Genomic DNA, 143,742 nt, shown 5'->3' with positions numbered 1-143,742 from the left:
ACCATATATTTAACAGGGGGAAATGAATTACTGAAATATCAGAGGTACTTAATACTGTGGAGCAGATAATTGTACTGAACCAAGAGTCTTGGGATCTGACCGAATGCTACAGACTGATGAATTCTGCACCAGAAAACTGAAATCCCTGACATAGGAATAATGGCTGGGCTTAGATAGCTTTGATTAGGAACCCCAATTTAGCTCAAATTTCTTGTATTCTGGGACCACCAAAGGCAATCAATTGAAGCATCGTTGAGGGGGGCACAGGAGTAGAGAGGTAGTGATAACCCAAGGACACAGGCGATTGAGGTGTTCTGTAGAGACTCCACTGAAATGAATGGAAGCTACATACTTTTCTGGTTTTTGGCTGGGAATGGTGCCCCATGTTCATGGTTTTCAGGGTTGTATTAACTTGATCCCTGCAGCTATTTTATGGAGCAGCAGTGGCGTAGGAGGTTAAGAGCTCGTGTATCTAAACTGGAGGAACCGGGTTTGATTCCCAGCTCTGCCGCCTGAGCTGTGGAGGCTTATCTGGGGAATTCAGATTAGCCTGTACACTCCCACACACGCCAGCTGGGTGACCTTGGGCTAGTCACAGCTTCTCAGAGCTCTCTCAGCCCCACCCACCTCACAGGGTGTTTGTTGTGAGGGGGGAAGGGCAGGGAGATTGTAAGCCCCTTTGAGTCTCCTACAGGAGAGAAAGGGGGGATATAAATCCAAACTCTTCCTCTTCTTCTTCATCATCATCAGTAATGGCAAGGCGCCTTGCATACACCCATGGGGGGGGGGGGGGCATTTGTACCTGAAAAGGTGCATGAGGTGTGGGGAGAGCTCCCGAGGCTGCCCTGCCATGTGTCAAATCTGGATTGGAGCCTCATGTCAATTTTGAAAGAACAACAAAATGGCATCAGTGGAGATGGGATGGATCCATGTCCAAAAACAAAATGAGGGGAGTACAGTGTACCAGAAACAAGACTGATCACCATACTCCTGACTGCTGAAGCGTTCAAATCATGCATTAAAGTGTTGATATTGCAATTTAATAAATAATTATAAAGTGCAAAAATTGTGCAAAAGAGCAATGGTGATATATGTAAATACAAAATTCCTTTATCATAATAATAATGGCAGCACAAATAAATTAATCTACTATAAATATATTTATATATATATTAGTCCTCATATATAAATTAGTCCACTATAAACAGAATATGTTTCAATTAGTGGCTAAGTCCTCTCCACTGTATCCATTGCTACTGTCCCTTAATTCAACTGGTAGAGTTTCCTAAAGCACAATCCTGGTGCCCTGTGTTCTCCTCAATGAAGATTCTTGCAGTGACTCTCTGGTTGAGAACAGATTATTTGGAAACAAAGAATTTTAGGCCTTAGGCTTCAGTTGAAAATGCCGGCTTGTTTTGGATTTTGGATTGTTTGTGGATGTGAATTTGTCTCCATAACACCTGTTCTGCAAGTTCTTAGAACATGACACTGCAGTCCTGGGTAGAGTCAGGCTTAAAAGTCATTCTCCAAATGACTTGTCAAGTTTTATTTTAATGTATATTTCAAATGTTTCAACCAGTATTTTAGAAGGTTCTGGAGAGGCAGCATATAGATGCAATCAGTCAATTTGTAGTTGCTCTCCCCCTACCGCATAAGGGACGGAGGTGGCGCAGAAGTGTGATCCATAAAATGGCTGCAGGGATCAAGTTAATACAACCCTGAAAACCATTCTACTTGCGCCTTTTTGGCATGCTTACTTTTAAGCATGCCATCTTAGCAATGTTTTTGTCCCTCTCTAAAATGCTTAAATGCTTAAAATGCTCTCTTAATGCTTAAAATGCTTAGAAATTTAGCAAAATGTCAGGGAAAATTCTGAATTTGGGAATTACACACGTTTTCAAATGCTAAGTTTGAAATTCAGCTTGAGGAACTAAGAAAAAAATACTTTACTGTCTTGGTTTAAAAGCAATAATGTTGTGTGTCAACTTGCCATATTCAGTACACTATTTGTATACTTTTCTTTTTTTTAAGCCCTGAGCACAACAGACTCCATAGCTGAGTATGTTAAACAAAATATAGAAGAATATAAAATACCATTCTTGAAATACTACTCTTATAAGCAGGTGCTCAATTGGTCTGCAAATAAGAAACTGAAGATATTTCACACCTGTGCAGGGACTGAACTTGACTACTGAATCATTGTGATTTATTACTTCTCTTTCTGTATTCTTCTCATCCCACACACACACTTCAGACCCTTTACAGTCGGTGTCACCTGTAGGTTTCTTCCTTTCTGCATGAGTGTTTGCGGAGCCTCCATAATGTAATGGTTAAGAGCGGTGGACTCTGATCTGGAGAACTGAGTTTGATTCCCAACTCCCCCACCTGAAGCCTTGGTGACCTTGGGCTTGTTATAGTTCTCTCTGAACATCAGAATGCCTTGAAAACCCGACGGGGTCGCCAGAAAGTCAGCCTCAACCTGAGGGCACTTCACACTGTCCACATCCATTTGATTACATGTGTGAAATAGAGGCCAAATGCCCTTTTTTCAGATTGGGTTTTTTAGCCTCTTTTCACTAACTCGAGTTTTGTGTTCAACTGTAGTGCAGCATGGCACATTCTGGCTTTGTGCTTTTGCCAGTTACAGTCAAAGCCAGGCTCCATAGACCTTCAATAGCTGCAGAAGAGAGAGAAGGTGGCAAGTGCCGCTTCTCCCATCAAAAGCTCTGTGACAGGATTTGTCAAGATTGCCCATCCTGCGGAGTGACAGGGAGCAAAGGGGGGTAAACCTGAGCTATCCAGTCTCCCCACAAAAGCAGCAGGGAGGGTAGCCAGAGCGAGGGAGATACGTGGCATGAGCCACCTGATAAGGAACAGAGGCTTGACAGTTTGCCCCATTCCTCTATATCTCCTTCTGGCGTTCTCTTGTCATTCACATCAGGCACCAGACCTGCAAGAATGCTGGTCCCTGAACTCTCTGCTTTTGTCTTGCAGTCCAGATGTCCATTTGCTGACGGTGCCACCAGCCACATGCCACAGAGACTGCAGTGCTGCTCTCCGTGTATTTGACGAGCTGAGTTCGACACTCAGTGTGGCAGTGTCAGTTTGTCAAATATACAAAGTGCGGCATTTGCCCTGCAACGCCAAGCAGCTGCTGAGAAATTGTCCATAAAAACAGGGAGCCACCTCAAGTTTCACTCCAGCTGGGGGCAACAGAAGAAGGCTGAATCCAATACGGCGGGTTCATCTTTGACCATGTGGTGAGCAGCATCCCACACACACACTTCAGACCCTTTACAGTTGGTGTCACCTGTAGGTTTCTTCCTTGCAGAGCTACTCCGGTTTGGGTCATCCACTGCTGCTCAGGAAATTACGGGAGGTTTTGCGGTGGAGCCTGAGGAAGGAGGGGTGTGGGGAAGGGCCTCAGCAGGGTATCAGGCCATGAAGTGCACCCTCCAAGCAGCCATCTTCTCCAGGGAACTGATCTCTGTTGGTTGTGATGCCAGGAGATTTCCAGCCACCCCCTGGAGGTTGGAAATCTAACTCCAGTAAAGACCAGGGCATTTGACACAGCTCTTATTTATTTTAACATCATGGAGTCCTGGGGGGGGGGGGTGATGGGCTAGAGCCCTCTTCATAAATAGTCTGTGGAGTAGAGAGAGCAAATTGTTGCAGAGATTGATCACCTTGGCTGTTGATGGAAGGTGTACAATATAGGGGTTTTCCACACAGGAACAGGTATTGTTAGATTGTCATATTCATATAACAATGTTGAGTTACTACCTAAACAGAAGCAAAAGCTCCTTTTGTTTACGAGCAAATCAAAGCTCTCTGCTCACAGAAATTACTAGGGTTGGAGATTCGAACAGTCTGAATCCGAGTTTGGACCAAATCTGCACTGATTCAGAGGGATTCGGACAAGTTGGGTCCGAATCCGAGCTGTCCAAATCACATCTGATCCGAATCCATGGGATTCAGATCAGCAGACAAATCACGTTTTTATTTTTTGTGTTTTTTCACGTTTTGGCCTGCAGGGGGCGCATTTTTAGACATATCGGCACCAGAATTTCAGGGTATCATCAGGAGACTGTTTGGTGCAGTTTAGTTCAGGGGGGGCAAAGTTATGGACCCCCAAAAGGGGTGCCCCTATTCCCCATTCTTCCCAACGGGAGATAATAGAAGATATGGGCTACCCCTCTGGGAGTCCATAATGTCCCCCCCCCCCGAACCAAACTGCACCAAACTTGAATGGTGTCATCAGGACAGTATCCTGATGGTACCCTGAAATTTCAGTGCCGATACATCTAAAAATGCACCCCTGCAGGCACCCCCAGAAATTTGCCCAAGATTCTTTGTTCTGTAGTGACTTAGCTGCATTGCTGTCAATGGGGAATTTCTGGTGGAAGGCTGTGGGGGGCACATTTCTGAAGGTACAGTCACAAAACTTTCTGGGTATCTTCAGGAGAGTCTCTGGATGACACCATCCAGGTTTGGGGGACTTTGCTTCAGGGGGTTCAATTCTATGGGACCCAAAAAGGGTAGGGTCCATCTCCCTGCCCCCTGAAGCAAAGTTCCCCAAACCTGGATGGGGTGCATTTTTAGATGTATCGGCACCAAAATTTCAGGGTATCATCAGGAGACTGTCCTGATGACACCACCCAACTTTGGTGCAGTTTGGTTCAGTGGGGCCAAAGTTATGGACTCTCAAAGGGGGGCCCCTATCCCGCATTGTTCCCAATGGGAGCTAAGGAGATGGTGGCTACACTTTTGAGAGTCCATAACTTTGTCCCCCTGAACCAAACTGCACCAAACCTGGGGGGTGTCGTCAGAACAGTATCCTGATGATACCCTGATATTTTGGTGCTGATATGTCTAAAAATGTGCCCCCTGCAGGCACCCCCAGAAATTTGCCCAAGATTCTTTTTTCTGCAGTGACTTCTGCATTTCTGTCAATGGGGAATTTCTGGTGGAAGGCTGTGTGGTGCACATTTCTCAAGGTACAGTCACAAAACTTTCAAGGTATCTTAAGGAGAGTCTCTGGATGACACAATCCACGTTTGGGGAACTTTGCTTATGGGGGCAGTGGGAGATGGACCCTACTGTTCTGGGGGCCCATAACATTGAACCCCTTGAAGCAACAATCACCAAACCTGGATGGTGTCATGAAGAGACTCCCCTGAAGACACCCTGAACATTTTGTGGGTTTACCATGAAAAATGTGCACTCCACAGCCCTCCCACAGAAATTTCCCATTGGCTGCAATGGAGCCAACCAGCCACTGCAGAGCACAGAATCTGGGGAAATTTCTTTGGGTGACTGTGAGAAGCTCAGTTTTAGAGCTACTGTCACCAAATATTTAGGGTATCATACAAGGACTGTCCTTATGATACTCCCCAAGTTTGGTGAAGTTTGGTTCATGGGATCCAACGTTATGAACCCTCAAAAGCTAACCCCCATATCCTGTTAGCTCCCATTGGAAACAATGGGGGTGGGGGCACCCCTTTTCATGGTCAATAACTTTGCCCCCCCAAACCAAACTTCATCAAACTTGGTGAGAATCATCAGGACAGTCTCTGGATGATATCCTGAAAGTTTGGTGCCTCTAGCTTTAAAATTGTCCCTGAAGGCCAAAATTTGGCCCCTGAAGGCCAAAATATGTGAAAACACCAAAAAAAAAATAAAAAAATAAAACGGACCCGAATTTTTCAGATTTACCCGAGTTTTCAGGCATGTCCAAATCGGCTATGATTCGGATTCGGGCGTACAAATCATTTTATTCCCCAAAACATCCGATTCCAAATTTTACTAAATTTTTTTAGTATCGACCAACCCTAGAAATTACTGTTGTCCCTGAATGTCAAGTTTTGTGTTTGCCTCTCTGGCAGAGCTCATGGCTATCCAAAGACTCCAGGCTGCCCAATCCTCTTTTCGAACCTGAACCTGAAAACCTCACACTGCACCTGAAAAACATCACACAGTGTCTGCCAGGAGTTGGGCCTATAAGGGAGCCCAGCTCCCAGGGGTTTGCCTTCTGACCACGCATTTCTCTTACCTTGTCCAAGTTGGGGCTATGCTTGAACATTTTTGCATCATGAGAAGAGTTTAGGCAGGAACAGAAATGTTGCTTCAGGTCAAGGAGTTCCTACTGCCTCTGGACTGCTGTTCAACTCCAGAGAGTCCTTAATAGGACAGCACATCACAATTAGTTAATCCCTAACTGTGGACCTAAATGAGGTACATTCAGCTCAGGGACAGGAAAGGATTGCCCAAATCCTGAAGAAACCTTGGTCCTACTATCCAGTAGGGTTGTAGGAGGAGGTGGTGGTGGTTTGGATTTATATCCCCCCTTTCTCTCCTGTAGGAGACTCAAAGGGGCTTACAATCTCCTTGCCCTTCCCCCCTCACAACAAACACCCTGTGGGGTGGGTGGGGCTGAGAGAGCTCTGAGAAGCTGTGACTAGCCCAAGGTCACCCAGCTGGCATGTGTGGGAGTGCCCAGGCTAATCTGAATCCCCCAGATAAGCCTCCACAGCTCAAGCAGCAGAGTGGGGAAGCAAACCTGGCTCCTCCAGATTAGAGTACACCTACTCTTAACCACTACACCATTGATGCTCTTACAGCCATCGCCTGGGTAGTTTTCAGAGCAGTGAGGAGGGGAGAGGGTCAGGAACCAAACTGAGCTTGCCTGGTCCAAAATGCCTATGCTTTTGGAAGGAAGGGGAATCTTGCTCTACAGTTTGGGGGAAACTTTTTCTTTCCAAAGGTGTGACCTTGTGGAATTAAAGCCAAGGCATTGGGAACTTCCACTACCTTGCAACTAAAAAGGGCAGCTTGCAGCATTAAAGGGATCCCTACTCTATCAAAGCACTTTTCTACTGCACCAAAGAACCACCTGGGATAAATCCAAGAGGGAGAAGCATCCCTTTTTCAGGAGCTACTATGCCTCGCAGCCATTTTCATAGACTTGTGGACTAGTAGAGGTGGCTGAACCACATGATCTTAGGAGGTGAAAAGAGGGGAAAGTTTCCCAACCCTGCAGGTGCACAGAAAATCATGTACACTCACACAAACCTAAGGAGTTTTCCATCAGGATGTCTCCCTACATCTGCACTTTGAAAATACATGTGTCAATTCACAGTATTCAAACATGTAGAGTTATGCTGCATATTCCACTATTAATGTGTTGCCCTAAGTCAACAGTCTCTTGTTTAGTTGGGGGGTATTGGCAGGAGACGGAGAGGGGGGTAACTGGGATGAATAGCCTATTCATACCAGGATAGTCCTCCTGGGTGAAAACTTTCAAAAGAACAGGCAGTTGTATAATTAAAATATGGTTTCATTAAAGAATAAAACTAGGAAAATAAATATATTTTAAGCAATGAACATATGGTTCTGGTGGGTTTTCTGGGCTGTGTGGCCGCGGTCTGGTGGATTTTACCCGCAATACAATGCACTCAACCACACCTTTTGCATAGCAAGTCCCACCCAAACAGTTAATGATTGGTTCCCCATCCTGGGACATGGACAATCTACCACACTAAACTTTCCCTTCTCACTTAGACACAGTGTGAAACAGACTTTTCTCTGTGATACACCTCTGAAGATGCCAGCCACAGATGCAGGCAAAACGTTAAAGGAACAAAATCCACCAGACCACGAACACACAGCCCGGAAAACCCACCAGAACCAGTTGAATCCAGCCGTGAAAGCCTTCGACAATACAATGAACATATGCACAAAAAGCACACAAGAAATGACTCATGTCAAAGGAAGGAAGTGGATAGAATTTCAGAAAATTTGGTTCTGCTCTATCCTGCTCTTCCTCCCAGGAGTTTTGGGTGGTCCTACTGTCAGGGTCTGTTACTCCAATCAACAACAAGGAAGATTTCAGGAGCTTTATTGGAACTGTGTCATCCCAGGCTCAGGTAGCCAAAACTGCGGGGCTTGGCTCCCTGACCCCTGGTATATACCTTACAGTTTAGTTCAATCCCTGGCATTCCCCCACCCTCGCATTCCCATAATATCAGCATGTGAAAGGACAGTGAGAATAACTGCCTTGTTTGGACAGTCAACTCCTCCAGGAAGGCAGATAAGGAGAAACGGTTAAGTACAGCAAGCAAAAGAGGGAGGCCCCGTAGCCTTGAGCGATGATAATGGCCCAGCCATCTGCAGCTGGGCTGTGAATGTGCAAACTGCCAGGCCTGGGATGGCGCAGGCCTGACAACTGCTAAGCATTTCAAGACAACTGGCCATTTTGAATATTCAAAACATAAAGACAGGCACAGATTTACTTATACCCTGCCTGAGATGTTCACTCTTAATTCTTTATAAATAAATATAATCGGTACAAATTAATGTTTGCTTTTACCCTTTTCTTCTCCCTATATTTTGCTGCTACCAGGAATTTAATTCCAAACCCCTTTAACCTTTCCCCTGAAGTAGTGAGTCCCAGCTTTAAAACAGTTTCAAAGGGCTATGTGGCCCTGAGGAAATTACCAGTATGGGATTCCAGGTTATATGTAACAAATAAAATTTTATTTGTATATGTTCTTTAGCTTAAATGTTTCAAGAAATAATTAATTAATAATTAATAATTAAATGTTTCAAGAAATAATTTACAAAAACAAACAAACAAACTGAGTGTTGTGACCCAATAACAAGGCTTCATGATCAGACAATTTCTTTTATTGAAAAACAGCATCAGGAACTCAAGTTCAGCACCAAAACATATTCCATTATACCCTGCTCCCTACCCCTCCATGTCACCTAATTACATGCCCTTGTCACTAGTCCCATGGGGGGAATGGTGCTCCTCCGATCTCATGGGAAGGAGACAGCGTAGCCCTCAGGTCAAAGCCACGTACCCTCCCCAGCGCTTTGAAGTGCAAAAGCCAGCAGGTGTCTAACGAGCAGATTGGGCCTGGCCTTGAAAACAAAACTATGAGACAAAAAACAGAGAGCAGTCCCAGGGAGGAAGAGCGGGAGCAGCCTATGGAGAGAAGATCCCACCTCCCTCCCAGGAGACACGGCAGGATCAGGCCAGAACTGAGCACATCATGGCACTGAGGCAGCAACTTCTGCTGAGGTGACTTTCACTTTACATCAATCCACTCTCCCACTCCTTTACATCTCTAAGACCCTGTAAGGATTTGACTCCTCTTCTAGTCTCACTTTCTGTACAGCAGCTAATACTTTTTCTGTCTCCAGTTCTGTACACCCTCTGATTTAGTTTCACTCAGAGTGACCCTCTGTCAATCTCCGGCATGGGTTGCTGTCTCTCTCCCCAGTTATATACATCCCGTCTCTGTCTCTCTCTCAGTTCAGCACACACTCTTCACAGTCACTCTCCAGTGACAACCCCAAGTTACCTCTCAATTTACAGAAACACACATGGAACAATGTACAGGCACCCAAAGTGGCTGGCATCCATCCTCTGCTGTGAAAGGGTTACCCAAAGCTGGGTACCTTACCAGTAACGCACCAAAACCAGGGTTCTTTATCCAGATACTCTCAAACAGCTGAGATTTCAAAAATTTATTGAAAGGAATAATAAAATTAGTTCTCTCTCAGCTCTAAACAGTTCCAAGTATAAAAAACAATAAAATACAAGGCTATTCAGCCTAAGGCAGAAGAATAGCAAGAACAACAACGAGAAAATCTTAAGAATCCTTATCAATGAATCTCTTTAGAATGCATCTCCCTAAAATGGTGTCAGGGTTCTTATAAAATTGGCTCATCTAGATCATTTGATCAGTAGTTAACCAGTTGGGTGTCGAATAGAGTCGATGAGGGAGATGACCCCCACCTGAGCATTCTTGGCAATTAAGACTTATCTGTCCAATTCCATTATCTAAAGAATAACACTACCTAAACTAAACACAAACACAGTTTACAACTTTAGTGAGGGCAAATGGTTGCATTGTAAACAACCTAGCAAAACAAAATGGTTGCCTCATAAAATACCCAATATACAAGATAAACTATTTCTAAGTAAATTTAAAGGGATATATACACTTTCTTCACACCTGCCTCCATTTTATCATCACAACAACCCTTTGAGATTGGTGAGGCTGAAATGGATCTGAAAATGCCCCACAGTCCAAGCTTCCATTGCAGAGCAGGAATTACAAACCTGGGTCTCCCAGGTCCAAGACTGTCCCTTCCATTTGACAGATATAATGCTGAGGCAGAGGGACAGGCTCCCTGCCTCAGGCAAATTAGTGAATCGGTGTCTCACATTAGTGAATCAGCACTCCACAGCTGACTGGCTGGCCTGTGGCTCACACAGCTGTTCTTCTATCCCAGCCAGCCCTGCCAAGTTCCCACTAGGAGTTTTCCCACTGCTTTTCGTCCTCTTTCAGGATCTGAAAATCACTGGCATGGAAAATAGCTGCTGAGAAAGACCCACCGGGCAATGTGTGTGAAGAGGGTGTGGTGAACTGGGGTAGCAACCAGCTCAGGGCAGGGGAAGGCGACTTCCCTTTGCAAGGAACCTGTTTGTCCTCAAGGATGGCTAATCTTCCCAGCCCACCCTTGATTCCTTCGATGCAGGCGGCTGCCACCAGCAGAACCGTGTTTTCGTTTCCCAGAAGGGGACCTGCACCCTTCTGACTGAAAAAGAGGGAGGGGCTCTCCCCAAGTGAGATAAGCTCCACTCTCCTTTTTCTATCCTCATGGCCAAGATGGTGGGTGGCTTGATAAAGTTAAAGCCCTTCGGGGATTGGGCGGGATATAAATCCAATAAATAAATAAAATTAAAAATAAATAAATAAAGGACTGCTCTATTCACCATGTTACTGGTGGTTTTTTTTAAAGCTAACCAAAGCAGGCAGGTTTTATTCAGACAGACATTCAATTCAGAAATTTTATAACATATTTCCCCCCCTCAAGCAGAACCCATATAAATGTAACTGAGGTAGCATTCGAGAAAATGCATTTATATTTTCCTGGTAGAAATAATACAGCAAAAGGTTTTTCTATTTCTAAATAACTTGTGATGGAAGCAAATAGGCTTGCAGCCTGCAGAAATCAAAGTCTGCAGTTTGCAAAGGGCAGTCGTTTTTATCTAAGTGTAGAAGGATAGATCTTTGGAACTGTTATTTTGAAGAAAGCAATAAATGCGGATGGCACCTCTAGCTAGCCTTGCATAGTGTTGTTCTTTCCTGAGAGAGACCCTCACTCCCCTTTCCTTGCACAGGGTTAGGAAGTTGCGGGGCTTTTTTGCCTGCCAATTAAGGAAAACTGGCTGAGTGAAATATATCCTGAGAGTGATGCGTTCCAAGCTGTGCTTTCAGTAATATGTCACAATGTTCTCATCTTCAAGGATATTTGGGAGACTCTGGGTCTCTGCTCTCTGTGCTTCCCTGATAAGAGCATAACAGTGGTCGATTCCCCACTTCCAAAATGGAAGTGCATACAAACTGTTTTGGGGAAAAAACGGGACCTTTTGAGCCCGGTTTCAGCGTGCCCACTGCAGCTTCTGCCCCCCAAACAATCCTCAGGCGGCAGCCACCAGGATTCCCCACTCTGAAGCTGTGGAACGCGCGTTCAGCTCAGGGGCTATCCTTATTGGCTGCTTCTGCTGAGCGGGATATTTTTTAACTTTTTCCCTGTTGTATCCACGTCTGTGCTTAACCTGCCCAAGCATGTAAAGGGATGGAACAAACTGATGTAATAAGTTATATATTGATGATGCACTACTGACTGACTGATGCACGAATCACTATAATACTGAGTGCTTCCACCTTTTATTTATTTTTATTTATTATTCTACTTTTATACCGCCCTCCCCCGAAGGGCTCCCCCTTAGGTCAGATGACCTGTTTATTCTGCTGCAGCTTAATAAATCCTTTTTATTCTATTACACCTCTCTTCTCTAAAGTCTTTTATTGGAGTCTGGGTCTTTGGGGACCTAATCCAGATACACTAATGTGCTGCATCAAAACAAAACCACAAGAGAAATAACCAATATTTCGTTCTTCACTAACCCTGCTATTGTAAAAACCCTGTTCTTTTCTCAGCTCGCCAGATTCTCCTTAGCTAGATAAACTGCCAGCAACTGCCAATGGTCTGAACTAACGGATGCCCCCCTCCTTGATGATGGAGAGCCATCAGTGGAAGGATCCTGAGTGGGTGCTGTAAATCTATCACAGAGGGGCACCTATAGACAACCTCTACCCTCCCTCACAGGACTGGGCCGGTGTGGTCAAAGCAAGGGCTGTGTAATACTGTAAAGGAAAGAGTAATGGAATTTCCTCATTTTATAAGGGTTGGAGGATTCAAAGTCCCAGTCACGTGGTGGGTGTATTATTTGCTGTTCAGGACTTTTGTTGATCTTTCTCCCAGTGCTACTCTGTCCCATACTGAGGCCTGAAAAGTGCCGTCAATTCACAGTTGACTTATGTGTATCTGCCTTGGACTTCTTTAGTTGTCTCCCATTCAAATACTGAGCAGGACTGGCCTTGCTTCGCTTCTAAAACCTTATGACAGGGGTAGGGAACCTGCGGCTCTCCAGATGTTCAGGAACTACAATTCCCATCAGCCTCTGTCAGCATGGCCAATTGGCCATGCTGGTAGGGGCTGATGGGAATTGTAGTTCCTGAACATCTGGAGAGCCGCAGGTTCCCTACCCCTGCCTTATGAGATCAGGCTGGCCTGGGCCATCCAAGTCAGTTACCCACGTAGTGTTGCTCAAATCCATCTCTGTGTCAGGCCTGACTCATGGACAGCATCCCCTGCACATGGAAACCTTAAAATGTTCTGGGTGCAAGAAGGAGACCTTCACAGTATGACGCATCTATGAGCCCAAATCTGGGACAATTACTTCTTGAGAAGAGAAGATGGAAGAGGACAAGCATTTCACCAATGAGGAACATTATTTCCCTGCCCAAAAGAAAGATCTGGGAAGAGACAAATCAGGCAAAGAATACAAGACGGTGCTTTTGCAAAAGTACCATAGCAGTTTACAGATGAAAATACACAAAACATTATGAGTGCCTGGACAGTCCCGACTGTGTTGCAGTAAGCAAGGGCCCAGTTGAAAGTGACTAGAAAAGACCTGCTGGCTGTAAGGCTGAGTGGCCAGGGCCCAAGGACAGAGAAGCTGCATCCTGGGGGTGGGGCTAAAGCTGAGGAAATAAAAACATGCTGAGATTTGAGCGGGGATCCTGCGATTTCAACAGTGGAAGAAAGCTTAGGAGCAGAGCCATTCCAGCAGTGGCAGAGGTCTGGGTACAGCTCCAATGGCAAGGCTAGAGGGTTTGAGCTGTCCTTCCAATGTATTTAAATTTAATGTATTTGGGTGCTGTGTGGTTTCCGGGCTGTATGGCCGTGTTCTAGCAGCATTCTCTCCTGACGTTTCGCCTGCATCTGCGGCTGGCATCTTCAGAGGCTGGCATCTTCAGAGGATCCTCTGAAGATGCCAGCCACAGATGCAGGCGAAACGTCAGGAGAGAATGCTGCTAGAACACGGCCATACAGCCCGGAAACCACACAGCACCCCAGTGATTCCGGCCGTGAAAGACTTCGACATTACATTTAATGTATTGTCGAAGGCTTTCCAGTGTATTTAGATTTACCTGGGGGCTCCCTGCTGGGGGCCAAATTAAGTGCCAGAGTAAGATCTGCAGGGGCATCAGGGCAAAAGGGCACAATCCAGGTCCCTGCTGCTGGGCTTGAATGTTTGTAAAAGCCCCAGGTGATGCAAGATGATGCATACCTATGGGGAAGTTCAAGTCCAAATATGGGCATGCCAGGCAAGTCAAAAGGTACAGCAGGGATATCAAGATGGGGGGACAGGATTACGTAACTGGTAAGCTGACACAGGTGCATTCAACAAAGGCCCACCAACTGGGCTGGTGACTGAATTACTGGGGGAGCCTGTAGCATAAAGGGAGGCTTGTGTGCCCAGTAGATACAGGGAACCCTGTGAAGACAGAGAACAGTCTCATAGAGGATGGTAGCCCAAGTCCAAAGGTACTGTCAACACCTTTCCTGGTTTGCACGTATTCTAGGTTACTTATAACTGTGCTTGTCTTGGGAAAGATGATTGTTAGAGTCAGTGGTGGCATTCAAATAATTTAACAACCGGTTCCGGTGGTGGTATTCAAATAATTTAACAACTGGTTGTTTACAAGCATCATTTTAACAACCGGTTCTGCCAAAGTGGTGTGAACCGGCTGAATCCCCCCACTGGTTGGAGTGCTATCCCCAGGTGAACAAGTGCAATTTGACTACAAAGGGTTTTTTACACAAGGAGAAGGTATGTATATATAGTAATTAAAAACTAATGTATTTTGAGCACATTAATATACATACATACATAAGCCTTTATTGGCATAATCAGAAGCAGATACATAAATCGATAATAAAAGCAGAAGAAATAGATAATAAAAGCAGAAGTGTATAATAAATATAATTTTATTGGAAGTTTTTGGAATATAATTTCAGCATTTTTGGAACTGACATTTATATAGTGGGCATTACAGAGACATGGTGGAATGAGGAGAACCAGTGGGATGCTGTTATACCAGGCTACAGGCTCTATAGGAAGGATAGGACAGGGCGCATTGGGGGTGGAGTTGCCCTTTACATCAAAGAGAGCATAGTATCACATAAAATAGACAATGCAAGGGGAGCTGGTTCCCCTACAGAATCACTGTGGATATCAATACCAGGTGTGAAGGACAGTTTAATATTAGGAATATATTATCGTCCCCCAGACCAAAGTGCCAAGAGGATTCTGAGATGGAAAAAGAAATTAGAGAGGCCAACAAAGAAACAAAAAATGTAGTGGTAATGGAATTGTTTAACTATCCCCATATAAACTGGAAAAAATGCATGTTCAGGTCATAGTAAGGAGAGAGCGTTCCTGGATATGCTAAATGACCTGGCAACTTAGAGCAGATGGTTATGGAACCAACCAGGGGGGAGAAGGTGATCCTAGATCTAATTCTATGTGGGACCCAGGACCTGGTGCAGGAAGTCAGTGTTGTTGAGCCGATAGGGAACAGCGACCACAATGCTGTCAGATTCAGTATCTCAGCATGCGAACAAGTGGCAACTACTAATGTAGTTACATTCGCCTTCAGAAAGGGAAATTTCTCAAAGATGAGGGGGATAGTGCGCAGGAAGCTGAAAGGGAAAATCAAGAGAGTCAAAACTGTCCAGGATGCTTGGAGGTTATTTAAAAACACAGTAATAAAAGCTCAGCTGGATTGTGTTCCCACAGGTTAGAAAAAGGCAGCACCCAGTCCAAAAAAGTACCATAGTTAACAAGAGAGGTTGAGGAAATTATCCAGAGAAAAAAAAAAAGAAAATGTCTTTTAGAAACTGGAAGTCCAGCTTGACTGATGAAGACTATGAGAGGCAACACAAATGAGGGCAACAGAGAAGCAGCTTAGCTGTAAGCAAGGCAAAAAAAGATTATGAGCATATGGCTCGCGAACATCAAGACCAGCAACAAACAGTTCTTCAAGTACATCAAAAGCAGGAAGCCAGCAAGGGGAAGCCATTGAAGCCCGTTAGATGACAAGAGGAACAAAGAGGTGTGCTAAAAGATGGCAGGGAGATTGCAGAGAAGCTGAATGAATTCTTTGCATCTGTCTTCACCCAAGGAAGGAGGTGAGGAACATTCCTGCACCTTAACCATGCGTCTTAGTAGTCGAATCCGAGGAACTAAGCGAAGATAGTGGTAGACAAGGAAGAAGTTCTGGCAGCCATTGATAAACTAAATGTTACCAAATCCCCTGGCCCAGATTGCATTCACCCAAGAGTTCTTAAAGAGCTCAAGCATGAAATTGCTGATCTTCTCACTTTAATATGCAACTTATCCCTGAAATCAGGCTCCATCCCTGAAGACTGGAAGATGGCCAATGTCACACCAATCTTTAAGAAAGGATCTAGGGGGGTCCCGGGAAATTACAGGCCAGTCAGTTTGACATCTGTTCCTGGTAAATTAGTAGAATCTATCATTAAAGATAAAATTATTAAACATGTAGAAAAGCAAGAACTGCTGAGAAAAAGTTAGAATGGCTTTTGCAGAGAAAAATCCTGTCTTACAAACTTACTGGAGTTCTTTGAGGGTATATGAACGTACATGTGGACGAAATTGAACAGAAGGTGGACATTGTCTGTGGATTTCCAAAAGGCTTTTGACAAAGTGCCGTTTTTTACAGCTGCCATGCATTGAGTTGACATTCCCATGGAACTATCAACTAAGACGCCTAAATCCCTTTCCTAGTCTGTGACTGATAGCACTGACCCTTGTAGCGTGTATGTGAAGTTTGGATTTTTTGCCCCTATGTGCATCACTTTACATTTAGCTACATTGAACTGCATTTGCCATTTCTTAGCCCACTCACCTAATTTATCAAGGTCCGCTTGGAGCTCTTCGCAATCCTTTGTGGTTCTTACCACCCTACATAATTTGGTATCATCTGCAAACTTGGCCACCACACTACCCACCCCTACTCTACCCACCCCTACTCTACCCACTACCCACCCTTTTGTACAGGTCATTTATGAATAAGTTAAAGAGCACTGGTCCCAAAACGGATCCTTGGGGGACACCACTCCCTACATCTCTCCATTGTGAGAACTTCCCATTTATACCTACCCTTTGTTTCCTGTTCCTCAACCAGTTTTTAATCCATAGGAGGACTTCCCCTCTTATTCCTTCATTGCTGAGTTTTCTCAACAGTCTCTGGTGAGGAACTTTGTCAAAAACCTTTTGGAAATCCAAGTGAACTTAATGTCCACTGGTTCACCCCTTATCCACATGACTGTTTACACCCTCAAAGAATTCTAGTAATTTTGTAAGACAGGACTTGCCTCTGCAAAAGCCATGCTGACTCTTCCTCAGCAGGTCTTGCTTTTCTACATGTTTTATAATTTTATCTTTAATGATAGATTCTACTAATTTTACCAGGAACAGATGTCAAACTGACTGGCCTGTAATTTCCGCGAGGTCCCCCTAGACCCTTTCTTAAAGATTGGTGTGACGTTGGCCATCTTCCAGTCTTCAGGGATGGAGCCTGATTTCAGGGATAAGTTGCATATTAAAGTGAGAAGATCAGCAATTTCATGCTTGAGCTCTTTAAGAACTCTTGGATGAATGCAATCTGGGCCAGGGGATTTGGTAGCATTTAGTTTATCAATGGCTGCCAGAACTTCTTCCTTGTCTACCACTATCTTCGCTAGTTCCTCGGATTCGCCTCCTAAGAAGCTTGGTTCAGGTGCAGGAATGTTCCTCACCTCCTCTTGGGTGAAGACAGATGCAAAGAATTCATTCAGCTTCTCTGCAATCTCCCTGCCATCTTTTAGCACACCTTTTGTTCCTTCATCATCTAACGGGCCTACCGCTTCCCTAGCTGGCTTCCTGCTTTTGATGTACTTGAAGAACTGTTTGTTGCTGGTCTTGATGTTCGCAGCCATGCGTTCCTCATAATCCTTTTTTGCCTCCCTTACAGCTAACTTACTTCTCTTTTGCCACCATTTGTGTTCTCTCTGGTATTCTTCATCTTCATCATTCTTCAAATGAACTGATCTCTGTCGCCTAGAGGTGTAATAGTGGGAGATCTCCAGCCACTACCTGGAGGTTGGCAATCCTACAAGCAATAGGTGGCACCCCTGTGGCTGATGCTGCAGCTGTGCAGCTCAGGATAGTGGGCTGAGTTGGGGGAACATGAACCCCTGCACATTTTCTTGTCCAGTTGTGGGCACATGTGCAGGAGCTAGCTTCTGGTGTGTGGTGCCAAACGGGATCATGGCCATGGGCTCTCTTCTTCCAGGTACTTGTACATAACCCATTGTTAAGGCAGGAGGGAGTTTGACTGGACAAATTAATGGGAGGAATTTTAAGGGCGAACCTGAAGTGACACAAGTTAACAGATGCCCCTGAAGAAAGGGCAGCTGATGAACCACTTTCCCTCTTGCTAAGTGCTTGAAGGTCCATCACTGGCTTGGCCTCTTTGTGTCCAAGCCGGCCCCCTTCTGAGTGTCTACCACTTCATACACAGATTCCATCTTGTCCACGAGGGTCTCGTACTCATTGTCAATCTTGGTGCCCATTGGCACATAAATGGGGACTTTGGCTGGCTCCACGGCATAGCTGCTCTCACCCCTTGGAGAGACGGGCTCAGCAGTGCAGGCGGGTGCTTCAGCCACGGCAGGCCTGGCCTCTTCTCTCACGACAGTCACAGAATTGTTGCTGGAAGAGAATGTTAAGGTTTGGATCACGCCAAACAGCATCTCGTGTCCTTCCTTCCTTATCTACCAGCCTCTGGACTGCATGATTTGAGATCTGTGGCTCCAGTTCAAAAGGCACAAAGGGAAGCAAATCAGTACAAGTCTGCTCCTGCCGAAGAGGGCTACCTAAAAACCCCTCCCCTGTTAAAAAAGGAAGCCAGCATGCAGTCTAGGGAGAGGGATGCTGCTTTTCCACTTTACTTTAGAAAGAGGTAACACTGTCAATACACCTCTCTTTTGCCTCGGGGAAACAGAGTTTGGAGGTTTTTACATTGCTGCAAATGCCTGAAAACCTGGTTGATGGCAAGGCAGTAGGATAAGAGAAGGACTTGGGAATTCACCTGGGGAAGCAATGCCTTTCTCCAACCTACTTTCAGGCTCCATGGCCTGTTTCATTTAGAACAAATGCAGCAATGTAAGGTCGATTCCCCACTTTTAATTAGTTCCAGAATTGTGACTGGAAATGTCGCAGTTTCCTTGCATTTTCCCCACTGGGCCACAGATCAGTTCTGGCTCTGTCGCTCCCCACACCCCTTACCCCACATTCCTCCCATACCTGCTTGCTTGTGCAACTTTTGCCAGGACACGTTTACATTCTGGATTGGTGGGGAATTTCGGGCAACTGAGTTCGTTTTCAGATTCCCGCATTAGCAGTGACGCGATTGTTCCCAGCCAATCGGAACGCGCCAGGCAATGCGCAAGCAGATTTTTCTTTAAGTTTCGATTTCGTCTCACTTGGCTCCTCCTGTTCCTCTGATTCGGTCATACATTTACCGGTCTAACGATAAAACAAGAACTCGAGAACTCAAGAGAACGGGAACACTCGGATTCCCCTGCTTTTTTTACTAACTCGATAGAACGGGGGCTTCTTGGATAGCCGTGGGCGCAAATTTCTGCAGTAATGGATGGGGCAAACCTTCCATTGGAAAGTATCTGCCCGACACGGCATGACACGACACAACAGGACAGCCCTGGCAATCCGATCCCATGGTAGTGGGGAATGTCCGTTTTCTGGAATCAGAGACGGGAGCAGATGCCTTGATTGTCGTGAGGTCAAAGAAACAGCGATGAAAAGGTTGGTTACTTTTCAAACTTGCATCAATCTACATCTAATTTGCAGTGGGAAATCGACCAAACATGGCTTCTCCACACCATGGTTCACCCAAATATTTTTGCAAAAATATTCCAATATTGAGAGATTATCTTTAAAGGAAAGACCAAGCAAACCAAAGGCAGATGAAATGTAGCTGGGGTAAGGTGTGAAAAAATAACTCTGTGAACTTGGGAATAAACCATCTAGGTGAGGGAAGAAATTTCAGAGCAAAAAACTTGCTAATATTTGAATCTTTATGTTCCCAATTCAGCTTTTTTTCTCCTGCAATCCCACTTAAAGACAATCTGTTGGACTGCAGCATAAAGAAGCTAGGAAGAAACCCCAGGTTTGATACATTAAAGTATTAATATAAATGTAAGCCTTAATGTCCATAACATCAGACTTTGAAAACTACTATCTGGTTATTTTTCAAAATTGGAAAAGTCAAACTTGCTTATTTCAAGCCTGTGCTAAATCTTAGTTGTATAGTTTTACTGATATCAGCCAGATATAAAATACGTTTTAAAACAGTCTGTTTTGTCAAAATTATTGCACGCTATATGGCGAAGAGAAGCTCTGAGTAGTCCAGGAGCTAGAAGAACATTGGCTGGCATTCCCAATGGCTTTGGAGTCTGGTAACATATGAATGGGGCTATCCTATGCTTGTCCTCAAGTGCCATCCCTAGGGGGAAGCCTAGGGAAAGGTTATGTTCCTTAATGGATATCCTCAAAGGCCCTTAAGTGTTAGGAAGTGGCTAAAAGCGCCCATTCCAGCTTGAAGAACTCCTCTCAGCTGAAGGGAGGAGGCAGCCATGTATGTGTTTAGATTCTGGAGAGAAGCAGAGAGTTGGCTGAAGCACATTTGGGGATGCAAAATCTCTCTCTCTCTCTCTTGGATATGAACCACGCTAGTGGATTTACTGAGAGCTAGTGTGGTACAGTGGTTAAGTAGACCTAGAGAACTGGGTTAAATTCTCGACTTCTGTACATGCTGGTTGACCTTGGGCCAATCACAGTTCCCCCAGAACTCTCTCAGCCTACGCGGAGCCAGGCTATGGCAAACCATCTCTGAGCATCTCTAACCTTGAAAACATACAAGGTGGTTGGGTGGGAGGGGGGGAGGAATATTTTCCTGCCCACTCGGGCTGCTCCAGCTCCTCACAGGAAAGCTGAATTGCCAGTCTGGCCCTGGAGACCTGCAGTTGCTCTTCCTGTTTCACTGTGAATTGCTTCAGTAGTTTGCCTTTCTTCCTGGTCCATGGGTGCCAGACAATGCACTCTAATCCGTGACAGATTACGTCATAAAACAGCTGACTTGGAGTTGCCAAAGAACATGGCATTTTCTAGGCTGGTTTGGAGGGAAGGTGGCATGATGTAGCCCAACCTCATCAGAACTCAGGAGCTAAGCAAAGTTATTTGGAGGGGAGACCACCAAGGGAAGATGCTGCAGATGAAGTCAATGGGAAATCACCTCTGCTTCTCACTAGCCTTCAAAGTTCCTGGCTGGTGTCGCCATAAGTCAGCTGCAACTTGAGGGCACAAAGGTACATATAGTGGTTTGAGAATGTGGGGGCTCAGGTGCCTCAATAGGTGGAGAGAAGGGCTCCCCATGGCTTTGCTATTAGATTGCATTGTGAAAAGTACCAGCCCCAATCCATCATACTCAGCAACATCCTGTGTGCAAGCCAATTTCCTCACTGAGCAAACATTGCTGTCTCCATGGTAGTGCCGGTCACCTGATGTAGGAATGCAGACAGAGCAACAATGATTTGGTATATTGTTGAAGGCTTTCATGGCCAGACTCAACTGGTTGTGGTGGGTTTTCCGGGCTGTGTGGTTGTGGTCTGGTAGATCTTGCTCCTAACGTTTTGCCTGCATCCGTGGCTGGCATCTTCAGAGGTGTGTCACAGAGAAATGTGCACACAGCCTGGAAAGCCCGCAACAACCAGTGATTTAGTACTTTTCTCTTTAAATTTGCAAACCAGCAGACAATTATGGCTTAGTCAGGTGACCCTTCTAAAGCCAGAAAAGACTTGGTTCAGCAATCCAGTTCTAGCTCCCCACACCCCAAGTATTAAGGAAACAGCTTCCTTTAGAAAATTGGGTGTGCCCCCCCACCCCCACTGACTCCTGGCCATTCCTTTGCATCCTCTGCATTTTCTTTCCCCACCCCATAACTGGACAAAATTGGGCTCTTTTCACTCAGTCTTTAACATTCACATCACCAAGATACTTTAGTCCAACTTTTGCACCTTGCCTTCCCAAAGTCCAGAAGGTACTTACTAGGTCACTTCATAGGCGTCATCTGAAAAAGAAACAGCAGAGCCTTATCTGAAAACCTTCCACTCAGAAAGGAAATTTGTTTTAAAACAGTAAGCAACATCCACTGAAAATGTGCGAAGGACACCATCAGGGAAGGCTTTGACTTCCCTGGGGAAGCTTTGCCATTTAAAGTGCTGCAAACCCCTGATCCAAAAGAGGCCGCATAATGTGCTGTGTCTGCCCCAAGTTCTCTTGACCAGCGAGGCACAGTTGGGGGCTGGCTGATGGAGCCTCTTTATCAACCAGGAACTGGGTTGGAGAAAGAAAGTTTTAAGGGAGCTGAAGGGAGCATGGCAGAGCTTTGTAGATTTTTGAAGGATATTAAAAATATCCAGAAACCGACAACCAGTGTGCACACCCTGAACAGATGAACTTTCTGTACAGAACTATTGTGTGTTAGGGATTTGCACATTTGGATATAAACAAAAGAAAACATCAACAGAAAATGCCTCACTTGTTGATATAGTTTTCATATCAAAATGGATATGCCCACCTCTTCTATCTCCCCTACAACATGTGGAGCATTTCCTAAGCAACCTTCTTTCTCTGGCTGTCAAATTCTTCTTTGTACTAGTTTGGCAAGCAAGAATTTTAACTGTCAATAGAACAGCTTCTAAATATCTGTCTGATAGTTGGCAAGGAGGAAATTGGGTGTTTCTGACAGATCCATGCTTTGACCAAATGCACCGCAGACATCTTTTCTGGGCAAAGTTTTTCTGTGATGGTAACAAAAATGTTTATCTTGCCTTTTCTTGAAGGCGAGATATAAACATTTTAATGAATGAATGGAAAATTAAAATGAGTTCAGCTCTACATATAGCAGCCTCATCCAAAGGGGATCCTAAACCCACGACTGCTTGTTGGGAATCACTCTCTCCACCACCAAGATTTTCGGAAAAGCCACTCCCTTTCCAGCAATACCTGACTCACCAGCCCTGCGCTTCCTGCTGCAGAAGATGACCGCCAAGACCGCAAGAAGCACCGTGATGCAGAGCACAGCAATCAGGCCAATGATGTAGAGGGGCAGGCTGGGCCTCGGAGGAGCTGGAACAAAACAGCAAAATGGCCGCGCAAAATGGCAGCGCAAGCAGCTGCCTTCAGCTTACAGGGGCTGAATTGGGCCACAGAAGGAGAGCTGCCAAGTGCTGCTCTCTGGGGTTGCCCTGAATCTCAGCATCCCATCTGGAAATTGGAATTGTTAAATAGCCGACATCACAGGCTGTCCCAAAGCATAATAAATAATTCTGGCCTGATCTTATGTTTTTTAAGGACAACTTACAATTTAGGCGTATCAAACATTCAGCAGAAATTACCGTATATACTCGGGTATAAGCCGACCCACGTGTAATCCGAGGCACCTAATTGTACCACCAAAACCTGGGAAAACTTATTGACTCACGTATAAACCAAGGGTGGGAAATGCAGGAGCCAGCTTCCCCCGTCAAGTCTCTGATGGAGGCAGGCAGGCAGGGGATCTCTGCACCTTGCTCCTCACTCCCGCTGCCATGGCAGCTAGAGCAAGGCTGCTGCAAGGCTTTGGCAGGCCCCTCACTTCCCACTGTGACAGGGGAAGTGATGCAGAGGCACAGGAAAGGAAACCATTGCCTAAGGCATAATGGTACCCAAGCCTGCATGCAGCAGCCCCCACATGAGGCCACTCACCCCTGCCAGGCTGAGCATGCGAGCAAGTGCTCCAGAAGCCCTGGCTACACACAGCCATACTGGCTCCAGGTATTCATATAGCTCAGTTGCTATCAGACAGGTCCTGCCTTTGGGCTATCTTTACAGTTATGGTGAGTATTTTTAAAATGATAATTTTACCTGTAATGTGGGTTTAACATGTTGTTGTTGCCCTGAGCCCTTTTGGGATGGACAAGGTATAAAACTAAAATTAAAAATGAATTTTAAATTTTGTTTATAGCATACCCATGAGCCTTTGCTGAATATGCAAATTATTAATCCTCTGCGGGATTATCCTGCCCCCCTAGCCCTGAGGCAGGTGAGCCAGCCAAAGGAATCCAAAAGCATGCAGAACCTCCAGAGCAGGGGTCCCCAACTTTTTTGAGCCTGCAAGCCCCTTTGGAACGCTGACACAACACTGGGAGCTCAGCCACAAAATGGCTGCTGCAGGAGGCTCAGCCGGTCACAAAATGGCTGCTACAGCTCACCTTCAGTAACAGAGGGGAGATCTCGAGCCCTTTGGGGGTGAGGCGGCTTATAAATCACATAATAAATAAATAAATAAATAAATCTTTGATCTGTGGTGGCAGTGGCTGCCAAAGAAACCTTTTTAAAGAACTCACACGACCATCGTTCAGAAACCTGGCTGGGCGAAGTTCCTAACCAGCCCCACCCACCTTCTAGAAACCCTTGGTGGGCACAAGGACGTGTATTGTTGGTGGGAGCCGTGATGCCCACAGGTGCCAGGTTAGGGACCCTTGCTCTGGAGCATCAAAAGAACACTAAGGCAACTCTGCTTGCCCATCCTCCTTTCAGCTTCCCATACCTGGGGTGTCAACAGGGTGCCCTGAAACGCTCTCGTCCCTCTGAGGTTCTAGTGCAGTTGGAACCAGACCTGCAAATCAAGCCCAAGGTCAAGATTCAGTTGAAAAGAAGCAGTTGGCTTCCTCGAAGCAACTACAACAGGAGATCTCCTGTGCAGCTGCAGGGAGGGGCCTCAGAGCTCTACTGTTCACAAACAGGACTTATACCTTTTCCATGATTAGACCCTCCCAAGCAACTCTGCCAACATTATTAATTGGTTGGGCTGTGAACATGTACAGACTGCCTGTCATGCTCTTAATCTATGGGCGTTTCCCCACTTGCCACGACCCCCCTATGCCGCGCGCTACTCTCAGCGTGCGTCATTTCTGGTGTGCGACCGGGCTTCCCCACGACGCGCGGGGTCATCAAAAGGCGCCTTTTGGAAGAGCGCCAGGGATGACACACGCTGAGGGGGCGCGACAGCGGCAGTGTCGGGGCGACTGCGTTGTCACCGCCCCTGTAGTGGGGAGTGCCGGGGGACCCCGCGCTACTTGCCTACAGTAGTGCGCAGCTACTGGTAAGTGGGAAAACACCCTATCTCCCCTCCCATAGACCACCTTTGCTTTCTAGATTTGGGCATACTCTTTGTGTCACCTTGCCCCGTACCAGGATTTGTGTTGCTATATCAACCAAGCCTGTTTTTCCCTGTTATCTCAGGAAGCTTCACCGCAAAACCCAAATACACAACAGCTTAATCCCAGTCCCTGCCTGGCTTTCCATTCAGCAACCCTTTGAAATGGCTTACCTCTTTCAGCAATAGTGGCATCTGAATTCTCAGAGCTCGGTTTTAGAGTAGGCAATTCTGAAGGATCTACAAGGAGAAAGCACCAGGCATTGACTTTGCCATTAATAACAGAACCTTTGGTGGCCAATCAGGAAACATCCTATGATGGTAAAGTTAGGGACACACATACTGGCAGCTTTCCCCAAAAGTGCTGACAAAACCTGAAAAAAGTTTTTTTCTTTTTTACAAAATGTGTATCTTGCTTTTCTTCCCACAAATGGACCACTGAGGTGGCTAATAAATTAACACATCTACACATAAAACCACATTTCAAAACTATTGATACCAACCAACCACCCATAAAAATGTGCATCTTTAAAACAACTTAAAACAGAATTAAAATAAAAATAAAGGCAGAAGACTGGAGGAGGGCTGATGTCCCCATCTTCAAAAAGGGGAAAAGGAGGATCCAAATAATGGCTGCCCAGTCAGCCTGACATCAATGCCAGCAAAGATTTTAGAGTAGATCATTAAACAGACAGTCTGTAAGTACTTAAAGAGGAATGCCATAATCACTAAAAGTCCACATGGGTTTCTCAAAAACAAATCATGCCAAACTAGTCTTATCACTTTTTTTGATAGAGTGACAAACTTGGTAGATGAAGGGAATGCTGTCGATGTAGCAGACCTTGACTTCATGAAGGCCTTTGGCAAGGTTCCCCCATGACATTCTTCCAAGCAAGCTAGTAAAATGTGAGCTAGACAATTCTACTGTTAGATGGATTTGTAATTGGTTGACTGACCAAACCCAAAGGATGCTCATCAATAGCTCATCTTCATCCTAAAGAAAAGTGGCTAGTGGGTGTCACAGGGTTCTGTCCTGGGCCCATTGCTATTCAATATTTTTTAAAATCAATTACTTGGGTGATGGAAGAGAGGGCATGCTTATCAATTTTGAGGTGAAGGTGTCACTGAGAGAATTGACAAATGAAAAAAAGAAAAACTTCACCTGATGAGGAAGATGGCAACAGAAGCAGGCAGATGAATCTCTCTGGGTTTCAGAGCTTTGTTGCTATGATTGAGAAGGCCCTCTCCAAGTTTGCCCCATGCCTAATCTCAAATGGTGGGAGCACCTGAATCAGAACTTACAAAGATGACCATAGCGATCAAACCGATTCGCAAGAAAGTTTGCAGTCTTTCAGGTATATTGGTTCAAAACCTGATGAACATCTGGAGAAATGCTTGTTTCTGGGGATATACAGAGATGCCCTCTTCTGAGTCAGACTGTCTATCTCAATAATGTCTGCTCTGAGTGTGGGTGGCTCTCCAGGACCACAAGCCACCTGGACCATGGACCTTTTTCTCCAGCAGCTTGGACCATGGACCTTCTACGCACAAAAGATGTGATCTGCCACCAAACCAGGCAACTGGTGTTCACTGGACACATTCTCAAAGAGGATATTTTTTGACCAGTGACTATAGCTCTGCAATCTATATAATCAGGAGCAAGGATCTACAAGAGTAATTAGTTGCACTGTAAATTATTTGTTTTCATCTCAAGATCTGCTGTAGCTTTTCAGAATTATAGCATATACATATATATACATACACACACACAAAGAAATAACAATAAACATGAACACTTTCACACCTCACCACATCAGTGCAAAGCATAATCATAAAATACTGAAAAGAGAAAAGCAAACAACAAAGTAAAGGAAATCAAGAAAATATCCAAATGACTTCCTGCTATCTCACTATCGAATTCTAATCCATTTTAGGTTCATGCGTTTAATTAAAATAAAACACATTATCAGTTATACTCTATATCATTTCTAATATATTTTCAGTCTGCTGTTTTCTTTTAAGTCTCAAATCCTGTGATTATTTCTCTTCTACCATATTTTCTCAATAGGTAGTCTGTAAAAGGTTTCCAGTTTTCTACAAATTTCTCCCTGTTACTGTCTTTCATTAATATTGTTAGTTTTGCTATTTCTGAATTTTTTGTGAGCTTCTGTATCTGTTCTTCCTTGGTTGATACTTTTTCTTCTCTTCATTTCTGGACATACAATGCAGAGGCGTAGAAAGGCAAAATGGCGCCCAGGGCAAAATGGTGCCACCGGCCCACCTCCACCGTGCCCGACTTACCTGAGCAGGCAGTGGGCAGCGGTCCCGGGAAGCCTGGTGGGGCAGTGCTGAAGGGTGCCCAGTGGGCCTGTGGAAGGCTGCCGCCCACCCCTCCTCCATCGAGCAGGCGCGGACTCCAATGGAGGTAGGTTGGAGTTACCCGGCAGTGGGCTGATTCCTCAACTCGAGGGGCACCCAGTGGGCCTGTGGAAGGCTGCTTCCCACCCCACCTCCATCAGAGCCCCACCTGTGAGCAGGTATGCGCTCCAATGGAGGTGGAGTGGCCTGGCAGCAGCCTACCGCAAGCCCGCACTGCTTCCTGGACCCTGAGCAGGCTGCTTGTCCTCTGGCTGGCCACAGAATGGGCAGTCTGCTTGGATTGGGAAGCAGCGTGGTCTAGGGGAAAGGAGGAGGGGGTGATTTTCCACCACCCACATGACCCCAACGGCTCCTCTCAGTGCGCTGGTCCCCATCTCACCCCCTGGTAGCTACGCCAGTCCTTGCAGTGTCCTTGCAGCCGTTCATATATACGTGAAAAGCAGCCTATATTTATTTGGGATATCATCTCCAATTAATCCCAGTAGAAAAACCTCAGGCTTTTTCTTCATTGTTATTTTAATAATTTTCTGTATTTCTTTGAGTACCATGTCCTAAAGGATTTAGCCTCTGTGCATAGCCACCCCAAGTGAAAAAAGATCCCTCATGTTTTTGGCATTTCCAACATCTATTATATATAGCTTTATACATTTTTTCCCAACTTTTTTGGCATCAGATACCATCTATACATCATTTTGTAATGATATTCTTTCAGGTTATAGCTTGCTGTGAATTTTAGATCCCCTTTCCTTAGTCTCTCCCACTCCTCCAGATTAATATTCCTACCAATAACAAATAGCAACGCTTCAGGCAGAAGCTCTGTTAAACGAAATGCCATTACAAAATAGTTTCTTGTATACACACACTTCTTCAGATACACAGTGAAGATTCTTGTGTTGTGGTATGTTTTTCTTCAATCTGCGCTGTCAATTAGATCTCCAACAGTCACTAACGCTACTGAGTTAAAGTGCTGTCTAGCCCACCCATTTTCTAAAAATACTGGTTTTGGTTGCCGGAGAAGATAGCAGTGGACCCCAAGTTAGGGACTCCGATATAGAGGGTAAAGTTGTACTGGATAATGCTTTTTAATGGTGTTCCTTAAAATCCATTATCTTTCTGTCATTCTATATGATTTATTGGGGTCCTTACCTCTTACAGTTAGCTGCAAGGTGTCGCTCCTCTGGATAATGGAGCTGACTCGGTTCTGTACTTCACAGAAATATGCTCCTGTGTCTGATTCCTGCAGGCTGTCAAAGTGGAGTATGGCATCCTCTCCAATTTGGTCTGCATTTCCTTTTTGAGCTGTCTTGAACCATCGGTATATGATGGGAGGGGAGCCATTGGCTTGGCAGGTGAGGCTGATATTCCTCCCTGTGGGCAGGATAGATCCCACACTCCCAGCTGTGAGGACGGGCTTGGTCACTGCCACTGAAGAAGAGAAGGAAAATGTTTATCGTGCAGCTACAGCAACTGGCCACCGCACAAGGGACCAACGGTCCAAAGGATGCAGGAGGAAAGGGAAGGAGGGCAATTAAAGAACAGGAATGCAGCATCAGGGAGGATGTCATGTTTCTGGACAGAGAATACCTTGGGGAGCATTTCTGCCCTTCATCCCCCATCGTTCATCGGAAAGTCATACAAAGTTAAAAAACCCACTTAAGGACAGCTCAGTACGTACCAGGCAAAACTAAACAAACATGGTGTGGTGTAGTGGATTAGGAGTGTCTGATCTGGAGAACTGGGCTTGATACCCCATTCCTACCCATGAAGCCTGCTGAGTGATCTTGGGCTAGTCACAGCTCTTACAGAGCCCCACCTACCTCACTTCAATATGTCTGCTGTGGGAAGAGAAATGGAAAGCGTTTGAAAGCCGCCTTGAGACCTTTATGATTAAGAAAAGGGGGTATAAATCCAAAACTCCTCTTTACATGCCCCTTCTGTTATGTTTTTAACCACTGAATGCCCTGCAGCCCGCAAGGGTTACCTTTGACAACACTGAGGATAGTCATCCTCTCTTTCGTCATCCTGGTCTTGTTTCTTGCCACCCAGATAACTACACAGGTGTATTGCCCACGATCGGTCATCTCCAGATCCTCAATGAGGAGGGAGACATCTCCGGGTGGATCTTTCGGAACATGGATTCTGCCTTTGAAAAGCGTCAAGAGTGTCTGATCTCCAGAGTCAGGAGTCCGGCGAAAGATGGTCCTCGTGCTCTGATCTGGCAGAGAGATTTTCCACAACACAGCTTGCTGCTCCACGTCAGTAGAGGGCTCATACACACATGGCAAGTTAACAGATGCTTGCCAGGTCCCTTCAATTTCTTGCACGCCAGTTAGATCCAGCAGGGCTGCAAGGACAACAGGACAACTATAAACAGATACCAATTCTGGGAAATTATCCATCTCCAGATAAGAGAACTCCGTTCTGGGGAGTGAATGCCAGTTCTTTTACACGGAGGTCACCATTATGCTGGTAAGAACCTGAATGGGAACATCCTAAATTAGAAACAACTTTGGCTCTAGTTTAGCCTTCTTTCTTAATAGCCATTTTGTTCTGGCAAAAAAAGAACACCCCCATTGCACATCCAGGTCATGTTTTAGTTCTTTCACAACCACCCACTATTGCACCGAACCCCAGTGAAATCTGGCACTCCCTCGATCTGAGCACTCGCAGGATGCTTACCCAGGGCTAAGGCTAGAGACCCCTGGAATTATGCAAAACCACATGCATATTGCAGAGACAGGCTTCTCTTGTGGGTGAGGCTTCTGTTTGGCAATTGCTTGTGTCCCTGTTCTGATTTATTAAGGAAAGCATGAAGAACATGCAGTCCTGCCTTTAAGACTTCTTCAAAGTTTTATTTACATCTGTTAATTCGCCCATTATGTTTTAGTCAGCCACTGTAAATTCCCCCTTCCGCAAATGCAAAGCTGGCGCTGTGAGTGAAAGGGCAACAGAACTGCAGCTGTTCAAGGCTTCCTTTCCTGGGTGGGTTTGGTTTGGTCTGAGTGACGGAATTTGTATGAAGGCAGATTTGTGTTCTTACTTTTGCTATTAGATAAAGCACAATACTATTGCCAAGGAAGTGTAAACATTGGCTGTTTTTGCACGGTCAAAATATCCCAGGATGAGCATGGAAAATATCCCTGTGCATCCAGGAATTCTCAAAGCCACACAGGGTCTGCCCCAGTGTTGCCCCGCTATTTTTCCTTTGCCCCGCAGCTTTCAAAAAACACCAACATGGCTTTTTAAAAATGCCCCTGTGTGACCCCGCTGCCGTGCAAACACCACAGAAGCAGACCCAGTATATTTTTCCTGCCTCGCAACTTCCTCCCACTGCCTCTGTCTCCCCATCACCAATCAGCAACCAGGGCCACTGGAGGGGGGCGGGGCGGGCAGAGGAGATGGTGCTTCCCAAACCAGCCATACAAAACCCTGGAAATGCCTCCTGCACAAAGTTTCCAGCATTTTCCATTGGCGCTGCCCCCCCCCCCCACATATAAAAACACAGTCAGCTCAAGTGGACCAAGAGCACCCCCAGCCAAACCAAAAGCAAGGAAGCAGCAATCCTGCAAGACCACTGTGTGGTGGGGGGGGAGATGTGAGGGGAAACTAGCAGTACAAGCCACCCACCATATGGGGCAGTGGGACTCAGATTTTGCACCAGGCTACATTTTCCCTAGGTACCCCTCTGTCAGCAACAGAGTCCAAATCCAGTTTGAAATACCTCATTCTGTATACTATCTGGTTGGATAAAAGGAAGTGGGGGGAAAATCTCAGGAAATCTTGCAGAGAAGGTAAAAGAAAGGAGGCTTCCAAATGTGAAGGAGATGCATTTAGGGATAGTCTTGGACCTATCAAAAAAGATTTGCAGGACACCAGGCATGCTCAGATCTGCTTGCTTCTGCCAGTCAAAAACAACAGCGAATCAGAATGTGGGACACCAAGCATGCTCAGATCTGTCCTGAGCCCATGTGGAACAAAATGGAGTATTATCTCCCGGTCCTGCCTCAGCACCTGGGAAGAAGCAGGGAGCCATGCGGAGGAAGAAACTGGGACAAAATAGCTGGGGTATGTAAGATCCTGTTTCTACCCTGGGATGTTTTGACCGTGCAAAAACGGCCATAGTGGAGTATATTGTATGACTCCTCCCTTTTGCAGCAAGTGAGACACAGTAGTTCCATTTCATGGATTTTTCTGGTAAGAGACCATCTTGCAACATTTATGAACAAATACCCTCATGATGCTGGCAAACTCAGTCAGTCTTAAGCAGCATTTATATACTGCATATGCACACTCCTATGAAAGTGTTCCAGGGGAAATGGGGCTTTTCTCCAACACAAGCATCCTTCCCTTCTCACAAGAACCTAGGACAAGATTCTTGGGGTGGTGGAAAGCACCACCATTCATGGAAAAAGCTACAAGAGCCAACTTATTGTATGAAACTAAAGGCATGAGATAAAGTCTGTATCATTTTGTACACATGGAAATGCAAGGTATTCGAGAACAGTAATAATAAGAGAATTTGATTCCAGGCATGAGACAGTTCTGACCTTTGGTTACAGTTGCATTCTGTGAATCCCTAAAACACACACACACACACACACACACACACACACACACACACACACACACACACACACACACACACACACACACACTATATAGACTTTTGTGAAGAAGCTACAAAGCCAGTAAATCATGCAAATTAGCCAGCTCTTACACAGTAGGGGGAAACGTTCACCGTGCTTGCTCAACATGATGATATTGCTACATTCTGAAAATCAGAGCCTTCTTGCCCCTCTGCAACATGTGCAAACACTCTGGATGCTTATACTTCTTCAGAACGAGGCATCTTTAAAAATAAATCAAAGGAAGTTCCTTTGTTTATATGGTCCATTTCAGCAACAGAAAACTACTTACACAGGGCTTCTTTTGGCACTTGAAAGACCATCATCTTTACTGTGGCAGGAGTATCCACTCTGCCAGATGGGTGTAGTGATCATTGAAGTGGGCAAGTATGCATTTCACACACACCACCTTGAGCATTTGCCCAACACACTGCAGCTGGTGAGGACATGAGAAGGGAGACTCTCACACAATGTCAAATTTTTCTCTACTGCTTCTTGCCCACAACACTACCTGAAGGAAGCATCCCTTTAACTCATTTCAATTGACAAGCATGAAATGATATAACATGATTGCACTGAAGCCTATATGTTAAAACACTGTATTATGTCAGAAAAGGCAGCCAAGGGTCTAGAATTTTGTACTCCTGAAAAGTTTTTTACAAGAATTTTTTGTCACTGAACCACAGACACATCACTTTTGTTAAAGTTGTCAGCTTTGAAGATATCAGATACCTTCTGAAAACCAGGTCTAAGCACAATTATTTGCCCCTCAACAAATATCTTGCATTGTATTTTCAAACTGCACTGAGCATCAGCTGTTTTGCTCCCAGTGAACGGATTCCAAAGCCCTTGTGATGGGGATAACTAGAGAGAAGTGTTCCCATGCTAAGCACAGTCCAAACACTTTGCAGTGGAGCTCCAAGTCCCATGTACGTGCCTATGCAGAAGACTGGCTTTGCATCTCTGCATGAGTCACAGCTCAAAATTAACCTCCGCCAAATAATTGTGGTGGGTCTTTGCATCAGGGGTAACCAGACCACTCAGCCCACACCACCTGCTTGCCAAGAAGAGTGACCTGTTGAAGTTTTGTGCTTGCATCCTGCTAGTCAAGAAGCATGTGACAGTAGCTCATGCCCAAGAGCAAGAGGGGGGGGGGGGTTCTCGGAGGGTGCGCAAAAACTGACTCTGACATCCTTGCAAAAGCCATCTGGACAAGGGTCTAAAAGAGAAAGGTCTCCAATTTTAATTTAGGGAAAAAGAGCACCTCAGAAGCCCAGTCATTTTTGTCTTGTTCTTCTGTTCCAGAATCTTTGAAGCCGTTGTAATATTCGTGGAGATTTTCATCGCCTCCCCCAAGACCTCTTCTACAGCTGCCAGGAGGGCGACTTCAAGTGTCTGTCCTTTCTTTTGGACTCTCAACTAACCATGCAGCCGAAGAGCTCTGCATACACAAGCTGCCTCTTGGACACCAAGGAGTCCCCGAGTGCCAACTGCAAGCATAAATCAGGTGCCTGTTCAGATGTGCCTCCAAGAGAGGGTTCAACCTATCTGAGCTGCTGTCCATACCTGTCCCTGTCCACATTTCCTGAATTGGCATCATAAGTAAACAGCTTCTTTACATGGAGTTAGAAGTTAAGAGGTTGCCTCCAGTTACACTAACCAGAATTCTTAGCATTTCACACCAATATTTCTTTTCTCTCCCAAAGGAAATCCCAACAACATCCCCCAGGCCCCAATGACAGCACCAAACAACCTCTTGAGCCTTTCTTGCTGTTAAATACTGCCATGGTATCATTCTGTATCAGTCTGTGGGGAGGGAATGCAGTAGGGCACTCACCTTTCCCACAGACAGAGGATGCAAGTGCTAGCAGCCATAGCAAGACGGAGTTTTCCATTCTCCAGAGAGCTTCGCCCAGGCCTCCTCTGCTCTTCATTCCAAGAGATCTTGCCCTCCTCCAAGCCCAAGAATGAAGTAAGCCCAACTTCCTTTTCTTCTCTTGCTATATTGTCTGGGATCTCACATCACTTCTGCTCTTTCCGTCTTTTACAAATTGATGAGTAAAACTGTTACCCACTGCCAGGGCAACTAGAAAGTGATTTCAAAGTGATTTCAGCTTTGCCGGCAGTGGGTAAATGCAGAGGCCTTCAGAGCAGAGGTTCTTTATTGTGATTTCAAGCTCTTTCCAGGCCAGAGCACACTCTGCAGAGCAAAAAGCAGCCCTTTTAGTGCAGTTTTCCACCCAATCAGAGGGGAAAGGGGCAGTCCCCTGCCACACAACACAGAAACAAAGAGTACGTTGACTGGCAGCAGCGAGCAGATCTGAGCGTGCCTGGTGTCCTGCAAATCTTTTTTGAGTAAATCTGAAAAATTCGGGTCCGTTTGAATTTTTTTCATTTTGGGGGTGTTTTTTCACGTTTTGACGTGCAGGGGGTGCATTTTTAAAGCTAGTGGCACCAAATTTTCAGTGGACTGTCCTGATGATACCACCCAAGTTTGGTGAAGTTTGGTTCAGGGGGGCCAAAGTTATGAACCCCCAAAGGGGGTGCCCCATCCCCATTGTTTCCAATGGGAGCTAACAGGAGGCCCCCCTGAACCAAACTTCACCAAACTTGGGGTTATCATAAGGACAGTCCCTGGATGATACTCTGAAATTTTGGTGCCACTAGATTTAAGAATGCACCCTGACAGTCACCCAAAGAAATTTCCCCAGATTCTGTGCTCTAAAATGCCTTGACTCCATTGTAGTTAATGGGGATTGGGAAATTTCTGAGGGAGGGCTGTGGGTGACCATTGTTCAAGGTAAAGCCACAAAACATTCAGGGTATTAATTGTTTTTCCCACCATAGACTTAAATGGGATTTGCTGTTAATGGTGTGATGGGCTTTCTGGTCTGTGTGGCCATGGTCTGGTAGATCTTATTCTTAATGTTTTGCCTGCATCTGTAACTGGCATCTTCAGAGGTATATCACAGAGCGAAGTCTGCTACACACTGTGTCCAGTGAGCAGGCTTCATGTCTAGGAGCAGGGAAACACAATGAGTCTCTTTAGGTGTGAGTCTCCTGAAAGGAACCAGCCAACTTAGCTGAAGGGAAAACCAACTGATTAGCGGACGCACTCTCCTGCCTTACTCAGGGGGCCGGATACCTCCTTACGCATCATTCCGTATGCTGTGCTTTCTCCATCGTAATTGGGTCTTGCAGTCACCCGGTCCCAAACTCGTGCGCAAACCAAACTGCCCCTGGTTTCATCAACCCCGGCCGATGCTCCTCACAGGTGTCCTGATATGGTTTACTCTCTCTTACATGACTTTCTCACAGCAGGGAAAAGCCCCATTCCAGAGAGTGAAGGCGGCCCATCACTGTTACTACGGGACAGAGCGTGGCAAAAAGGAGACTGTTGGTATGTGCCGCCCCATCTCAGAAAAACTGTGCTTCTTGCTGGCCATGATGCTAAACAAGTGGAGCATTTTGGATTTTTGAAAATGTTACATCTTCTATGCTGCCAATTTTGGTGGCACACCATACGGAAGGACATTGAGGCTTATGTCAAAGGGTGTCCTGTTTGTGCTGAAGCCAAATCCATTCTGGGAAAGACTCATGGGTTGTTGCAGCCTATTCCTCCTCCCGACCGGCCATGGCAGGTTATTTCCATGGATTTTATCACAGACCTCTCGGAAAGTCAAGGCAATACTGTCTTGTGGGTGGTGGTGGACCTGTTTTCTAAATGAGCACATTTCATACCTTGTTCCACCATTTCCTCTGCCCCCAAGTTGGCAAGATTATCCATTCAGCACATCTATCGATTACACTCCGCCCTGTCTAAGATAATTTCAGACAGGGGCCCTCAATTTGTTTCTAAGTTTTGTAGAGTGTTTCTGGCCCTTTTGGGGGTTGAATCAGCGTTATCTTCTCCTTATCACGTGCAATCTGACAGCCAATCGGAACATACAAATCAGACTTTGGAACAATCCTTGCGATGCTACACTAACTACCATCAGACTAATTGGGCAGACTTGCTGCCTTTTGCTGTATATGCGTATAACAATGCTGTGCATACCAGCACCCAGAAGACTCCTTTTGAGATCGTCTCTGGACGCTCTGCCCCACCATTTCCTCTTCTGGGCTCAGACCCATTACAGCCTCCTGAACTAAATGACTGGGTCCAAACCATTGTTAAGGGTTGGGACTCAATTGAAATAGCTCTGTCTCGGGTTTGTCCACACTGTTCGGGTTTGTCCACACTGTAAAAATCAAGTGGAGACTCTTGCTCACATTATTCTTGACTGTCCGAGATATGTGGGCATCAGGAATTTCTCTCCCAGGCTGGCCCTACACAAATCTGAAAGTGACTCTGACTGTTCTGTTGTGGAGCTTCTGTTAAACAACACAGATGTCGTGCTCTTGGAAAAAGTAGCAAAATTTCTTTTACAAGTGACAGAACTTTCTAAGTAATGTATACTGCTATATACAGTCTTCCTGTCTGCGCTTTTAATGTAGTCTTGATTTGTATCTCAAAAATGTCTGGCAACGCTCTAGAACAGTGACGGTGAACCTTTTTGAGACCGAGTGCCCAAACTGCAACCCCAAACCCACTTATTTATCGCAAAGTGCCAACACGGCAGTTTAATCTGAATACTGAGGTTTTAGTTTAGAAAAAAAAAGGTTGGCTCTGAGGCGTGCATTACTCGGGAGTAACCCTGGTGGTAGTTGTTGGCTTTGCTTTGAAGCAATCATGCAACTCTTCCAACGGTGAATCACGACCCTAGGAGGGTTTACTCAGAAGCAAGCCACATTGCCAGCAACCAAGCTGGCAGGTAAAGGATTGCGCTATACTCCCAGGTAAAGGATTGCGCTATAGTTCTTTGCATGAAAATCAGTGGGGTTTAACAGCGCTTAACAGGGTTACCTATACTGCTTCCCCAAAACTAGGTCTTAGGTTTAATGCTAATAATCAAGCCCAGCGGTGCTGGTGGTGGTGGTGGTGGTGGTGGTGGTGGTGGTGGTGGTGGTGGTGGTGGTGGTGGTGGTGGTGGAGGAGGAGGAGGAGGAGGAGGAGGAGGAGGAGGAGGAGGAGGAGGAGGAGGAGGAGGAATAGCTCTGCACAAAGCCCAAGAGAGTCCCAGAAAATGCAAGCGGAGAAGCATTGGATTTCATTTCCTTAACATGTGAATGACTGGGTGTATCTTTCCACTAAAAATATTTGAGATGTACATAAATATACCAAGCTTGAAAAAAAGTTTATCAGTCCCTTTAAGATTGTACAAGTTATCAGTAATGTCACTGCTAAACTTGAATTGCCAAACTTGCTTAGCAATATTCATCCTGTCTTTCATTCCAGCTTGCTCAAGCGGGCTCCAGATTTCGATGCCTGGCATGGCCCCCCACAACGCCCTCCTCCAGTTATGATTGACAGACACAAGCATTATGAAATCAACGCCATTATGGATTCACGCATGCGTCGCCAGCGACTACAATATCTGGTTTTGTGGGTGGGATTCCCCAAGGGTCATAATCAATGCGTCTATGCTACTGACGTTCACGCCCCTATTCTTGTTACTGCTTTCCGCAAGGCGTTTCCTGACAAACCTGGGGGAGAGGTTCTTAGAGAAGGCGAAATGTCAGGATGTTGGTTGTGTTCTTGGATTTCTTCCCGCCTGTCGGTCCTGGCTCTCTGCCTGGTCTGGGGATGTCGGCTTTCATGTTATCTCAGCTTGACAGTGTGAAACTATGCATTGTTGATTATTCTGTGTCGGGAAAGGGGATTGCTACTGTGTTAAAACTGTTATCAAAGTTCTGAGGCTTTTAGAACTTGCATCGCCTGTATTTGACTATGACTGCCAGTACAATAAAGAACTGAGAATGGTTACTTTTGCCTGGACTTTATTAGTTCATTACACACACACCCCACACACATACATAAACACACACCCAAGAATCCAGACAGCTGAAGTGAAACACTTTAAATTCTTTGCAATACCATTTGTTTTACTATGCAAACTATTCAAAACATCACACCTCAAGAAGCCTTAACCCTAACCCCCCTCCCCCCTCCCCCGAAAGCTATACACTTTCAACTGTTAGCAAAAGGTTCTTAAAAGCAAGAATTGGTTTGGTTACTTACCCTTAGTCATCTCTTCTCCTCTCCAGGGCTGTCCCATTAGGCCAGACTCTCAATGACCAGTCCCCAGAGGGCACTGAATGGTGACAGTTTAGAATTTTACAACCTCTGGCACTGAATGGGCTGGGAAGAACCATTAGCACTTTGGGGCCAGAGGGAGTTTTGGAGTTCTTTAAAATAACAAGTCTGGGAAAGTTCTATAAGCTGCTATTAAGGCTGAGAAGGAGTCTGGAGAATGGAGATCTGTTCAGAAAGTGGTTGCATCCGAATCACCAAGCCTAGCCACGAGTTCTCCACAGCTCCTGGTGCTGCAGCGTGTCTGTCACGTTGTTGCCCTGGCGCCAGCCCGCAGTGTAACTGGTGAAACCCCCAGAATTTATTAGAAATATATCCTGTTGAACCCTGACCCTGTACATACGTACGTACGTACATACATACATGTGGAGTAGGAGGTTAAGAGCTCGTATATCTAATCTGGAAGAACCGGGTTTGATTCCCAGCTCTGCCGCCTGAGCTGTGGAGGCTTATCTGGGGAATTCAGATTAGCCTGTGCACTCCCACACATGCCAGCTGGGTGACCTTGGGCTAGTCCCAGCTTCTCGGAGCTCTCTCAGCCCCACCCACCGCACAGGGTGTTTGTTGTGAGGGGGGAAGGGCAAGGAGATTGTAAGCCCCTTTGAGTCTCCTACAGGAGAGAAAGGGGGGATATAAATTTAAGCTCTTCTTCTACATACATGCGTGCGTGCGTGCGTGCGTGCGTGCGTGCGTGCGTGCGTGCGTGTTAGAACTAATAAAGGATTTCTTTAGGCCTTTAAGTTTCTCCCCCATGAAGCCAATCCAAGTATCTGCCTGGAAGAATGCAATTGTTTACACTTTTAAAGAAGCAGGCATAGAAATAAGGATATTACTCAAATAACTCTTTTCTTGTCTTTATTTTTGATATATGTATACCTTTAGATTCATTGTAGATTCCTTGGTATTACATTGATATTACTTTGCTTGTAATATTACCTTGCTTGAGACAGAGTTTCAGAAGTCAGCCAGGATATGTAACTGGACAACACCCTCCTGTCACTTGCCTGGCAGGTAAACCCATCAACATAAACAAAATACTTTTTGGACTTACAAGGGGTGGGATTAAGGTGTGCCTTGGCCATTTGGAAGACATCACCCTACTTCCCATTGGAGTATTTGAACTTTCCACTAGCAGAATCTCAAGATACAAGCCTCAGGCAAGAAGGTGTAGCCTGGGTGCTGTGTGGTTTCCGGGCTGTATGGCCGTGTTCTAGCAGCATTCTCTCCTGACGTTTCGCCTGCATCTGTGGCTGGCATCTTCAGGCGAAACGTCAGGAGAGAATGCTGCTAGAACACGGCCATACAGCCCGGAAACCACACAGCACCCAAGTGATTCCGGCCGTGAAAGCCTTCGACAATACAAGGTGTAGCCTGTTCTCCTGTTCTCCTCCTCAGGACTCTGGCTTTGTGATTTTACTGTTCCTCTTTGTTTTAGATTGTTTTGTATTGTGTTGTTGGGGACTGCCCCCTTCCTCCCTTCCTTTGATCAAAACTGTATAAAAGGTCTGTGCTTGGCTCTGCCCAGCACGGTCTTGCCTGGAAAGAGCTTGAAATCACAATAAAGAACCTCTGCTCTGAAGGCAGGCCTGCCTCTGCATTTGTTCATTGCCGCCGAAGCTGAAATCACTCTGAAATCACTATAAAAGTTACTGGGGCGGCTGGTAACAGCAGCATTGGCTGTGCTCCACGAATTTCCAAAACCACAAAGGTTGAAATGCCCCTTTCTTGCTCTGGTAGCTTCTGCTGCCTTGCAAAACTCCTCGGCAGCAGAACCTGGGACATTTTTCCCGCCTCACCGCTCTGTCCCACCCCTCCAATAAACAGGCACTGAGAATCAGTGCCCTCCCCCCCTTGCAGTGGGAAAAGACCACAGAGGGAGAAACCTTGGTTTTTAGACAGAAAAGAGGCATGTGCAGGGTGGCACACGCAAGGATTTCAGAAGGGGTGGTGCTGAGGGTATTGATTGAGGTTCTTTTGAAATGGAACAGATGACCAAACTTGCACAAAGAAGATAAATAGTAGTAATGGGAGATTTCAATTATCTGGATATTTGCTGGGAGTCAAACTCTTCCATGACAATCAGGTCCAACAAATTTCTCACTTGCCTTGCAGACAATTTCATGGTCCAGAAGGTGGAAGAAGATCTGCTCCTAACCAATAATGATTACCTGATTAGTGGAGTGAAAGTGGTAGGATCGTTAGGTGGGAGTGATCATGTTTTCCTGGAGTTCGTTATATAATGGAAAGGGGATGCTAAGCATAGTCATACATGCATTCTAGATTTTAAGAAAGCAGATTTCAGTAAGCTTAGGAATCTACTGGGTGCAATCCCTTGGTCAAAAATACTAAAAGAGAAGAGTGCATGATGGCTGTGAGTTTCTTAAAAGTGAGATCTTCAGGGTAAAATTTCAAACAGTTCCAATGAGGAGGAAAAATGGGAGGTGTCTAAGGAAACCAGGATGGGTATCTAAAGAACTTTCAACTGAGCTAAGATTTAAAAAGGACATGTACAAGAAATGGAAAAGGGGGGAAATCACCAAAGAGGAATTCAAACAAGCAGGATGTGTAGAGAGAAAGTCAGACAAGCTAAAGCTCACAATGAGCTGAGGCTTGCCAGAGACGTTAAAAACAACAAAAAAGGCTTTTTTGGTTATGTCCGTAGCAAAAGGAAGAAAAATGATAGAATAGAGTCACTGCATGGAGGGAATGGCAAAATACTAACAGGGGATGGAGAAAAGACAGAACTACTTAACACTTTCTTTGCCTCAGTCTTTTCCCAAAAAGGAAGCACTGCACATCCAGGAGAAAAAGAAACAGAAGATAACAGTAGGAGAAATGCAGCACAAAATAAATAAAGAGGCAGTGCAGGAATACCTAGCTACTTTAAACGAATTCAAATCTCCAGGGCCTGATGAACTGCATCCCAGGGTATTAAAAGAACTGGCAGAAGTAATCTCAGAACCACTTGCTATAATCTTTGAGAACTCCTGGAGAACAGGAGAAGTCCCAGTGGACTGGAGGAGGGATAATGTTATCCCCATCTTCAAAAAGGGGAAAAAGGAGGACCCTAATAATTACCATCCAGTCAGCCTGACATCGATACCAGGGAAGATTCTGGAGCAGATCATTAGAGAGACGGTCTGCCAGCACTTAGAAGGGAATACTGTGATCACAAAAAGTCAGCATGGGTTTCTGAAAAACAAGTCATGCCAGACCAATCTTATCTCTTTTTTTGATAAAGTGATGAGCTTGGTAGACCAAGGGAATGCTGTGGACGTAGCATATCTTGATTTTAGTAAAGCTTTTGACAAGGGGCCCCATAATATTCTCACAAGTAAGATAGTGAAATGTGGACTAGACAATGCTACCATTAGATGGATATTTAATTGGTTGACTGATCGAACTCAAAGAGTGCTCATTAATGGCTCTTCTTCATCTTGGAAAGAAGTGACTAGTGGGGAGCCACAGGGTTCTGTCCTAGGCCCAACACTATTCAATATTTTTATCAACAACTTGGATATTGGAACAGAGGGCATGCTAATAAAATTTGCAGATGACACCAAGTAGGAGGGGTAGCTAATACCCCAGAGGACAGAGTCAGAATTCAAAATGACCTAGACAGATTAAACAGCTGAGCCAAAACAAACAAAATGAGTTTCAACAGAGATAAATGTAAGATACTGCACACAGGCAGAAAAAATGAAATGCACAGATATAGGATGGTGACAAAAGAGATCTGGGAGTCTTAGTAGACCATAAACTAAATATGAGTCAGCAGTGTGATGTGACGGCCAAGAAAGTCAATGCGATTCTGGGTTGTATCATTAGGAATATAGTGTCAAGATCGAGGGATGTAACTGTACCTCTCTATCCTGCATTGGTTAGACCTCACTGAAATATTGTGTACAGTTCTGGACACCACAGTTCAGGAGGGATATTGACTGGCTGGAGCGGGTCCAGAGGAGGGAAACCAAAATGGTAAAGGGTCTGGAGTCCATGCCCTACAAAGAGAGGCTTAGGGAGCTGGGGATGTTCAGTCTGGAGAAGCGTAGGTTAAGTGGTGACATGATAGCCATGTTTAAATCTTTGAAGGGATGTCATGTCGAAGAGGGAGCAAGCTTGTTTTCTGCTGCCTCAGAGACTAGGACACGGAGTAATGGATTCAAGGTGAAGAAAAAGAGATGCCACCCAGTGGTGGGATTCAGCCGGTTCGCACCACTTCGGCAGAACCGGTTGTTAAAATGGTGCTTGTAAACAATCAGTTGTTAAATTATTTGAATCCCCCCACTGGAACCGGTAGTTAAATTATTTGAATCCCACTACTGATGCCATCTAAACATTAGGAAGAACTTCCTGACCGTCAGGGCTGTTCGACAGTGGAATTCACTGCTTCGGAGAGTGGTGGAGTCTCCTTCTTTGGAGGTTTTTAAACAAAGGCTGGATCAGCTTTGATTGTGTGTTCCTGCATTGGAGGGGGTTGGACTTGATGGCCCTTGTGGTCTCTTCCAACTCTATGATTCTATGATTCTGTTCAAGGATTTTATTGACAGACTTCAAGGACCAAAGGAAAGACGATTCTGGCATAAAAGGTGCCAAGCAGTTGATAATATAGTTGGTACATCCCAACCCCCTCATGGGAACAGAGAAACATAGAAAGATTCAGACAAGAGGCCCATCCCACCAGTAGACTCCTAAGGCCAAACCAGAGATAGCCAAGCACCTGCCAAAGTGAAAGGAACTTTCCACGCAATGCCCCCTTCCAGAAAAGCAGGCGTGACAATATGCTTCTGATTGGGGCAATAATCGGGCGAAGGGGGCATGTCCAGAGAGATCATTTATCACATCACGAATGATGTGATGCTCCCACCTCTTCCAATGTTACAAAGGGAGGCGTACAGCCAAAAATTGTGGGAAATGATTGGATCAACATCTGAAATATGGAGTAAGTGTTGTGTGAGGAACAGGTAGTTGCAATTTCCTCCCCAGTATCACTGATGTTGATTTCAGGCTTCCTCTTAAGAATATAAGAACATAAGAACAAGCCAGATTGTTCCAAGTGACAGCTTAAACAGCAGTAATTCCTAGGGTTGCCAACCTGAAGGTGGCACTTGGAGATCTTTCACTGTTACCACTGATCTCCAAATGGCAGGGATCAGTTCCCAAGCAGAAAATGGTGGCTTACGAGGGTGGACTGACTCCGTGGCATCAGATCTCCACCCACCCCAGGCTCCACCCCCCAAATCTCCCGTGTCTTCCCACTCCAGAGCTGGCAACCTTCCGGTGCCAAAGTGTGGAAAGGGGCGGAGGGGGGTGGGGGTCACCAGAGAACCATTTGCAGAACTGCCAGTCTCAGGACTGGAGGACAACTTCAGAGGCTTCATTTATGTTGCACCTTTGCAGTGACTTTTGTGGCCTGTGGCTGCCTCTGGAAAGTGAAGGGCGGAGGGAGGCATCACAGCTCAATGTGTTTGATTATTCCCCCCCCCCCTCAGCATTCTCTCCCCCAGGATCTGTGCAACTGACATGAGTTTCTGTGTCACTATGCACATCAATATGCTCACAGTGATGGCATTTTCTCTAGCAAATAACAGCTATTCCTATCTGCTTCTTATTGTAGTTGTCTGGTTAATTTTTGCCGAGTTCCCAACCCAGAGTTGCAGAACAGTGCAGGAAGTTCTGTAAGCTGCGTCTGCACATATTGTTACTATTTTAAAACACCTCCCACAATCCAAAGCCACAAGCACGGGAGGAACGAACGAGCACTGGCTTGCCCCACGCAAAGAACAGCAGCGAAAGAAAACTCTTTCCCTTTCCCTCCCCTCAAAGCGGAGGAAAGGCTGATTCAGATGAAAGCTTAAAGACAGCAAACATTGGCCTCATGCCTCTACCTCTTTTCTTAGCAGTGGGTTGGGGGGAGGCATTTCACAATGTCAGGTCTGACTAACTCCAGCGGAAAATGGGACAGGGGGAATCTTGGAAATGGGCCCAAGATGGGGTCCTGCCTACTTTAAAGTGGTGACTATGAGCAGCAAACCTACTGGCATGCTTCAGTTTGGTAATGGGGTTGTCCACCTCCAGGCTAAGGTTGCTAGCTCTGAGTTGAGAAATACCTGCCTTCGACAATACAATACCTGGAGAGTTGGTGGAGCCTGAGGAAAGGGAGTGGGGGGGGAGGGGAGAGACATCAAAGGGGTCTAATGCCAGAGTCCACTTTCCAAAGTAGCCATTTTCTCCAGGTGAACTGATCTCTTGCCTGGAGATCAGTTGTAATAGAGGAAGATCTCCAGCCAACCCTACTCCAGGTGGTGGCTGGAGATCTCCTGGAATTGCAACTGATTGCCCGGCAACAAAGACCAGTTCTCTTGAAACAAATGGCACGTTGGGGAACTCTATGGGATCATATATCTGATTAGCTCCTGTGCCTTACTGAAACTCTATCCCCAAATCACCAGGGGTCTTTCAAGCTGTAGCATTCTGTTCTGGTTATTTCCATGGATTTTATTACAGATCTCCCTGAAAGCCATGGCAACACCGTACTTTGGGTAGTGGTGGACTTGTTTTCTAAACAGGCGCATTTTATTCCGTGCGTCACCATTCCGTCTGCTCAGAAGCTAGCCAAACTGTTCCTGCAGCACATCTATCGTTTGCACTCCGCTCCGCTCAAAGTAATTTCAGACCGCGGCCCCCAATTCGTCTCTAAGTTTTGGAAAGCCTTTCTGAACCTGTTAGGGACCACTCCGGCAATCGCAGCCCCCTACCACGTGCAAAGTGACGGTCAGTCGGAACGGACCAACAGAACGTTGGAGCAGTACCTACGTTGCTACACCAACTATCATCAGGATAATTGGGTAGATCTGTTGCCCTTTGCCGAATATGCTTATAATATTTTGTCCCTGCAGTTCAGCTTACGAAGAATCAATCCAACACGTGATATTACACTGCCCGTTACACAGTTTAGCCAGGAATAAATATCTAAACCCGTGGTTAAAACCCCCCATTGATAATATTAATCTATCAATTGTGGTAACGATGTTGGATTGTGGTTCTGCAAGTGTATTGGAAGCGCTGGCTAACTTTTTGTGCTCTGTCATCAGCAAACGGTTATAACTGTACTGGAGATTGTATCATTACACTGAGGTCGCCATTTTTCTGGTATATTGCTGCTGTTTTAATTATGCCATTAAAGGTTTATATATATATATGCTTATAATAATGCCTTGCACAGTAGTAGCGGCAAGTCTCCTTTTGAAGTGGTTACGGGGCAAGTATTTCCCCCGTTCCCCCTTCTCACCGAACAGCCGCTCCATCCTCCGGAGTTTAGTTCCTGGATTCAAACATTGGCGGAGGGTTGGAAATCGGTTACAACTGCTCTCACTCAAGCACAGGAATCTCAGAAACAGGAGGCAGATTGACATCGATCTGACTTCCCGTTAAGGGTGGGCGAGTCGATCTATCTGTCCACAAAGAACCTTAGAGATGTCCATCGCTACTCAAAGCTTGGCAAGAAATTCATAGGGCCGTTTCAGATTACACAAGTAATCAATAACGTTACTGCCCGCCTTGAACTGCCTAACTCATTAAGCAACATTCATCCTGTTTTTTATTCCAGCTTGCTCAAGCGGGCTCCAGATTCCGATGCTTGGCACGGCCCTCCGGAGAAGCCCCCGCCGGTGACGATTGATGGACACAAGCACTACGAAATTGATGCTGTTTTGGATTCTTGCTGGCTTCGCAAAAGATTGCAATATTTAGTGTCGTGGGTGGGGTACCCCTCCGGTCACAACCAGTGGGTGTATTCAGAAAACGTGTTGGCCCCCCAGCTTGTTGCTGCTTTTCATAAGGCTTTCCCTCACAAACCGGGAGGAGAAGGGGTTTCCATTGGGGAGGCAGAGTGTAAGGTTGCTTCGGTTTCTTGACAAGCCCGAAGTTAACCTTGAGTCCGCATTCCTTCCTCCGAGCGTTGTGCCCAGGTCAGTATTTATCTCTGTCTCAACATAGCTGCGTGCTTGCCATCTTTGGCTTCTGTTCTGTGTGAATCTCTATCTTGGTGGGAAAGCTGGGTTGTTTTGATTTTGGATTTTCGCGGGAAAGGTTTCGCCCGTAAAAGCGACGGCTGGGGGGAAGTCTGGTCAGATTTCGCATTGTCTGTAGAAGATCATGATTGCCTACCAATAAATGAACTGTTACGGTTACTATTGGCCTGGACTATACTGATTCCTTACAGTTTAAGGCAGGTGTCACAACACAGTGTCTAGAGTGCCCTGGCTCCTGCTGACATCTTTCCCAGTGCTCACCTAGTGCTCTAAAAACAGGGGGGTGGGGCCAGATGAGGCTTTTGCCCAGCAAGCCTTTTAATTGGCCATTAGGGATTTAATTGCGGCACAGTTTTTTAAAAAATGTTGCTGTAGCAGCAGCTGCCACCACAGGACAAGGATCTCTACTGTGTAGCTGAAGATGAGCTCCAGCAGCCTTTTGCAGCAGCCTTTTTGTGGCTATGCCCATCACGCTGTGTCAAACTCTGACAGGTGCTTATGTCAGGGGGGATGCTTATCTGTGTAAGATGGATGTAGTATTGAATAGTCACCAGCTGTGTTATATGTAACCACTGCCATCTATGCATTCTTTCCTTGACCTGTGTTTTATGGCTTTGCATGCTTCATAGTGAAGTAGGCCTCCCCTGCTCGCCTGTCCCGTGAGAGAAGAATTACAACGGTTATCTTGTTGTGAGCAGGAGACCAGATGGCTCCTCTGCTATCTATAGCTGATCTTGGGGCTGGCACACTCCCCCTCCCCCTCCTGCCTTGCATGCCACCCCTCTCTTTCCCCCTCTCTGTACTAGGGTGGGTGGGCCATGTCCAGATGCTGGGCTCCCTCCCCTCCCCTCCTCTCCATTGCATGCCACCTCACACTCCCTCCCCTTCCCTTGCATGCCAGTCTCAACCCCAAATGCTTTCTCTGGGAACTTGGGAGGGGGGATTCTTGGGCAATATATGAGAACTGAGATGCCAGTTTTGTTATGCTTGACTACCTCATCAATGCTGAATATCATTTTGGTGTTCATTTATTGGGTTAAGTTTCCAAGACTTAACAGGCTCAAAATGGCTGGTGCTTCCTGGTTTAAGGCACTAAAACACTTCGTTGGCACTTTTGTTTAGTTAAAAGTCCATCTGCAGCACAACATGAAACTTTCAGGTCAAAATTCAAATGGCTCAAACTTTGGCAGAGTGTTCCCTCTCTGAGGGGAGGCATCTATAGTTTTGTTAGGCAGGCACCAAGATCCAAGCGGAGGGTTCTAAAACAAAGACAGTCCACCAGGCGAAGTTACAATTCTACTTAGTTCTTTTTTATAGCAAGCAACTCTGACACAGGCTGCTCCGCAAAGCAATGCTCCTTTGTGAGGGGTTATAAGTAACATGAGATTTCTGCTTCATGCAGCTTGCTTTAGTTTGTGGCAATACTGAAATACCTGGACATTCCCTGCCCAGCTTACTCAGCTTTTAAGAACCTTGCATTTGACAATGCAATCCCAAGCAGAGAGCGGCACACCCTCGTGATTCAAGGGTGTAACCCTTTTAAACATTGCTTAGAACAGCCTTGTCATGCTATTTCCCCCACTCTGGACTTGAGGTTACCAGAAGTAAAGCTGATGTACGGACAACTTCCGTCATCCCATGAATGACCTGCAGAAACCCATCAACTCTGGCATAGATGTGTTTTGCAATGTTGCTGTGTGTTTTGCACCATTGTAGAATAGACCAGTATCCCCAAGTCCTGCCTTCTATCAGACAGCAAGCCAGAAAATTTATTCTTCTTTAGCCTTTATTTGACATAAACAAATAGAATAAAATCATATCAAAAATACAGAAATTATAATAAAAGCAGTATTCAAATACAAAATATATGGCATAAATGTAGGCTATTGGTTATACATCACATCTAATAAAAATTTTGCTACCATTTCACAAGTTGTGAGCTCAAAATTGTCCAGTAAAAAAAAGGAGTCTGCATGAAGCATCCATTTCATTAGGTATCAGAGAAAACATATTAGAATATTTTAATCTAGTATTTGCGGACCTAGGGCAGCAGAACAATTGATGTATCAATGTTTCAATTTGTTGTTTGTTACAAGAGCACTCCCTTTTACTCATTTCTAAGTTGTTGAATCTACCACGCAATAAAGCAGAGGGGAAGACATTAAAGCGAGCAGTGTAAAGGCTCTTATCTGATTAGGATTAGTTAAAAGATATAGGTACCATCCTATTTTGATGTAAAGGAATTGAGAGATGTAGGGGTGAACAAGTTTTCCTAGCAGCCCTGGTTAAATTGATCCATTCTCTTTCCAATTTTTTTTGTCTTAGTAAATTATAGGATTCTAAACTGGATAAGAGGAAAAAAGAGTCAAGAGGTATGCCAAGTGATTCAATCTTTCTCTCTATTAGAGAAAACCATGGATTAGCCTGGGTGTCAGATAAGAGTAGGTGAACCAGCAAGCGCTCATTGTGTTAAAAATGTAGGCAAAGCCAGAATTTGAAAGCTCTCGACCAGGCCCTATAAACTAATGAATTTTGACCTAGTTCTAAGCAAATGGCCGCATAGGGTACACAGTTCAGAAGGCCCATAATTTTACAGAGAAATTTGGATTGGACCATATTCAGAGAGTTGTCTGCATGTAGCCAAATGGGAACACCATATAGTAGCTGCACTTCTATCTTTGAATTAAATTTTTTTAATGCTGCAGGGACAAGGGAGTGGCCCTTTCCATAGAAAAAGCGTACAATAGCAGAATAACTGTTGGTAGCAGCTGCAATAGCAGTTTTTTGGTGGGGTAACCAGGAAAGGTTTTAAGAAAAAAAATCTGAGATATTTGTATCATTTAACCTGCTCCACGGACACATTGTTAATCGCCCAGTTATGTTTTTCATAATGTTTAGCAAAGACCAAAATCTTGGACTTTTGATGGTTAATAGCTAATCCATTATCTATACAAAACTCCCCACATCTGTTCAGCAGTCAACTAAGTACAATTTTTGAACGAGATAAAAGAACAGTGTCATCAGCATATATCCAATCCAATCCAAAAACCTTTATTAGGCATAAAACCAGAAGTGTCATACATCCCAAGTACAATAACAGGATCATTGTTACACATCATGTAGAACATGGATTAAAAATGTAGCAACTGCTTCAGGATTTTCTACATGAGGGCTGTTCAATAGCTTAGACATTTTTAGTTTGAGAAAAACATACATTCTAGAGGTAGTAAAGCTCCTAGATCGGTACTAATATCATTATACCTTGAACAGTAAAGCAGGATATGAGGAATTGAGTCCAGTGTTGGGACAGTACCAACAACAACGCTCACTTCGTGGGATGTTAAGGAAATGACCTTGAAGATAGACAGAGGGGAATGAGTTGCACCTTGTTCTGGTCATGACCCATCTGCACTTATAGTTGGCAAGCTGTTCTAAATATACAGCAGGGCTAGATTTCTGGGGCGTGATCCCAAAGTATAGAGGGGAACAAGAGCTTTGCAAAGCACTCAGGAGAGATTGGTATTCCTGGTCATACAGTCTGGTCTTTAGACGATGGTAAATTTCCGTGGTGGTAAGCATATGAAGAGACTCCCATGAGAAACCCAAGAAGATTGTTTTTTCAATATGGAGCCACCACTTCGAAAGCTGAAGCTCCCTCATTTCTAGCAAAGATAAGCTTTTTGGATCTGTGCAGAAGCACAGACGCAGCCAAAACTTAAATGTTACAGCCCATGCCCTAGTTTCTAGTAAATGTTGCCCTGATTCCAAACAAAGCACACCATAAGGGACACAATGTGGGGTGCAAAATATCTTATATAGGAAGTTTGACTGGATGTGCTCCAGGTTCTTTGTGCCAAGCTTGGATCCAGACAGGGATACCATACAATAGGTACTTGGCATTAAACACCTTCAGTGCTGCTGGAATAAACCTCCCACCATGGATGTTAAAAAATTTCAGAACTGCAGCGGACAGATTTTTGCAACCTTTAATAGTGTTATCCCTATGAGTGGTCCAGCTTAATTTATGATGGAATGTTATCCCAAGGTATTTGAACAATTTGACTTGCTCTATGTCAACCCCTTGGATGGACCATCTCATGGGTCTAAAGATGTTAGAAAAGACCACTATTTTAGATTTCACAGGGTTAATAACCAACCTATTGTTTCGACAATACTCTTTGCATTTCATCAGGGAGTTTTTGAGACCTATCCTTGTTCTTGATAGCAAGACTGCGTCATCGGCATAAAGGAGGATGGACAAAGGAACACCATTCAGATAAGGACAATGAGGGTTGGAGTTATTCAAAATGGGGGCAAGATCGTACCAAAAAAGGTTAAATAATACAGGTGCCAACACACCACCCTGTTTTGGGTGTCAGAGGACCTGATGACGAATAACTTATCTGACAGGTGGGATTACTATATAGAGACCTAATTGGTAAAAGAAGCCGGGTTCTATAGCAAGCTTCTGTAATTTAAGCCATAGCAGTGATCTATCTATGGAATCAAATGCCCCCTTTAGATCAATGAATGCTACATATAGGCTGGATTTTCCTCTGTGGAGGTATTTGGTTGCAAGAGCTTTCAGTGTCATGCAGTGGTCCAGGGTGGACTTTATAAAAGAATTGGGATATGCCTCGTACCTAATTTAGGGGCATGGCTGTTAATTCCCACTAAAGCTAGAGGTAGATTGCTCAAAAAAAGATTGAAAAGGGTTGGTGCTAATACACAACCTTGCCTCACACCTTTGTAAGTTGGGATGAAATTGATCATGAGACCTTTCCACGAGCACTTGACTCTACAGTTTGTACCACTACAGAGTTGCCTTATTAAATAAAGGAGTTTATTATCTATTCCTTGTGTAACCAATTTGGTCCATAGACGCTCTTTAGAAACTGTGTCAAAAGCTGCCTTCAGATCAATGAAGGCAGCATAAAGTTTGCTTCTTGGGCTTCTGGAATATTTATTGACAAGATGCGAGAGAAGCATAGCATGGTCTAACATTGGCCATTTCCGCACGGACAAAAGGAGCGACGTGATGACGTCGTAAATAGCAAAGCATCCGCGAAAAAGCGTTCGCACAGACAGGCAAAGCTGCGTGCATCAAGAGCCCCACAGAAATGTGACGGTTCGCATGGAAGCGCTGCGGAAGCGGCGTCTCGCCACGCTCCATTGCAGCTGCGCACTCGCGAAGCAGCGCGATTGGCTGACGTGACTGCCCTGATGTCCTGCCCGTCCCCCATCTGTCATTGCCTCCCCTCCCAGCTACTGTCAGTCCCAGTTCATGTTACCTGTGAGACCAGAGTGTGTATGGGCAGCCACCATCTGCACAGGTGACATGGATCTGGGAAAAGAGTGCTTGAAGCCATGCAGGGAAATCACACCCGAGGGACAAACGTGTGTGTGTGTAGGGGGGGACAATGTGGTGACCAAGCTTAGCCTTTTGGCAGTCACCATTGTTGAAGGGGAAAATGGCTCCGTGGCGGCGAAGTTTACACGACTGCGTCGATCGGTGCGTCACATGTGGAAAAAAAGCGCTTCGAAGCGTTTTTTGAATATGAAGCGTCTTCAGCGCCCGATTAAAGCGTTCGTGAATGAAGCGCGGCCTGCGCACCTCCGCCGCTATGCATGCGAACGCTCTTGCTCTGACGTTTCTTTTCCCGTTTCCACGACGTCATATTTCGCCCGTGCGGAAACGGCCATTGATTTCCCCCTCATAAAGCCTATTTGCTCAGGGCCAATAACATTCTGTTGAGTCATCCAGGCCTGAAGTTTGGGTAAGAGTGTCTTTGCATATATTTTACCAATAACTGATAAAAGACTAATTGGGTGAAAGTTGGCAGGATCCAATGGGTCACCTTTTGTATAGATAGGTACAATGACTGCAGATAACAAAGAATTAGGAATATGGCCTGAGTCATTGATTTGGGTAAATAGATTAGCCAAAAGAGGTGCCCACCACTCTATATGCGACCTCAGTATCTCTGGAAATATTATATCCGGACCAGTCTTTATGGGGTTTCAATTTAGTTATTAGATCCATGATTTCCTGAGTTGTGACAGGAGGCCATTTAGAGATATCTAACGATGGAGAGAATTGATAGGTGTTACGGAACTCATCCTTTTGAAACAGCTTCGCAAAATAATCTGTCCAAACCTCAGGTAGAATAGAAGTGTATGCCCCTAGTTTAGTGGAGTCTACTTTGTTCATCATGGCCCAAAACTGTCTGGAATCGTTAGAGATTACAGCTTGGTAGAGGCAATCCCATTGGGACTGTGAATACTGGACCTGTTTCTCATGCATTAAGGAGTAAAGGATAGCTTTGTATTGAACTAATTGGTTATGAAACACAGGATTTCTTAACCTTCTTTTATTGTTGGTAAAGTACACAAATTTGTTCAATTCTAGACACTCTTTATCAAACCAAGAGGCACCCCTATTGCTGTGGGAGGGTTTCTGTTTGATGGAACTCAAAAGAACATCTGTGATATACTTAAACAGTAGTTCACAATTGCAAACTGCCTAAAGAGAAGAATCGGCATTGAAAACAGCACTTGAGAGTTATAGGAATTGATTAGCTCATTAGTAGTAGAGGGCAATTGGGATGTCCAAAAGAGCTTAGGTAAATATTCGTTAGATGTATTTACAGAAGCATCCACCACTTCTTGAGAGATGATTCCCTAATAAAAAGTCACCTATCTTGAAGGATTGTACTAACATTCTTAGTTTGGGCGACATTAAACAGTAGTCTATAACACTACTTCCCATCGTACTGACAAATGTAAAATTATTGGAAGAATCATAGCATTTTAAACCATTAAGCCATAACATGTTATGTTTAATAGCAAATTCAATCAGGTTCCTGGCAGTGGAATTACTCTGAGTATCCTCTGAGTGGCGCATTGATGGAAGCAAAAGTAAAACCACCACCACCACCACCACCACCATGTATAGTGATTTCAGTTGAAGGGTATTTTACTTCCAATTCCTCCACAAAAGAGGATAAATTCTGCCAAGGGTTGTTATTTGCACTTGGACGAATATTTGGGGATTAATAAATATCTGTGGTGATTTACCCCAGTTAATCAACAATGCTTGAATTAGATGAGAGGAAGTTGGAAGAAATTTTACTGGTAGAGACATGGAAGCTAAAATACAAAGACCACCAGAAGGTCGACTGGGCCCATTTTGCTTAATTGCTGGGGAGCAAAAAGCCCTATAGCCCTCAAAGTCTATGGGAAGACATGACCAGGTGTCAAGTGCTGGTTGGTAACTGTGTGTATTGTATACTTTTGGCCTTGGATCCCAGTCTGCTTCACGCCTAAATCTGTGTTGGCTGGTTGCCTGGAGTTCTGGCTGGGACATAATATTAAAGTCTGTTTGCTATCTCTTATGAATTCTGTACCGTGAGAATAAGCCTTGTTTCTCTTATCTGAGGAGGAGTGTTTCTGCTTTTATATTCCTGCTTTAACTCTGCAGAGTCAGAGTTCTCCTGTCTCACTTTCGAATCTTACTTAGGCCGTTTCCGCACGGCCAAAAGCAGCGACGCGATGACGTCGCAAATTGCGACGCATCCCAAAAAAAGCGTTCACACAGACAGGCGGAGCTGCGGGCGTCCGCAGCCCCGCAGAAATGTGATCCTGTTCGCGACCGAAGCGCTTTCGCGGAAGCGGCGTCAGCGACGTTGCGCATCGCTGCACTTACTGAGAAGCCGTGCAGTGTCCGGCCGCCATTTGTGACGAGCAGCTCCGTGGCGGCTACTGCTTCCGCACGAGTGCGAAAAGCGCCGATCGCGTCACATGGGGAAAAAAAGGAGTGGTTTTAAAGCCGCTGAATACACCGTCTTCGCGCGTTTAGCGTTTTCAGCGACTGGCGGCCAGACCAGCAAGACTGCGCATGCGCTGCTTGGCGTAGAACAGCTCTCGGCTTCTGACAGCTTCTTTTTTCCGTTCGCGACGCATCGCCATATTTTGCCCGTGCGGAAACGGCCTTAGCCAGTGATTAAAGAACTGTTTGAAGTTACTTTGCCTGGGCTCAGTCTGTTCGTTACACCAAGTTTCTTGCAAGAAAATTAGATCTGCTTTTCTCAAATTATTGAGAAAATATGGATTCCGACTTTTATTTCTCCAGCCTGAAATATTCCAGGAGGGAACAGAAAGTTCAGATTGCTTTTGGCGTCAGATGGAAGAGTCCAGAGTTGAAATAGCCAGTAGGGAATACTGAACCCAGCCATTGGAAAGTGTTCTCTTATGAGAGCTGGATGCACGTCTGGTGAAATATGACATTTCTCAGTAATTAGAACAGTCTCTTGTAGTTTGGTCCAAATGTTCTGGGCACTTTCAAGATGATGACTTCCAGTCATTGATTGATCAGAATTCCCTTGGACTCCTGCATTGGCAAGGGACAGGGCTCTGTTTCAGATGTTTCGAGTCATCAGATTCAGTTCAGTCAATGCATGTGGAAATAAATTCATGGGTGCAGCCAATCTAATGGTGGTAGAATCTAACTTACCAGTTGTAAGGAATTCCATAGAAGCAGAAATAAAAGGCTTTTTGGTGTAAAAGACCGTTTATTCAGACATCCTAGAAAGCTCACGTACACGACGTGGCAGGAATAAAGTCTCCCGCCAGAAGCACAGGTTATAATTCTGTCCGTCCCATCCCCCCTCCCGGTTTCTCATGGGAACGGAGTTCTCATCTCTCTCGAAGAGATAAGGCCTCCACCAGAGTCTCCGCCGCAGATGCTGGCCCATCGCCCGGGTTCTGGAATTCAGTCAAGGCCAGGCGGCTGTTCTGAACATCAACACCATTGAATCCCTTACACCAGTAGGAGTTTACTGTTTGGTAAATAGGAGACCATGGGATAATACGTTACTAGATGGTACTTGTTGGAGCATTGACAGGTTCTTGTCCATGTTAATCATAGATGGTTGCAATTGATGACTTATTTTACTAGGGCATGGTGTTATTGCTTCTTCTTCAACCCAAATTAGATCTGTAGATGCCTCAGGAACTTCCGGTCCAGCAGTTGTTTCTATTGTAATCAGGACTTCCTGTAAATTCTTGGACGTACTTGTTAATAATGGTCGCATCTGATGCTCAGATGGTAATGAATTGATCCCATTGAGTTTGAATAGTTCGTGTGCCCACAATTTACCACTGTTTCCTTTGGCCAATACAGAGTGTAAGGCCTCAACAGGTCTTGGGTAAACTTCCCCCACACAGGCTATATTGGAAGTTAGAGCATCAATGGGCACTTCATAGTGAACCAAAGTCAAATCCCCCTTATCTTGCTGTATTCTTAGTCTTTTCTCTTTATGTTGATTATTTGCTTTTCCTATATTAGCGGGTGAATCTTTGTACATTTGTTCCTCTGTTTCTGTTGAAGGTGATGATCTGATAATCAAAGACAATTGTGATACCAATTGTCTCCAATCATTTATTAGCTCTTGGGTTGGAGGACTGAGCTTTGGCACAGCATTTCTAGGCTCATTTCCAATAAAGTTATTGATTATTGTGTTTTTAAACATTCTTACCACATGTATATCATATTTATTCTGTAGGTACTCTTTGGTTTTGAGAAGTCTATTGGGAGTCTTAGTTTGCGTAAAAGTAAGAGCAAGTCTTCTGTAGTAGCCCATTTTGGGAAGCATCTCAAATTTTAAAAAATGTAGATCTTCTGGTTTACAATGCAGCAGGGAGCATAATGACTGTCTAATCAGATGGCAGTTATCCCAATGGTTTGCATTCAGTCTAGAATCTCCAATATACATAGTTATTTGCTCTTTTTGAAAAACTAGGGATTGTGAGTTATGCTGAGAGAAGAGATTTGGTTTCTGGCACTTAAAGTAAGAGCTGAATTGTTCTCCTGTTGACAAGAGTGCCAAATTGCTCCGTTGTTTGACTGAGCATATTCAGGGACTCTAATTTAGCTTCAATTTTGTTAAAATTGTCCAAAAGAAATTCCAAAGTTTTGGAAATGAGAACAGCTTGGCAAGAAATAAGGTCAGTCAGTAAAGAACCAGCTCGAGGAAATGGGGGAGTGTATGACTAATTTAAAACTGTATCTTCCCTGTGCTGTTGTTGCTCCTCTAAAACTGTAAACCTATTTTCAAGGGCAACTTCTGTTAGCAATTCCTCAACTGTAGACCTTTCCTGAAAGTAGTTAGCTATTTTGCTTTGTTTTTTCTTATTCTGTCCAGATAAACTGGGAGAGGAGCGCTAATGTTTGCTGTTTCCCATAATGTTTAAACAAGAAGTTGTAATGATCCAGCTTTGAGCTCAAGAGATACTCCTCGTGCTTTACAACAGCCGGAATAAATTACTAACTGAAATCTGCTCGATAGTGTTGGCATGCAAACTCATTCCAACCTGCAGGAATTCAAAACATTTAGAACAGCTTAAATTAGCTTGATAGCAGCTTAACAGCAATGTGGAAGACAATAGAGAACATTAAGGGAAAGATTTAGTAAAAAAACTTGCGGAGGAGGTGAAAGTGTGCTTCCCCCAATGCCTGCCGGAACCGGAGAGACAGAAAATTGTAGCTGCCCCAGATTCCAAGAATGGTTGAGGTTTGCTTCCTCCGAAGAGTTAGTTGTTGCAGTTCATGCTTTCTCCTCATTTTGTCCTGCATGAATCTGCAAAAAACCCTTCCCTGCACAATTGAACCTCATGGCTCCTCTGACCAGCCGCCTGAGATCCCATCAGGCACCATGATCTTGTAACTTCTGTCATTTATGAAGCCAGCAACCAGCTGTGGGTCCAACTCACGCCATACAGATTCTGTTTCTGAAGAACCCTTGTTAGAACTGTCACAACACTTTGTGGCAGTGCATTCCACTAGCTAGCGCACAACTTGCAACCACCCCCCTGAAGGCACGCCAGTGGCTGAACATGGTGTTTGTCATTGTTTCAATGTGCTTGCTGCCTCTGTTGCTTGCCTGGGGTTGAAAAAGCAACACGGTCCCCTGGCTGCACTTGGAGCATGAGACTGAAGTTGGTTCCCAGTTCATTCCCAGCCCCTTATTCACACTGCCTAGTTCCTAAATCAAATGTTGAGTTTAAAAGCTCAGCATTCAAAACAAGGTTTGGACCACCACACACGACATTCATGGGACTCTGCTTACCAAGGGGGCATATGCTGATTCCTGGACTGAAGCCCAGTTGTTCTGGCAGCTAACATGTGGGGCCCCCACAACAATTGTACAGACAGATACTGGGGCTCAGCTGCACCCCAAAACAGTCTTCAGACCACCCCAAGTCACACATCCCCACATTGAAGAGACTGTCCCCTGCAGAGGTGCCTGATCCAAACACTGGTTCTGGCACCACAGGATTCTATTTGGCCCACTACTCCATCTAGAATGTGCTGGGTCTGTAGAAAGTCCTGGGTGTAACGGCTGCATCTCCCATCAAACCAGGCCTTCCAGTGGGCAGACTCATCTCTCTTCCCAAAACCTAAGAGATTTCACTGTCAGCTGCAGGAGTCGGTAATGGGCCAGGTAGACTAGCAAAGTGACCCTTAAAGCAGATTCATAAAGACCCCAATACCAGAGGAAGACCACAAGATGATGACCAGAGAGGATGTGAACCTCCGGGGGGTCGGGGGGGGGAGAGCTGGAGCTCTCCAGGCATTACAATCTATCTCCCAACTGCAGCAATCAGTTTCCCTGGAGCACACGGCTGCTTTGGAGAGTGGAGGCCATTCCTCTCCCTGAACCTGCCCCTGGGTTCCAAACTCAAGGCTCCAGGAACCTGCTAACGCTAAGCTGGCATGATATAGAGAGAGGTCATTTTGAATGGCTTTTGGTGCCAAGAACTTGACCGTCCCTTTCCATGATCCCAGCCACTCTTTTTTGGAGGGCAGCCCCTGCTGTTAGCCACAATGGCTAAGGTTGCACGGCTGAAAGCCCAAGTCCTGCACCACCACCGCCCTGGCGGCTGCTCATACAACATCCAGTGAACGTAGAACAGTGCCCTGATTTGCACGGGTGGTGGCTGTGGGAGCAAAAGTCTCTGCATGGACCCCACAGGGCATCATGATCTGCCCAGTTTTGGTTGGTCCTGCCATGCCTCCCAGCAGAGACATGGAACCCTTTTCCCTTTCGCCCCTTCCTCCTCTCTACTGCTGCTGTGGTTTCATTTGCACGGCAAAGCTGAATCAGCATGTTAGACACCTGCTAACTGTTCTCAGTGCTGGGGAATGTGGGTTGTTTTGACCTCAGTGAAGGCTGTGCTGCCTCTAAGCTGTGGGACTGTAAAGGTGCCAAACCCACCCCCCACCTTGGGGACTGGGGGTTAGGGGTAGCTTTGCGTGATGTGGGGGGCATGACAAGGGGTGTAACAGAGGACACTTTGTTGCCATGCTTTAGTTCTGACAGTAGAAGTCTAAAAGCTTATTCCTAATAAATTACCTGCACACAGAGTCTTGTTCTTGAATCGTCCAGGGGCACAACAGGGGTTTGTTGGCCTTTGTTTTAAGAGCGAGACCTAACCATTTGCTGGCCTGAGGGATCTGAGCAAGTTCCTCCTGCGGAGCCATCCTGCCGCGTCCCCTTTGCTCTGGTGACATGAAACCTCTTCCAAGGAGGAGGGCCCTGGCTGGAGACGACCTTCTGCACAGAAGGAGAAGCTGAAGGGAACAAAGAAGGACTTTGCTGGGCCTGTCCTGAATTCAAGCTCATTTGACACCATGTTTAAAACACACACGACTCTTTGGACCAGTAGCATTTTGGGAGGAAAGAAACTCTGAAACTGGTTCAGCAAGATATTTCCAGTGATCCTTACTTCTAGTTGGGCTTATACATGCCTCAACCACCCTCCCCCCGCCTCATGTCCCAGACTTTTCTCCTCCCCACCTGGCCCCCCAGCACAGTCTCTCAAAAGCAGAATGCATCAATGTCTTGAGCAAAATTAAGGGAAATGCAGCAGAGCTGTGCATTCACAATGTGCACAAACTGTTGGGGGCTGAGAGCCAAACACAAATGTCCTTGGTTAGATCCCGGGACCAGCAGCCCTGCCTGCACCTCAAGGGCTCGCTCTGCATCCAGCTGCACAGGAGTTAGCGGCAAACACACCTCAGCCATGCCTGGCCCCTCCCTCCACACAGGTGGTCCCAACAATACCACTGCCTGTCGTTCAGGGACTCAGGTAGAAAACTGGTCTTGGATGGCAAGCAAAGTGACAGATTGATAGTGTAAAGGATTCAATGGTGTTGATGGTGAAGTAACCTTGAGTGCATTCCACAGCCCGGGCGATGGGCCAGCTTCTTCGGCGGAGACCTTATCTCTGCGCGGGAGATGAGGACTCCGTTCCCATGGGAAGCAGGAAGGGGGGATGGGGTGAATGGTGTTATAACCTGTGCTTCTGGCGGGAAGTGTCATTCCTGCCACTACATTCATTATTGTAATGAGCTTTTCTAAGATGTCTTAATAAGCGGACTTTTACACCCCAAAAGCCTTTTATTTCTGCTTCTATGGAATTCCTTACATTGTGGCAGGAATCCTAATACATCCATATTCACCTAGTATTAACTGTGGACCTCTGGTGTCTTGACATGGAGAGGTTGAATGTTACCTGCGGAAGGTGCTGGTAGCCCCAAAGAGGGCTCCGACGCTTTCAGCCTTCTGGATCTAGAGGCACCGAGCAGGAGAACGGCTCGCTGAGTGGCTCTTTCCCGTCCTGCGTGATCAGCACGAAGTCTTTCGCTTTACTCCGCGTTGGAGCGAGGGACGGAGACGACGACCATGGCAGGACTTCCATGAGCCGTTTGGGGCGCTGTCTATGGATCGAGCGCCTGTGGATCGGATCTCTACCCGGCTTTGCGGTGTGGATTACAAACCTCAGATGCAGCGGCTGTACATGGAAGGAGACGGGCCTGCCCACCTTTCATGCGGCAAACCAGGAATCCATTGAACGCAGTTCCTGGACTGCCGTATTTACTGGTGATGCTCCCAAAAAAAGCGAACCACCGTGGCATGCTTACTGGGGCCCGTCCAAAGGACACCGGGACTAAACTCTGGAATTGGGAGGGGTATCCGTACCGCTTCCCCAATCGGACCCCCCCTGATCCCGGGCCAGCGACCGCACCTGCAAGCGAGTGCCTCGGGGAGAACCACGGGTGGCTACGGTGACTCTCACCGGTGTCTCCGCCGATGTCTCCGGCACTTCAGATGGCGAAGAGTCGAAGAAAGCCTGCACTCCCAGCCGGATCTGTTCCCTACCTCTCCATCCGAAGGAGACCTCACCAAAGAGTGAGGAAGTAGAGCGAGATGCCCAAGAAGCATGGACCCGTTGAGCGTCAGCTATGGGAGGAGTGAGCGGGCACAGTTACGCAGCAAAGAGTCGCGAAAACCTGCAGAGGGACCGGGAGCGAGCAACGCTAAAGAAGTCCAGCTTCGAGTTGGACCGTGCCAAAAGATGCGCCTCCAACGACATTAATATGCCCAGAATCTGTCAATGATCCATGATAAAGTCCTGGAACACTCTCAGACTGGATTTACAGCGACAACGCCGAAAGCGTTCAGCAGGCCTCTGCGCGACGCGAAAGTGAGAGCTCACTGTATGAAGCCCTTTAAAGCGGAGACGGTAACTGGCTAAATTGGAACGAGAGAAAGCTGCTTTGCATCAGCGCGCACTACAGGATGCATTGACCGCGCCATAAGGAGTAGGGAGCTGGCTGCGTTGGAGAGGGGAGCTAAGGAGGGCAGCAGACCAGGAACCCCACAAGTTGGAGTCTATATAACGCTGTTACTGATCCGCCGGTGCCAGGGGGCCACGTATCTGGGGTCCCTGCCACCCAAACGCCAGCATGTTGAGCACCGGGCCAGCGCCCGATTCCGGCCCCAGCATAACAACAGCTGCCTGCACCCCAACCTGCCCAACCCGGCGCAACTTCACCACCCCAGCAGAGGCGCCAAGAGCCGTTGAGCGGGGCTACTATCGTGCCCCGCATACCAGCCCGCTTTTTGATTAAGGACCAGCTTCCAAACTTCCCTAAACTTCATTTTTGCAACTCAATGCCCACTTGGAAGACTATGATGATTTATACCGAGTCTGGCTGGCGAAAAAATACGGGACATCGGCGCTCAGTCCTGGATGGGGCGGCAGCAGCCGACTGGTTCGTGACTCTTTTGGATTTGCAGGATGAAGACTCACTGCACGGTGCCTGCATTCCTCCAAGCTCTTAAGAGCTGCTGCCAGCTTTCCAAGATCCAGGCGCCGAGAATGAAGCTATCCGCACCATCAAAACTATCCAGCAAGGCAACCGCAGCCGTTTGCAGAATTTGCCCTCGTGAATTTTGTGCGGCGGCTGCTTTCGACTTCCTCCTGAGTGGCCTGAACGCGATGAAAATGCTAGGAATACTTCTCAGATGCTGAACAATGAATGACGGCAAGCTGCGTTGAAACGGTGTTTTTAATTCGGGTTCCTCATTACCATTGCAGATTGGATCCAGTTGGAGTCCCAAGTAGCGCGTCTTCCGTTTGGAATATATATACTTTCGATCGCCGGAGGTCGCCTATGCACTTCAAAACCCACTACTGTGTCCACTGCCGATCCAAGCTTCCAGCCGCCCCTACCGAAACCACCTCTGAACGCCCGTCGCCGACTGGGATTGTTGTCTTTACTGCGGAGGGCCAGGTCATCTAGCCGCCAACTGTCCCAAGAAACAAAACCAACCGCCTCCAGCTCCAGCGCACTCCCATCTGCCAAGCCACCCACGCCAGGTCAGGGCATACGCCATCGGCGGATTCCGTCTAAAAGCGGTCATCGAACCCGTTTACCCAGAGTGAGGGGGAAGCAGCTGTTTGCCTTTCTTCAGCCCCCATGGACATGGGCCCGACTTCCCCTGACAGCGGTGAGTGAAACTGTAGCAGCTTCCCATTACTGTCCAAGCATTTCTGGCCAACCCCGCCAAAACACACTCTCGCGAGATCATAGCCTCGGCCTTTGTGGATTCTGGCTGCTCCTAATTGCTTAATCGCGGCCCCAGGTGGCAAGAGGAGACTAGGTCTGGACCAAATTCCCTGGCTAAGCCCATACCATTCACCCAAATGGACGGCAGCCCCTTCGGGAACGAAGGACCGGCCCAGTACAAAACACAGCCGGTTCTCCTCCGTTGCGCCGACCATTACTGGGAGAAAAATTAGTTTTATTTTGGCAATCCAGTGGCCAAACACTCCATAGTTTTGGGCATGCCTTGGTTACTGTTACACATGAACCAAAGTTCATTTGGAAAGAAGCGGATCTTAGAGAATTCACTGTGACCCTCCCCGCGGTGAACACACGAATTGGGGGGAAAACCCAACTTCTCCTGACACACCCCCCTCCCTGGCTTCTTCAGCGATTGCTCCCGATCTTATTGGCATCCCACCTGCATATCATGATGATCTAGCCAAGAGTTTTTTTCAGGAGCAAGAATGCGATCAGTTGCCGAATTCCCACAGGAACACTGACTGCAAAATTGTTATACAACCAGGGGAGCTAACTACCCAAAGGTAGAATCTACCGCATGGAGTCCCAATGAGGAGAAGGAACTCCGATGGCCAACTTCTTGGACAAGAACCTTGCTCGCTGGTTCATACGGGCGAGCTACCAAACACACACACGCTGCTTTTTCCCCGCTTTTGTTTTATGCAAAAGAAAGATGGGTCTTTACGGCTTTGCACAGATTATTATCGAGGGTCTCAATGCGATCTCCCTGTCCAATAAATATCCTTTGCCTTTGATCAAGAACCTTTTAGATGCACCTCGGCAAAGGGCTATTTTACTAAATTGGACTTGAGAGAAGCTTACTACAGAGTCCTAATTGCTGAAGGCTATGAACACTTGACTGCGTTTAACACAAAGTTTGGACAGTTTTGAATAACACTCTTAATAATGCCATTCGGGTTAAGTGGGCCCCTCGGGGCTTTTATGGCCCTTTTATCAACGAAGTTCTTCTATGATTTATTGTACAAGGGGAGTTGTAGGTAGCAGCATACTTAGATGGCGTTTTAATTTACTCACAAACCATTGGAAGAGCATGAGACATTGGTTCGGGAGGTATTGAAGCAGCTTTGCTCGATTAAGCTCTCTCTTTGCGCAAACTCTCCAAATGCTGTTTTCACCAGACCTCCATTGACTATTTGGGTTACCGGATCTCGCCGAGGGGGGCTTGAAAATGGATCCTGCTTCAAAATTGGACGCGGATCCTCCAATGGCCTGCCCCCCACCAACCGCCAAAGAACTCCAATCTTTTTCTTTGGTTTTGCTAATTTCTATCGTTGACTTTATACCCCAATTCGCTGAACTGACTCTCCCTCTCCACAGACCTCTTCTACGCTACTAAAGGGGTAAAAGATCCCACTGTCCGGGCCAAGGCTCGGGGCCCCTTTCCTGGTCTGAGGAGTGTCAAACAGCCTTTCGAAAGCTCTTAAAGTCTGCTTTTACCAATCGGGAACCTATCCTAAAGCACCCTTGGACTCCAGATCTCCCGTTTGTGGTTCACGTGGATGCCCCGGACAAAGCACTTGGAGGCAGCCCTGTGCTGCAGAAAAATAAAGATAGTAGAGGCTGGTTCCGTGGCTTGCTTGATTTGTCTAAAAGAAAATTCTCTGGTGCTGAACTCAACTGGACTGTGGGAGATAAAGAGACTTCGCGATGCCATCAATTAGTGGCACTCTCCCACTTGGCGCCACTGGCTGGAGGGGCCAAACACCCCCTTTCAGGTTTGGTCGGATCATAAAAACTTGGCAGCTCTTTCCACCCCCCTCAAGATGTCTGCAAAACAACTTCGTTGGGCGATTTCTTTTCTCGTTTCTCTTTTACAGTCCATTTTTTCCCTGGGAAAACCAATAAACTGGCTGACGCGCTCTCGCGCTTACCCGGGGAGGGGGGTGGAGCTGCCTTACGAGACATTCCACGCACTGTTCTTTCCCCTCCCAGTTGGGGTTGGCTGTCACCCGATCTCAAGCGTTCGGGCTCCTCCTCCACCCCCCATTCCTAGTCTCGTCTCTCCTTTCCTGCGGGAACTTCGAGAGGCGGGGCTGCAACGGTGCCTCCAGCGGAAGAAAGTGACTCCCAATTGCGTTTGGAGAATGGAGTTTGGCGAGGGGACTGTTGGTATGCCTCCCCCCCTCCGCAAGCAGGTTCTTGAAGCTTGCCCGCGATGCCCGTTCGGCTGGACATTTTGGCTTTTAAAAACTCTGCATTTAGCCCGCGCAGTTCTGGTGGCGCGCAATGCGCAAAGACATTGAGGCATACATTAAGGGCTGCTCAGTTTGTGCAGAAGCCAAAACCATCCCGGGAAAGCCCCATGGGCTGTTGCAACCTCTCCCGGTGGCCTCCCGCCCTTGGGAAGTCATCTCCATGGATTTTATTACAGATTTGCCCGAAAGTCATGGCAACACGGTTTTATGGGTGGTGGTAGACTTATTTTCTAAACAAGCCCATTTTATTCCATGTGCTTCCATCCCCTCCGCTCCTAAGTTGGCACGGCTGTTCATTCAACATATTTACCGTCTCCATTCCGCCCCCATTAAGGTGGTCTCCGACCGCGGCCCCCAATTCATCTCAAAGTTCTGGAAAGCGTTTTTGGGGTTGTTGGGGGCCGCCCCGGCCGTGGCGGCCCGATACCACGTTCAAAGTGACGGCGAGACGGAGAGAACGAACAGAACCCTAGAGCAGTATTTACGTTGTTACACCAACTACCACCAAGACAATTGGTGCGAGCTTATTCCGTTTGCAGAGTACGCCTACAACAATGCAGTTCATAGTAGTACAAAGAAAACCCCCTTTGAAATTGTGTCTGGTCGCTCCTTCCCGCCGTTGCCACAACTACCCGCTTGCAGCTTTGGACCCCAGAGTTTCAACAGTGGATTTCATCCCTAGCAGAGGGATGGAAAACGGTCCAGACCGCTTTACAACAAGCGAAGGACTCCCAAAAGCTGCAGCGGATAAACACCGCCGGATTTTCCTCTGCGTGTAGGGCTCTTGGGTGTATTTATCTACAAAAAATCTCAGAGACGTGCATAAATATTCCAAACTTGGCAAAAGATTTGTGGGACCTTTTCAGATTACTAAAGTGATTAATGATGTCACTGCCCGCTTAGATTTGCCTAACTCTCTTAGTAACATTCATCCTGTCTTCCATTCCAGCTTGCTCAAGGAGGCTCCCGCTTCCGATGCCTGGCACGACCTCGTACCGGAGAGGCCCCCACCGACTATTATTGATGGTCACAAGCACTACGAAATTGACGCTATTCTGGACTCTCGCTTTAATCGCAAACGCTTGCAATATTTAGTCTCTTGGGTGGGATATTCCTCTGGGTATAATCAATGGGTTTATTCCGAAAATATTGAAGCCCCCACCCTTATTTCTGCTTTCCACCGCGCCTTTCCGCATAAACCTGGGGGGAGGGGTCTTCTTTAAGGGAGGCAGAGTGTAAAGGATTCAATGGTGTTGATGGTGAAGTAACCTTGAGTGCATTCCACAGCCCGGGCGATGGGCCAGCTTCTTCGGCGGAGACCTTATCTCTGCGCGGGAGATGAGGACTCCGTTCCCATGGGAAGCAGGAAGGGGGGATGGGGTGAATGGTGTTATAACCTGTGCTTCTGGCGGGAAGTGTCATTCCTGCCACTACGTGTATGTGAGCTTTCTAAGATGTCTTAATAAACGGACTTTTACACCCCAAAAGCCTTTTATTTCTGCTTCTATGGAATTCCTTACAGATATGAGGACACGAGGGCTCCACACAAACACTTGCCAGGGATGCACCAGACTGACCTGGGACTAAATGACCACGACAGCCCCTTCCAGATCTATGATTCTTTACAACTGGTTGGGCAGTTACGAAACTACCATTTACTTGGCCAGGATAAAGGGGGAGATGAGGAGTTTGCAGGATGGGCCCTATAAAAATTTGGGGTGAAATTGCTTCAAGTTTGTCATTTGAATTTCGAAGACCAAATGCACCAGGTACAGCACAGGTCCGTGTTAAAGGAAGCGGAAGTGAAAGCACAGGGAGGCCCCGCAGGGTGTGCTGGCCGGTGTCAGGTGAGGATGCAAATCTCTGCACTGCCATGAAGCTCTCCAGGGGATAATGCCCGTGCAGGGGAACCATGAGCGTCGGCTCGCTAGAGCTCCCTGAAGCAAGGGTGGGGTCAAAGTGCACCATACAGAAGGGACCAAAGATGGTGTCAGAGACTGGAAACTTTCCCAAAGCTTCACTATTAAAGGAATAACAAGTTGCTAATAGAATCTCTGCTGCCAACGTTCAGATGGTCACCTGCCGGCAGAGCAGGAGACGCTTCCCTCCCACTCTGCAGCTCCTGGCACAAGCTGGACATTCCCTCATGCTGTGTCCAGGCATTTGCCATTCTGATGCTGGATGGAGGGGGGTGGCAGCAGAAACTGAGTCACTTTTGGTACGGCCAAGAAATCCAAGCAGTTCTGCCCATCATGGCTGCTTACTGGAGTAACACAGGAGCAGGAAACCTGCATCTGTGGAAAAAAGCCCCAACCGCTGTCTGCAAATTGAGCCCAGCAGGATGTTACTTTGGGAAATACACATCAGATCCAGAAACCTGAACATTTAGGGGGAAAAAAGGGCCAAAATCCACAGCCCCAAATAATGGCCTTCTGAACGGAGACACGGAGAACCTCAAAGCTTTGGCCCCAGAGGGCAAAGGGCAGGGCAACCATGGCTGGGGAAGACTCACCTGTGGCACACGAGAGGCATCTTTAGGATGTGTGTTTGTATGCAGGACACACAGAGGGGAAGGAGGATCAAGCATGCAGACTTGCCCCAAGGAAGCACGCAGCTTCTACAGAGCCAGCGTGGTGTAGTGGTTAAGAACAGGTGGATTCTAATCTGGAGAACTGAGTTTGATTCCCCACTCCTCCACCTGAGTGGCTGAGGTTTATCTGGATGTGTTTCCGCACTCCTACATTCCTGTTGGAGGACCCTGGGCTAGTCCCAGTTCTCTCAGAACTCTCTCAGCCCCACCTGTCTCACAAGGTGTCTTGACCGTCCCTATGGGAAGGGGAAGGGAAAGGAGCTTGTAAGCCACATTGGGTCTCTTTACAGGAGCAAAAGGTGGGGTACAAATTCAAACTCCTCTTCTTCTGCAGGTATGAATACGAGGCAGGTCTGCCCCTGCCCAGCTGTGTCTCCCACCCCCACTGGACTTGCCTGCTTGGTGCCTGGAAACACAACGTGGTGAGCCTCTGAGAAACCCTATTTGGGGATGTGCACCTTGTGGTTCTGCTAAAAGAAACTTTGGGAACAAGGAGGGAAGATACTTTGCGCCTCTCCCCCCAGAAACAGAAGAGCGGTGAGCAGGCAGAGCGGGGGGAAAGCAGCTGAAAAGGCTGGAACCGCATTAAAAATTGAGGTTTTAGCCCCAATTGCATGTGTGGGAGAAACAATATTCCCAGGTACTGAGTGAAAATATGTAGCACAGATATTTTTTCTGCATTTCTCCCCCTCTTATTGTGTTCCCACACCAAGAATAGTTTTTAAAGCATGCAATATGAATGCAAAACCCCACTGTCTGCATAACTTTATGGATCAGAATTTAAAAATACATTGTTTTCCATAGGAAACAGAACCTCCTTACGCAATACTGAGAGTCATATCTAGGAGTGCATAATATACGATATAGTCCAATACGAAATTGTTGCTAATAGCAAGAAAAGAAAGTTTTGCAGTAATAATAATAATAATAAAAACCCCTAACCTAACAAAGCTGCACGAACACAAACTGGTTGCCCTGCCAAAACAAGATACATATATACAAGTATAAAAATGAGCTGGAAGTCGCTTACTATTTGCTCTTCTCTAAAAAATGCACTGCAACAATAGTGTGAAACTCTTTTGGTAAAACAACAGCTGCAGAGAGAGAATCTGGTCCCTCTCACAATATATTCTGTACATTCTACAGCAGGGAAGCAGATTCCGGAAGATCTTTGTCTGGTTCAAGCGGTTTGATTTCAGATGCTTCGTCTATGAAGTTTGCGACTGGGCTGAGAAGCAGGAGTGGGAAAAGCTTATATTCCCCATTCAGGTCCTCAGGGAGAAGGGGCGGGTCTTGGGGCTCCTGGCCAGGGCCTTCAGCAGCTGGATCTGGAAACTGCTGAGCTGTGGCCTCGCCCCCCGAAGAAAGAGGCGGGGCAGGTCTGCCCTCCAGTGAAGCCAGTAGGACGTCACTGGCATTCTCCACTTCGCACGCAACCTCTCTAGAAGGAGCATCTTCCAGTAATGAAAGCAAGGGGTTCCCTCTGTACTGGATCAGCTGCATATCTGTGGAGAAGAAAAATCTCTCCATGAGAAAGGCAAAATGCTAACATGCAATCTAATACACAACTCTCACCTGCTTATCTGAAAGAGCTACACATCTATACTCTATTCTACAGAGGTTGTATCTTCCTCTGCCACAGACCTTCTTTGTCATACAATGCTCCGACCTAGACCTGCTCTCCCCATCTCCCCAGTCATTCAATAAACTACAAATGCTCTTGAATCAAAGAACCATGTTTAGTAATGCACAAAATAATGGTTTTGACAAACAGCGCACGTAAAAAAGAATGACAATTTTCTTATGAGAGCCAGTATGGCATAGTGGTTAAGAGTGGGTAGACTCTAATCTGGAGAACTGGGTTTGATTCCCCATTCCTCCACATGAGCGATGGACTCTTATCGGATGAACCAGATTTGTTTCCGCATTACTACATTCCTGCTGGGTGACCTTGGGCCACTCACAGTTCTCTCAGAACTCTCTCAGCCCCACACACCTCACAAATGTTTGTTGTGGGGAGAAGAAGGGAAAGGAGTTTGTAAGCCCCTTTGAGTCTCCATAAAGGAGAGAAAAGTGGGTAAAAATCCAAACGCCTCTTCTTTATTCGTTCGGGTCTATATTTTAATGAGGAAGAATACAAATTTCTCGATCGCTGCACCTCAACTGACCATACTATCATCTTTCTGTAGAACAAAATATAGCACTGGATACAGAACCTTCCCATCAGTTCATACATTCTGATTTTTGCTATTTAATAAAATTTTCATTTCAGTACAAAAACAGACATACACAAAACATATATTTAATATTCTTACTGTTTCTATGGAACTTACTACCTAAATTAAAAAATACATATGTGTTACTGTCTTTTCAATATATCTTCACATTTAATAATATATTTATTATAAAACATATATTTGCCTAAATTCTTCTTCTTCTATTTTGGATTAACCTTATTCAATTTTATTTTTACTTTTCAGCTATATAATCAAAATAAGTCTCCCATTTTTCAAGAAATTATGCTTTTGAACTATTATGTATGAAGGATGTTAATTTTGCCAATATGTTTATTCAGTTAATTTACTCATCCATTCACCCATCTGGATATTTATCTGCCTTCGGTTTCGATGCCGCTTCCTTGTTGCCATCACCATGTACTTAAATAATCTGACGTATTCTTTTGGAATATTACTTGGTATAATATTTAATAACACATTTTTGATTCATTTCAAATTTGAGCTTCAAAATCTTTCAAAAAACCTTTTACATTATCTTGCATTGAAGATATTTCCTGGCTTTCTTACGTACATTTACCAGTCCACAGAAACCAAGGGGTGTGCAGCTACAGACAAGTATTCCAGGGGTCCTCAACATGGCACCCAGGAGCCCCATGGCCACTAAGGACCCCTCTTCTGAAGCATGCCAAGTGGGGCCACACAGGGCCTCTGCCCAGCAGATCTTTAGAATGCTGTTTTGGCAGCAGATGCCACCACAGCACAAGGAGCTCCCCTGTGCGCCTGAAGGTAAACTGTTGCAGCCATGTTGTGTCAGAATTCCAAAGGAACCCACAGGCTGGGGACGGCTGATGTCAGAGCTGAGCCCTAGAGCAGGAGGGAGGGCTCGAGAGCTGCTTCCTGGAGCCTGGCAGTCCAAGTGAAGACAGATGCACACCTCGTGGCATGCCACCAGCCCAAGCCTCACTGCAGGGTGAGGGGCCCTGACCTGGGTGGCCCCCAGCTAGCCTCAGCCTGTCAGATATCAGAACCTGAGCAGAGTCGGCCTTGGTGAGTATTTGGATGGGCAGCAATTCACGATAGAGAGGCAGGCAGTGCCGAGCCACCTCTGAACGCCTCTTGCCTTGAAAACCCTGCAGGGTCACCATATGTCAGCAGTGGCTGGATGGCACAAAAGGGTGCGGGGGAGGGAGAGAGGGAGGGAGGGAGGGAGCTTCCCCCTGGCCTTTCCTCCCCAGGCCGGTTCCCTCTGCTTTTGAACTTCACTTTCTTGCCCTTGATGCTGACCACTTAGCAGGACTATTGTAGCCGTGCTAGAGAGGGAGGGAGAAAACGCTGCAAGCCCAAGGGGGTTTCGCAGCAGGAGCATCCAAGGCGCACAAAGGAAGCCAGTTTTCAAAGCCGCTCGCCTAATCCCAGAGGAAAAGGCATCAAGAAGCTGTTGCTGAATTTCAGAAGAAAACAGGGACACTATTTCAGACTAGCAAATTCGAGTCCAGCTGGAGCCTTGGAGACCAACAGGATTTCAGGGGTAGAAACTTTTACGAGTCAGCGCTCATCAGATCTGATGAAGGGAACTTTTGACTCCTGGAAGCTCATACTCCTCCCCAAGACCCTGCTGGTCTCAAAGTGCTACTGGACTGTAATCTACCTGCAGACCAACAGCCTGAAACTATTTTGTCAGTGAAGAGGCAGCAAGTTTCTCTAGTAAGTTCAGCCTTACAGTCAAGATCAAGTTGCAGCACTTGAAGGATGTTCTTCTCTTTTAATGGTCAGCCCAACCAGCCATAGCGTTGCTCGTGCAACACTCATCTGTAGTCTTGACACCTCCTCCCGAACAGCTCCCTGGCTTTTGGAACCCACCTCCATGCTCCCCTTTCCCACTCAATTCCAGCAGCTACCTCGGAATCAGGCGGTCTAAGCCATTCCCAGTTTCCCCAACAACTCACCGTTCTTCTCTGATGTTTGGTGCTTATTCGGCTCAATAGCATCTATATTTTCTGGCAAATAATCCAACTAGAGTCAAGTGAAGAAACCAGTTTAGTGGGCATTTAAGGATTTCTTGGAATGAAGCACTGCTAAAAAGCTTATTCCAGCCATTACTAGGGGCTTTTGAGTCCCTAAGACGTGAGAACATGCTTATGTCTCTGCCTCTGAAATCAATGGGATAGAATAGTGTAGAGGTCAAAGTATCAGGCTATGATCTAGAAAACCCAGGCTCAAGTCCCCACTCTGCCATAGAAGCTTTCTGGGTGACCATGAGTCGGTCACACTCTCAGCCTAACCCACCTCAAAGGATTGTTCTGAGGATAAAATAGAAGAATAATGGAAGCCACTGCGGGGAAGTGGGAAAGTGCCCACTAAATACACAAGAAATCGCACAATACAAATGAAGAGCCTTTAGCGCTAATTCTTGGGATTATTTTTCTGCCTCTGAGACTCCCACTCTTTGTTTCCCCAATAAAAAGGTTTACAAAATTCAAATTATCCAGTTGGCCTCGAAACAAATATGCTTTTATGCCTGAAAACTGCCACATTAATCCATTTCACCAGACCCTTTTATCCAGGCAGCATGAAATGTCCTTCCGTTTAGCTTCATAACAACCCTATGAGGTAGGTTAGTCCTTCAGATGGTAACTTGCCAATGCCTCCCAAATGAGCTTCATGGTTGAGAAGATCTGCACTCAGCTCTCCCTGGCTCAATGCTCAGTCCACTCATCCACTGCAGGTGACAGAACTGTCCTTAAATTCAACAAGAGCACTGAGTTCCACCCATGGGACTTAACCCCACCTCAGAGCAGAGATCCAACGACTGGTGCATTTCCACGGTTTGGACTCAGAGTTGAGGCCTCTGCAAAGAGTGAGGACAAGAGAGACAACTTCCCCAAGCCCATCTCATGGTCTATGCACCCCCCGCCCCCTCCCAGCACCCAGCCAATGACTTCTCCAGAGAGCCAGAACTATCAGCATACACAGCAAAACTAACTGTGAAAGGCTCTCTGTAATGTCTGGGCCTTCCACTTGGAAGAAAAGCCATCCTGGAATCACTTTGAGAGGAGAGAATAAGACCACTGCCCAAACAAATAAGGGTCGATACAAATAGATTTTGAGTTTTCTACCAGCATGGAAGGAAAAAAACATTTTCTACCTTCTCAAAGACGCAGGAGAGGCTCTTGGGAAAACCCCAGTGGAGCCAGGTTGACACGAGTACCAAATTTTCAGTGTTTCTTTGACCAAATCTTAGAAGACCACTTTAAATGAGCTTTTCCATGATGGGTTTGATTTTGCTACCTGAAGTAAAAGTCTGGCTTGGAGAAGCCCCTTTTGATCTGATCTTGTGGGAGGGCTTCTCTTGACTTCCTAAAGGCTGGGTTGGTCTCTTAGGGAGTGGGAGGAGCAGATTTCTCCCAGCATGCAGCGCAGCTGATTGGTCAAGAAGCCGCACTTCTACAAGTGAAACTTTCCCTGCTGTTTCCAAGCAGCAAAGAGAAGCTCTATCTCCTCAAGACGGGGTCCCCAGCTTTTAAAATGTTGCTTTGGCAGCAGCAGAACAAGGATCTTCACAGCGTGACAGAAAGAAAGATGCAGCAACAACCCCACCGCCCTGCATCACAGTTTGAGAGGTGGCCTCAGGCTCAAAAGGTTTGGGGACCCCTGCACTAGAACACTATCAAGAAAAGGGGGTTTTATAAAAAGGGACCTCCTTACAAATTGAAGGCAGCTGTGTATAAAAGTGGAAAACACAAAAGGGTTTTACAAATTGGGCCTTGGGTGGGGGGTGAGAAGAGAGCCTTTCTCCCTCTGAACCAAGCAAAGACACCATCTGTCATGATTTATGGTCATCAAAGGAGTTAACAATATCAAAAGCAGAAGACTGTCATATAAGCATTTGCACAGCTATGGAGAAGGGCAGGTTTCCTGCCTGCGACAGAATTACTCCTCAGTGACAACAGCACAGGGAGACACAGGGCAGTGGAACACCCCATCCCCAAGCTGGGCTTCATGGTCCTCAGAACAGACACACTGGAGCTGCACCCAATGAAGCATGCAGCAGGCCTACCGGACTTGGCAGGGGAAGCCCCGCGTCAAAGGTCTGCTTAGTCACAAGGCCCAGCTTTGTGGGCAGCTTAATTTATCTCATCACGAGATTGTGACAGGAGCATGGCGTCCCTCCTGAAACACGACTGTGAACATTAATGAGGACAGAAAGATACACAAATCCAGCTCAACCAGTGGCCAGGGCTCATGCTGGTGGGGCAGAGACCAAGAGGTTGGAGCCTGTCTTGCCAATAATCTCTCTAGCCGGCACTATAGCCTCAAGTCACCAAAATGTACAGAAAGCCATTCAGAGTGTCCAGGGAAAGGAAGCTACCCTGGAAAGTCAGGCATCGCCCTCTGCAGCAGAAAAGGAGGGAAGGAAGAGGCAGGGCACCATCGCCCAGCGCCCAGCGGCCACCCTTTATGCTATGCCCCCTCCCCCTGCCAGCCTGAGAAGCAAGAGGATCCAGCAGCCCTGCCCAACTTGCCCCGGTCCTCACTGCTGTCCCCCCCAAACCCCCCCCACACACTTAAGAGGGCAGAATTACTTACGTTGTCCAAACTGGGAGAATCTTCTATCAAGTTGCCATCCAACACAGGAAGTTCAGGACTGAAGGACTGCAGCAGAAGAAGAAGAATTGGATTTATATCCCCCCTTTCTCTCCTGTAAGGAGATTCAAAGGGGCTTACAAACTCCTTTCCCTTCCCCCCTCACAACAAACACCCTGTGAGGTAGGTGGGGCTGAGAGAGCTCCGAAGAACTGTGACTCGCCCAAGGTCACCCAGCTGGCGTATGTGGGAGTGCACAGGCTAATCTGAATCCCCCAGATAAGCCTCCACAGCTCAAGCGGCAGAGCGGGGAATCAAACCTGGTTCCTCCAGATTAGAATGCACCTGCTCTTAACCGGTACGTCAAGAAGACAAGTCAGCTATAGAAACACACAAGCAGAACATATTAGACAGGCCTGGTACAAGAACATGGCTACCCAGGATGGATGCAGAAGCTCTGACCTGTGGACTGTCCAGATCTTCTGAACCAGCACAAGTTGAAGAGCAGGGAACACCCTTTAGCTAGCTTTGTGTTAAGAGATCATTTTGGTTTCTTTACAGTACTGGGATTGCCTTCCAGGTTTCCTTCCTCCAACTTCTGACTCTCTGAGCTTTGCCTGAATTTCCTGAAGCAATCCTTTCTCTTCCTTGTTTTTCCACATAAAGCTCTTCCCTTTTCTTTGGAACGAGGGCCTGTTTGCTCAGCATGTTCACACAATTTCATACACCACCATCTATACAAGGATTCTGAGATGAAGAACAGGTTGGAAGAGGCTCTTTTCTTTACAAAGCCTTAGCTCTATATTATTAAAAATATATTAAACCGTCTTTCACAAGGGAACAAATTAAGAACATAAGAACATAAGGAACAAGCCAGCTGGATCAGACCAGAGTCCATCTAGTCCAGCTCTCTGCTACTCTCAGTGGCCCACCAGGTGCCTTTGGAAGCTCACCTGCAGGAGGTGAACGCAATGGCCTTCTGCTGCTGCTGCTCCTGAGCACCTGGTCTGCTTAGGCATTTGCAATCTCAGATCAAGGAGGATCAAGATTGGGAGCCATACATCGACTTCTCCTCCATAAATCTGTCCAAGCCCCTTTTAAAGCTATCCAGGTGAGTGGCCATCACCACCTCCTGTGGCAGCATATTCCAAACACCAATCACACGTTGCGTGAAGAAGTGTTTCCTTTTATTAGTCCTAATTCTTCCCCCCAGCATTTCCAATGGATGCCCCCTGGTTCTAGTATTGTGAGAAAGAGAGAAAAATGTCTCTCTGTCAACATTTTCTACCCCATGCATAATTTTGTAAACTTCCATCCTATCCCCCCTCAGCCACCTCCTCTCCAAACTAAAGAGTCCCAAACGCTGCAGCCTCTCCTCATAGGGAGCATCCCAGCAAGCCACCGGGTTGCTCGCTGAATTTTGTAAGCAGAGATAACAAACAGGATTTACCAGTCCCATTGTAAAATGCAAAATCACTAACAGAATGTGGGGAAAGAACATCTTTGACTTAAAAAGCCAGCATATCAAGGACGTGCGTTTCCCCCTTTTTCCCCTCAAAGGACCCTTTTCCTGGGGCAATAAAGACAGCTCCCTTTGAAACCCAAGTGATTGTATCTGAGAACCAGCTTTTGTTATATCCTTACATATCATCTGTTGGTAAAATACAAATCCCAGGGATGTGTTTATGCTATAAAGACATCCGCGAAACCATGTACTAGAAATGCTGTTTTTTAGCAAAGAAATATGATTATTCCTAAATGAATATTGCCCAGTATAATTTTGATCTGGTTAGGTAGGTATTGTGTTAAATAGTAGAGAATAGGAAAATATATCTGTCCAGCAACCTTGTGACTGTACCATGTAAACTAACCTCTTGTGATCTATTATTTTGAATTCCTGGTTTATTGTGTACTTCTGAAGAACACAGGTGTATTTTACAACAAGATGACCCCCTTTTGATGTATTGTTTCCCACAAAATTTCCCATAAAAACTGAACGTGTACACCCTCAGTCTTAGAGCTTCACTCAGGAGAAGACAAAAGAGGAGGAAACACAGCCGCCCTCCAATTAAAACTTACTTCTTTTGACTTCTTGCCTCTCTGCTCCCATTATTGGCCTGGAACACTGAGATGCAGAACTGATACACAACCGGGGATGCGGCAGTATATCAAAACCAACCAACCAGCCAGCCAGCCAGCCAACAAATATCAGGCTGAGTCTTACTCTGGAAGGCAACGAAGGGCCCGAGGCCGGCTTCTCAGCACTCTTGCCCCCTGCAAGCCCTCAGGCGAAGTGCTCTGCCAACAATGCCTGAATGTCTCACTCTGATCCGCTGGCCATTCTGTCTTGGACTGTGTAGCCGTGTAACACTGCATTGTTTAATATGCGACTGTCCACTTCAAATAAATACCGGTCTGTAGGCAGAGTGGGAGCACCTGGGTCTTCAAGTGGAGATCAACACATGGCTACTTGGCTCCCTAGCAAATGTGGCTTACAGGCTGAGTAATGTTAGTGGCTGCTGCTTGTGCAATAAGGCACATTCAGGGAAGCATGTGTGCACACAGAGATACTCACATCGGCAACTGCTTCTGAGCTGTAGCCCATCTTCTTTCCAGACAGCATTGCCTGAAGTTCCTCGAGGCTTGCATCAATACAGTTCAAGAAGTCTTGAATCTCCTCCCTAGGAAACCCACAAAGTCCAAGCTGACAACTGCCACTGCAGCCACAATTACCAAGCAGAACCATGGAAGGTATCCAGCAACAACTCTTTCAGAACAAAGTTCGAAGGCATCTTCAGAAGGACAATTTCCATTTATTTATTTATAACCTACTTTTGTCCCCAGCTGAGACTCAAAAGTGGCTTTTCAGAACATCAATCTTTCCTCCTCCTTTTTCTCACAACAGTCCTGTGAAGTAGGCCAGGCTGAGAGCTTGCAACAGGCCCAAGATCACTCAATGAGCTTTAATGGTAGGATTCAAACCCCAGTAAGCCCAGCATCCTAGTCCACCATTCCATCCGCTACACTGTCTCTCTGAGAAAGACAAACCCTCCTGGAACACTTAACTTCTGTTGGCTGGTCACAATAAAGCACTGGGTGGCAACTGAGACTTTAAGTGTCTTCCTGACCTACAACGCTCTCTCTCTGGGCAGACCTGTCCATCAAGCCAACTACACTCCTCTCGCGCACATAAATCCTCCCAAATCCTTTCATAATCATCAACTCACATCGCAGGAAGCTTGGCTCATAAGTCCCTGCTCCCTTCTAAAGGAAAGGGGACAATACACTTGGAATGCTTGGGAGGAGTTGGGGCAAAGATTATGGGAAGAGCCCCCAGCAGTGATCGCCAGTTCTTCCTCTCTGGCCAGAAACAAGGGGCTATCCTTGGCACCATTGAAGTCCGGACTGCACCTCAGAGGTCCTGCCAAGTAGGACAGGCTCCACTTTCGGATCACATTTTCAAAGAAACGAAAACTGGCGTGGAGCAAGAATGTGGCGCACCTCACTGACAGCTCCTCGGTCAAAGATTCCAATCCAGCTGGATTCCGCATGAGGGCTTTAGGCGCCCCTGTTCATTAGTGCAGTAAGACTTTCAAGAGCAAAAGGCCCGGGGCCCAACTCACTCCCCATCCCCACCCCCCGATGTTTGAAGGACCGGGGGAAACGCCTGCAGAAGAACCTGACGGGATTCTCACAAGGACTGCTGGACGAAGTAAACCGTGGCCCAGCAAAGACACTTTTTGTGTTCATCAACCATGTGCAGACTCATATCACTCAAGCCTTAAGTGCAAAGAGACCCTGAGGAGGGGAGCTGCTTTGAGTCCCCAGCTGGGGAGGAAGGTGGGTTATAAATAAATGAAATAAATAAGTAAACAAAAAAGGACATCCCTTTACAAATTCTACAAGAATGCTACTTAAAAAAACCCTGGATGACATAAATTCAGGTCTGCTGGCAGCTACAGAATCTCTGGCAAATGATGCAAAAGAATCTGTCCCACTAATCTGTCCCACAGACAGAATATTTTTTTCCATACAAAGTATAATTAACTTGTGGAAGTCACTGCCACAGGATGTAGTAATTACTAATCCTTAAAAGAGGAATTCATCAAACCTATGGCAATTCCCATGGACAGCTAGAGTCACCAACAAAGCTGTCCTGGAGCGTATTAACCCAGAGATGTCCCTGGAGGGCAAGATCACGAGACAGAAGCTGACCTACTTCGGACATGTGAGGAGGGCAAATTCACTGGAAAAAGAGATGCTACTTGGAATGATCAGTGGTAAACGGAAACGGGGTAGGGCAGGCCAATGACTTGTTGGTTGGAAACCATTAAGAGGGACATGGGCATGAACATCAACCCATTGATAGAAGTTGTGGCAAACAGGGAAGTAACGAGGGGGCTGGTTTACAGAGCATCCAAGCTTCGAACACGACTAAACAGATAAAGAAGATGGAGATGTCCATCCATATAAGACACAAGGACTAAATGGGAGGCAGAGTAAGCCCAGGGGTGGTTCTTTTGGACCAGAGACTGCAAGGAAGTAGGAGCTTTTAGCCAGTTGCCAACGACTGGTTTTCTCCCTGGAATCCTAGCCTAGGAATGCCTCTCTTCCGGCATGCGTATTCTCCAGTCCTGGTCTGACTGTGGCTCAATCTTCTGGAAAAGCAGCTGTACCTCTCCAGCACAGGACCGCTCTGCACCACCGCCTGGTTCTCATCCAAGATGGACGCTATCACTGCAGCAGGGTCTTCAGTTGCACCGGGCTGTGCAGAATGCAGCTCCACAGCATTGCTCTCTTCCACACTAACCCCCACAGGGTTGTCTCCAAGCTCAACTGGACAGCCACCTTCTGGTAGTTCCAGCCCCAAGTTCTGTGGTGCTTCACATGGAGGGGGGATGCCTTCTCTTGTGGGAAGCTGGCCACCCCTGAGAATACACAACACAAACCAAGGGGGCTGGGCTGAGCATCTGTGCTCTAGAAGAGGCTGACTCTTTCTGGAGCTGTTAAGATACTCTTTCCTAGAAAACCCCCACAACTAAGGCACAAGATCAGAAACCGTTTGTGAGAAGGGACAGCCCCCCCCCATTCAACATCACACTTCCTGGAGATGGCCCTGCGATGTTCCCAGGCATGCCCTCCAACTTCCCTTGGTCCACAGCATGTGGCCAAAATGGGCCCAGAAAAGGCCCTAACAGCGGGGGAGGGAAGGAGAAGACCCCCTCCCACCTGCAATACACCAGGAGGGAGAGAAGGAAGAGGCTTGCTGCACCTCCCAGCTGTCCACCCTGTGCAGGGCCCTAGCCTGTGGAGGTGGAAGGTCTCACCAGCCTCTCTTGTGCCAGCAGTGATTATTTCTCCCTCGCCCCAGCAAAACACGACAATGCCACTTCCACCTTCTGGCCTCTTAGGATGGACAGCTGAGCACAACACAGGACCAGATGGAAATATGTTCACTTGCACATCCTCACCAGCTCCCGTCGATCGTGTGCGCCAGAGCAAGCGACCCCTCCGGGCAACCCCCATGGTCCCCCTCCTCCTCCTGGACATTGGTGATCTCACGAATTATGAGCGCGTCTTCGCAGCCGGCCTACAGGAAAGATGCAACCACAGCAGATAAAAGACAGATAAAAACCAGATAAAAGACAGATAAAAACCACAGCAGATAAAAGGTGCCATTCTTACGACAATTATTGTTCTCACCATTGATTTATATTACTGAAACAGGAAAGGAATAGAAGTGTCTATTCAGTGGACATATTTCTATTCTGTTTATTTTATTTTCTATTTAGTGGACCGTAAGACGTATCAACAAAAACTGTTTAACCTCAAAGAAATCAATGAACCAAGCAAACAAATAAACAAAACCACTCCAGGAATAAAAGGACATACTGTTTCACGATCTTCGACAGGGATGCGAATATACTGACGGCCGTATTTTGAAGGTGGGGTGCCTGAACCATCAGACAGAGATCTAGTGGGAGATAAATGCAGATTCACATAGCATGCTTAATTAATTCAAACAGATGGTTGTACAGAATGATGTTCTACAGATATTCTTTAAATAAAAGTCCACTCTTAAGCAGATCTACTTGAAATCCTACTCAGGTTTATTCAATGGGGCACGATCTCAGGAAGATGGTCAGTACTGCTCTGGTAAATATTGCTGCTTATTTCTTCCTGAAAAAAACTCTTTCTTACTTCTGCTTGCAGCAGTAGAACATTATGCATAAGACAGGGATTCCCCACTTCATTTTTGTTTGGCTTTTTTACAGTGGCCATACAAATGGCTCATTGAACAGTGATGACCAACCACGCACATTCATGAATATCCTAACTGGAACCTATTAAGTGCCAATATGAAGAGTTACCTTTTTCTGAAATGGGAAGGAAATGATGTCTAACTGTGTGTGATTGTGATGCTGACCTGGTCAGCTAGAGACCATTTTCCTGGCTGCCAGCAACAGTAATCGCAGCAGAAGGGGACTGATTTTAACAACTGTTATGGTTTTGGAATCATCCAAACCAGACCTTTAGATTACCAGTGAGCATATAAAAGGTATTCCTTTTGACTTTCAATTTGTATAGCTGTTGGAACAGAGAACCCCTAGAACACAATGCCAGAGAAACTTTCAGAATAGTCTTGACATGGGGTGGGAGAGACCACAGACCACAATGAATGCAGGGAATGCAGACTGCCCTTTCAGACATGAAAATTAAGAACTTTAAGGGGTCTCCCCCAACTCACAGGGATGTTGAGAAAATAAAATTGAGAAGAACCCTGAGCGCCCTGGAAGGGGGGGTGGGGGATGAAAATTCAGCAGATAAATAAAACCAATTTGGCTGTTGTGTATTTTCAGGCTACGGTGCCACGGTCTGCTGTAGTTTTTGCTCCTAACATTTTGTTCACATCTATGGTTGGCATCTTCAGAGATAAGTCAGGGGGAGACCCTTTGCCGTGACACACTTCTGAAGATGCCAACCACAACTTCTGAAGATGCCAACCACAACTTCTGAAGATGCAGGTGAAACATTAGCAGCAAAAAATACCAGACCACAGCAACTCAGCCTGGAAAACCCACAGCAGCTAGTTGATTCTGGCCATGAAAATATTTGGCAGTACATAAAACAAAAATTACACAATAAATGGGAAGTTTTATTCTTACACAAAATTCTTACACAAACTGCTGCAGAAAATGTGTAAAAGCCACACAGAGATCGTCTTGTGCAATGTGTGTCCACTGTGCCCTCTAGCAAGGCACAAGTGGCAACAGAGTCAAGCTGCAGAACAGGGAACAGTTACCGTTTCCGTTTGAGCCCCACAATGCAGTTTTGCCTCATCAAATTGAGTATGAACTCAAGGATCTGAACAGAAAGGAGAGAAGAAGACGTTAGGCGCACTTCAGCACGAGCAGCAGCATCACACGCGTGCAAGGTCAAGACATGACCCGCTAACATCCTATCTTGCACGCTAGCAAACCCTTTTACTATGAAATGTCCCTCAGGACTGTCTCTGGAAGCTCGAGTGGTGTGCTGGCACTCTGGGATAAGACACCGAAGGGGCAGCACCTACTCTTTCCAGAACCTTTTAGAGAGCTGCAGGATGGGATCCTCCCACGAGTCAGCACATGCACTGGAGCAGCTGAGCCCGAGCACCAAGCAGTGTTATGCTACAGCATGTGGAAAGCAGAGTGTTCCATTGCTAAAACTCAGTCTACAGCATTCAAAGAACTGTACTCAGCAAATACTGGGGCACAGCAGGAACAGGTTGCTGAGAAGAGAACTCTGGTCTGTAAGAAGCCATCACTGACCTTCGTTCAACAATCCCACTGAGGAAGCTTTGTGATTCAGCAAAACAATTTACCTGGCTAGCTTTTCTGTTTGGTGTTGTGCTTTGTAGTTAAGTGTTATTGTTATTCAGGTTTGCCATATGAAAGTGAACTGGTCACTTTGCTTTGGTTTACGGCAGGACTTCTGTTCGTGTTTACTTGGCAAGCATTAAGTGTCCAAGTGCACATTCTGTGTAACATATATTGTTTCACAACCAGGATGGTTACATTTTAAATTTCATTAAGAAGTCTTCATTTATTATTTAGGACAGATTATTTTGTGTAGCCTTGTCATGGCTTAATTGCATGGTTTTACTTGGCTTTTCCAGCCATGAAGCTTGATTGTTTTTTGTCTTGGTAATTGAGATCTGGGAAGTTAAGCCAAGTCTACTTGGTTAGTGCTTAGATGAGATACCACCAAGGAAGCCCAGGTTGGCTTCACAGATGCAGACAAAAGCAACCCAACCTCTATACCCAGATGGCTCTGGCTAGCCTGCCACATCAGATCTCAGAACCTAAGCAGAGAATCATAGAGTTGGAAGAGACCAGAATGACTATCAAGTCCAACCTCCTGCCATGCAGGAACAGACAATCAAAGCACTCCTGACAGATGGCCATCCAGCCTCTATTTAAAAACCTCTAAAAAAGAAGACTTCGCTACACTCCAAGGAAGTGTATTCCACTGTCAAACAGTCCTTACTGTCAGGAAGTTCTTTCTAATGTTTTAGATGGGATCTCTTTTCCTGCACCTTGAACCCATGACTCCTTGTCCTAGTCTCTGGAGCAGCAGAAAACAAGCTTGCTCCCTCTTCAACATGGCATCCCTTCAAATATTTAAACAGGGCTACCATGTTACCCCTTAACCTTCTCTTCTCCAGACTGAACATACCCAGCTCCCTAAGTTTCTCCTCACAGTGCATGGATTCCAGACCTTTGACCATTTTGGTTGCCCTCCTCTGGACCCGCTCCAGCTTGTCAATATCCTTCTTGAATTGTGGTGCCCAGAACTGGATACAGTATTCCAGGTGAGGTCTGACCAATGCAGAATACAGAGGTAAAATGACATCCCTCAATACTCCCATTGATAAAGCCCAGAATCGCATTGGCTTTCTTGGCTTTCGCATCACACTGCTGACTCATGTACAGCTTGTGGTCTACTAAGACTCCCAGATCCCTTTTGCATGTACTGTTGTCAAGCCAGGGGTCACCCATCCTATATCTGTGCATTTCATTTTTTCTGCCTAAGTGGAATATCATTTTTTCTGCCTAAGTGGAATATACATTTATCTCTGTTGAAGTTCATTTTGTTAGCTTTTGCCGATCTCTCTAACCCCATGGAGGCGAACCTTTGGCACTCCAGATGTTATGGACTACAACTCCCATCTGGAGTGCCAAAGGTTCACCACCACTGCTCTAACCTGTCCAGGTCATTTTGAATCCTGACTCTGTCCTCCGGGGTATTAGTTACTCCTCCTAATTTGGTGTCATCTGCAAATTTGATTAGCATGCCCTCTATTCCATCATCCAAGTTATTGATAAAAATATTGAATAGCGTTGGCCCAGGACAGAACCCTGAGGCACCCCACCAGTCACTTCTCTCCAGGATGAAGATGAGCCATTGATGAGCACTCTTTGGGTTCAGTCAGTCAACCAATTGCAAATCCATCTGACAGCAACAATGTCAGTCCACACTTTACTAGTTTACTTGCAAGAATGTCATGGGGCACCTTACTAAAATCTAGATATGCTACATCCACAGCATTCCCCTCGTCTACCAAGCATGTCACTCTATCAAAAAAAGAGATGAGATTAGTCTGGCATGATTTGATTTTGAGAAACCCATGGTGACTTCTAGTGATCAGCCCTTGTTTGTGTTTGGATTGGAGACAACCAAGGAAGTCCAGGGTTGCTGCACAGAGGCAGACAATGGCAAACTACCCTGAACACCTTATGGAGTCATCATAAGTTGCCTGCCACTTTGCAGCTTTCACCACCAGTGAAACCAAACAAAACTCGAAGGGGAACCAAGGACACAATAGACCACCAAGGCTCTGGCCCCACTGTGATCTCCTTCCCCCTGCTCCAGGCATGCTCAAGAGCCAAAGGCTGCAACAGGTACCTTGGAGAGGAGCTGCTGTTGCTGGCTGTGCTTCTGCCGCAGAGAGACCACCTCTTTCCACAGGGCTTTGTTCTCCCTGAACGGAAAAGCACCAAAAGCAGGGAAAAGAACGGAGATGTTTACTTGGATTGCTCTAGACAGACTTCAGAGTTTCCACAACCACCCTCAGGGTCATGTAGTTCCCTGTCAGCAAAGACTCACTTCATGCTTTATGTTCTTATGAGTACGCCTATGGTGTTTATGGGTATGCCTAAAAACCCATCCACGCAGGTTTTTATATAGGTGTACTCAAGGAGCCAGGACTGAACAAAATGCCCTGCCAAGGGACATGTGGTCAGTCCAGGTGCACTGCAAGGCACAAGGACGGTGCTCTGGTGCTGAAACCCAATCAGAACAAGCTACGCACACAGCTGCTCCTCCCACTGGCAGCTAAAGTTAGCTGGCCACGTTTCCCAGAAACAATCAGAGTATGGAAAGGGGAGGACAGCAGGGTAGTGAGGTCTGTTGGCAGAACACCAAGGGGTGACCTAATAAGCAGGAAACCCAATCCAGATCTGATGGCCCACATCTGGATGGCCCAGGCTAGCCCATGCTAGTCAGATCTTGGAAGCAGGGTCAGCCCTCATTGGTATTTGGATGGCAGACCACCGAGGAAGACCAGGGTCGTGATGCAGCGGCAGGAAATGACAAACCACCACTGAAGGGCTCTTGCTTTGAAAACCCCATTTTCCACCACCACACCCAGCTTGGGCAGAACCTTCTGGCCAACTTTAGGAAGCATCAGCAACCAGAGGAGCAAGGTGGGCATGTTTCCAGCATTTCACTTTACCACAAAACATCTCCCATTTCTAAAGGTTCATTATTATTATTATTATTATTATTATTATTATTATTATTATTATTATTATTATTATTATTATTATTATTATTATTATTATTGTAGATTTCACAGCTGCCAGATCTTTAGCTGGTTGTTGGCCTTCATTACAATTCGAGCCTCACCCAGAGGCCTAGGAAGTTGTAATGTATGGGCATAGTATTCGTGCGGATCCCGGCAGGGCTGCCTTCTGAATTTGGACAGATGTTAATTTTGTCAATTTGAAGATGTTTCAAGTGCTGCCCTAGTGTTTTGGGATATTTCCGCTGCCACAATTACCACGGGACTACCTCAGCTGGTTTGTGCCATAGACGGGAAGCTCAATTTTCAAATCGTGGTATCTAGTGACCTTCTCCTGTTCTTTCACACGACCCTGCTGTCACCGGGGACTGCTATGTCGATGATGCTCACTTCCTTGTCCTCGATCACGGTGATGTCTGGTGTATTGTGTTTCAACACTTTGTCCGTTTGGATTCGAAGTCCCACAGATGATGATGATGATGATTATTATTATTGTGTTTAATAGACCGCCTCTACCAAGGGCCTTGTACGGTGCACAATAAAACAACAAACAATATAACATAATGTAACAATAAAAATCAAAGGTGCATTAAAATCCATTAAAACAGTAGCAACATCATAACACGCAAAAGCCCATATTTTAAAAGAGGCGTTGTAAGGAATTCCATAGAAGCAGAAATAAAAGGCTTTTGGGGTAAAAGTCCATTTATTAAGACATCGTAGAAAGCTCAAGTACACGCAGTGGCAGGAATGGCACTTCCCGCTAGAAGCACAGGTTATAACACCATTCCCCCCATCCCCCCTTCCTGCTTCCCATGGGAACCGCGGTCTTCATCTCCCCGCGAGATAAAGTCTCCGGCCGATGCATCTGGCCCATCGCCTCGGCTGTGGAATGCACTCGTTACTCACCATCAACACCATTGAATCCCTTACACTCTGCCTCCTCCCCTAAAGAAGACCCTTCCGGTTTATGAAAGGTGCCGTGGAAAGCAGAAATAAGGGTGGGGCTTCAATATTTTCGGAATAAACCCATTGATTATACCCAGAGAATATCCCACCTAAGAGACCAAATATTGCGCCATGACAAAGCGAGTCCAGGATAAATAATTTCGTGAGTGCTTGTGGCCATCAATAATAGTCGGGTGGGATTCTCCGGGCGAAGGTACAGGCATCGGAAGGGAGCCTCCTTGAGCAAGCTGGAATGGAAGACAGGATGGATGTTACTAAGAGAGTTAGGCACCCAGGCGGCAGTGACATCATTAATCACTTTAGTAATCTGAAAAGGTCCCACAAATCTTCTGCCGCTTGGAATATTTATGCACGCCTCTGAGATTTTTTTGTAGATAAATACACCCAGGAACCCACACGCAGAGGAAAATCCGAGCTGTGTTTATCCCTGCAGTTTTGGGGAGTCCTTGCTTGTTGTAAGGCTGTCTGGACCGATCATATCCTCGCCAGGATGAAATCCATTGTTGAAATTTGGGGTCCAGTTGCTATGGTAGTTGTAACGGCCGGAAGGAGCCATCAGACACAATTTCAAAGGGGTTTCTTTGTACTACTATGAACTGCATTGTTGTAGGCGCATCTCAAACGAATAAGCCGCACCAATTGTCTTGGTGGTAGTTGGTGTAACAACGAAATACCGCTCTCTAGGGTTCTGTTTCGCTCTTCCGCCTCGGCCATTACTTTGAACGTGTGGTGAAGGGCGATGGTCGAGCTGCCCCCAACAACCCCAAAAAAACGCTTCCAGAACTTTGAGATGAATTGGGGTCAAGGGTCGGAGTAACACCTAACGGGGCGGAATGGAGACGAGCAAACATGTTGAATAAACAGCCGCGCTAACTTAGGAGCGAGGATGGAAGCACATGGGATAAAATGGGCTTGCTTAGAGAATAGGTCCACCACCCATAAACCGCTACGACTTTCGGGCAAGCTCCGTAATAAAGTCCATAGAGATGACTTCCCGCGAAGGAGGCTACCGAGGTTTCAACAGTCCATGGGGTTTCTCCGACGTATATCTTGGCTTCTGCACAAACCGAGCAGCCTTTAATGTATGCCTCACGTCTTTACATTGCGCTACCAGAAACTGCCGCTGGCTAAATGCAGAGCTTTCAAAAGCCAAAATGTCCAGCCGAACGGGCATCGTGGCAAGCTTCAAGAACCTGCTTTGCGAGGGGAGGCACGCATTAACATTCCTCCGCCAAACCCATTCTCCAAACGCACTGGGAGTCTCCCTCGCTGCTGGAGGCTCGCACTTCCGCTTCCTCCAGTTCCCCGCGAGGAAAGGAGAAACGAGACTGGGAATGGGGGTGGAGGAGAAGTGATCTGATGATCGGTGACAGCCAACCCCAACTGGGAGGAAAGAACAGCGGAATGCCCCGTGGCAGCTCCAGCACCCTCCCCGGTAGGCGCTGAGAGCTGCCAGCCAGTTTGTTGCCTTTTCCCAGGAAAATGGACTGCAAAAGAGAAACGAGAAAGAAATCGCCCAAATCTAAGTTGTTTCATGGACATCTTGAGGGGGGTGGAAAGAGCTGCCAGGCTTTTATGATCCCACTTCAAACTTGAAAGGGGTGCTTTAGCCTCTCCAGCCAGTGGCTACGCCAAGTGGAGAGTGCTGGTTTCTGATGGGTCGTGCGCAGTCTCCTGTCCCCCCCACAGTCCAGTTGAGTCTCGGCACCAGAGAACTTTTAGACAAATACACGGAACCAGCTCTACCATCTTTATTTTTCTGCAACAGGCTGCCTCAAGTGCTTTATCCGAGGCATCCACGCGAACCACAAACGGAGATTCGGGTCAGGTTTTAGATAGGTTCAGTGGTAAAAGCAGATTTTAACAGTTGAAAGGTTGTTTGACATTTCTCAGACCAGAGTTGGGGCCCCGGGCCATGACAGTGGATCCTTACCCTTAGTGCATAGTCTGTGAGAGGGAGAGTCAGTTCAGCAAATTGGGGTATAAAAATCATCATAGAAATTAGCAAAACCAAGAAACGACTGGAGTTCTTTATGTTGGTGGGGGGCAGGCCATTGAGGACTGCTTCAATTTTAGCAGGATCCATTTTTAAGCCCTCGGCGCAGATCCGTAACCCAAATAGTCAATGGAGGTCTGATGGAACAGTATATTTGGAGAGTTTGGCAAAGAGAGAGTTGTCAAGGCTGCTTCTAATACCTCTCGAACCAACATTTCATGCTCTCTATGGTTTGTGAGTAAATTAAAACGCTATCTAAGTACATACAACAACTCCTTTGTACAGTAAATCATGGAGAACTTCTGTTGATAAGGGCTATAAAGTCTGGGCCCTTAATTAACCTCAAGGGCATTATTAAATATTCAAACTGTCCAAACTTTGTGTTAAACGAAGTCAGGTGTTCATAGCCTTCAGCAATTCTGACTCTGTAGTAAGCTTCTCTCAAGTCCAGTTTAGTAAAAAAATGCCCTTTGCCGAAAGTGCATCTAAAGGTCCTTGATCAAAGGCAAAGGATATTTATTGGACAGGGAGACCCATTGAGACCTCGATAACGCAAAGCCGTAAAGCATCCATCTTTCTTTTGACAAACAAAACGGAGCAGCGTAGGTAGGCGTTTGGTAGCCCGCCGTGATGAACCCGCGAAAGCAAGGTTCTTGTCTAAGAAGGACGAGTTCTCCCTCATTGGGGACTCATGCAGATTCTACCCTTGCAGTTGTGCCCTGGTTGTATGACAATTTTACAGTCAGTGTTCTGTGGGTGGCAACTGGTCGCATTCCTGCTCCTGAAAACTCTGGCTAGATCCTGATATGCAGGTGGGATGCCAATAGAATCGAGCAACTCACTGAGGAAGCCAGAGAGGTGTGTGTGTCCAGGAGACGCTAGTTTTCTTCCCAGTTCATGTGTTCAATCAAGAGGGAGTGGTCAGCGTGAATTCTAGGATCCTTTCTTTCCAAATGAATTTTGGTTCATGTAACAATAACCAAGGCATGCCCAAACTATGGGAGTGTTTAGCCACTGGCGCCAAAATGAAACTAATTTTCTCCCCAATGGTCGGGCGCGAACGGAGGAGAACCGCTGTGTTTTGTATCTGGCCGACCTTCATTCCTTCCGAGGGGACTGTCATTCATTTGGGTGAATGGTATGGGCTTAGCCAGGGGAATTCGCCCAAACCGCAGCCCTCTGCCACCCAGGGCCGCGATAAAGCAGTGGGGAGCAGCCCTGAACTACAAGGGCCGCAGGCTATAATGCGAAAGTGTTTAGTGGGGTTGGCCAGAAATGCCTTGAACAGTAATGGGAGCTTCGCCTTCCTACTCGCCACCGCGAAGCGTCAGGGGAGTCGGGCCCTTATGTCCATGGGGCTGAAGAAAGACAAACAGTTGCTTCCTCCCTCTGGGTCGCCTTCTTCGGGTCACCGCTTAGACGATCTACAGCTAGGCGGGAGGCGTCCCTGACTCCGCGGTGGTTTGGGCCGGAACGGAGGCGCGTGGAGCTGAGCGGGTTGGTTTTTGCTTCTTGGGACAGTTGGCGGCTAGGATGACCTGGCCTCCCCTCCGCAGTAAAGACACGCCAACCCAAGTCGGGCTTAATTTCCGCTCAGAGGTGGTTTCGGGTAGGGAGCCGGGTGGCTGGGCTTGATTTGGTGGACACAGTAGTGGTTTTAGGAAGCGGGCGGCCTTCCCTTGACGGTAGCCAGCTTATTCCAAACGAGACGCCACTCTGAGACCCCAACTGGATCCAATCTGCAAATGGTACGAGGAACCCTAATTAAAAGCAACACCGCTTTCAATGTGAAGGGCTCTGGCTGCCGTCCACAGCATCCGGAGAAGTATTCTCGTGATTTCATGGCGCGCTCAGGCCACTCAGGGAGGAAGTTCCGAGCAGCCGTTTCGCATCTAAATTCACGGACAAATTCTGCAAACGCATGGCGGTTGCTCTCCTCTTGCTGGATGGTTTTGATGGTGCGGATGGGTTCATTCTCAGCGCCTCTGGATCTTGGAAAGCCGCCAGCTCTTAAAGCTTGGAGGAATGCGGCACTGTACGATGAGTCCTCATCCTGCAAATCCAAAACAAGTCAATTTAACCAGTCGGCTTGCTGCCCCCCCATCCAGGACTGAGCCGAAGTCCCGTGATTTTTTTCGCTCAGACCGCATAGATCATCATAGTCTTCCGCGTAAGCATTGAGTTGCAAGATGAAGTAGGGAAGTTTGGAAGCGTTCCATCAGTAAACGGGCTGGTGCATCGAGGTCGAGCAGAAGTAGCCCCTGCTCGATCGCTCTTGGCTTCGCTGGGAGGTGGTTGCGCTGGTTGAGCAGGTTGGGCAGGCAGCTGTTGCACGGGGAGCCGAATCGGGCCAGCTGGCGTACGCTGGCGCTTAGGGGTGGCAGGGACCCAGGTACGGGTCTCCTGGCACCGGCACAATACGATCAGTAACAGCATAGACTCCAACTCTAGTCCTCCCGGTCTGCTGCCTCCTTAGTTCCCTCCAGCGCAGCTGCAGATCCCTTTCCCTGGCGAGTTAATGCATCCTGGTGCGCATGCAAAGCAGCTTTTTCTCGCTCCAATTTAGCCAGTTCGCCATTCCGGCTATATGTAGGCTTCAGTGAGCTCACTCTTTATGCTAGCGCAGAGCCTGAACGCTTTCGCTTGCCGCTTGTAAATCCAGGGGCCTGAATGTCGTCCAGGACTTTATCATGGACTGACCGATTTCCTAGCATATTGTCGCTGGAGCCGCTGCCTTTTGCACCGGTCCAACTCTCGAAGCTGGACTTCTTTCGCGTTAAGTTGTTCCCGGTCCCTCTGGCAGGTTTTCGTGGCTCTTGCTGCAACTCGTGCCCGCTCCTCCTCCCATAGCTGATGCTCACGTTCCATGCCGCTGGGCATCTCGCAGAAGTCAGCCCCACTTCCTCTTCATCCCAGCGTCCTCTCGATGGGAGAGGAAACCGTCCGCTGGGAAGGCAAGCTTTCCTCGACTTCGCTCGCCTGGAAGCTGTAGGGCATCGAGGTAACGTGAGCCAGCCACGAAATACCCGTGGTTCTCCCTCGGTAGTACTCCTCCGCGCGCTTGCTAATCTCGATTAGGGGGTCCGGATTAGGAAGCGTAACGCGGGATACCCCTCCCACTCCAGGTTAACCCCGGTGTTCTTTGGATCGGCCCCAGTAAGCTGTGCCAATGCGGTTCTTGGGAGCATCACCAAAATACGAAGTCCAGAACGCTCAATGGACTCTGCTTTATTATTATTATTATTATTATTATTATTATTATTATTATTATTATTGTAGATTTCACAGCTGCCAGATCTTTAGCTGGTTGTTGGCCTTCATTACAATTCGAGCCTCACCCAGAGGCCTAGGAAGTTGTAATGTATGGGCATAGTATTCGTGCGGATCCCGGCAGGGCTGCCTTCTGAATTTGACAGATGTTAATTTTGTCAATTTGAAGATGTTTCAAGTGCTGCCCTAGTGTTTTTGGGATGGCGCCCAGCGTGCCAATTACCACGGGGACTACCTCAGCTGGTTTGTGCCATAGACGCTGAAGCTCAATTTTCAAATCGTGGTATCTAGTGACCTTCTCCTGTTCTTTTTCAATGACCCTGCTGTCACCGGGGACTGCTATGTCGATGATGCTCACTTCCTTGTCCTCGATCACGGTGATGTCTGGTGTATTGTGTTTCAACACTTTGTCCGTTTGGATTCGAAAGTCCCACAGGATGATGATGATGATTATTATTATTATTAAAATTTAATAGACCGCCCTACCCCCGAAGGGCTCAGGGCGGTGCACAATAAAACAACAAACAATATAACATAATGTAACAATAAAAATCAAAGGTGCATTAAAATCCATTAAAACAGTAGCAACATCATAACACGCAAAAGCCCATATTTTAAAAGAGGCGTCTGAATCTCAGACTCCCTACTCCACACCCCCTTGGGAGGGAACCGGCAGATTGCTGCAGATAGTATGTCTAGATGGTACATGGGGCATCAGGAGGGGGTGGACAATCCACGGCTAGCCTCCCCAAAGGCCCGGTGGAACAGCTCAGTTTTACAGGCCCTGCAGAGTTTAAATATGAAACTGATATATGGATGCTACTGTCAGTACAATATCTGGTATGCCTAAGAGCTCCAAAGTTTTAATTAATGTTTTCTGAGAATTGCCAGACTTCAGGCATGAATTATTGATTTATACAGGGGAGGGGGTTAAACCTTAAATACATATCACAAATGCCAAGTAACAATTTTACATGATAGGCTCCACAGCCCACCCAAAAATAGTTAAAATTTCTTGTTTATGTCTCTACTGTAATCTGCAACCATCTGAGGAACTAAAGTGATGAGGTGCCCCAGCGACCTCTGCAGGAGGGATGACACATGTGCACAGACACCCAGTTCTTTGGGCAGGTTCAAATCCACAGTTTTCAGTATCTTTCAGTTTTACCCCTTGCATTTAAACAACGTAAGGGAAAGATGTATCATACTGTCCCACTCTAGTATTTCCATTCAAATCAACTTGATCTTATAGGGACATAAAATTAACACTGCGAACTTCTAAAAATGTTTACTAACTAAAAATAAGCATGCAAAATCAGATAGTGCTTTATTTAGTCCACTGGAAAAAATTCCAGTTGCAGTTTTGCCAGAAAAGTCACATCACAGCCAATAACCATCCCCATTAAAGAGGAATTTGTCCTGACTGAACAGCTACTATCAAAGCAGGGAGGGCAGGCCACACCTCAAAAGCGTGCAGAAGCGTTCTCTACACAGAATCTCACTTTCACCTGACTGCCACTTTCTGCCTCTCAGTTCTGTTCTCCTTTGCTTCCTTCTCTCTCCAGACAGATAAGAACTTGGAAAGGTGAATATTCCACCATCTTACTTCTGTATTTATTCAGCATTAGCACTGGTTGGGTGATACTGCAAGATTATTACATACACACAGTAGTTACATTACGTTTTATATTAAGGAATATCCAACTGTTGACGCCAACAACAACACTGCAGTGCCCTGGCTGACACTTCCTTGAAGACACGATTGACAGCTGTAAGCACCTTCTCATGTTGGCCAGCTTGAGGTCCATGTTACTCTGCTGTTCTCTCATCTCCTGGACTTCAGACAGTACTTTCTGCAAGTCCTCTGGGCAGTTGTTGAGCTCCTCTGCTCTCACGGCAGACACCTGTGGCAGGACCAATGTTTTATTCTTACACAAAATGTAACTGCTGCAGAAAATGTGCAAAAGTCACACACAGATCATCTTGCGCAATGTTCGTCCACTGTGCCTCTAGGAAAGCACAAGTGGCATCAGAGTCACACACACCCCTATACCTTATTTGGGCTGCTAATTCATAAAGAGCTCCGAAGTCATATAATGGACATAGTAAGAGCAACTGAGGCCACACCGCATACTTAACTGCAACACGCACTGAAATGTCAACATTTTTAGTCCCAGCAGACAACTAAGTCAGGCAGACTTCCCCACTGCAAAGTGGATCAAAATACAGCTGCTGAACTGGAAAAACCATCAGTTCCCCCTCCCTTCAGGCTCAGCCATCTGCCTCTTTCTTTAAGATCCTGGGTGATAAGGAGTTCTGACCCATGAATGTTTATGATTTAACAGGAAAGAAAATTAGAGACAGTTGCTGAAGACTGACTCCAGGGCTTGTCAATGGATTCTTCATGTGCCAACTACATGACTCCTCCCAAAGGGGTGCAAAAGTACAAATATGCTAAGTATACACACATCTAGGGGCATTTGGAATCTTCTGGGATTCTGTCCACTTTGCAAAAGAACTGAGCACCAGGAAAGGTGTCTGTTGCACTGCATGGGGAATCCTTGCTCTGATGAAAAGCTTCTTTTCACAACCTCTCCCTACAGCACCTCTTGGCCACAAAGGAACAGTAAGCAGAATTGTGCAGCTGTTATTGGGGGGGGGGGGGGGAAATTCTCCATGTGTCATCCCCAGACATCCATCCCTCTGGAATTTTAAACCAAACCAACTGATGACACAATCCAATCACTTCCCCGGCAATGGTGCTGTTACATGACAGTTTTATATGGAGAAGACAAGAGTTGTTTTCATGCCCCACTTTCCTCTATTGAAAGGAGTCTCAAAGTGGCTTACAAACACCCCTCCCTCTTTTAAGGAGGCACCTTGTGAAGCAGGTGGGGCTGGGAGAGTTTGAAGAGAAGAGTGGCTGAGGTCATAGAAAGGAGCAGGGAATCAAACCCAATTTCCTAGGCTAGAGTCTATTGCTCTTAACCACTACACCACACTGACTCTCCTTAGTGACCCTTAGTGGCTCTTCTGAGGACAGAAAAGTAGGGTATAAATTTTGTAAATAAATAATTTTTAGAAGGGATTTCTCCTGCCTGAACTCACCAGGCAAGGGCAGCAGCTCCTTACCCCAGTCACAGCCCAATCCAAACATGGCTCCCTTCCCTAACAAGAACAAAACTGCTCTTGCATCAATAAGGCCATGATCAAAAGTCACTCCCCTATCCCTAGCGGTTTAGAGAGCTATTTTTGATTGGCAAAATGAACTGGATTTCTTGCCGCAACACTGTGTTGCCAGGTGTGGATTAGATGCAACAACTTTTGTACTGTATTCAATTTTTATTTTTATAGTGGTAACAACATCACCAATAAGACGGAGAGACAGAAGGGAAACATTCATCAAAAGGCCTCACTGGTTGGCCGCAGCCCCCACTGACACAGCGCAGATGCCAGATTTGGCTGCAACAATCCTGAATCCTGAGGAGACAAGATGTTGTCCCCACCAGAACTTCTGTCAGGTTTCCTCAACCCTTTCGAATGGCAGATTGCCTGCAGACAAAGGCAGGAAAGATTTTAGCTGCCTGACTGCAATGCAGCAGCAGCGGCAAGAAATTCCCAGAGATTTGGGGAGGAAGGGGCCTCAGTCGGGGTGACGACACAGAGTCCACCCTCCAAAGCAGCCACTTTCTCCGGGGCACTGATTAGGCTCCACATGGAGGTTGGCAACCCCAGGTAAGGAACACCTTTGCCAGGTCATTCGGTTGCACAGGCATTCCTTCTGTTCTCAGGGCTGTCGGCTTCTCTGCCAAAACTGATGACAAGAGATCATGCTCGATATGAATCGAGTCAGGATTCCAAAGGTCTCTGCTAGCTCAAAAAGGTTGAAGTCTCCTATTCTTCCAGGCCAGAATAGCAAAAGAAAGCAGTGCCCAGATGAAAAGTGCAGGAGGGGCCTACCCAGCAGCACTCCCCTGCCCTCCCAAGAATGAACCAAGAGAAGAGACAGCAGTCCCATATAACACCAGACACTCTCACTGGGGGGCAAGTTGGTGGGAGCAGCAGGGTACCTTGCGCTTGATGTTGGCCAGCAAGTTGAATTTCTCTCGCTTGAAAAACGGGTGCTGGAACTCAATGGCCGAGTTCTTCGCAGAGGTCATCATGCCGTTTTCTAGGGCAACCACCTTCCTGAAGCCATCTGTGAAGGCAGTTGAAACCTTAGCATCCTTTTGTGAAGTTATGAGGGGGCCTTTTTAATCTTCTCTTATGTTTGAAACAACCTTAGTGGTGCGCTGAATCAGGAGTTCATCCCGGGTGGATTTTCTGACTCAGACATCTCTATTCTCTTGCCACTATTTCTGAGGTTTTCCGATGATCCAACAGGCTCAAGATCCCATATGAACAATACCACAAGATTCTAAGAAATGGCCTCTTCCAAATTCACCTTTTAATTTTTATTTATGTATATTTATTGAATTTGTATATTGTTCTTCCCTATCAAAATAGGCTCAGAGAGGTTCACACCCACATTTATACCATAAAACAACTTCATACATTACATGATCTCAAATCTAACCTTATGGTGCCCTTCCCTTTAAATAACCCTATAATGCCACAAGGAAATAAAAAAGGAAAGACACTGAACGAAAAAAGGGGGGGAGAGGCGGCCTGCCAAGACGGATACCACTGCTGTCCTCAACCACAGGCCCGGCAAAACATCTGTCTCAGAGACCCTGCAGAACTGAGATCAATCCCACAGAGATTTTACCCAATATTACCTGTGCAGTTAAGAGCAATTTAGAACCTGTTTTTGACATGAAAGAAAAAAGGTCTCCCAACCCACATGAGATAGTTATGGCAGGATACATTTTTAAAGAGAGGAAGTTATCTTCTCTCCTATTTCAATCAAAAACAGATGACCTTTTCAAAAGAATCAAATGTTCTCAAAAGAATACCACAAGAAAGTAGTTGGTAATGGAAATTCAGATAAAACATTCCTTCCCTTCTCTCCATTAGTTTGCACAAAGCATTTCAGCTTAAGACAGCCCTCATCACTTACTGATATCTTTGGGACCTTTCCCTAGTATAAACAAAACCTAATGGTACCTTAGCTCTAGTCTAGTGCAAAACTGTCATAAGCACTGGAGTATTTCCAGTGTGGAATTTGACAGTTTTTTGCAGCTGAATTAGGAGACTGCTCTCAATTTAAGCACTTTGATGTGACATATTGTTGCTGCTTAGCCAACTGAATATCCAGGAGTGCAATTAAATTGATTATATCTAAAGACATCCAGTATAGAGGTTGGCAGCTCATTTCATAATGGAGTGAACAAGCTTGAAGCAAAGCAAACATCAGACACCAATAAGTCAGTTCTGGACTTTCACTGATTTTGGACTTGGGTTAAAAAATGTTTTTCCTTAACTTGTGTCACGGTACTGCTTGTCAACAGTTTCTTTATGTTACATATTGTGCTGTTCTGTTGAGTGTGCTTTGTTTTCTATGTGGCTATTTACATAATTGTTATGCAATTGACTCACTAATTATAGCATTTCACACACACTACTTTCCCTTGCCAAGAGCCTTTGTGTAGCAGGCTTCGTTTTGTTTCTGCCTCAATTTAACATAGCCACATAGACAAGACCAAAGTACAGAAGCTGATGATTCTCCCCAGGTGAAATGCATGCTCACACTTGCTCTTTGCTCCATGTAGGTCACACGCCTGTGGGTTTTAAGAAGTAGAAAAGCTTTGGCCAGACAGAAGCATCATCACAATCACTGCTCAAAGTTGCCATTCACAATCTCTTCCACAGCCTCAGCACTTTATTCCAAGACGTCATTCTACCAAGGTGAACAATATGCAGAAACCTCCTTTTCTAGCTCCCCTGCATGTGCATTCTTTAGTCCAGGCACTGCCTAATTATCTAGATAGGTAAACATTTATGGCACACCTAACACCTAAAAGAGTTTCTCGGGTTTTTTTAAACTGAAGATTATCCTTGCAACATCTACCTTTATTAGGCATACAAAATAAGCTCTAGAACATTACCAGACATTTGTAATGTACAAAGCAAGAATATGATCAAAACACAAACAGATAAACTGTAACTAATATTAGACATTACTTAGAAAGTTCTGTCACTTGTAAAAGAAATTTTGCTACTTTTTCCAAGAGCACAACATCTGTGTTGTTTAACAGAAGTCCCACAACAGAATTGTCAGAGTCTCTTTCAGATTTGCCTAGGACCAGCCAAGGAGAGAAATTCCTTATACCCACGTATCTTGGACAGTTGAGTATAATGTGAGCAAGAGTCTCCACTTGGTTTTTACAGTGTGGACAAACCGATCCTGGAGAGGGATAGATAAATAGCAACACTTTCTAAAGGCAGATGGAAAAGTATTGCTTCTGGCCCTTGTAATAATCCACCTCTGTTGGGGTTCAGTTAATAATTCAAGATATTTAGCTACATGCTCCTGCTTAGGTACTATTCCAACAGAAAGGGGTGAGCATGATTTATTTGCTTGCCCCAATAAGAAATGGTATTCCTGTTCTAAAAGTTTCCTTTTTAAGGTTTAGAATATCTCTCTGGATGACAACATACAAAGATGGTCAAATAGCAAACCTAGAGAGTAAATTTTTTATTTGATTAATTTATACCATTTAGAGGTGAATATGTCTGGGAGTGTAGTATATATTAAATTGTGCTCATCAGCGTTGAAACATAATTTAATCCAATACTTGAATGTATTTACCCATGCTCTAGTTCAGGGGTAGGGAACCTGCGGCTCTCCAGATGTTCAGGAACTACAATTCCCATCAGCCTCTGTCAGCATGGCCAATTGGCCATGCTGGTAGGGGCTGATGGGAATTGTAGTTCCTGAACATCTGGAGAGCCGCAGGTTCCATACCCCTGCTCTAGTTTCAAGTAGGTTCTGACCAGTTTCTATGGTACACAGTGCGGTAACCCAACTATTTTATAGAGGAAGCCACATTGTATTCTTTCAACGGCGTTGTTCCATGCAACTATCCATAAAGGAACTCCATAGAGAAGTTGTTGAACTACCTTAGAGTTAAAAATCTTTAGAGTTGCTGGGACAGATCCCCTTCCCTTAGTATGAACATTTTTTACCACCGCTGACACAGTGTGATAACTTTCTTTTATAGAAGTGTCTCTATGCCTGGCCCAAGTGGCTCTATGATGAAATGTTAGGCCTAAGTATTTAAAAGATTTGGAGTGCTCAACCTTAATCCTGTTAATAAACCATCTGGAGGGATTAAATGAATTGGAAAAAAATGACAATTTTTGATTTTTCTGGGTTTAAGAGTATCTTTCATCAGCATAGAGTAGAAGTGGTATGGTTTGTTTGAAATCCTTCACCTGTTCTACGTGCACGGCGACCTAGGCAAGCAGAGATACAGGGTATCAATGTGTAGATGAGAAGGTGGTGTAAGGCAGAGGGTTTCAGATTTGTTAGGAACTGGGGAACTTTTGGGGACAAGGCAGGTCTGTACAAAAGGAACCAGGCTGCTGGCGCTCAAGTTAGACAGTAAATACTAAGAATCATTAGATTCTGGGTATTGATCCTGGAGAAGGGGAGAAGCAACTACTCACTTCTATTGAATACTGCACTACTTAACAGATTAACCGTCATGATCAGAAACATGATTAATCAGACTTGATGAACACAGGCTCACTTGATGTCCAATTTGTCACTGGAAACACTGAGGAAATTTCTGCTGTATCTAAACAGACCTTTCTACTGAGAAAGAAAACTTGCTATTCACAACATTTACAACCTTTAGAGGTACTCAGTAAACATCTTCATCAGTATATTACTAGATGTTTTGAATTCTGCCTAATAATGTATGTAATAGTAGAATTCTGCCTAGGAGTTACAGTTTCTGTTAAGTTTACATCAAGTCTCCGCGTGTCTCCAACCCAAACAGTCAGCTTGAAGCCGCCACCATCTGCTTGCTTTGCAGAGGATGCCTGGGAAGGCACCTTGGCTTTTAGTTGAGGCTTTCCCTTAAACAAGAAACAGTTGGCAGAAACACCATCTTGCAATTCAGACGCAATCAGGGGTTAAATCTCGCTTTGTGCTGCTAGCATTAAGCTTCCTGCAGCCCATGGATCTATTTTTCACCTTCCAGCAGAAAAGCAGTTAATACCACACACAGTAACAGATACTTACAGATGTTGAGCTGACGGATGAAGCTGGACAAGTTGTTGTGTTTGAAGTACTTGGGAAGCAACTCTTTTGCAAACCTCTGTTCATCCAGAATGCTAAAATTCTGCCCATTCTAGATAAATGGGAGAAACACCATAAGAAACAAAAGGTACACAACCCTGAGCCACCTACACACTGTTCGGACTTCAAGTCACATTAGACTTCACCGGGGCTTCTGAACAGCTACTGAAGATATGAATGGCTGCGCAAAATTTTAAAAAGATGGTTTGGCAGCAGCTGCCACCACATCACAAAGATCTTCAGTGTATGACTGGGGAAAAAGCTGTGTAAACTTTAAAAAATGAAACAATATGTTCATTTCAAAAGGCATCCTGTTAATTTTGAGGAGTTACTATTAGAGTTAATCATGACCACATCCAGATATTTTGTGGCTGGTCTGCCTCTTGTGGCAGCCACTTTGTGGTTATGTCCACCATCCCATATCAGAATTCCAAAGGTATCCACAGGCTCAAAAAAGGATTGGGACCCCAGCCCTATTGTTAGCTGAACTTTGAAAGAGAAAAGATTTGATCAACTAACTGCTCAGATATTAGACATGTATTGTCAGTTATGAGGAAACCTTTTAAAAACATAGACTAAAACATTTCTTTTCTCATCCAACAGTCCAGTAGTTATGCCAATTATAAAAACAAATTAGTGAACCATCACTATAAAACATACGATTAGCTTTTGTTAAAGACTGTTAAAGACTCCAGTGTTAACACTGGAGAAGGTCTCTAGAAATGTGAACAACTCATGTAATTCTCCCCTTTGGCATTTATCCTGGAACACCAAAATCAACCTACTATTGGATTAAAATAAAATAAGTGTGGGGTAGTGGTAGTGGTGTGCCCCCCCCCCCCGCTGCACTTACCTTAGTTCAGCTGGCTGCTCTTTGCAGCTGGCTGAACTCCAGGCTGCCCCCCACCCGACCCCCGTACAGGATGTGACTTTGTGGTCCACAGTGAACACAGTCACCTGTCAGCTAAGTCCAGGACATGTGCACTGCTGCCAGCCCCACTAATGCCAACAGCTGCCCTACTGATGGGAAAGCGCTGAAAAGTCTACCAACTGCGAGACACGACAGCATGGGGACCTCAGGGACAGATCCTGTCAGGCGTGAAATAAATGTCTGTAAAAAAATACATAGCTCCAAGTAGGGCAGTGCCTATAAGATGGCAAAAATGATAACCCACCAATACGAAGTCAATGTTTTCAAGGTATTTTCACAATAAAATCCATTTGGAATCTAAACAGTGATGATGACTTGGGGGCAACAACTACTGAAAACAAAGGCATATTTTTCCAGAGTGGAACCCCACACTAAGACCAGGAAGAACCACAAGTTAAATGTCAGAGCGTAGCACAGAGGAGAAAGTAACAGCTGAGTGTGGTTGCAGCCACTGCTGACAAGGAACTGAAGGATGACAAAGGCTTGACGGAGAACTAAGAATAGCAGCCAACAGCTATTTTAAAAAGGAAAGTAACAGTTTCTCATTACGAATGGTTCAACTGGAAAGCAGTGAAATGGTCTGCCAGTGCTCTGGGGAGACTTACCTGGAGAAAACTAACGGCTACTCAAGAGGCCAAGAATCACCTTTTGGTGACAACGCAGGGAGGTTTTATGGAAGGTATATTGCAGGCAACACATGATGAAGACAGGCAGGCAGGTGTGTGAAGGCAAACTTATACCTTTCTTTTGAATAGGCTAACTGGCAATTACCTAAAACAGCCGCAGTGAACCAAAAAGCTGAACAAGTAGCCCACAATCACAAGCTACCCATACATACTCATGTATAAGTCGACCCGCATATGAGTCGAGGCACCTAATTTAACCACAAAAAACTGGGAAAACTTGTTGACTCGTGTATAAGTCTATGGTGGGAAATGCAGCAGCTACTGGTAAATTTCAAAAATAACAATAGATAGCAATAAAATGTTTTTAAATATGTATTTCAAAGAAAACCAGTATGGTATCAACAATAACTTTAAAAGTTCTGAAGTGGAATATATAGCTCTCACAGACAGTATCTCTTCAGAGTTTCATAGGGAAGATGCTCAACAAGATCCCCCTTTTAAAAAGTCCCTACTGGTACCTCTTCAACACGGATAGTTTATCATGACACAGTGAAGATGCTTGCGTGGTGATGGCAGCCGCTGCCCCAAAGCAAGTCTTTTTTGCAGGTCTGCAAGCTCAGCTGGACAGAAGTCCCACCTGCTTTCCAAAAACACCGGGTGGGGGCCAAGAAAGGTGCTGGCTGCACCCCAGGGCACCCTGTATGTGTGCGTGGGGGGGGGGGGAATTCCTGCCACCATGGGCTCCAATAGTGCGGATTTCCCAATGAGCTCCCTAGCATTCATGGAGCTTCCTGGCCTGAACAAAAATTCTGTAACATATAAATTTAATATTTAATATTCACACCACTGAATATTCACTGTGAATGAAGCTCCTGGCCACCTGTAGTGCAGCGAAGCAACAGCCCAAGGCTTGCCTGGGAGCTGCCTTTGTGTCCACATAGCAGGGAGCAGGTGCAGAAAAACACCCTCAGCTCCCAGCCTTTTTTCGCTCGCCACCCGTTCCCCCCACCCACTCACCACCCGTTCTCTTGCGTATAAGTCGAGGGGGGCTTTTTTCAGCACAAAAAATGTGCTGAAAAAGTAGACTTATATGTGAGTATATATGGTACTTGTTAAATTTCCTTCAGGGTTTTTCCCCACAGAAGCCTGCAATTTGTAGCTATGACATTTAAATCTCCTCTAGAAATGGTAACTGCTCCAGAGAACTGGACCGTGGCCAGAACAGCTCTTTCACCAAAAGCTCCAAGGAAACTATACAACAAACACACAATTTTCAGTACAGAATCAGCTGGTACAAGTTTAGTTCAGGGAACATAAAGTTCCTTGGGAAGAATCATGGCATATTTTGTCAAGCACACTCCTGCAGTCAGTGTGGTGCAGTGGTTAGAATGCTAATCTAGGATCTGAGAGACCCAGGTGCGAATCCTCGCTCTTCCATGGACGTTTTCTGGGAGCCCCCCGGGGATCGGGCGGTATATAAATTGAAAATAAATAAATAAATAAACCTTGGGCCAGTCAAATGCTCACAAGCCTAGCCTACCTCATAGTGTTGTGAGAATAAAACAGAGGAGAGACAGAAGATGCAAGATGCTCTAAGTCCTTGGGAGTAAGAAAGGCGAGCTAAAAATGAAATAAATAAAATAAATTCACCCTGCAGAGACATAAACATCTATGAGATTTCAAGCTCTTTCAAGCAAATGAAACAAGTGAATGCTGCCTACAGCATATGGTACCTTTATCTCTTGCACAACAACAGAACTGTTCAGGAGGACATTTTTATAAAAATAAACAGGCTATACTATAAATACAGTAATAAAGGGGTTGTAGACTATAGCACTGTGTGTAGGACATATCTGTTTCTTGTTTCTATTACCCAGCTGTCACTGAATTCTCTTTCACTGATTTTTTCTGCATTGGATCTGCATTCTGTATGTCTAACATCTCCGCCTGTTTCTGATTTCTGTAACCCATTCCTCGTATATTGCTTATTAGATGTCTCATCCTGTTGATTCATACATTGACTTACATAGAATCCACCTCATTGAAACGAGAAAGGCAGACTATAAATACAGTAAGTGAAATAAATTTATTAAAACATGGGCTATTTTACAACACGGTTTAGTATCGCACTGTAATGCACAGCTCCTCATTGCAAAAGAGATCCAAGCATCATTCAGGAATCTACTTCCAGGAGAGAAAGATCACTTCTGTGAAGAATTCAACCTAAGAAGACTGGTTCATATGGCCCAGTGCCAGAAATCTCACCTTCTCAACCTAGAACGTCATTACTATAAATACACAGATAATCCCTCAGTTACACTGAAAGATAGAGTAATCATTTAGACAGAAAAGCAGTCTTTTGATATTATGGTCTCCCCACCTGTCCCCAGATGGAGGAGCCTGACCACAAAACTGTGTTCATGGCGTTCTTTAGCCTTCCTATTAATAAAACAGAAAGCAACCCCCTCACTTCTTCCTGGTTAAACAACACAGATTAAAAAACAAGACGGGATTAGATGCAGGCAAGAATTATTTCCAGCAAGACCTAGGCTGGAGGAGTCAAGATGCAAAATATCTGCTGTTGTATTCCCCTTAGAAGAATCAGGAGCAACCGAACAATTTCTTCATTAGGAGCAACTGAAAGAATAAAAAACAACAAAAAGAAGATTTCTGTGCATAGGTCTGTGTTGTTCTGTGCATAGGTCTCCATTCTGCCTGCAACAAAAACACGTTTTACAGAATTCATCTACAAAAAAATGGGGCATGAGGAGAACAGAGAAAGATGCTGCTGTTGCAGGCAGAATGGAGACCTATGCACAGAACAGCAGTCATAAAATGGGGACCCAGGAGGTGGATATTTGCAGCCTAAGCAAACCAGTTTGGGCCATGTCCAAAAGAGCCACAGATGCCCCAAAGCATTCTCGAATAAAGCAGTGGCCAGTCATCTACTTAAAATGTAAGTCGTGTTAGTGTGTCATGCAACACACATCCATTGGTGTGCAAGAAGAACCAACACACATTCACTTTAAAAATCGAAGTGGGGGCTACTACCTGGTCTCACCCCATATGTCCCAGGTAAGCCTCTGCGACCCTCCATGATGTGGCTGGCCAGGGCTTTTACGGCCCTGCCCCTGCCTGGTGGAACACTCTTCCATGAGATGTGCAGGCCCTGCGGGGATCTTGGCGAATTCCACAGGACTGTAAAACCGAATTGTTCCACCGGGCCTTTGGGGAGGCCAGCTGAGGATTCCCCCTCCTAGATGCCCGTGTTGTGTACTATGCCATCATCGGCACGCTCAATATAATATCTATTAAACACTGCCTGTCCCCTCCCGGCCTTGGGATCGGGCGCCACCATGATTGTCTATGTAATGCTGCCATGTTTTTATAGAGTTTGTAGTATGATTTTAATTTAATTTATTTACTGTGTATTATTGTTGATTTATGAACTGATGTACACCACCCAGAGTCCTTCGGGGGTGGACGGTCCTAAAATCTAATATATAAATAAAATATAAAACAAACAGAGATTTAAGTCACCTATACATGCTTTGAATGTTGAACAAAAACTACCCAACGTATGTCTAAGTGTGCACTATGCACAGACTGTAAATGCGCTCACTGTAACATGCAGACCAGTTTATAGAAGACAGCGTTTATCCAGTGCTAGATGCCAATTGCAGGTGTTTGCAATTTTAAGCGGAGAATAACTACTATGAGAAAGTAGTTTTATAAAAACAGTTAAGTATACACAGAAAAATTATTTTGTGGCCTATGACCGCCTAAACAGGAGCTTACATTTACTGCTGTCATTTTAACCAGTAAAATGGATCCAGCCAACAGAAAATAAGCAAACAGTGATTCCTACATGAAGGCTTTGGCCAGCCCTGAAAGCTGTTAGAAGTTGCTTGCCAAAGTGGCTTGCTATGCAAGTGTCCCATCATCACAGGAAAACAAAAAAGAAACACTGACAGCAATAGATGTAGTAGAACGCACAGCTGGAAGTTATGGGACTGTACATAAATGCTGGCATGACGCTGTCTCAGCTCTGACAGCAACAAGGTCAGGTAGGGATTGACCCTCAGATCCAGTTCCCGTCACTTTTGATGGCTACAGCGATGCTTCTAATCCAAGGAATGCAGATATGCTGCCAAAGATCATCCAGAACGCAGTTTGAAAACCACTGCAATAAAATATGCCTTCCCCTAGCCCACCATACTATTAAACCCCACAGAAGCAGCAATTAGCTGCTTTGTTACCAGAGTGTTTGCCTGGTTAAGCAACACAATGCAGATGTTCTTGCTTTCTTTCCCCAATCATAACAACCTACACAGATAAGCCGAGCCATGCTCCATGCACAGAACATGTATTCTTTTGCAACACACACACACATTAATTCAACATATTCAAGTGAGCACACATACGCACTCCTATACATAAATGCACATTTATTATGGTATATAATTATAAGGATCGACTACTTTAAGGAGGCTGTCTGCTATGTCTCTGTATGAGTCACCACTCTGGGCTTGTTTCTTCCTAAAAGCTCCCACAGAAACAGGGAAAGCCCGAGAACCTGACAAGAGTAGGCTTCGCAACGACCTGTGGTGCAGCAAAACCACCTGCCTAAGAGGCTACCTGTCGCGTCACTGCACCGGGATCCTCTCCCTCCCCGGGGAAGGGGGTCCCATTACAGGGAAATGAATGCAGCCTCTTCTCCCCCACGTCACAGCGGCGCCTGCCTGGGGAGCAGCTACAGAAAGAAAGGGGCGGCCACTGCGCGTGCGCCCGGCGAGCCCCTCACCCGGCTCCAGGAGACCACGTCGTCGGTCCCCGGGTCCTCCACGAGCGCCCACAGCTTGGCCAGGAAGCCCGGCACCGCGGTTGCGTCGGGGTTTCCGTTGCCGCCGCCAGGCGCGGCCTCCGCCTTCTTCATCTCGGAGGGCGACCCCGAACTCACTCCAGGGCGACACGACGCAGAGAAATGTGCTGGGCCCCGCCCACTACTTGCGTCGCCTGGCTTATACGTCACAGAGGCAGGGGCCCGGCTAGGAGTCAGAGGGCGGCCAAGGCGCTGAAGCCCCTTAACCCTTTCGGGTCAGAGCCGCCGAAGTGCCTCCCGAAAAGGAAACGCCCCCCGCCCGCCCGCCCGCCCGCGGGCAGGGACTTCCTTCCTTCCTTCCGGGGGTCGCCTGGCGGGGCTTCGCGCGCCGCTAAATTGGGCAGGGGCGGTGGGCGTGGTCTCGTTGCCCGTGAGCGGCAGGCGGGCAGGGCGTCGGGCGGGAGGCGGCGCCGGGCTCCCCTTGCCTCTGTGGCGCGTGGTGGTTTCTTGCACGCGCTCGTTGCCCTTCCTCGTTGCAGCGCTTTCTGGCTGTGCAGCGGGCGAGCTGGCACCTCCGCGAGGAAGGCGGCGGGGAACGGGGCGAAGCGCTTCCGTCCTGCCTTCTGAGCAGCAGCAGCAGCAGCGCCACGTCGATTGGGCCTTGTTTCCCTTTGGAGGGGCGGGGTGTGTGTGTGTGTGTGTGTGTGTGTGTGTGTGTGTGGTTGGGCTAGTTTTTAATTGTGGAGGGAGAGAAGCATGGTTGGTACGATTAATGGAGAAACGGCTCCGTGTTCAGCGTGCCAGTGCTGGGAACCAGCAGGTTCGCACCATTTCGGCAGAACTGGTTGTTAAAATGGTGCTTATAAACAACCGGTTGTTAAATTAATTGAATCCCACCACTGACCGTGCCTTTTTAACCTCTGCGACCAAGGTCGGGGAGATCAGTGCAATGGACTCCTGTGTGTGGGCTGAACCATTTCAACAGGGATCGTCTTTCTTGGCAGACAAACACAATTCTGGGGACCAGGGGCGTCTTTGGCAAAAATGTAGGCTGGAGACAAAAATCTGAATTTTCTGCCCCCTCCCCCCCACAGGTGCCCAGGTCTACCGCCTGAAGGTTGCACCGGCGTCTAGGTCTACCACTTGGAGCCACTGGCGGTGTCCAGGTCTACCGCCTGGAGCTGGTGCCAGTGCCCAGGTTTATGTGCACCAGGGGACATGACTTGCCCTATGTCCCCATAGGCAGTTTGACCCTGCTGGAGACAGAAATCCTGCTTAATGTAAGCCAGAGCCCCCTCCCCAGTGTGGTGTTCTGAAGTGCCGTTCTGTGTGTGTGGCTTCTGCCAGGGCAGATTTGATAGGTTGTGCAGATTTTGAAAAACGTTTGTTTTGGCTGCCCGTGTCCCCACCACACGTGGTTCTTCCCAATGTATATGTGAGTGGTGGCTGACTTCACCTCCCGAGGCAGCCATTTTGTGGGTGTGCCCACTGGGCTATAGCAAGATTCTAAAGGTACCTGTAGTCTCAGAAAGGTAGGGGACTCCTGGGGTAAACTGAAGTTTGTGTCTTACCCGTCAACCTGGGACAATCAAAATTCAACCATAACATTTTGGGCTGCAGCCTTTCCTCCAGCAGCTGGCAGTGCCCCCCTCCCCCTCACACAAAAAAGACCCTCAACCCTTTACCCCTGGAAGTAGGGGTGGGTAGCGTGGTGGCCAAGTTTGCACATGATACCAAATTATGTAGGGTGGTGAGAACCACAAAGGATTGCGAAGAGCTCCAAGCAGATCTTTATAAATTAGGTGAGTGGGCTAAGAAATGGCAAATACAGTTCAGTGTAGCAAAATTTAAAGTGATGCACATAGGGGTAAAAAAGCCAAGCTTCACAGTTCTATCAGTCACAGACCAGGAAAGGGATTTGGGCGTCTTAGTTGATAGGTCCATGGGAATGTCAACTCAGTGCATGGCAGCTGTGAAAAAGGCAAACTCTATGCTGGGGATAATTAGGAAAGGAATTGATAATAAAACTGCAAAGATTGTCTTGCCCTTCTATAAAGTAGTGGTGTGACCACACTTGGAGTACTGTGTTCACTTCTGGTCGCCACATCTCAAAAAGCATATCGAAGAGATAGAAAAAGTGCAGAGAAGGGCAATGAGGATGATTGAGGGACTGAAGCACCTTCCTTATGAGAAGAGGCTGCAGCGTTTGGGACTCTTTAGTTTGGAGAGGAGACATCTGAGTGGGGATATGATTGAAGTCTATAAAATTATGCATGGGGTAGAAAATGTTGACAGAGAGAAATTTTTCTCTCTTTCTCACAATACTAGAACCAGAGTGCTGGACTAGAGGGACTCTGGTCTGATCCAGCAGGCTCTTTCTTATGTTCCATCCCTACAGTTGATCTCTAGTATTCTCACCACCCATAATCCCTACAGACTTCACATCCCACACTTCCTTCAAGGAGCACTGAGTAGCAACTATAGTCTACCATTCCTTGTTTCAGCCCCATTGCGCTCCTGTGAGGTGAGCTAGGCTCAGAGTGTGCCATTGGTCACCAGCAAGCTTACTTGGCAGAGGTAGGGATTTTAACAAGACTCTAGTGCAATGGTCCACCCACCCCTCTGTGGGTCAAGTTGCAGCTGACTTATGGTGAACCTGTAGGGCTTTCAAGGCAAGAGGCAAACACAGAGGTTATTCGTTGCCTGCCTCTGCATAGTGCTCCTGGAATTTTTGGGACGTCTCCCACCCATATACCAAGCAGGGCTGACCCTGCTGAGCTTCCAGGACCTGATCAGGACAGGCTAGTCTGGGCCACTTCACTGCAGAGGGTCCTAATCGTCTGCACTTTGTTCTTACCCATATTGTTGCTGGTTACCTTCCCTACCTGAAAGTGATCTGTGGTCAGGCCTCATTTGGCGTGCCACACATCCTGCTCCTCCCTGGTCATCAAAACACCAGATGATAAGTTAATGACGGGTGCTGGATTGCTGACTGACAGTTCCACAGCATCAGCCAATCATGTGCTCCAAAGGGCATTGCCTGTTCCTGACAGACACATTCTCCAGCCCAGGCACTACCCTCTTTTATGGACAAGACTTTGCCCGGGCTCAGCTCCTGCTGATCCATGCTGGTTTCCTCCGTGCTTCAGGCGCTGGAAGAAAATGCTGGAAAAATATTTCTCAAGCTTTTCATGTTAGTCACCAGCTTTCTTCTTCAGCAAAGTAAGAGAGACCTCTGTTAACTGAATGCTTTCAGTGCTGGCTTCTTGAGCTGTGATGCTCGGCGTACTTAGGAATGTGCAAAGGGTTGGGATACTTGTGGGGAGAATCTAAATGGGGATGGGAGGGAAGGGCTTGAAGTTTGGGACTGGGATGTCAGGATGTTTGATGCAGTTTGATGTGTGGCAGGGGACTTAGCACATGAGGGCTGTTGCACCATGGGTTGACTGAATGCTGGCTCACTGTTCCTGGATCACTTTGCACTTTCAAGAAGAACAGTTGGTTTTTATCCCCTGCTTTTCTCTATTGCCTTCCCTTTGCTCCCTCCCTGCAAGAGGCACCCGTGTAGGAGAAGTCGGTGAAGCTGAGAGAGAATGGGGACCAGCCCAAGATCACCCAGCAGGTTTCATGTCTAGGGAGACAAACACATTTCAGCAGATTAGAGTACACTGTTCTTAACCATAGGTTCATTACGCATGGAACGCTTACCTTAGGGTTCTTAGCTACGCAATGGGGCTGTAATGTGGTCTTTCATTTCTCTGTTTACCCATGAGGAGCCATTCTCTGTCTGCCCCACAGCTGCTTGCTGAAGTCTCAATGGGTCTCTCCTTTTCCTGGTTCTCTGAAATCTGCCCATCAACTGCTTCTTAAAGACCCAGATCTCATCATACCTGTTAATTTCAAGATAAAGGTCTTTGTTGAAGCACTTTAAATTGCATTTATATTGATATATCTGTGATAGCAGTTGATATTCTAGCCCATCCCAAAAATGATCCCCCCTCCCCCATGAAAGAGGCAAAGCAATTCCCTGGACCACAAGCTGCTAAAGAAGAGGACTAGAACTCCCTCCCTTCCCCTCCACACATAGATTCTCTCTTTCTCTTCCTGCTGCTGCCCCAGGAGAAGAAAGGCTTGTTTTAAAACAGAGGCTTGTTTGAAGTAAAGCTTGAAATAGCCCTCCCAGTCATTGGGCAGGGTGGAAGTAAAGTGGAGGAGGTGCGGTGGAGCCCAAATGGGGCCCTGCTTGTACTGTTCCTTGCAAATCTCATTTATATCAAGATACTGATATCTCGATGTGCAGGATGGAAGTGACCGTATGGGAAGCGTGCATGTGAAGCAAGGCAAGGATGGCTAAAAGTGTGAGTGGGGGAGATCATGCAAGGTGACTGAAGAAGTCTGGGACAAAGCTGTGCTCACTGGCAAAGCTGCTGGCTCTTGCTGTGAAGCAAATTAAAAGTCATGCTAGAAGTGGTGTCGCTTGCGTGGAGAGAAGCGAAAGTGAAAGTGGAACTTGAGGAAATAAGTCCATACAAGAAATCTTGCCAGGGGACATTTGTCCCCCTCACCCAGCAGACATCTTGTGCTGAGTTTATGCTGACTCCCTTTGGAAGGGAAGTATTTATGTGTAAATATCACCAGTGCCAAGAAATCAAGTAAGGCTTGCCTCTGTCATTCCAGTCTGGCACTTGTAGGTAAATGTTTGACCAGCCAATACCTGATCCTCAGTAGCTGCTGGAAATGGAGTGTTCAACATGTGGCTGCTAGAATCTGACCAGCATTTCCTGATTTTGCAAGTAAATAGTTAATCCAGGATACATCACTCTGTTCTTTTGGAAGGAAAAGAGCTTTTTAAGAAGCATGGCAAAGATTGCCAAAACGCATTCTTTTCTCTCTCTTTTTAGAATATATTTCTGACGGGCTTGAGGAGGATCATATTAAAACTTTTTGAACTTTGGCTTTGTTGTCATCTTCTTTGCTGCTCCCCAGGCCTGATATGGAAGCTATTTTAGCCATACTGAGTCACCAGGAACAAGTGGGCCACCAGAGGGGAGGAAGCTATGCTGTGCTCTGGGACTGGGTTCCCACCCTCCAGGAGATCTCCTGTAATTGCCACTGGTCTCCAGACTGCAGGGACTGGTTCTGCTGGAGAAAATGACTGCTTTGGAGGGTGGATTTTATGGCCTTATGCTCAGCTAAAGTTCCTCCCCAATCTCCATCCTCTGCAGGCACTGCTCCTAAATCTTCAGGAGTTTCCCATCTGCAGTGGAAAGACCACTTCAGTTGAACTGGAAAGACCACTTCAGTTGAACACCATGAGGGGAGGGGACCAGTGTGTTGCTGTCCCATTCAAGTCGCTGCTGAGCTTGATGCACTGCCAACAGAGCAAGACAGCCTGCTTTGGTGGGAACAGCAGGATATTAAATATAATAATAACAATAACCCATAGCTGGTCCAGTTCAGTCCTCCACTCCAGTCAAAGGTCTTGGGTGCTGCCTTATTAGCCCTTCTAATCTAGTTCTTAGGACTTGCGGTAAGGTTTTTGTGTCCTCTCTTTCCAAAGATCTCCAAAAGACTTCAGGAGCTGAGATGGGATCCTATCAGCGGGCCATAGTCCTCATCCATTTCCTCCTGCTTGCTCTGGCGGAAGGCACCACCAGGGTCTACTATCTGGGAATACATGAGGTGGAATGGAATTATGCTCCATTACAGAAGAACAAAGTCACAGGACAGAGCATTGCAAATGACACGTAGGTGCCGCATTTATTCAAAAAGAAAAGGGGACTACCTAGAAAATAGATAATCAATGTATCTGATCTTTGCTGACTTAATGTGTTTAACTTCTTTTATCTCAGACATTTCCATATGGTGGCAGCAGAATATTCATAACACCCTAAAAGACATGGATATGCTGACTTATAATTTGCTTTCTTAGGTAACAGCCTGTAATTCTAATTCATGTAATTAGGTCAGCCTGTAATTCTAATTCATGGCACTTTTTGAGTGTTCAAAGCACAGTTTGCATACAGTATCTCAGAGCCAAATTAGACCTGCTGCTTTTTAGAGTTGGGTTCAGGTTCTTTGGACTCAAATCTGTTTCCTCACAGCCTGATCCAAATCTCTTTCCTCATAGCCACACTGTAGCTGCAGAAAATGTATGTTAAATAAATTAAGGAGAGGCCATTTGGGTGTGGAATTCTGCCATGGGAGGAGGAAAGGCTCTACTCTCTGAGCTATTTTCCCCTCTAACCTGTTTCTGCAGGCAGATATTTTCCCAGTTTTGCTGTCCCTTATGAAGTATTCCATCCATGTGGAGCAGCAAAAATTGAGGGTAAGGTCCCCACTGTTATTTTGGCACGAGAAAGCTACTGAAGGGGGAGGCAGGGGGCGTTCCTTTCTCCAGTTGCGGCATTGTATGTCCAGATGGGTTCTCTTTTATTTTAAATGGACATTCTGAGGGGAAGCAGAGCTGGGTCTGGGGAATCCAGATCCAACACTTTAAGCCCAGTGTGTTGAGTTTGGCCCTGTCAGCCAATACCTAGGGATAACTTGTGGTATGGAAAGAGGTGAGCTGAGGCCTTCCAGAGACAATTCAGCCAGGTCAACTCTGGTTTGGAAAACAACTGGAGATTTGGGAAGCGGTGCCTGAGGGGGATGGTGTTTAAGAAGGAGAGGGAGGGATGTGATTGTCAGACTCTCGAACGTGGAAATAACAGAGACCGTAGGAAAGTCCAAAGGCAGTTTATTCCATGCAAAGAGTAACAATGTAGAGAGCTCTAGAGAGCTCAGATCCAGGACTTATATCTTTCAATCCCTCCGTTTCGCTCCATAGGAAGTCCCAACCCTTCCTGCTCCCCAAGTCCCACCCCCTGGCCTCAGTGCTTATAAAAGAAGGTCTCCGAGGCCGGGACTGCAGTCTCTTCTGGCCTGGCCGGAGGGGACTGCAGGCTGCCGGCTAGGAGTCCAGCTGGCAGGGGGAGTCTGGGTGCGGGAGGTGAGCACCCTAGACCTTGCCCATGTCCATGGTGACATGGGCGGGGTTGAGGGCAGTGGGGGTGGAGCTAGGGGGCAGAGCCTGGGGGGCATCCTGGAGACAATTTGTCTCCGGGCACCATTTACCCCTGGTACGCTTTTGTTATTTACCACCATATTGTGAAAAGCTTTAACTGCCTATTTCCACACTTTAAGCCGCTATGAAAGATGCTGCTCTCAACCTTTTTGTAGCCGTTGAATAAATATGTCATGACCTGGAACGCCCAGGTTAGCTCAGTGTCATCAGATCTCAGAAGCTGACAAGGTCGTCCCTGGAATACTATTTGGATGGGAGACCACTAAGGAAGTCCAGGGTTGCTTTTCAAAGGCAGGCAATAGCAAACTACCTCTGACTGTCGCTCTGAATTGTCCATGATTTCCCTGCCTGCCTTGGCCTGGATGTCCTATGCTAGTCAAATCTTGTTATCTGTCATAAGCTGGTTAATCCTTGGATAGGAGTGTTCCTAGGAATACCAGGGTCATGCTGCCGAGGCAGGCAATGGCAAACCACCTCTGAACATCTCTTGTCTGGAAAACTGCATATAGGATCGCCATAAGTCAGCTGTGACTTGACAGAACTTACTATTAACAGACCAATTACTTTTCTTTACTCGTTTTGTTTGTTTGTTTAAATTGCCAATCTAATTTAGAATTAATGCATTGTATATTGGATGTATTCAAGACCCTTCGGGGATAGGCGGCCTATAAGTTTAATAAAATAATAATAATAATAATGTATTCTTTTCCTGACCTTTTGGTCCCCTCTGAATGTAGCATTGAGTAATGAACCCAGTGAGCAAAATAGCAAGGACACACATTCATTTACAACAGATTTTATCCAAACTGCAAAATATCCCCTTTCTGTCATAGTTTGACTCCCACAACAGACAGATAAAATGTCAGATCCCAAACAAGGAGGCTCAGCAACCATATATCCTGCCCTGCCAAATCAAAGTCTGTCCTGACCTCTTGCTCTTAATATTTATCCCCTAAAGAACATGGCAGTTCTGAAGTGTGAACATGATAGCATTATACGCCTTTCAGCAAGGTCCCGCCCTCTCCAGGCTCCACCCCCAAAATCTCAAGGATTTTTGCAACCCAGAGCTGGCAACTCTATGCATGAGGGACAGGTTCTGCACTAGTGGATCTGGAGGTCTGCCCTACTCCATACCTCACTGGCATGAGTAAAGTCCCCATTATTTGGAGTGCTTATTTGATTTAAAATCTTCCTTCTTTGATGCATTACCAACAGTCCTCTGTGCACAAGACAGGATGAGGGCCTGTGTGTTTCATCATCAAGGGAGAAGGATTACTCATTGGTAAGGGTAATTATGTGGGAGAAATCTTAATCTTTTATCCTTTTTTGACCTTTTTTTCTGCAGGGCAGCCTCTAAATTCCTCCAGCCTGCCAAGAACAGAATCGGCAGCATTTACAAGAAAACTGTCTATAAGCAGTATTCTGATTCCACGTACATGACGAAAGTCCCCCAGCCTGCGTGGCTGGGATTCCTTGGGCCCGTCATACAAGCGGAAGTGGGTGACACTATCATGGTCCACCTGAAAAATTTTGCCACTCGGCCATTCACTGTCCATCCTCATGGTGTCTTCTATGAGAAGGACTCCGAAGGTACGTGAAAATGCCTTAGGTCCTAGGACAATGTGTATAATGTTAGAGTAAAGGCAACTTCACATGCTTTGGACATGCGAGGGCACTGTTTTCTCTGTATTGAAATCAGAATCTCTTCTAACTAAAAGGAGGTTAAAGCAAGCAGAGTTGTTTTTACCTTTGGCCCATTTTCATAGGAACTTTATCCACGTGACTCGGTTTTTATTAAGTTATGCACATCCTGTAGTTTACAGCCTTTCTTATTGAAAGTTGAAATGCATGACATTTGGAAGGTGAACTTAAAAATAGCCTTATTTTTAGTTTTTCATCTAATACACATCCCATGGTCGCCAGCTTATCTAAAGGTAGCCACTTTGTCTGAAGGGGAGATCAGCATTCCCAAGTCTGGTAGTGAAAAGGTCTCTGAACAAGATAATCTACTCTGCTGCTCCTTGCTGGACATTCAGTTCCTACAGTGTGCCACTCACGCTCGTAGATGTTTTCCCCACTTTTATGTACCCTAATTGGTAATCTCTTGTTATTTTGCTTCTCCTGTTTCATGACAGCTTCATTTCTGGTGTCCTCATCTCCAGTGGCGGACTTCCTTTTAGTTAGCAGCTCCCTATTTCTGGAACTATACCTTTTCTGGAATTATAACTTTTTCCACAAAAAGATGTCAGGAGATGTGTGAATTACTATGCCACATCTTCCTGGACCTTTTTTGTGGAGGAAAGCTCCGCCAGGGTCCTAGTTCCTGCCTCCCCCCTCTTATGATTCTCTGTTATGATTAAAGATTTTAACAAAGGCGGCACTTAAATAAGACTCTTTAATCGTAAAAGAGAATCTGGACTTCTTTGACATGCAGGAGATTCACATTTGACTTCCGCCGAGGAACGCATGACCACACTGACATCTTTCCATGGAAAAAGGTGTAGTGTTTAATTATTTAATAATTTTAATAGTTTTTAGTTTGAAAACTCTCTGCATGGAAATTTTCTCTGCTGAGCTTGGGAAGGATATTAGGTCTTGGAACCTTAAGCCAATAAATAGACTCTGAAGTATCAATCAGCGGCATTTATTGATGAGGTATTGAAGCACCATACTTGATGGCGAAGCTGGCATTCCCAGCCCCCTTCATCCCCCACGGAAAGCCCCCCTTCCGGTTTCCCAAGAATGAATGAAAAACAGTCTGTGAAGCCGAGGCACCCCAAGGTTGGCGGCAGATGGTGAGAGAGCCACCTGGCTTCCTGCCCCGTGAGATAATTCTTTTCTCATGGGACAGAGGTGCCAGGAGAAGCCTAGTTTCCTACAAATTGTTTGAAGCCATAAAGTAGAGATCAAGGAAAGAATGCACAGATGGCAGTGGTTACATATAGCAGGCTGGTTACATAGAGCAGCATTGAGTTGTTATTTCAGTTGTTACATCGAATTAGGAATGCATCTTAATCACCCAGATAACATCCTCCCTGACAAAGGGTTACATGTCTTTGCACCATTTTTCCAACTCAAAGGGGTGAAAAAAACTATACTGAAGTGGATTCCGCTGGGGCGCATGCCCTTTGATTATTGGGGGGGGGGGGTGCCTGGCGCCGAGGGCATTCGCCCAGGGACAGGGGTAACCCCATGTCCATATAGGCCTTATGCCTCTGTGGCCTGGCCAGAAATAGACTCACATTACTCTTGTAGTTCCAGAAAAAACAGTCACTTTAAATTGCACAATCACCATATTCTGGAGCTGTAGGGAATATGGTTTATAAAATTAGCAGAGTTATACAGCACAGCAAAACCAGAAATTATAAGGAGGAAAGTTTATTGGTAGGTTTACATCAACTGAAGCAGAATCAAATGGAAGTCTATCCTAGAAAGAATACTTCTCTCTAAAACAAATGGCTGCTTTCGTGTGAGTAGATGTGTGCTATCCTGAACATACTCTGCCCGTGCTTCTGGCCTAGTCTCTCAGGAGGGACCCAGAGGACTGTCCTGTCCCTTGCAATTCCAGGAGGGAAGAGACAAAGACACAGGAGGAGAGGGAGGGGCCAGTGAGGAAAAGGAACTCTCTGCTCACTTTCAGGCATTAGAATACGAAACAGACTCAGGGTCCCTTATTCTAAGGAGCAATGAGCAGCTGAGTGCCAGATTTATTCCACGATGGTCACGGTTAGTTGTGTGCAATGTTAGGCTGCCTACAAATTCACAGCAAGGACTTCCCATAAGTTGTGGCACAAGTCATTATAGAGCTCCTGAGAGTATTTGAATCTGAAGCTGATGCCCGCATCAAATGCATCTGGTCCAGCTGAAGTTGTCAATTTCTCAGCCAACTCCAGAGTGGAAAATTCCTGGAGATGTGGGGGTTGGGCATGGGCAGGGCAGGGCAGGGCAGGCACCATCGAGTCCACCCTCCAAAGTGGGTGTTTTCTTGGGGGGGGGGGAGGGGACTGACCTCTGTGGCCTGGAGATTGGTTGTAATTCTGGGAGGGACCCTGCACAAAGGCTGAAGAGAAGAATACAGAGCTGTACCGGTGAAGCAGCAGTGAACATTTTTCACCACAAGATGTCAGTCAAAGCCACAAAATTCAAAGATTCTAATGAAATTCGCTATAATATATGAAACAAAAATTTATGCAGAGAAAAGCTTACAAACTCAAATTACAAACACAATCACACAGGATCCCAGTCACGAGGGATGCAGACGAGCTCTTGAGATCTGAGTTCCCCTACCCCCACTATGACTCTAGCACCCGTAATGGAGGTATTACTTTGTGTGGTTGTTTGAAGACCTAGCGCCTTATAGCAGTGCGAAGGAGCAGTTTGGAAGGAACTGTTGTGTATGAAATAACATGGAGATCCTTCTGTGGAACAAATTGGAGAAGACTCTGTATCTAGTTATGACTGATCATTATTTGATTCTGAAGATTTTGATTTTGAAACATGTTGGATTTTTGTGGAAAGAAGTGTTATTGAATTCATTTCTGTTTCTTGGCGAGCCCTACAAAGAGACTGACGGCCCTAACTGCCCGTCACAGCCCATGCAGTTTGTTCTGCAGCTCATGCCAAGCACATTTGGAACTCAGGGAGCTATCAGTGCAGCTGCTCGCATGTGCGAGGTGGGCCTGGGTTTGGGGGTTCCAAGAAAAAAATTCACAGTGTCTCAGCTGGGGCCTCCCTACCTGTTTTCTCTTCCAGGCTTGAAAGTCTTTGCACCATTCCCTTTCTGTGCTCTTTCAGCAAAACAGGTGGTTTTGGGTTCCTTAGTGTTAAAACAACAAAACTTTTCAACTGTGTGTCGGGAGCCAGTGCCTCTCTGGCTGGTGGTGTGGCAGTGTCATGCTCTCTGGTTTCAGAGGCAGAACCGGGGTGGGGAGAGTGACCAGTCCCCGTTCCTCACCATGCACACAGCTCGAGCGTGGTCTGGCCTGGCTCCCTGTGCTGCTGCTTACTGAACAAAACCAGGCAAAGTGAGAAACAACAGGCCCTGGACGAGCTGCACCTGCACTGCAGGCCATGTCAGTGGGAGTCTTCTATTTACTGTAGGGGCTTCCTGCTGCTTACCTGGAGGACAGCCGAAGGCTCCATCTGGTGTTCTCTGCAGGCTCGTTCTGTGCATTGGGCAACCTCACGTAGCTGAACCATTGCTCCGACTCATGTGCTTCCTCAACAAAACCACGCAGGGAATCGTGAGGGACCCTAAAATTTAAAAGCACCCCACAAAAAGTATGACTCAGATACTTGCAATAATTGGTATAATACCACAGGGAAACAGAGTTGTGGCACAGCTTTCAATGGGACTTGTTACGTTTATCATATTTCTTGTCCTGGAGGTGGCAGAATGGAAACTTTGGCTACCTACTTCTTGCAGGGTCCCAGTATCCAGATATGTCCTCACAGGATCTCAAGAAGGATGATGCCATCCTGCCTGGAGGGAACCACACCTATACCTGGACTGTTCCTGAGGATCACAGCCCAACTGCTGACGATCCAACATGTTTGACTTGGATCTATCATTCTCACATCGATGCACCAAAAGATATTGCTACTGGCTTAATTGGGCCATTGCTCATATGTAAAGAAGGTAAGACTGCCTCGGGGTTCACAGCCCACCTTGAAATTATCTTGGTGGTGGAAAGATCTGTCAGGTTGCAACTGTCTTATGGCATCCATGTAGGTTTTTCAAGGCAGGAGACGCTTAGTGGTTTTTGCCATGATCTGCCTCACGTTAACCCGGGACTTCCTTGGTGGACTCCCATCCAAGTACTAACCAGGGCTGACCCTCCTTAGTGTCCAAGTCCTGATAAAATTGGGTTAGCCGGGGCTGAAATTCTCCTCTCTCTGTGTGTTTGTTAAGTGCCATCAAGTTGCTTATGACTTGTGGCAACCCTTCGAATCCTCCAGAATGTCCTGTCATTAACAGCCTTGCTCAGATCTTGCAAACTGAGGGTTGTGGCTACCTTGATAGAGTCAACGACTGATTTCCTTTCTTCAAGATCAGGGACTGAGGGTGGCATTGGGAGAGAGGACCTCGCCCTGCGTCAGGCTGTGCCCTGAGGGGGGATGGGAGCCTTAGATGACTGTGGATTGTGGAATGCTTTGCTTTGCATTTCTCACCAGGTGCCTTATCAATTGTTTTTCTCTTCACACAGTGGGGGGAGTGCTGTCTCTTGTTCTATATTATCTCTGTGCACTGGGGAACCCCTGAACTCTCTTTGCTAATCCATTCTTCGCTTTGAATCCAGCAATGAAGAAACCTTTGAACTTTCTACAAGGGTTCCATTGTCCGGTTTGAGGGGGTCTTGACACCCGGCCACTCGTTGCTGCGTAGGGCCCCTCAAGGAGCAGTCCTTTCCCCAGTGCTATTTAACATCTATATGCTCCCTCTAGCCCAGCTGTTACAGAGGTTTGGACTGGGTTGTCATCAGTGTGCTGATGACAGCCGAATTATATCTGTTGATGAGCAACCAGCTGTTGCTCCAGACAACTTGACCATGGGTTTGGGTACCGTGGTGAGGTAGATGAAACGAAGTTGTTCTAACAGAGACAGAGGCCCTGTGGCTGTGCCAGGGAGGGTCTGAGATTGGGTGCCAGCTCCTGACTGTTGATGGTGTATAATTAACACCCAAGCCGGGTGTGGTTCTGGATGCCCCCTTTCCGAGGGGTCCCAGATCACAAATGTGGCCTGACTGGCATTTTCCCATCTTTGCCAGCTCAGACAACCTTGTCTGTCCCGCCCCAACTTGGCTATAGTTATCCACACCATGGTCAGCTCCAGAATAGGTCACTGTAACTTGCTCTATTCGGGGATCCTGATCCAGAAGCCCCAGCTGGTCCAAAATTTGGCCGCGTGGGTCCTTACCAGGACACTGTGGGGAGTTGATATGCGACTGGTGCCCTATCATCCGTGGGACGACCTGTCCCAATATATCCCCCACAAAGCTCTTTGCTCTTAATAGCAACCTGCTTGAGGGCCGTGGCCCAGGGAGTGTCTGGCTGTCCTCAACTAGGGCCAGGGCTTTTTCAGCCCTGGCCACAGCCTGGTGGAGCGCTCTGTGGAATGGGATGAGGCCCTGCAGGGGTTATCCCAGCTCCTCAAGGGCTATAAGATGGAGCTATTCTGCCAGGCCTAGAGTTGAGGACAGCAGCGGTTGAGATGTCCAGCTGGCCGGCCTCCCTCCCTCCCTCTTGCCACCCCTCGTTTTATATTGTTAGCCGACCCTGATTTGTTTTTAGTGTTATCTTTATACAAGTTTCATAATTTGTATTTTATTATTTTTATAAATTGTATTTTATCTGTGCTGCTAGCTGTTCTGAGCCAGGTCCGGTGGGAAGAGTGGTATATTAAATCTAACAATAATAACCCAGGTGGGTCAGCACCAGGGGCATACTGGCCACAGGGACATGGGGTGTCACATGTCCCTGGTTGCAGCCCATTCTGTCACGGGAGTGCAAAATCGCCCCCCTTCCTTCATCCCAATGTGCTCACCCAAGCCCCAGCCACCTGCCCATGTTCCGCCTGCTGCCAAAATCCCTGCATCCGGGTCGTTCATTGGCCTCTTATGACCCCGGCTTCCCGCCCTCACCGGCTGTCTTCCCGGCCTCCCTCAGGCCACGCTAGAGCTCCCCTCAGGCCACTGTGGTTGGGGAGGGGCCTTGGTAGGCAGCCGGGCAGCAGTGGCCTGCGGGGTGGAGTGAGGCGGTGTCAGGGGCCCTCCTAGAAGCCAGCCAGCCCCTCCCCTTTCACTCCTCACTGTGGGGGCCATCCTTCCATGGTCTAGCAGGGTGGCATCTTGCACTGGCGTAATGTCCATTGGTCAAAGTGGGCAGCTGCCCAGGGCTCAGGAATTTTCCTCAGGCATGCTCCTGCATTTTTATTTTTTGTGTTTTTTTCACATTTTGGCCTGCAAGGGGCGCATCTTTAGAGGTGTCGGCACCAAGATTTCAGGGTACAATCAGGAGACTGTCCTGATGACACTCCCCAAGTTTGGTGCAGTTTGGTTCATGGGTCCAAAGTTATGGACCCCCAAAGGGGTAGACCCTATCCCCCATTGTTTCCAATGGGAGCTAAGTAGAGGGGGGCTGCACATTTGAGGGTCCATAACTTTGGCCCCCCCTGAACCAAACTTCACCAAACCTGAAGGGGGGTGTCATCAGGACACTCTCCTGAAGATACCCTGAAATTTTGGTGCTGATAGCTTAACAATTGTACCCCTAACAGGCACTCCCAGAAATTTGGCCAAGAATCTTACTTCTGCATTGATTTTTTTCCATTGATGTCAATGGGGAATTTCTGGTGCAGCCTGTGGGGTGCACATTTCTGAAGGCACAGTCACAGAACTTTCAGGGTATCTTCAGGAGACTGTCCTAATGACACTCCCCACGTTTGGTGAAGTTTGTTTCGGGGGGGGGGGCAAAGTTATGGGCCCTCAAAGGTGCAGCCCCCTCTCCTTAGCTCCCATTGGAAACAATGGGGGATAGGGGCTACCCCTTTGGGGGTACATAACTTTGGACCCATGAACCAAACTGCACCAAACTTGGGGGCATCATCAGGACAGTCTCCTGAAGATACCCTAACATTTTGGTGCTGATACCTCTAAAAATGTGCCCCCTGCAGGCCAAAATGCGAAAAACATCAAAAAATAAAAATACATCAGAGAATCTCGGATGTTACCGCAAGTTCGGATCGCGCAGAGTTCGGAGCGGGCGGGCTCAGGCTCTTGGCTCTCCTAGTGCCTCCGAACCGGCTCAGCTCGGCCCGATCCATGGATCAAGCCAAACCGCCAAGCCTTGCTGCCTGTTCTCCACCGGCACCTCTGCTGTGCCAGCCTCTACTAAGGCCCTTTTGGATGGATCTTTTTTTTGTGTGGTAGCAGGGACTAGCAGTCAGGGGCCATTACATGCACCTGGGTCAACGCAATCACTACCACACTAGCCGTTTCTCCCCTGGATGCTGCCGCTGCCCGCCGCCGCTTGCCTGCCCCTCGTGCCATTTCACGGGTAAGGGGGTGTGTGCCTAAGTTCAGCTGGCAAGGAGGGGGAAAGCCCCAAGCCACCAGGGGAGGAGGAGGGGGGAGCTCCACCTCCTTCCGCTGCCCATGGGGGGCATCAAACTCAGGTTTTGCCCAGGGCTCCGGTTTGCCTCGTTACGCCCCTGGTGTCTAGGCCCTGCTATGGCTGCGGCTTTGGAAGCCTAGCCCCAGCAGCTGCTGCCACCAGCACCAGCAGGACCGGGAGCTTGTCGCAGGCCCGCAAGGCAAGCATGATCTCCGATGGAGGTGTGGGGGTGGCAGTAGCCAGCACTGGCCGACGGATTGCAAAGTTGCTGTAACCCAGCACTAGCTGCTGCCAGCCCCTCTCACCTCCATCGGAGGCCACGCCTGCCTCATGGGCCCGTGGCAGGCTCCTGGGCTGGCCTGGCCCCATCGCTTGCAAAGGTGTGGGGGGGCGGGGGGACTCCCGGAGCAGTTGTTTCCCCAGGCGCCATTTTCCCCTAGTATGCCTGTGGTCGGCACTGCTGCTTTTATTGAAGCTTACAGCAGCATTCGACTTGGTCTTTCATAAAATCTTGGCCAACTGCCTCATTGGTGCTGGGATGTCTGGGACAGCCTTGCAGAGGCTGTGCTCATTCCGGGAAGACTGAGGACAGAGGATCACAACTGGTGAGAGAACATCCATTTGCCACAAATTGACTTGTGGCGTCCAGCAGGGGGCAATTCTCATGCCAATATTATTTAATATCTATATGTGCCCTCTAACCAGGTTGATTTGGAGGTTTGGACTGGGATGTCATCAATATGTTGATGACATCCAGTTATATCTCAGGATGGATGTTCATCTGGTCATCCAGATGCCGCCCTGAGTATTTTGGCTGGCTGTTTGGGGGCTGTGATGGAATAGATGAAAGAGAGCTGAGTCAGGGCAGGTGGTGGGCATCCAGAATCTCACCCAGACTCTTGACTGATGATTTAGGTGTTAATTGTACATCATCAAGATTCAGGAGGTGGCACCCAGTCTCAGACTCTCTGGCTAAGCCACAGGACCACTGTCTTTTTTGGATTTAGCTTCAGGGCGGCTCCTCACTATGGCACCCAAACAATTGGCCAAGTTGTCTGGAGCAACAGCTGATCACTTCTCAACAGATATAACTGAGTGTCATCAGCGTACTGATGACAACCCAGTCTGGTGGTTTCTTTTGGGAGCTGCCAGGTTGGGCACAGTCCAATGAGCATGCAGGACCCACAGGCCTTGCATGGTGATTGGCTAAGCCTTTGTCGTCAGACTTTAGACCCTTCGTCAATTATATCACCTATGTATTGTTGAAGGCTTTCATGGCCGGAATCACTGGGGTGCTGTGTGGTTTCCGGGCTGTATGGCCGTGTTCTAGCAGCATTCTCTCCTGACGTTTCGCCTGCATCTGTGGCTGGCATCTTCAGAGGATCTGATGTTGGGAAAGCAAGTGGAGTATATATACCTGTTGGAGTGTCCAGGGTGGGTGAAGAAACATTGTCTGTGAGTAACAAAGAAAACAACCAGGTCAATAGGTGAGGGCATCTGAATAGAAGTATGAGTAACAATGAAGTCTGTAGCAGTAACAATAGGGAGTAACAATGGAGATGGCAAGGTCACTGGTGGGAGCATCTGACTAGAAGTATCCTGGCCTTTGTTTCCTTTGTCTATAGTCATCCTATGTTTGTGTGGAGCTGGTTACACACTGTCTTGACTCTAGTATTTTTCAACACTGGCAGCCAAGTTCTGTTCATTTTCATAGTTTCTTCCTTTCTGTTAAAATTGTCCATGTGCTTGTGGATTTCAATGGCTTCTCTGTGTAGTCTGACGTAGTGGTTGTCAGAGTGGTCCAGAATTTCTGTGTTTTCAAATACTATTCTATGTCCAGGTTGGTTTATCATGTGTTCTGCTATTGTTGATTTTTCTGGCTGAAATAGTGTGCAGTGCCTTTCGTGGTGGCTCTTTTGATAAAGTGGTCTGAGCTAGGCCAAGTTCGCTAAGAAAGCACCCAAATTGAACAGGTTAAGTGCTATAAATACCTTGGCCTCTTATTCTCCTTCAACCTTTCATGGGCAACCCAGAGGAAGGCCGCTCTCCTAGCTACATCTAACAGTATGTCAGCATTACTACGTTTCTTTTACAGCAGTGGCCACTCCTTTATCCCTCCTTCCCTCAAATTTTTCAATGCCAAAGCCGCCTCGAGATTGCTTTACGGAGTCTCAATCTGGATTCAAGCTATTAACCACTCCTTGAATTCTCTTCAATCCAAATTTTTTCACAAGATAACTGGACTCCCAAATTGTGTGCCCTATGCAGCTCTTTGTCTGGAGTTAGGTCAAAACTCCTTGGAATCAGCCGCTTGGCTGAGGACTTTTAGATTCTGGCTACGAATTCACTTTCTCTCAGACTGTAATTCCCTGGTCCACCGTCTGCTCTCTGACACCCATTCCAACCCCTGGTTTTCCATATAATTGAAGAAAAATGGCCTCTATTGGACTGTCAGTGGATTCACTTTTGCCCTTTGTCCTATTCAGAAGCTTATAGGAAATTAAAGGTCAACTATTGGATAGAGAGTTCTCTACCCTAATCATCGCAGCCAAGAAAACGTGCTCCCCCCTGTATTTTTCTCTCCCATTTGAATGGGGCCACTTGGCACACTACCTGTATTGCTTAATAAACCCTGTTCAAAGGAGAGCCATAATGCTCTCCAGGTTTAATGTTATGCCTTCTGCCTTGTTACATGGCAGATTTAATAAGCAGGAAAAGGCTAAAAGATTGTGCCTATGTAATGATGGCTCAGTTGAATCTCTGGCCCACCAATTACGACACTGTCTCAGATTCAAGGAAATCAGATCCAAGTATGTGAATCTTACTCCTTTACATTTATCCCATCTCCCCGATTTAATTAGATTGCACTACTTGCTGGACAACCCTGATCCTTCTCTCTGTACGATAGTGGCAGACTTTCTCCTGGAAATTACTAAACGCCAGTAGATTTCCTTCGACCTGTATTGTATATGCTTTTTAATCTGTTTTTTATTACTGTTGTACTGTTATCTATGCCAATAAAGGCTTGCTTCTTCACTATAACTCCTGAAAACGTTCTGGTAGTTTTGCTAGATTTAGGTTTGCCATTCATAGTACAGATACTGGGTCCTAGGTCCTCACCCTGGGTCCTGTGTAACAGTCATGTGGGAGTTGCAGGTTCTCTTCAATTCTCATGATTGGGGTGGTGCCTTATTTGGGGCATAGCTGCAATGAATATACAGAAGTATATTCTGTTTTCCTTCCTTCACTGTTTTCCTGAATTGCAACAATTGCAGGCATATATTGTACTCTAGTGGATTTCCATAGCGACCCCCTCTGGACTGTTTCTGGTCAGGAAAATGGTGGAGGGCAAAATGCAGAAGTCCTTTCTCCATACACACCAGCCACAGCAGAAGATGTGCCCTAGGCAGGAAGACCCTTTGCTGCCGATCCTCCCACACTAATGCAGGAAAGTTGATACTGACTTGGGACAGGACCACAGTTCAGGCTCCTGCTGCATAACTGCACCTTCCAGAGGAGAAGTGCGGGAGGAGCCATGCACACCCTACAGGTAACAGCTGAAGGAAGCTAAGAGTAATGGATCGTGGTCCCCACAGTGGAGATCTTGCTTGTCACCATGAAGAGTCCACTAGCTAGTCTCTGAGCAGGCAATCGGAAGTTGATTATCTCATGGATGTGAGAAAACATTGTCGATTCGTGCTGGTTTCTGTTCAGCAGATTCCCTCTGTTCACTCATGCCCTTTCCTGGCACAGGAACTCTGGAAAGTGTTTCTCAAAGGCGCCGTGATGTGGATCTCAGTTTCTTCCTGATGTTCAGCGTGACTGATGAGAATGAAAGCTGGCACCTGAGAGAAAACATTGCAACTTTCTGTGGCGATCCGGAATCCGTAGATGAGGAACATGAAGAGTTCAAGGAGAGCAACCGGATGCATGGTGAATGCCCTCTTGTCTTCCCTTCATTTCGTATCCCAAGTGGAAAGGAGTGACACATTCATCCCTGAATCTGAGAAACTCAGCAATCAGAAAGCACAGCTATGTTTCAACTATAATGCTATCTGCTAGTTAAAATATTTTTGCTGGTTGATTCCTTTTCTTATATTTAACCAACACATTTTCATATTACCTAAAGCTCATTACCCATTGGTGGGGAAAGTTCTGGTGACCACGTAGCGTTTTCAAGGCAAGAGACATTTGGAGGTTGTTTGCCATTGCCTGCCTCTGTGTGGGCTGAGAGTACAGTCACTGGCCCAAGGTAACCCACCAGGCTTCATATGGAGGAGTGAGGAATCAAACCCAGTTCTCCAGATTAGAGTTCACCACTCTTCACCACTACACCATGCTGCTATTCATTGAAAGAAGAGCCAATCTTTAATTATTTCCTTTTTAATTAGATTTGTGACCCCATGTCATGATTTCCCAGCACAAAGAACAAAAATGCCTCCAAAATCACCAGTCCTCTCACAGTGTGTTCTGAACTGTAGAAGTGCCCTGCTAGAATGTGCACATTGGTTCACAGTTTACCTCAAAATGGAAGTCAGGTGATAAAATGACTAGCAATGAACAGAAGGTTTGCATAAAGAACATCTAATTACTAACATCCTGAGTTACTCTTCCACTTACATGACAGATTGAGACCATCCTGGGTATAAGCTAAATATTCCATTGGCACCAGTAATTACTTTCATGGCTGATTTCATTTCTAGTCCCCCTTTCACATTAAGGTGGATATCAAAGGGACTACCACCCCCCACCCCCCCACACACACACAGTCCTGGCCTGCCTTCACCTTCTGCACTCAGAGGCAGAAGCTCCAATCCAGATTGTGATTCATGATGAAGAAGGATGCCTGCCATATTAGCTTATAGGATGAAATTGAAGGAGGCGCCTGGATTTGGACCATTATCTAAGTGCTTCAATTAATTAATATTGAACTAATATTGCTTGACTGCCACCTTGATATTTGTTTCTACAGCCATTAATGGTTATGTGTTTGGTAACCTACCTGAAATGACCATGTGCGTTGGGGATCGTGTATCCTGGCATCTCTTTGGGATGGGCAATGAGATTGATGTCCACACCGCCTTCTTCCATGGACAGACCCTGACTGTCCGAGGCCACAGGACTGACGTGGTCAGCCTCTTTCCAGCCACATTTATCACGGCTCAAATGATCCCTCAGAACACTGGGAAATGGCTGCTTAGCTGTGAAGTTCATGACCATCTGCTAGGTAAGGAGTGGTGGCAAGTGGGATTCGTGGCCAGTGGCTGCTGTTCTTCCTTGCCCACCTGAAACCAGGATTTCATTTGTCTTGCTTTTTCATGAAATAAGGACAATGTTATGACCTGTCAGTTCCCCAATCAGACAATAAACCACTTGCAAGTTTTCAAGGATTTCATTGAAAGACATGCAGGAACAAAAGGAAGGTGTTTCTGGCAAAAGGGCGCCAAACAGTTGACCATATAGAAAGCACACTCCCCCCCCCCCCCACACACACACACATGGGAACAGAGAGTCAAAGAGAAGCCCAGTCTGGAGGCCCGTCCCTGCAGCAGAACTCCAAGGCCAGACAGAGCGTTGCTCCTGCAAGAGGGAAAGAAACTCCAGAGAGCTCCCCCTCCCAACACTGCCATCCTGACACAACCACATGTAAGGCAGAGTTGAAAGAAAGCATTTGATTTTCCAATATTTTCACATTTTACTGCTAAAATTCAGCATTGTGCAAACTGCCATCTTTCATGAGATACTTGCCTAGACTTAAAATGTCAATGTCCTGTACTTGTTATCTCTGAGGAAGCCTCGTCTTGCCTCCTGTTCCCAGTCTTCTCCGTTTTCCTCCTCTATTCTTCTTGCTGACCATCTCCTCCTCTAGCTGGTCCTGTCATCCTCCTCACCATGATACTCAAAAGAGTTCCTCTTCTGCCTGCAGTGGCGGAACCATAAGATGCGGGAGGGGTGCTGCGGGTGGGGGTGGAAATTGCCCTCACCGGGCCTGAAAACAGCCTGGCCCGTTTTCAGCTGGCAGAAAAATGTAATTAGGGTGGGGGTCCATAGGGGGTGGGGGGCAGTGCCCTAGCGCCATTCTGCCCCGGGCGCCACTTTCTCCCCCTGCGTCTCTGTCTGCCTGCCTTTCTCACAGGGATTCTCCTGTGGACCTACCCACACATTTTCCCATCGTGTCATTAAGACATCCCTAACTGGGCCAACATTCCTTGGCTAAGTTTTAAGCAGTTTTTAAAAGAACAAAATTATTTTGTGTTTTAATTTAAACAGGGATCATTTTGTTACATCATACTTTCAATTTCAAATTATGTTTTTTCCTTTCATTTTGAACTTCTTCTAACACTCCCAAGTTTAAATTTAACAACTCAAATTACCATCAAACATTTTTGTTCAGTTGTTTGACACTAGGAGGAAGAGAGAGCTGAGGATTCAGACATCTAGCTTCACAACAGCCCTGCAATGTGGGGCATTGGGAGACAGATATTTTGAGAGCACTGAAGAGCACCCTATCTTCACAGGGAGGTCAGCAGGGGTGGAGTGCTGGGGAAAATGTTGTGGGTTTTCCGGGCTGTGTGTCCACAGATGCAGGCAAAACGTTAGGAACAAGATCTACCAGACCACGGCCCCACAGCCCGGAAAACCCACCACAATCTGCTAGGGATTTTCCTGAAGCAAGCCCTGCCTGTCAGGAGCAGTTTTGGGTGTGAGAGGTCTCAGACTCCAACCACTGGGGAACACTGCTCTGTTTTCTTTTGGGGTACCGCATGACCCCTCATTGATCTTGTCTCGGTGAGACAGACCAGAGGACTCATTTCTGGAGGGGTCTGATGCTCCAGTGGGGAATTTGGACCGCTAGGTGCTCCGACTCTGGAAAGCCATCCCAGCAGGGGAATGTTTTTAAAGCCAACAGTAGATTGAAAGAATTATCAGGTCTTTTCCAACATTCATTTTTTCTGCTGCAGCTCATATATCCTTACCCAGCACAGGGCTCTAGATGTGTTGACCATTGAAAATTGAAGTCAAGATACCACCAAAAAAGGAGAAGCAAATGAAGGAAAGGGTAGAGGAAAGACCTCAAGGGGGAAAATGGTCAGTGGGGAAACGGTAAAGTGCAGGAATAATAAGTGTGGTCTGAGCTGACTTGAGATGAATCTAGAAATCGTTCTGGAAGGATATGGAAAGTGTTTTTTAGGATTAGCATACAACCAAACTAAAATTGCAAACTCAATACTGGGCCTATTTGGACCACTGTGTCTTCCACAGGAACACCTACCAAGATAGGCAGGGTGAAATTTTGGCACAACTGAAAAGCACTAGATCAAAGGGATCTAGAAGCTTATATGAGAGGGTGTTCAAATACTTCAACTTGCCTGATGGTAAGAGGGAATACAGCAACAGAAAACCATTGCTATCTGTATTTGCTTTCGAGAACAGCCCTGTGGCAAACAGGCTTAACAATGGATCAGTCATAGTGATCATACATTCTCTGTTACACATACAAGTTTTGACTGTTGCCAACTTTTCTGTTTTAAAAAAGGAGCTTTACCCCCGCTTCTTAAAGGCAGAGCTTTCTAATAACAAATTATTAATCTCCCTTACCCATTGGAAGAACCCCATTCTGGTAGATTTTATTAGGACTACTAGGAAGAAGTAGAAGAGTTCAGATTTATATCCCACCTTTCTCTCCTGTAAGGAACTCAAAGTGGCTGACAAGCTCCTTTCCCTTCCTCTCCTCACAGCAGACACCTTGTGAGGCAGGTGCGGCTGAGAGAGTTCTGAGAGAACTAGGATTAGCCCAAGGTCACCCAGCAGGAATGTAGGAGTGCGGAAATACATCTGGTTCACCAGATAAGCCTCTTCCATTCAGGTGGAGGAGTGGGGAATCAAATCCAGTTCTCCAGATTAGAATCCACCTGCTCTTAACCACTACACCACACTGGCTCCCACTGGGCCTTCCATTTCCAAGCAATCTGTCCATTAATGCCACTGTTACTATTAACAGTGGTTCCCTCCCACCCCTCACCTCCCACTCCGGCCCAGAGTAGTGTTCTGGAACCACACGTCACTGTGCTGGGACCATGTTTCAGATAACTGAAACTTCCATTAAATCTGTCTTCAAGCAGCCAAAAAGGAATGAGGATGACGTGACACCCAGTTTGGGGGTCCAGAGATTCTCAAACACACAGGCCTAATTAGAGACACCAGTTTTCTTAAGAACCCCAAGATTTTAGAATAAAATCCCTTTTAAAACCATGATGGATAACATATTTTTAAAATTGACCAAAACCTAAAAATTCTTAGATACTCTCACCATTGTGGATGATCACACACTCTTATGGCTTTTGAAAGTTGGGGTACCCAGATGTCCGAACCCCCTGCCAGAGCAGCAGACCCGTCTAGAAATGGTTCCCCGAATTCCCAACAAGATTGATGAGGGCCCACGTGGTACCCTGAAGGACAACAAAGGAAGTGTTACCCCCAGTTACAACCAGAACACCCTGTGAGCCCAAAACCAGTCCTGACAGGCCAGCTTGCCTCAGAGCACACCAGCATCTTCCCCCAACCTCCCTGTGAAGATGGGGTTCTCTCCAGTGGTTGGATTCAGCTGGTTCGCACCACCTCAGCAGAACTGGTTGTTAAAATGGTGCTTGTAAACAACCAGTTGTTATATTATTTGAATCCCAACAGTGGTGCTCTTTAGTGCTGTTGGGTATTTGACTCCCCACGCCCTGCATTGCAAGAACGTTGTTCTTGTACTTTTGTTGACATGTTTAAATCTCACTGGTCCATTAGAACATTTATTTATTCAAACATTTATACCCCACCTTTCCTTGTAGCTCAAGGTGGCTTACAACAATAGATAAAAACATTTGCGGTCAAAACAACCAACCCCATCAACATGACTTGCCTATCTCCAGGGGCTCCCAGAGTGGATTTCTGGAACTTGCCCCTCCAGCACCCCACTGTGTTTCCCCCGTGGCCCTCCAAGTTTAAAGAGAAGTCCAGCTTAGCCAGCTCTCTTCGCCTGTTGGTTTTTTGTATTCAAAAAGCATCCCTGCGTCTTTGCCCGTCATGTATGATTGGTGACAACTGACTGCTTAGCTGATGGTATAGTTGAGCCCAACCTGATGCATAATTATTTCACTCTGAAATATATGCTTTTACTTGCTTCTCTGTGTGTTGCCCTGGGCAACCACATGGGCAGAAAGACAGCTGAGGAAAACAAGAAACAAGGCGCTGCGCAGGAAAAAAAATCCATATAGGAAGCAAACTTGATAGCGTTGCATGGGGTCAACATATACTAATGGTTTTGGGGTTTTTTTCCTTTGTGGGCCCCAAGATTTGAATGAAATGAAATACAAAGGAGGGGGTGAAGGAGTATTTGCTTTTCATGTGGAAGGTTCTGGCACCTTCTGTTTGAACAAACAAATGGATTTCCTGCAGCAGGATTCAGGGAAGCCCTTGGCCAGACACAGGCGGTCAGAGAGGCAACGAATGGCAGCACTGGCGCTGGGCCTGACTTAGGATTGCTGACTACAGGCTGGGAAATTCCTTGTGGGCGGCCCCTGTGGCAGCGGAATTCAGTGAGGGATTTCACATAGTATCTGTGGTGTCTCTCAGAGGCTGCCCTGTGTAGCTTGGAGAACTCCAGGCTGCACCAAGAGGTTGGCACCCCAGCCTGACTCCGTAGGTGGCAGCTGGCCCCATTGATGTTATCAGCATTGTTGAGGTGGAAGCACAGTTACCTTCTCCTGGGCATTGTGACCTCCTTCTTTGCAACTCCAGACTGTCTCATTGTTTCTTGAAGCCTGAGCAGCTGGTGCAGGAAACTCCACTCTGGGCTGGCTTTAAGCCAATTGGACCAACTGCTCCCAATTGGGCCCCTTGCCTAATGGGGCCCTGCACTAGGGTAATCTTTAGTTTTGCCATGTGCACACAACAACACATTGCAGCATACACCTAATACCACGTGAACTTTTCAAAGGTGATGTACACATTTTGTTTGCGTACGCATTTGTAGGCTTACATCTACACAATTTTATATTAACATGTAGTTTAGATCTGTTTGGTCCATTAACTCACATGGTCTTTTAAGTTCACATTTTGATTGCTTTCCATTCTGCCATAGATATATATAATCTGTAATAGACTTTATTTCTATCTCTGTGATTCTACAGACCTTGGCTGTTAACCCGAGGCACCACCAGAAATGTTCCCAGTTGGGCCCTGCAGCCGCTAAGGGCAGCCCTGACTCTGCTTTCCAAATGTTCTCCCGTTGCACTGTCCTGACTATGCTCAGCTTGGTGAGTCTCCCTCTTTGACCAGCTCGGTGGCAGGAACCTGAGTCTCCTCTGTCCTTTCTACAGCAGGGATGGAGGCTTTCTATGAGGTCAGAAATTGTTCCACTCAAGACCCTGAACCTGCCCTGAGGGGGAAACTACGGAAATATTACATCGCAGCAAAGGAAGTTCAATGGAATTATGGACCCTCCGGATTAGACCAGAGCACTGGGGAAACCCTGCAGGAGCCAGACAGGTGAGAGGGAGTATTGGGGAGAGGCAATCAATCCATCACGCCTTTATTGGCATAAAGTCAGGATAAAACAGGCTCATATATATAAAAGACAAGTTAATTCATGCAGAAGAATGTTTGGGCACTCATGTGGATATACTTATAACGTGCTAATATAATATACATAGCGCAATTAGCAATAATAAAACAAGAATAAGTTAATACTTTAAAATAGTTGTCAGGAATAGAGCTACCGTACATGTCGTCCCCTGGGCAGGCGGGATGTGATGTTGGCAGGCACCTCCGAGCTCCGCAGCCTGCTGTGTGCTGGTGGGTGGGAGGGCGGCAGCTTAGGGCATTTCTGAAGCTTGCCTCTTTGTTTGGGACCACTTTGCCATGGTATTGAAAGGGGCTTTTTCAACAAAACCTGTAAATCTGAAGCTCACAATGCGCCAGAGTTGGGTCTTGCACCATCCGCAGTCCAACAAAAGTGATGTCTGAATTTAAACCCATTTTATTCTCAGAGAACATTCATGGTGCAATTGATAAAACGAGAAGTTTGTAAATAGGGAAACTACACAAAAAAATCAAAAGTAGTTTGGAAAAGACTGATTGCAAGAGTTCCTTCTGTAAGGAAGAGGCAGAGGAGGCGGAGGAAGAGGCAGAGGAGGCAGAGATGCTAGAGAGGCGCAGGGCGGCGCACGCGGTACCTCCTTTGCAGGCATGAGGATCATTTTGCAATTGAGTGTTGTTTTGGAAACGGTGGACAGGCATACAGCAGCGCAGGAGTGGGACGAGTGGGTCTGTGGGTGCGCAAATGGGGGAAGAGAGGCACGTTTGGTGCTGAAGTGGTTGTGTTACCGCGCTGCTCAGGTAACTTTCTACAGGCTCCAAAATACCCAGCTCTCGGCAGCGTCTAGGAACCCAAACAGGACCCGACACGAAGAGTGTAATAAAGAAAGGTTTTATTAAGATGCCGACCTAAGTGTCAGCACCTCAGTTCCACAAGGACTCTGCACTGCCTAGCAGCCTTACAACAACTTACATACACTTTCTCTCGTCGGGAGCCCGGGAGAATACAAGACAGCCCACCACCATGACGTGTCCACTGGCGGGAAAACACAAAGGTTTCCCCAGGTGTCCGGGGTCAGGAAGCAGAGCTTGATGACGATAGCCCCCGTATCTGCCTGCTGAAGGGATTAGGCAGGGCGAGGCGCTTCCTCCAAGATCTTCCTTTGTTCGCGTCCATCAGGGACCTTTGCACGTGAAAAGGGTGGGCTCGGGTGAAGCCGAGATGGATTCCTGCCTTGGGCCAAGGAGGTTCCATGCAGTCACAAATACAGAGAAACTTACAAGTCCTTATTTCCTATCTAATACAGTTGGTTTCTACCTAACTCACACAGAAATAAAACAGGGTTTAATCTTTAATTCAGACACAGTCCAGAAGTGGGACAAATTCTCTTCTGGCTCCGCTATCAGTTGTGCGCATGCCGGGGGGGGGGGGGGGGCTTATGAAGAACAGGAGGCTATTTTCAAATTGAGCCCTTTGGTTTCCCGCCGTGATTTTCCTGAGCTGACCCTGCTTCCTAGACTCCTGAGACTGCAAGTTCAACTGGTTCTTTGAGACTTGATTTTGTGTTGTTTAGGGGTTTTCTATGGGAGTGGATGGTAGGGCTGAGAGCAAACTCAAAAAAGGGCCGCTGCTGGCTTGCTGCCTACCTACCCTTTCAAAAAAGTCCCTCCTCACCCCTTCTTCTGAACTCCCTCCCTGCTGTCCCTGTTTCCTCGCTCTTTCTTATGGGCGTTTGGGGAAGGAGTCGCGTACGTTCCCCTGCTTGCTCCTTTTCTCTTATTCTCTCTCCCTCTTCTCCCCTCTCTCACACACTTCTCTTTTCTCTCCCACTCCCTGCTTCCCTCCTACCTTCTTCTTCCTCTTCCCTTTCCATCTTCCCCCTTTTATTACCTTCCAGTGCACCTTCCATCCAGAGGTGGGATTCAGCCAGCTTGGCCTGGTTTGGGCAAACCGCTTCTTAAATGGCGAATCCCACCTCGCCCTGCTGCTCCGCTGGCTGGCTGAACGAGCACGGTGGAGTGACCTTGCACTGGCACAGCACTGGCAAGAAGCAGCACAGCTGGCGGAAGGGCAGCGAGACCCCGTTCAGGCCCATCGCCCTCCTCGCTCAACTGGGTCGTCATGGGCACAGACTCCCAACCCCCCACCCCAGACGCTGCCGCCACTGCCCACTGCACTCGCATGCCTGGCCCGCCCGCAGCTGCCCTAAGCTGCCGCCCTGCCACTGCCCTCCAGCACACAGCAAGCTGCGGAGCTCGGAGGTGCCTGTCAATATCACATCCCGCCTGCCCAGGAGACTAGCTGAGGGGCTGTTCCCTGTGGCCGCAGTGCATGGAACTCCTTTGTAGCCGGAGAGAGCCACCAAGGAAGCCGTCTTTCTTTCTCTCCAAGCAGCCTTTCAGTCCCTCTTTCTATTATTCTTTCTCTCCTCCAAGCAGCTTTCCAGTCTCTCTTTCCGTCATTCTTTCTCTCCAAGCAGCCATCCATATCAGCAAAGGATAAAGCGGAGTCACTCTGGTAAGATGAGAAGTCTATTGTAGTCTTCTTGCACTCACTGCAACCTCCTATCACACTTGGAAAAGAATACTCTTCACTCAAGATGTTCTTTCCATAGGAAGGCTTTTACTTTAGCAGCTGCAAGGTTCTACAAGTCTATGCTATACAAGACTATCAAACTATACAGAACTCTTCAGCAATAACAAAGTTCAACACATATAGAACTTAACTCAGACTCAACTCTATCTCAACATATACAAATGCATATATCAGGGATATTTTTCCCCGCCCACTCAACAGCCTCTCATTGGTCTAGAATTACAGTTGAATTCACCAATCATGTTAAAGGTTAATCTTTGCTACTTTTTGCCCCTAGACTGACTGTCTCCGTCCTTTGGGTTTGCAAACCTCTGCTAACTTGAAATGACCCTTTTTGTGAACTTTTCACTCTTTTTTATATATCATGACAATCCAGTCCCTCTTTCTGTCATTCTTTCTCTCCAAGCAACCTTCCTGTCCCTCTTTCGGTCATTTTTTCTCTCCCTTGTTCTTCTGATGTTGAGGGGAGGGGAGCAGCCAGTTCTGATTGAGCTGCGGGGGGGGGGGGGGGGGTTGTTAATTTTTTTAAAATCCCGCCACTGAGTGTAGGTAACCTTGTTAAGCGCTGTTAAACCCCACTGATTTTCATGGGAAAAACTAAAGCGCTATCCTTTACCTGAGAGTAAGCTCAGTTGCTTGGGAGTAAGCTTGGTTGCTGGCAATGGGGCTTACTTCTGAGTAAACCCTCATAGGGTCGTGATTCACCTATTCGAAATGTTGCACAGTTGCTTCACAGCAAAGCCACCGACTACCACCAAGCTTACTTCCGCGTAACACATGCCTTGAAGGCAACCGTTTCTTCTAAACTAAAACCTCAGTATTCAGGTTAAATTGCCGTGCTGGCCCTTTGCGATAAATAAGTGCTGCTGCTTTAGAGGCAGAAGGATGCAGAATGTATGGAGAGCAAAAGAAGGAAGCGAGACTGCCTGGCTGGGACCCTGAAGTTTAATTATAGGCTCTTCACACTTTGTTTAAGGACTGTGTTGATTTCGTGGGAGTTCTCTCAATATAGTGAGGAAAATTAGCTTTAGAGCAGACTTTAATGTTGCAAGAGGCTGGGTAAGGGAATCTTTAATACCAGTGTATACGAAGATGGGCTCAGAAGAAAATCCACAGAGAGGATTATTACGCAGATTTGACAGTCTTTATTGTAGGGATAAGGGATTCACAAGCATCTGTTTCAATTCAGCAAGCATGCACACACAGAGTTCCTAAGGTATAAATAGATTGGAAAATAGATTTGGAATAGAAAGACGGTATGGGGTATAAGGGCGATACAACCTGATAATGAAGTGAAGAAGATCCAGGGTTCAGAGCCAAATGACCAGCATCTGGTTCCAGAGGATGTTGCACACGTGAGTACAGCAACAAAGACGGAAAGGTGTCAGTGGCATTGTCGGAGGTTTCTTGGCGGGGGGTAGGATCTTTATGGGAAAAAGATCCACCTCTGGGGGTGTCAGGACAATGTTTAGGGGATGGCTGGACAGCCTCTGTGAGGTGTCAGAACAGCCTTTGGGAAGTGTCTGAGAAACAATGAAGTGCCCTGTAAGGTGGTCAGAAGAAGTTAGTTAAAGAAAGGGGTGTCTGGGTTAAGATAATCAGGGAAGGCCAGGACATCAGGAGTTTTCCTGTGACTGAAATGAGTATTCATTTGACTGGGCTACTGTATCCTATTGAGAACGCATTCTTCCTTGGCCGTGAAGCTGAAAATATGCTGATATGATAAGCAGGCTGGAAGCATGAAAACCAGAAAAAAGTTATTTTAGCCTGACCTGTGCAAGAGTTACAGATCAAATGAAGATACTGATGAGTGTCAACATTTTGGATTCTAATTTCAGGTTCTAACCAGTCTTATGCTGAGTCCACTGGTTGTATGTCTAGGTGTGTCCTTTTTTCTAATGTTTCAGCTGTCACAAAAGGCTTTTGTGAATCCTAAGGCTCGTTATTGTCTGTGTTTAGCTTCTCAGAACTGTTCTTTAAGAAGAGTTCCATTCGGATTGGGGGAACATATTGGAAGGTCAGATACGTGGAATACACGGATAGGACTTTTCGGGTAGAAAAAGAACGACCAGAAGAAGCGAAACACCTTGGCATACTTGGTAATGACAGCAAAATAATGTTTCCTAAAGCATTATTAATAGCAGACATGGACATAATTAGAATTGCGGTAGTTAATTTGGATTTTCATATGCACATATTTATTATCTGGTAGAAAGGGAGGGAGGGAGGGAGGGGCCGATTGTACACTGCGGCTCAGCTTCGCAGCAGGGAAAGTTTCCTTTGTGGCAGAGCTTTCTGTATAGATGCCCTTACACTTATGGTGCTGCTGATCCTAGAAGTCTGCTGTTAGCGAAGCTTGGGTGAAGAGCTCCGCAGAGGAAACCCAACTGGCTAGGCTTGCTCTTTTATATATACTGATCCCATGACCCTCTTTCATTCCAGCCCTTGCAATCCAAAGAAAGAAGGAGAGACTTGGAAAGGAGCCATGCAACCCAAATCTATGATGCCTTTTATTCTTAGTCTTTTATCTCTGAGCCTTCTGTAAGTCAGTGGCCAATTATACACAGCAAAGTTCCTGCAACTTCAAAGAGTTCTTCTTTCGGGGGATGTTCAGTATTGTTACCCACTGTCCTGTTTGCAGTGTGGCAGGCATGACCCACCAGCTGGCTTTTTGCTTGCATCTGGGGGTGGGGGATGTTTCATGGGTCCTCTATTGCGCATGCATGCTTTAATTTTTAATATAACCTTTAATTTTTATCTTTAAACTTATCAGTAATCAATATATCAGTCTATCAATCTATTGATAGATCAATATATCAACATAAAAAGGCAAACTATTAAAGAAAAGTTTTGGAATGTGGCATCTGCACACTTTGCCCAAACACTGATTGTCTTTAATGTCGGGAAGTGAGGGGGAATGGTGGCATGTAAACTGCAAAACCGCACAAGGACACCATGAACCACCATTTCCTAAGCTCCCCAGGTTCACAATCACCTGTCTCCCAATGTGCTGTAAACCTAAGCATCAAGACCGTTGGGCTTTTCCTGGTGAGGTCTAGAATCACTGATTGCTTGTTTATAAAACTACAAGGCTGCAGACATCCCAGTTTGTTGATCAAATGAAAGGCCAAATCTTATTATTATTTTCACTTTTTTAGTATTAGTATTAATTTGTTACTGGTATATACTTTTTTGATCTAAAGATGTTCAGGAGCAGGGAGGTCATGGGCAATAGAAATGATGTGGCCGGACAAAAAGCAGGGAGTAGTCAGCAACAAGGAAGCATGCAAAGCAGTTCAAGCGAGTGTGAGGGTAAGACTGGGTGGGGTGGTTGTGGGCGGAGGAAAGAGATCCAGGGCAAAGCTGTGCCCACTGGCAAATCTGCCCCACTCTGGCAGTGAAGCAAAATTAAAATCGTGTTATGAGTGGATTTTCTTTCTTTATCTTTATCTTTATCTTTATTAACCTTTAATAGGCATAAATAGTGGATTTTCTTACCGTGGAGAGAGTGGAAAGTGAAAACGTGGCTATAGGAAATACATTCGTACAAGAAATCTTGCCGTGGCAGACATTTGCCTCCACCACACAGCAAATGCCTTGTCCGTAATTCAGCAGTGAGTGGCCTTCACATGAACAGCATTTCCTTAATAATTCTGGGTACCAAACCATATCCCCTCCCCCTTTCTCCTTTTCTCTTTCCTCGCAGGACCGGTCATCAAAGCTGAAGTGGGGGATTCCATCCAGGTCACCTTTGCAAACAAAGCCTCCTGGCCTTTCAGTATTCAGCCCCACGGTGTATTTTATGGAAAGGAGTGGGAGGGAACCCCCTATCAAGACGGTTGGTGTATTTGTATGAAAATATTTGCCTTGAAAATCTAACTCACAAAAAAATGATTTTTCCTCTTGAAGCAGATTTGTGCAAGAGGAATACTTGGGATAAAAAGCTAGCAATTATCTCTAGTTTTTAGGAAAAAGCGATGAAAATAAGAAGTCTCGTTGCTTTATGTATCAACAGTTTCAGGAGGGTAGCCCTGTTGCCTGCAGTAGAGCTAAAGTCTAGAAGCACTATAATTATCAATAAGATTTTCAGGGTATTTAAGCTTCTGAGGGTTGAAACTCCCTTTGTCAGTTATGTGAGTCAATACTGGAACTAGTGCATGGAAAGATGACCTCAAAGTTCCAGCAAGAAAGCCTAGACAAGGGGAATGACTGAGGCGAATGGCTGGATGTTTTTGTATGTTGTTCTTAGTTGAAACAGTGGAGGGGAAACTGCAGTGAAGGGAAAACTATGTTGGCTCTTGATGGAGTACTGAATCAGATTCAAGGTTTTGGTACTTACCTTCAAAGCCCTAAACAGTGTGGGGTCATTATACACTTAGATATCTATTTCGCAGTCTGTCTGTTTTATTGTGTTTTATATTGGAAGCTGACTGAAGCCCTCAAGGGGAAGGATAGTTTACAAATACTTATTGTTGTTGTTAATCGAACAACAACAGAATGATAGACGTTTATGTCTTAGAACTAAGAGAAACCCAGTGAAAGTGATTTAAAGACCGACAAAAGGAAAAATTCCTTCACACTTTGCCACAAGTTATATGCCACTAGCAGAGACCTTTGTAAAAACTTACTGAAGAGAGGTTTACCAATGTTAAGAGAATTAGAAAACAAGTTCAGACAAGTCAGTTTCTAAATCTTTGGAATGGGCATCAGACAGCAGGGGAGGACTGTTAGCTTCTTGCGTAGGACCACCCAGCTAGCCTCTTTTGGAAACAGGATGGTGGACTGAATGTCCCAATCCAACCAAGCTCTTCTCTAGGCAGAAATTCTTTAAACATGCATGTCAATGCCTCTCACATTTTCCACTTTCAAGCGGTGAAGCCCCATGGCATTAAAGCTCTGCTCACAACCGGAGTTTGATCCTGACAGAAGTTGGTTTCAGGCTGTCAAGGTTGACTCCACCTTTCTTCCTTCGGTAAAATGAGTACCCAGTTTGTTGGGGGCAAAGCGTAGACAGCTGGGGAAGGCAGTGGCAAACCCCCCTGTAAACACAGTTTGCCTGGTAAACATCAATATATGATATCACTTTATACCTTTACCTTTAAGTTGTAAGTAGCCAACTCCCATCTACTTTTTAAAGATGTCAACTCATCCAGGGACTGAGGAATTGGGACTGAGGAATTGGGGGAAAAGGAGGAGTGGTTGGTACTACTTTCAGAATACCTTGAGAACAGGCGCAGAATAGAACAGAGTGTAACCCAGGGCATACCACCCAAGAGGACATATGGGGTCATATGTCCCCAGGCGACCACCATTTGGCCACGTGGGGGATGGAAAATCGTTCCCCAAGGCCCACAAGCCTGAACAGTGGCTGCCACCTGGCGGCTGGTGTGGTTTTTGGACAGGTTTTGCCTGTCCACACTGCCGCCCTGCAGGCTCCTGGGTTAAAATGGCAGCTTTGGACTGTGTTCAGGGGCAAGCGATGCTACCCTGCCCAGACCCCGTCCCCAGGGAACAGGCCTGTTCACCTGGCCCCTCCCATGGAGTGTGGAGCAGCCCACATCAGCTTCTGTCGGCCAAACAACCTCTCCAGCAGGCCCCAAGGCCCACAGGCTTGGGGGAAGTCGAGTCGGGCAGCTTGGAGGCTGCGGGCTCTGCTCGCAGGTGGCCCCCCACCTGGCTGAGGCAGGGCCCACAACTATGAGCTGTGCTCTGAGGGCGGGGCCAGGGAGAACCCTGGGCCTCATGGAGGGGCCCGGGCCAGGGTATTGCTGCAGGGGCTGGGCTGGAGGGGTAAAGATGGAGGAGAGTGTGAAGGAGGGGGAGCCAGATGAAAGGCAACAGGTATATTTAGAATATATAATCCTGTCAAGCAGAGTAACGAGCAGAAATGTAGATTGTGTGGCACATTAAGTTAGAATAGTTATCTCTCAAAAGACCAGCCGTTTTTACCTCAGGAATTCATAAACATAAGGAGAACTTTACTTAACTGAGAGAGAAAACATATACAGTATATACACATTAACAAAGTATCACATATACACAGTTATATTCACAGCTCATAGTTGTTACAGTTTGGTTGCGATAAAATATGTTTGTCAGATCACTTTTACATAGCATTTGGTTTACAACATCTTTTCACTTAGTCAGGCAGTCAGGCAAGTGAAGCAGTAAGTCAGTGAGTGAGGCAGTGAGGGAACAGAACACTACTAATGGATTTTAACTGTCACCTTTAGAATGTTCGTGCAGCTTCCCAGAGGGCTTGAGCAGAAAACTCAGATTTTGTCCTGGGCTCCATTTTCTCTAGATACATCTCTGGTATAACCCCAAAGCTCCACGCTGCAATATATGACTACGGTGCCAGTTAACTCAACTGCATTTTTGAGAGTGCCATCATGTATGCTTAATCATTGACTTGCCTTTCGTGTGAGGAACTGAAGGCAGTTTTTTTAAATGTGGCTTTGACAGCAGCTGCCCTCACAGCACAAGAATCTTCACTGTGTGACTGAAGTAAGCTGTAGCAGCCATTTTGTGACTGGCTGTGCCTCCAGCAGCAGCCACTTTGTGGCATGACTACCATACTGTGTCAAAATTCCAAAGGTTTCCACCAGGTTAAAAAGGTTGGGGACCCCTTGCTCTAGCCCCTGATATGATGCTGTTACACGAGAATGGCTAAGGCTGTTGCATCCTGATCTATAGCAGGCTGGAAGCCTGCTCAAAAGTACCATCAGTGCTCTGGTACTCTGAAGTCTTGTGGGCCAAATTGGTTTTTCTGCCACCTGTTCTCAGAATGGCTTATTCAGTATTTTGAACCCATGCAGAAGCAGCATGATGTCTGATTGCTTTCCAAAAGGCTTCTCCCGGAATGGAGCGTCTGTGAAACCTCTGGGGAACTTTGTGTATCACTGGACAGTCCCATGGCACGTCGGGCCCACAGCCACAGACCCACCATGCCTGACTCGGATGTACTCCTCTGCAGTGGATCCCACTAGAGATGCCAACTCTGGCTTAGTGGGCCCCTTACTGATCTGTCGGCCCGGAACCCTCAATGAACAGAACAAGCAGGTACAGTCTCTCAGCCTGCCACGGCCAGGGCAGTGTCTCAGCTGGAGCAAGAGGACACAGGCCATTTGCTTTGGCAAGGTTTCTATTAGAGCCAGAATTTTGCTGCTCACAATCCAGCATCAGTGTCTCCTAAACTCCTCCTCATGGGATAAAACCCTCAGCCTCATGAGCTGCCGCTTGCAGGGGGCCTGGCAAGAAACTCACCACATGGTGTGGTCATGTTATGAGCCTTGCCCTTGAAATGTGGGGCTGCTGCTTGGGATACTTCCATAGCACAGGCTTAGAGCACATCCCCCAACCTGGTCTCAGGCATCTACTTTTAAAAGTTTCTGCAATAACAGGCCTGGCAACAGGGCTGTTAACTCTGGGTTGAAACAAACCTGGAGGTTTTGGGGAGTGAAGCCTGGAAAGGGTGGATTTGGGGGAGGGAGATCAGTAGGTATAATACTGTAGCCCACTTGCCAAAACTGCCGTTTCTCCAGAGGAACTCTGTCCCCTGGAGATCAGCTTACAAATGCCTCTTTGCCCCTGAGGCTTAGGACCACAAGATGGTGTCTTTACCTTTAGATAGCTATAAAAAAGGATCGATCCTATTCATGATGGACAGATCTGTCAACACTTATTAGCCAAAGAGAGCTGTTTAGCGGTTCACTAAGTGAAGCCTGCAGATTCAGAGGCAGAACACCTCTGCCTTCCACTTGCTGGAGAGTCACCCTGAGAAAGGATTTGTGCCCGTCTGGGGGCTTCCTGGCAGAATGTGAGTGGACGCTGCAGGAACAAGGCAGAGTTCCTCATTAGCTAGACCTTCAAGCTGGTGAATGGAGAATTTCTGATTTTCCTACCACCAAACTCAAGTGTCTGTCCACAGCTTGGTTATCTGTGAACTCACAAAGATAATCGGAACAGTTATCTTTGAATTAAGAAGCCTTCACTACTTATCCAGTTAGGCACCTTTCTCGAACAGTGAATAACCTCCTTGAGTGACTATTCCACACCTGCTCACAGCGAGCCTCACTGAGGCCCCTACCACACATGCAGAATAATGCTCTTTCAGTCCACTTTGCTGCCTGATTTTACTGTGCAGAATAGCAAAATCCACTTGCAAACAATTGTGAAAGTAGAGTGAAAGTGCATTATTCTGCATGTGCGGAAGGGGTCTGAGTCTCGCAATTGCAGCTGGATTATGTGTGTGCAGTGTGGGTTTTCAAGGCAAAAGATGTTCCAAGGTGATTTGCCTCTGCCTGCCTCTGTGTAGCAACCCTGAATGTAGCTGCCAAGATCTGAAGAGATCAGGCTAGTCTGGGCCATCAGGTCAGGGCAACATGAGGGCAAAGTGATTGTCCGGGCGCGGCCCTGTCCCCAGCGCCCGGACTCAGCACAGCAGGCAGGGCAAGGGCTGGCCAAGGGAGAGACAGCAGGATAACAGCAGACAGAGTAAAAGCCAGCAGAGTGAGTGTTGGCAGGGAGGGGCCTCTCACAGCTGAACCGGCTGTGAGAGAGAGTGGTGAGCTGCAGCTGGGCCAAGAGGAGGAGTAGATAAAAGGAGAAGGGAAATGGGCCTCTGGGGCTGCCACTGCAGCAGGGACTGGGGAGGGCGTTGGCAGGGGAAGGGAGTGGTAAAGAGACAAGGAGCTTAGAAGGGGTGGCTGCCCAGCGCTGTGGCGAAACAGGCTGGGGAATCCCGGGCTTCACACCGGCTGCTCACCCACCCCACCCCTGTGAAGCATAACAGGGTGGGGCAAGGAAGCCAGGGAAGGGGAGAAGCAATCAGAGGGCTCTCTTCTGTGAGGCAACAGAGAGAGGGAGAGGGAGAGGGGTCAGGCAAGCCGGTGGCTCTGGCAAACAGCACCGGGACCCTTGGCCAGGGTATGGGAGGAGGGTACAAGGCGTGGCCTAACGCAAGGCGCCCTGTGGGCAAGACTGTTCCTTGGCCCTCAGGGCCAAGCTAAGATAACATCGCCTGGGGAGTCCAACCCCCCAGGTCAGGGAAGGTGGGTCGGGTACAGCCA

The 143,742-nt window shown here is 46.5% G+C and overlaps 3 protein-coding genes across 3 annotated transcripts; 1 reads left to right on the top strand and 2 right to left on the bottom strand.

The window, feature by feature from the left end:
- Positions 1–17,548: 17,548 nt before the first annotated feature.
- On the bottom strand, positions 17,549–33,747 carry VSIG4 (V-set and immunoglobulin domain containing 4). The gene is made up of 8 exons (XM_048482939.1): positions 33,618–33,747; positions 29,137–29,499; positions 28,302–28,580; positions 24,951–25,016; positions 24,168–24,236; positions 22,592–22,705; positions 21,623–21,644; positions 17,549–18,208 (listed from the first exon to the last, which is right to left on the bottom strand). Exons 1-8 carry the CDS (start codon positions 33,712–33,714, stop codon positions 17,953–17,955), a joined length of 1,266 nt encoding a protein of 421 aa, XP_048338896.1. The 5' UTR covers positions 33,715–33,747; the 3' UTR covers positions 17,549–17,952.
- A 33,788-nt stretch (positions 33,748–67,535) lies between these two features.
- Positions 67,536–105,852, bottom strand: LOC125425322 (heat shock factor protein 3-like). The gene is made up of 13 exons (XM_048482930.1): positions 105,297–105,852; positions 98,879–98,987; positions 94,758–94,885; positions 92,467–92,591; positions 83,555–83,630; positions 80,910–80,971; positions 79,499–79,580; positions 79,078–79,196; positions 78,283–78,534; positions 76,182–76,287; positions 73,610–73,675; positions 70,969–71,035; positions 67,536–68,290 (listed from the first exon to the last, which is right to left on the bottom strand). Exons 1-13 carry the CDS (start codon positions 105,426–105,428, stop codon positions 67,926–67,928), a joined length of 1,689 nt encoding a protein of 562 aa, XP_048338887.1. The 5' UTR covers positions 105,429–105,852; the 3' UTR covers positions 67,536–67,925.
- A 1,751-nt stretch (positions 105,853–107,603) lies between these two features.
- Positions 107,604–141,594, top strand: LOC125425320 (hephaestin-like). The gene is made up of 10 exons (XM_048482928.1): positions 107,604–108,507; positions 110,875–111,061; positions 113,726–113,970; positions 117,806–118,018; positions 125,245–125,424; positions 126,464–126,718; positions 131,859–132,027; positions 136,631–136,770; positions 138,378–138,509; positions 141,490–141,594. Exons 1-10 carry the CDS (start codon positions 108,285–108,287, stop codon positions 141,498–141,500), a joined length of 1,755 nt encoding a protein of 584 aa, XP_048338885.1. The 5' UTR covers positions 107,604–108,284; the 3' UTR covers positions 141,501–141,594.
- Positions 141,595–143,742: the final 2,148 nt, after the last annotated feature.

Source organism: Sphaerodactylus townsendi, unplaced genomic scaffold (assembly GCF_021028975.2).
Source record: "Sphaerodactylus townsendi isolate TG3544 unplaced genomic scaffold, MPM_Stown_v2.3 scaffold_28, whole genome shotgun sequence".
In the NCBI taxonomy this organism is placed as follows: Eukaryota; Metazoa; Chordata; class Lepidosauria; order Squamata; family Sphaerodactylidae; genus Sphaerodactylus; species Sphaerodactylus townsendi.
This window is presented reverse-complemented; position numbering and strand designations above follow the sequence as displayed.

Coding starts and splice junctions, on each gene's coding strand:
- VSIG4 (XM_048482939.1), bottom strand. CDS start 33,714: ATGAAGAGCAGAGGAGGCCTGGGCGAAGCTCTCTGGAGAATGGAAAAC. Junction 22,706..24,167: donor GCACCCTGTTGACACCCCAG/GTATGGGAAGCT, acceptor GTTTTGTTCCAG/CTCCTCCGAGGCCCAGCCTG. Junction 18,209..21,622: donor GACGCCTATGAAGTGACCTA/GTAAGTACCTTC, acceptor ATTCTCTTCCAG/CAACAATTCTGTGACTGTCG.
- LOC125425322 (XM_048482930.1), bottom strand. CDS start 105,428: ATGAAGAAGGCGGAGGCCGCGCCTGGCGGCGGCAACGGAAACCCCGAC. Junction 94,886..98,878: donor CATCCGTCAGCTCAACATCT/GTAAGTATCTGT, acceptor CTGCCTTCACAG/ATGGCTTCAGGAAGGTGGTT. Junction 76,288..78,282: donor AGCGGTCCTGTGCTGGAGAG/GTACAGCTGCTT, acceptor TGGGTTTCCTAG/GGAGGAGATTCAAGACTTCT.
- LOC125425320 (XM_048482928.1), top strand. CDS start 108,285: ATGACGGGTGCTGGATTGCTGACTGACAGTTCCACAGCATCAGCCAAT. Junction 126,719..131,858: donor AGTTCATGACCATCTGCTAG/GTAAGGAGTGGT, acceptor TCCTTTCTACAG/CAGGGATGGAGGCTTTCTAT. Junction 136,771..138,377: donor GAAACACCTTGGCATACTTG/GTAATGACAGCA, acceptor CTTTCCTCGCAG/GACCGGTCATCAAAGCTGAA.